We start from the raw sequence: 144,179 nt of genomic DNA, 5'->3' as shown, positions 1-144,179 counted from the left end.
CATCATATTGAATACTTCAAAGTCGAGAAAGATGACATCTACCACATTTCCTTTCACGGGAAAATCGATTATCTTCTCAAAGAAAGCTATCAGGTTCATCTTGCATAATTGAACTCCAGAAACATATTATAAGGAGGTGCTCAGGCTTCAGGGGGCTGAAACCCAGTTGCAGGTGATGAGTAGTTAATAGTCTGGCAGCAACCTGCAACAGGTGACTAAGAAATGCTGTGGAACTATAAAGACGGTTAAAAACTCCCAAAACAGAGTGCAAGGTAGGAGAGGCTGTGGTGCTGGGGAAGAAGCACAGAACCTGGGTTGTCCCTCTTAATGTTTGAAGGAAGATAGCAGGTTTTGATTTGTTTGCTTGTGTTTTGCATGTTTTGGTGTTTGTTTTATTTACTTTAAGGTTGAGGTTGCTCCATATAAAATAAACGGGCTAGAAATCTGGAATGCAGAGGGGACTTGTCTAGACGAGGAAGCTGGGTGAGTGACATGCTTACATGTGATGGAGAACACGGGCAGTTTAAACTTATCCAGCACCAGTGAGTCAGAAGGTCTGTTAAAAGGGCTAGAATCCACTGTGTGACACAAGCTGTTTGTTGTACTCAGGAAATTTGTGAGCCTAGGCCCACCACGAACAACTATAAGCCCCCCTCATAAAGGGAAGAGAACAGAACAACTGATTGCCTGGGACAAATAAAAAAGAAAATAGGAAAAGGAGTGAGATTACAGGTTCATAACATGGGATCTAGAAGGAGATGCCAAGAGCCCACCGGCCAGAGACCACTGCCCTCTGAAGGAGTCAAGGGAGCCCGACTGGTGAAACTCTGCCCAGAGAGGGGAATGGAAGAGGGAGAGGAAGGTAGCCCCACACTCGCCTGGGTTCCCCCTGGCCAGAGCCACCTTCTTCGGCAGGTATATTGCTAGTTTGGGGAGGGCCAGGAGAAGGTTGATCAGGAGGTCCTGGGACTTGGTGGGGCCATGGACAGGGAGTGCATAAAAGAAAAGGCATGGGGAGAAGTGCAGCCAGAACCTCAGTTCCAGAGGAGGCAAAAGATGGGCTGCAACCTGGAGCTTTTGAGGAAGGCATGCATCAGAGTCTCCCTGTTGCTAAATGGGCAGGTGGCTGATGGTGTCCATAAAGCATACTAGATACATACCTGCCTGTGAAGATGGCTTTATGGAGTAGCTGCCAGCTGAGGTCCTCAGTGGCTTGAGGGATCAGGGTGCAATGCAGATTTGCCTACTGGGGACTCTTGCTCCCACCCCTGCCTAGGGTGTTCCCAACTTCTTGTTGGAGTGGGACACAAGGATGGGAAGATGGAGGGCAGAGCATATACAGCTGCCAGTGATGGGTTGTTTGGAGGTGGAAGGACTGGGTATCCCCCAGCCTGCTAAGATGGTGGGGCAGGGAGTGCCATGGGACCTGCTGAAGCAGCGAACCTACAACAAGCTCTAGGGAGCTGGGGGATACTGAAGGGGAGGGAAGCATCTGCCCTCCCACAGGACCTGGTTGCTGTAGGTAAGGGCAGTGTCTGTCAGGGTAGCCTTTACTTCCTGGAATAGGTGGCAGGGCATACGCAGTGTGGGCAACTCCATGTGCCAGGCCTGTACTGATCTGCCCAATCCTGCCAGGTATAGTCCAGGAGGTCCCCAATATGAGTGGTGTTGGTCAGGACCATCCTACAGTTCACCCAGGGCATCTCTGTAACTGGCACCACCCGCTGCAGGTTTTTCAGCAGGGGCTCAGTGAGGTCAGTGCCCTGTGTGACTGTCTTGGGCCCTGAATGTGGACACCAGCCTCTGGTCCCTGAGGAGGCTCTGGTAGTACTCTGGTTGTTCCTCCAGATTCTGCTTGGGGAGACCTCACAGGTAGAAGAGGTGCTGGTCAGACTGGAACCCTTAGATGCAGTAGAGGAAGGTGTCCTATTTGCCTTGGTACTGGCACTGTACAGGAGCATCTGCAGGGCCTGCAGGTGGAAGATGTGGACCTGGCTGCAGAGGCAGACCAGGCCTTGCCCACCCTCCTGCAAGGGGAGGCTTAGCTTGGTGTGTCACCCCATTCCTAGATGGGATGGAGGGCAGAGTACTTATGATGATGGGGGCAGCAAATAACCTGGAGGCCTTTTTAGAGACCTTTTAAGTTGGGGACAAAGGCAAACCAGTGGCCACAAGCTCTGAAATATTAGAATTGCTTCCTTTTAATCAAGGAAGCTCCTAATGGAGCCTCAGGATTGCTCTGGACTGGTATTATAAAACTCTTAAGGCTGCTATATTGGATTGCCCAAATCTAACAGAAAAGGCATATCAACATGGATATGGACAGGAGGTATTAGATTCTGATTCATTGGCATCATCCGCTTTGACTGGGTTGGAGTCAACTTATTTGGATCATTGCAGCCAAGTGCAAGATGTCAGTTTATTTTGGTTCTTGTATACCAGGGATTTCAAACTTGTGTTGTGGCCTGGGCTGGAACTAAAATGTGAGACTCCTTGCAGGCCAGATCCAGTCTGGAGCATGCTCAACTGTCCCCATTTCTGCCATCATGTGCTCTGCTACCTTTACCACCACTGCTGCTGAATGCCGCCAACTTCCAGGGTCCTGCTGATAGTTTCTTGGGCCAGATAGAATGGCTCCATGGACTGGATCCGGCCTGCAGATCTTACGTTTGACACCCCTGTTATAAATTATGTGACCTGGTACTCCAGAGCACTGGCTCTCCACTTAGCCTGGCTGCCTCTGTGTTGCTAAAAACATTTTCTCAGGTAGGGATTCCCTATATGATGTCAACAGATCTGGGCACATTGTTTATGTCAAGACGGTTACAGGAGGTGTGGGAGATATTAAAGGTCCACTTAATAAAAACCTCAGCTTATCATCCCCAAACAGATGTTCTGGATGAAAGATTCAACTGAACACTGAAGAGGATGTTATGGAGGTTTGTAGTGGGGGAGCACTGAGAATGGGACAAACTATTGCTCTATTTGCTACTGGGGGGGGAGGGTTCCCACGGTCTTCCACAGGATTTTCCCCATTTGGATCATCTATGGCAGGCAACCCTGGGGAGTGATAGACCTCCCACAAGAATCCTAGCAGGCACAGGGCACCAGACCACAGAACACAGTGCAATATGTCCTTAAACTGCAGGAGTGGTTGGATTTGCAGGGAGCCCTTGCTAAGGAAAATCTCAGGGAGGCACAACATCCCCAGGAGCAGCAATATAACAAAAATGCCAGGTTGCAAGTTTGCCTACCTGGCATCAGGGTACTGTTGCTTCTCCCTTCCATAGCTAACAACTTGTTCTCCAAGTGGCAAAGCCTGTTCAAGGTCCAATGTTGGGGCGGGTGAGTGGGCTATGAGATACTTTTAATGTGGAAGTGGTGTGGTTCCCAGATTTTTCATGATAATCTATTAAAACTCTGGAGGGTTTGAGAAGTAGAAAATGTCTCCAGCTGTTTGTTTGGGGTGGGCCTTTGTCTTCCAGAGTTCCTTCAGGCTCTGATATAGATCTCTGCCTGGGGGAAAAGTTAACTACAGCCCAGCATGCCAAGACAAAAGCCTTGCTAGAAGAATATGTGGATGTTTTTACAAGACCTCCTGGAGAACTAATTAATGAAGTGCCAGCTTGTCCTTAAGATGGGGTTCTCCATGCAAAAGGGGTATTCATGACCTCTGGTCTGTCTGTGGGATACAGTATACTGGGAGAGTCAAAGGATGCTTGAATTAGGGGTGAAGAATCTGAGTGAGTGGAGTAGCTGGTGGTGAAACCAGACCAAATTATCTGTTTTTGTATTGACTTTCAAAAAGTAAATGTGGCCTGAAAGTTTGATGCCTAGCCTACGTCCTGGGTAGATGAGATGCTTGAAGGACTAGGAAAGGCCAAATACATTACTACCCTGGATTTGACAAAAGGCTATTAGCCCCAGAGTTCTGAGAAATTACAGCATTTGCGACACAAAGAGACTATCAGTTTTGAACCCTATCTTTTGGGCTCCATAGGCACCAACTACCTTCCAGTCCTTAATGGACAAAATACTCTGTCCACACTGCATACTTGGATGATCTGGTAATATTTGGCAGCACCTGGAACAAGCCCATCCAGCAAGTCAAAGCAGTGCTGTGTTCACTTAGAGCCACAAGCCTCATAGCCAACCCAGTTAAATGTCAATGTGGATGTAGAGAGATAAGTACCTAGGATATACCTTTGAAAATGGGAAGATTAAGTAGACGGAGTAAGGGTACTGGTGGAGGTCTACATACCCATAATGAAGAGACAGTTGAAACCATTTCTAGGATTTGTGGGATATTATTGATGCTTCATCCTGCAATTTTCAGCTATTTCAGTGCTTTTAATAGATCTGCTTTTGGGGAGAGGGCAAAGAAAGTGCAGTTGTCAGCAGAGGCATTTGGGTCAAAGTGTCTCCTCTTCAGTGCTCCAGAGCTGTGCAGTGCAGACTTTATGGAAGAACTTGCATTGCAGATTAATGTCTCCAAACGAAGCTTGGGGGGCCATTCTCTGCCTCAAGAATTTGAGGATGGGGAACATCCTATTCTATATCTAAGTAGGAAACTTGGGAGCAAAAATATGTGCTGATTGAGAAGGAGTGCCTTGCAATTTAGTGGGCATTTGAAACCCTCTGATATGACCTCCTTCATCCTTGTCACCCACCATGCCATGTGTGAGGTCAATCCTAGGTTGACATGGTGGTACCTAGCCCTGCAACCCTATGCCTTCTCTATCTGTCACCAAGCTAGACAGCACACGTGACTGCAACTACAAAGGTGGTTAAAACTCCAGGAGTGGAGTGCAAGGAAGGAGAGGAGGTGGTGTTGCAGAGGGGAAAGCATAGAGCCTGGCTTGTCTCTCTGAAAGACTGAAGGAAGATGGCAGGTTTTGGGCTTTGTGGTTTGCAACTTTGCCTGTTTTGTTGTTTCATTTACTGTGAGGAAGATGTTACCCTATGTAAAAACAAATGGTCTGGAAACCAGGAATGCACAGCAGACTGCCCTAGATAAAGAAGCTGGGTGAGTGACCTGCTCATACCTATGTTGTCTTTTCCATTTTCCATTTATTTCTGTTTAATTTTTCTCTTCTTTTCAATTTGTTCGGAGGACTTGTGTACTGTTACTATCCAATTTAATGAGCTCCTAGTTAACTCTGTCGCTTTTTTTTCTGCCTTCTTGAGGATAAGTACTACATTTTGTATCAGAATCAGTAGTAATCCACAGAGACACTCAGAAGCTTCTGTGCCTTCACATAGGACTGAAGAAAGTGACAGAAAAAAGGGCTGGCTAATACAGCAGCCCATAGGGATGAATGCAACTGTCCAGCTCATAGGGATGAATGCAACTGTCATGTAAAACTTTCAACTGCTAAGGGCCCTCAACTCTTGTTATGTAGAGTGTGATGGGAGGGTAAGAGGATTCAAGTACCTTCTTCCCCTGCTTTCACAACCAGGCAACAGAGACTAGAATTTGCCTCATAGTCTTTTCCACTTTTGCTAATTATCTGTAAACCCATCATTGCATAGTGAGTCTTTCCTGAATGGAGCTGTCGAACCATAGCCACCAGCTCCTTTGTATCATGTCTGCTGCGTCACTGGAACTCAGTCATAAGGGAGTTTATGACGTCTGTTTAAGGCCCCCATTACACGTTACAGGTATTGTACAATTAGCTGGTTAATTGTGCAATTATCTGGAGCCCAGCTACATGTACAAAGTAGCTATCGCACAATAAAAAGCTGCGACCAGTTATAGAGCTAGAGCTAAAAAACGTCTACTAACTTTGTAGCTAGCTGCTATCAAGCTTTATCTTGCATGTAACAGGGTCTCCCCTGTGGCTGACAGTCCTGTCAGCTGACAGGGCTCCCAACTGCAGAGATGCAGTGTGCCCAGCGTAAAACCCCTGGGTCCTGAGGATCACAGTTGCTGCAGTCCTGAAGCCTATGGGGTGTATGAAACCTGTGAGCACTGGGGATTTCAGCTGCTGATCCTTTGGCTCCAGGGATTTCCCGCACCACTGGGGGCAGGGATCGTAAGGCCCCCACCCTGGGGATATGTGAAGCAACCCTGCAGCTGGGATCCCCTCAACTGGGGTATGTGGGGCTCCCAGCCAAGGGAGCTTGCTTCTTGGATCAGGCTCCCTCCCACACTGACAATAAGACACAATGGGATTTATGCACTATCCCAAAATTGCGCCTCTTGCCATGCATATAGCATGGCAGGAAGTGTGACTTTATGAATAATGCATTAGAACCCATCATGCCTTTACCTGCATGTGTAGAGGAGGCCTAATAGTTGCAGTCAGATGGCTTTGCTTCTGCCACGTATCCACTTTACATGAAATCAGTTCTCTGGGGGGGACATAATTGGCTTTTTGGCTACCTGCTGTCCTATTTACTGAATTGCAATTCAGCATCTTTTGTGATTGTAAGTCAAATGCAAGATTTTTAGTAGCTTTTAGGCTGTATTTTAGCCCCTTGTAGTCTGTCCCAGTACTTAACCATCCATAGTTAGAAAGTTCTTAAGGATGGGAAGTTCCTTGGATACATCCTTTGGTTACTCCAGTACAGTGTACGTGTCATTACTGACTGTCATCTGGATCACAATTTTTTGTAATTAATCATAGTTATAAAATTAATATGACTTTGATTATTGTGTAAATATGTTAACTACTAATTAAAATGTCACTTATTCTAACACAATATTTTATTAGGGGTGCATTAGAAGATTTCAGTTATAAATTTGTTAATTGAATGATAGAGATAAAAACTCTCCAATTAAATGTAATTATCCAAACTTGAGAGGTACAATTAGTAGCTTAATAATCTATAATTTTATCTTGATTAATTGAAAAAAATACAGAAAACAAAAGACCTTCCACTATATGTTTGCTTAATATGACAGTCTAGGGACATGGTTGTCATGGGGGACCTAAACTACCCTGACATCTGCTGGGAGGAGCAGTCAGCCAAATCCAAACATTCACATAGTTTTCTTAACCTGTGTTCAGGACCTTCACCTAATGCAGGAGGTATACAGTCCCACTAGCGGGGATGCCTTACTGGACTTGGTGTTGGCTATGGGAGCTTAGGATTCACGGTCACCTTGGGGACGGTGACCATCAATCAATCTAATTCACCATATGGCGTAGGGTGGGAAAGATAACTAGCAGGGTGGAAGTGCTTGACTTTAGGAAGGCTAACTTCAGTGTGCTCAGGAGTTTAGTCCTTGATGCACTGCAGGATAGGAGTATTGGTGAGATGGGAGTCCAGGAAAGGTGGTTGTTCCTAAAGGAAGTGATCCTTTGGATGCAGAGGGAGACTATCCCATTGTGAGGGAAAGGGGGCAAAGGGGCCAAAAAACCTCCTTGGTTAAACAGAGAAATCCAGGGAAGCCTAAGGGCAAAAAAAAAAAGAGGCATACAGGCAGTGGAATCAGGGGGAAGCTACAAAGGGATATGTACTTGGCCCACACTTGCAGGGAGGCAGTTAGAAAGGCCAAAGCAACTACAGAGCTGAGGCTGGCAACATAAATTAAAGATAACAATAAGTCTTTTTTAAGTATGTAAGGAGTAAAAGGAAGGCACAGGGCAGCATAGGACCCCTACTGAACAAGCAGGAGAAATTAGTGACAGACAGGGGGACAAGGCTGAGCTCTTCAATGCGTTTTTTGCCTCAGTGTTCCTGAACAAGGGTCAAGACAAGTTTCCTAATGGGTTCTTAGATGGGCATTAGAGGGACACCAGCCTACCAATTGTTGACGCTGACTTGGTGCAGAGCCACTTGGATGGACTGGATGTGTTTAAGTCAGTAGGCCCAGATGAGCTGCATCCAAGGGTACTGAAGGAATTGGCCAGTGTCATAGCAGAACCACTGGCACGGCTGTTTGAGCGCTCGTGGCACTCAGGTCAGGTCCTGGAGGGCTGGAAAAGGGCCAATGTGGTCCCTATTTTCAAGAAGGGGAGGAAGGAGGATCCAAGTAACTATAGGCCAGTTAGTCTCACCTTTATCCTTGGAAAAGTCTTTGAAAAAATTATTAAGGATCATATTTGTATGAGTCCAGCAGGAAAAATAATGCAGCAGGGCAACCAGCACAGATTCAGAGCAGGTAGATCATGCCTGACTGAACTAGTTTCTTTTTGTGACCTGGTCACAAAATGCTTAGATACAGGAATAGAGGTGGATGTTGCTTACTTGGATTTTAGGAAGGCCGTCGATATGGTATCTCATCCCATCTCATAAATAAATTAAGAGGCTGTGACTTAGATGATTATACAGTCCGGTGGGTGGCAAATTGGCTTGGGGGTCTCACCCAGAGAGTGGTAGTGGATGGGTCAGTATCAACCTGGAAGGATGTGGGCAATGGGGTCCCGCAGGGCTTGGTCCTTGGGCCTGTATTCTTCAGTGTCTTTATCAGTGACTTGGATGTGGGCATGAAGTGTACTCTGTCCAAGTTTGTGGATGATACTGAATTGTAGGGTGAAGTGAACATACTGGAGGGCAGGAAATGATTGCAGGCAGATCTGGACAGGTTGGAAAAATGGACAGAACACAATAGGATGCAGTTCAACAAGGACAAATGTAGAGTGCTACACCTAGGGCACAAAAATATCCAGCACACCTACTGGCTGGGGAATGACCCTCTCAGCAGCACAGAAGCAGAAAGGGATCTCAGAGTCATAGTGGGCTCCAAGATGAACATGAGTCATCAGTGTGACAAAATCATCAGCAAAGCGGATAAACATAGATAGACACCTTTTAATTCCTATGATTTGTATACAGGAATAGATTTTTTAAGGGCATTTTAGTGCTTTAAGATGTAGATGGCAATAGGAGAGGGAGCTAAGTATAAGTACTTCTGAAAATACCACTATGTGCTTATCTTCTTTAGGTTCCTAAATAGTTTTAAAACCTGCTTGTTAGTGATTTTCACGCAGAACTCAAAATGCTGTTTCTAAAGGCTGGAAAGCATTATTATGCATTTTTTACAGATACTGAGCTCTGAGGCACAGAGAGTAATGGAGTTATCCAAAGTTACTGCACTTATTGGAAGATATGAATGGAATCCACATGTGATTTTTCAGCTAGGAGTTCCGTTCATTGGACTAAAGGATCAGACCTGATATACTCACTCGCTCCCGTCTTTCCCCATTTAGCACCAGAAAGAGTCCTGATTTGAGCATGTGGAAACTGTCAAGCCCTACCCCAACCTTCTTCTATGACCAGCCCTGTTTACCTGTAGATCCTTTCCCCAGAGGCAGATTAAGATTCGCTGGGGCCCTGGGCCCCTCCCTGCCACAGCCTGCCTTCTCCTCCCTTAGTCTGTCCCCCCCACCTACTCCTTGTCCCACAGCCATGGGCTCTGTCCCCCAGGCCGGAGCCATGACTGCCCCCGCACGGGTCTATGCTGGAGCCAGAGCCTGGGGCCAGTTGTGCAGGACTCCACACAATATTGCCCTGCGACTGGGCAGCATCGGGGCTGTGGAACTGCTGCCTGCCAGGCACGTGCGGCTTGGAAAAAACTCCGGGAGTGGCTTCTCACCCTGCCACAGCTCAGTCTGGCTGCAGCAGCACCCAGCAAATGTACGGGATCATGGCTGGGCTGGGCTGGGCTGGGCTGGGACCTGTCTGCACTGGGGCCACCCCTGCACCAGAGATCCCCACCACGCACCATGCCTGGCTCTGCTCCCCGACACTGGTGGCTCTGGCCACTCCCAGGGCTCCAGTGTAGTCGTGCCCTGTGCCCTGCCCAGTACCTTGCAGCCACAGCCTCCTGCTTCACCCACACTTGGCCTGGCCATTGATTTAATCCATGCCAAGCTACACTCCCATCTCACCATACCTGGGCCTGAACCCAGCTGGCCTCTATGCTGTGCCATCCTAATCTTTACTCGGATCCCAGTTCTAACCACCTTGCATAGTGCCATTATCTTTAAGAGTGACTAGATCAGGTGTCAGCAATGTTTTTGGGCAGAGTGCCAAAAACACCTGCAACCTCAACTTGTAAAATGTTGGCATGACAGGGCAGATGGCGAGGGAACCTGAAGAGGCCTGTAACAGGGGGCCTTCTCGGGGCCCATCTACCAACGGCCTGCCCACCTGTTCCTGGGCCAACTGCCTGCCTTCTCACCTGCCACGCCTTGTTGTTATCTAATTAGGATGGTAGTTAGGTAGGAGGCTGCCCATTTCTTACTCCAATGCAAGGGGACACTATCTGCAGCTCTGTTCCTCCCTACACCACAGCCCAAGCCTCACAGATAGCATCCTCTGTTGTTAACATCACCAGACCCACACTGGGCCCCAGAATCCTCCAATCTGGGAGGGATCCCTCAGGGATCCCTCTAAGATTCCTCCATTCAGGTGGCCTACCCCACCTTCATTTGGGCTGCCTAGCTCATCTACCCCCTGCTTTATGGGCAGTGCCAGTGGCACGTGCCTCTACCCCACACTACATAGGATGCACTGACAGCATGTGGTCCACTGTTTCCTGCTGTATGGGCTTTGCCAGCGGCACACGGCCTTCTGCAGCATGGCAGCAGGAGAGGCAGCCTTGAAGGCTTACAGGCCACATGTTAACCATTCATGGGCCACCTGCAGCCTGTGGGCCATATGCTGGCCCCTCACAGCCTGCACACTGCCAATTGTCCTGATATGAACAATCCTCCCATGACAGCTCTTTGGCATCTCTTGAAGACAGTTACCAAAATGGGCTGTTGATCCGTGTTTCAATTCTAGTATTGACCCAATCTTTGTGCCAGTGAGCTGAGTAAGTGTTTATTTAAGGAAGTGTGCATGCTTCTCAGAAGGAGGTGCCAGGGTGGGATGCAAAACATCTTAACTGTAATATCAGAACTGGTTGAGTTCTTGATGGCTTATGTTCTGAAAGGAAATGAATCATTATCCAAATGCACTCCAAAAGAAATTTATAAATCATTTCATAATCACAGATGTACCAAAAATATTAGTCCAGGACAAACAGTAGGCTTTGATTTTTAGGAATTCTGAAAGTTGTTTCCTTAGCTGGTCTGAATGCAACCTTCTTCACTGTGATTTGCAAATGGGAACCGAGCAAGGAATTAATATATTCTAAACTCTCCCTATGTACCTGTTTCTTTCTACAATGCTGCACTGCTTTCAGAAAAGTTACTGATAATATACATGGCAGAATACAAACCCTTGCACCTTTAAATGCTCAGGTTGTTACAATGAGTCAGCCATTTGAGTAAAATGCATTCCATCAGACACCGTTTGTTTCTGTTCTTATACTCTGGCTTGGCTCTACGCTCCTTGGTGTCATAACAGAAGGAGGCATGTCTCCTTTCATCCTTGTTAATCATCTCCATCCTCCCAAGGCCAAGACCACACCATTTCTTTCGCTAAAAGGTTGTCTCTGGTTTAATGAGTTGCCTACAGAAGGGCAGCTCAAATGACCTCCCAGAATCCTATGCTATTATGTTGTCCTCTGACTATACCTCAGTGGGCACATCTACACGAGATGCTACAGGACCACAGCAATGAGCTACTGTGCTGTAGCTCGCTGCTACAGCACCGTAGTGTCACCAGGCACAAACCGTGACAGTGACGCTACTGCACAGTAGTACTACTCATTACTACTGAGCAATACCATTGGAAGAAAACCGTGCAATGACGGGACTGCACAGTAATGCCAGTTACTGTGCAGTCATTTAGTACTTGGCTAAACATGTACTAAATGACTGCACAGTAACAACTCTGCAGTCTGCTGCTTGTGTAGATGCAGCCAATAAGAACAAAGACATTTTTAGAAAGGAAAGAGAAGAACAGAAATGCTGGAAGTGAGGGGGAATGGTTTGGGAGGTTTGGGACAGCTCAGCATTACAAGTGACCATGAAAAGACCATCATGTTTCATCTTAGATATGGCACACTAAACACACACCAGTTGTACTTGTCTCCCCTTCCAGTAGTTTAAGATTCCTCTATTCACCATTCCCAATTATTTGATTCTTGAACATGTGTGCCTAAACTGAAGCTGGAGCTCACCCACTTGCAGTGAGGATGTAGGCAAGATCATATGCATGTTGACAGTCTTTCCCCAATTCTGCCACCCTCTTCCAGACCTGTTTAGTGACATAATTCGTCACATCATCCCTTAATGTTTCAAGCTGTGATCCTGCAATCAAGCCTAAAAAGGTGGACACCTGTTTCTCTGTGGATCCCCACATTGACTTCAACAGGATTCTGCATACGAGCAGTGTTTCACACTGGATGCCCCTTTTCTCAACTGTAATCTTAGTTTTGTGAGCTTTTTGCTGATTTCATAAACACAGTAGTTTTATTTTGCACCATTTTGTTCGAGTTTATGGTAGCCTTATATTTTTTTTCACCAAAACGTGACACATTTTTTTAACATTATTTTACTGATACACTAGGAAAGATCAGAGTATCCAGCATGTGAGCAAACTAGGAAAGGCAACTGACAAATATATTTTTTTATTTTTACCATTCATCTTTTCTCAAAGGTTCCTTCAGCTGCTTACTATTGTTTTTTCAGTTCTTATTTTTCCAGAACCAAGGACTCCAGTAGTTGTCTGATGGAATGCATTTTACTCAAACCGCTGACTCATTGGAACAACTGACCATTTAAAGGTGAAAAGGTTTATATTCTGCTATGTATATTATCAGTAGTTGTCTCCCCCACTGAAGTCAAGGACTCACTGACTGCAGCTGATACAATGGTGGTTGAGTATTGTGTTTACCTCCATTTTCCTCAGGTATCCAAATACCATCTGGGATTTTTTTAATTGTACTTCCGCCACAGGTGCCACTTTTGGGAATGATGAAAAGAGGTTCAGTAACACTAGGATAAGCTTTTTTCAGTTTTTTATTCAGTGAGCATTTGAATCAGTTCATTTTTGTTCAGAAAACAAATGTCTTGCAAAACGCTTGTGCAAGAACATGATTGTGCACAAGTTCTGCACAAAAATTGTGCTCATCACCATCTTGAAATCTTGACTTCCCATCTCTTGTTTTTCAATGGCATGCTATTTAGCTGACCAGCTGCACACAATGGATAACAAGAAGCAAATAATCTTGGACCATTTGCAAGCAAACAAGCAGAAATACATTTGCTTAAAGCATTCAAACTATGTTGAATACAAAACACAGAAAAAGTTGATTTTTCATTAGTTTGAAAGGGAAAAAAAAAACACCCTCCAAAATATAGATGAATAAATAGCTTGTTTATTTAACCTCATCCCTGTGGGCTCAGATGCAACTTTTGCTATTAAAAAGTTTTAATTCTTCACCCAATGACCTCTAAGAACCAATACCGCAAACAGATCCAATGGCCAAATAACAGTACTTCTCAGACCAGGCAGAAAATTAGAGTTCAAATGTTGAATTCCTGGCTCGCAGCTCACTTTAGATAGCAATTTCTGTTGCATTAACTGGTAATTACACCTAGCTGCGTATGTTGTTTGTAATGCTAGTGGTTTTAAGCACTTCTTCAGGAAATGAACACTAACCAAAAATGTATGCTTTGTGGATCTTGAAAATAATCAACCCCTGAAACCATCATAAAGACCAGTGTTGCAAGCCTTTAATAATTAATTCTACTTTATCCAATATCTATATTTATTCTCAAGAAATACAGCTCTTACGAAGAAACCTTAAATAAATGTGAGAAACTTCAGGAATCATCAAAATGATGGTCAAAATGGATTTTACCCAAGCCATCTTTTAAAAAGAACTCCCACCAGAAATCTTAAAAATCTTCACATCTCAGAGCTCTAAAAACATTACACATATCCAAGGCTTTAAACATTCCAAAAAAAGAAGTGCGATCTCACTGTAATAATGTTGTCTTAATTATATACAGTACTTAGCACTAGTTTTACAGCAGATGAGTCATGCCAGAAGCTTGTACTTTGCTGCTTGACTAAACCCCAGAGCAATTAGAAATCTCGGCAATGAATCCTCAGTAAACGGCATACATCTCATCTCCCAACTTGTGTCTGCTGGATCCATTGTGGGAGGGTGGGTTGAAGGGTGCTGCAATGAGAAGAGCACATTGTGTTTGAAAATAAAGATTTGGAATGAATAAGAGCATATTGCAGATACTCTTGAAATCTTATCAGGCATTTATGCTTCTGTAGTTGCTTTCATTTTAATGGACTTGAAGCTTGCTAATAAGGAGCTGAGTGTTTTTTAAAGGCAGTTTATTCCAAAATAGAAGGTGGTAGCTTTCCACTAAGTGTAACTTAAGTTGTTTGTTGACATTTTTAGACAATTGTGAACAGGCAACTGGAAGTTACAGTAGAATCATTTAAGGAGTATTTATTTACTGTCTCTACACCACAAAACCTTACTCTAATAAAAATCTCACTCATAAGTAAAAGTATGGATATTTTTAAGGGTGGAAGATAGCATGGCCAACTCACTGCCTCTCCATGTAAGAACCAGCTCCTTTCTCATCATGAATACTTTTTGAAGCTCCGTGAAATTCAGGGATACATTTTAGGTGCCAATTCTCCCTACAACCTAAAAAATCTAGTCCAGGGGTAGGTAAACCCCAGCATGCGTGCTAAAGCATGGCACACAAAGGCATTTTGCTTGACGCTCATGCCTTGGGGAAGGGGCTGGGGCTGCAGTGCCGCAACAAGGATTGGTCCTTGTGGCAGGGCACTGTTGGTGCCTGCTACTTTAAGAACTCAGCCAAGCAGCCAGCAGGTACTTGATTGTGGCAACCATTTTAGATCTCTGGCTGCCTATATAAACAGCAGTTTGCTGCTGGCAGTGAAGGCAGCAACATTGCTTGGCTGCAAGGCTTTATGTATCATCCTGGAGGTAAGGGCTGTAGGGGATGACACAGTCTGCATAGCAGAGGGAAGCTACTTAAAGGGCTTCCCCCACAATGTGCAGCCACCATGGTGCACACCCCCAGCTGTACCAAAATTGGAGAGTCCTGGTTCATATGATAGTTGGAGAGTGTAGAGAGAGTGATCCATACCTATTCCCTCATATATGAGGGAGTTTCAGGACCCTCATCTGGCCTCACTAAGCACATCAATGAGATGTGCTTAAACAGGATGGGATGACATGCTTGAAAGTTAAGCACATGCTTAAGTGCTCTGTTGAATTAGCACCTATGCTCTTTATGTATGCATATTTAATCATAAAGAATGGGCCTAATGAATAATGATGAGTTTTTTAAAGTGGTCAAAAAATAGAATATCCAATGTGTGAAAAACTGTGATTTTTTTATTCTAAAAACCCCCCACAAACAAAACCCCAGCAATGAAACAAAATTTTCAAAATATTTAGTTTAGAAATATTGAAATGATTTTATTGAATCACTTCTTTTCAACCTATTAAACATAAACTTAAAATGGCGACATCAAAACAAAATATTCCGACTGTAACAGAGTCCAGCTCCAGGGATGGCTGTGATGCCTCTGGATATACCTCAGCCCTTATCAACTTTGCTCTCTTTTGCTGTCTCTGGGCACTCTCCCTTTCTTCTCCTCCTAACTGAACCCTCTATTCTCTGGACTGTGGGTCCCTAACCTTCCTGGTCTCTGACTGTGACCCTCCTCAACCTCTGACTCCTTTCCTTGGGCCCTGGCCCTGCTCATAGGCCAGCTGAGATCTCTGGCCTCCTTGGCCCTGGCAGTCTTTGGCTGTGGCCCCTCCTCAACCCTTGGGTCCCTGGGTCCTGGCCCTGCTCCTAGGCCAGTTGAGACCTCTGGGCTCCTTGGCTTGGCTTGATCTCTTTCTTACCTGCCTAAGGGTCTGCTTCTCTTGCTCCTTCATGGCCAGTTTCTTGGCCAATGCACCACTGCATTGCCAATGCACCCCTGAAGGCTGCCTCATCCCTGCCAGGCTCTTTCTCTCTTTCAGGTCTCACTGTGCTTTCTTTCCTGCCACATCTTGATGGAAACTAAGTGAAAGGGAGGCTGCCCTAAGAGACTGATGAGTCTAATGTGCTCTCTCTTCTCCAGTAGTTGACTCTCCCAACCTTGCTTGCCTTAAGGACTTAAGTCATGACCTCCAGTTGCCCACATAGTCATGCCCATGCCTGGCATATGCTCCACATCATCCATCAGTGGGCCATCAGCCCCTTTCACCATTTAGTCAATTCACGGTTCCTTGCCTTTTCCCAGCTGCCATGTCTTTAACAGCCACTACCCTACTCCGCCATGGGACTTGGGTCTTATTTCTCACTGTCCCCTTTTCCTTCATTGGACTCCTGTCCTCTTTTCTCTTACTCCTCCATGGGTGTTGAGCCTTCTCTGAGCTCCTTTTCTCCTACATTCTTCTCTGACTCTCTTTTTTCCTCTGAGTCTTCCCTGGTTCTTTTCTCTCATAGAGCATCCCCTGGCTCTTCCTTTCTTCTCCTGAGCCTTCCTTGGCTCCTCCTTTCTTTAGCTGTGCCTACCATAGGCACTACCAGGACCTCCAAACCACCCTTTTACTAATCCCCCTGATCCTCCAGGCAAAACACAAACTTAAGCCTTCTGGGCACAAAACAAATGCCCAGTTCACCAGCTGTTGACCACACTTTTTCCAAGCCCTGAATCATGTCTCCCTGATTGCATTCCTTCTTGGCATTCTCAAGGCTCCCTGTCAGGCTGTCATCAATAGCAGTCATCTCACAGTAAGTCTTCCTTACCCTGCAGCCTCCTAGTTCTAACCCCTTGCACTGAATCTGGCTTATCTACTATGAAAGATCTGCATGTTTCTGGTCACATGCCTCCCCTGTCAACAGACATGACTGCAAGGTTGTTTCTGAACCTCCGCTTTGCTAGTTTCCTGTGTCTGTGCTACAAAAACCCTGCCCTTAAAGAAGTCACACCATTTTCCAGGAACAGGGCAAGGGTTCCCTGTTACACTGACTTTAACAAAACAAAATGTATTGATGATTTACCATTAAAATGTTTATGCATTTTCTGCAAATGTTTTGATTTTGTCGCATTAGTATTTTCTATCAGAAAACTGTCCATCTGGAAAAATTCTGACCATCTATATTAAAAACATAGGAAGGGGGAGCCACAAAGCCTTGCCCAACTGAATTTTTCATTGCTTAGTCTCAGTCACTGGGTGGACTAGCCCTCCTGAGACCCCTTTCCAGACCCAAGTCCACCTTTCCAACCTGGCCAGCAGCACCTCTACTTCTCCTTGGAGAGAATCCCACAATTCATCAATCCCATGATTTATGTACTCCTCATTGGCTCTTTGGGTTATATCCTGCTGTCCCTTCACCAACCATGTGAAGGGCTTGGCAACTGTAAGTGGTTCTCTTTAGAGGTCAGTGGAGAGTAACACTTACTCAGTAAGACAGCAAAAAACCCCTTCAAAACAAAATATAACAGCTGGGATGGGCTTCACCTGTCCCCCAAAGGTAAGCGTGTGTTTTCTACTAGGTTGGCGGATCTCCTCCGGCGGGCTTTAAACTAGGCTCGTCGGGGGGAGGGGAGTACGAGGGCAGGGGAAGCTGTGGACCACCAAACCATGTGGCACCCACAAGGACAGCCCAGCCTGAAGAAGGAGAACATTGGAAACCTAAAAGCCATGGGGAGACCAGCACTACAGAACAGGTAAGAAACAAGAAGGTAAGAAACAATGGGACCCTTGGGACTCAGAGCAGGGGGGCAACAAAGGCACCAGTCGCAGGGCTCAAGTGCCTATATACTAATGCTAGGAGCATGGGGAACAAGCAGGATGAACTAGCGCTCCTGCTTGCACTAAACACCTATGACTTAGTGGGGCTAACAGAAACCTGGTGGGATTCATCCCACGACTGGGCGGTACATATTGAGGGCTATAGATTGTACAGAAAGGACAGGTCGGGGAAGAAAGGGGGGGGGGGTTGCACTTTATGTCAGTGAGCAATATACATCAACCCTCATCAAGACGGAATCCAAAGTTGAGGAAGTAGAAGGATTGTGGGTTAGGCTACATGGGGGGCAAGGAGAAAGGGATTTGGTGGTAGGGGTCTGCTACAGACCCCCACACCAAGGGGAAGAAATAGATGCGGGGCTCCTGAGGCAACTCTCGGAGACCATAAAAGCTAAAGAGGCGGTAGTCATGGGGGACCTAAACTACCCGGACATCTGCTGGGAGACGCAGACAGCAAGGTCCCATCGCTCACGCAGGTTTCTAACCTGTGTACAGGACCTCCACCTGACACAGGAGGTACACGGTCCCACTAGGGGGAATGCCATACTGGATCTGGTATTGGCAACAGGGGATGACATGATAGGGGACCTCCAGATCGGTAGCCATTTGGGAGACAGTGATCACCTAATAATAGAATTCAACATAAGACGGCGAGTGGGTAAGGTAACTAGTAGGGTGAAAGTGCTAGACTTTAGGAAAGCTGATCTCAATGCACTCAGGCGATTAGTCTAGGACGCACTGCAGAGTAGGAGTTTTGAAGGGATGGGAGCCCAAGAAGGGTGGCTGTGCCTTAAGGAAATGATCCTTCGGGCACAAAGCAAGACAATCCCCGAGCGAGGCAAAAGAGGGAAAGGGGCCAGGAGGCTTCCATGGCTGACCAGAGAAATCCAGGGCAGCCTAAGGGCCAAAAGGGGAGAACATAAAAAGTGGAAACAAGGTGAGATCACTAAAGATGAATATACCTCCTCTGCTCGTGCTTGTAGGGAAGCAGTTAGACGGGCCAAAGCTACCATGGAGCTGAGGATGGCAACCCAAGTAAAAGACAACAAGAAATTGTTTTTTAGATATATTGGGAGTAAAAGGAAGGCCCAGGGAGGAATAGGACCCCTGGTAAATGGGCAGAAACAATTGGTGACGGACAGAGGGGACAAGGCTGAACTCCTCAACGAGTTCTTTGCCTCAGTGTTCCTAAGTGAGGGGCACGACAAGTCTCTCACTGGGATTGTAGAGAGGCAGCAGCAAGGCGCTAGACTTCCATACGTAGATCCTGAGGTGGTGCAGAGTCACTTGGAAGAACTGGATGCCTTTAAGTTGGCAGGCCCGGATGAACTCCATCCGAGGGTGCTGAAGGCACTGGCCGACATCATTGCAGAGCCACTGGTGGGAATATTCGAACGCTCGTGGCGCATGGGCCAAGTCCCGGAAGACTGGAAAAGGGCTAACGTGGTCCCCATTTTCAAAAAGGGGAGGAAGGAGGACCTGGGCAACTATAGGCCAGTCAGTCTCACCTCCATCCTTGGTAAAGTCTTTGAAAAAATTATCAAGGCTCACATTTGTGAGAGCCCGGCAGGGCAAATTATGCTGAGGGGAAACCAGCACGGTTTTGTGGCGGGCAGATCGTGCCTGACTAATCTAGTTTCTTTCTATGACCAGGTTACGAAATGCCTGGACACAGGAGGAGGGGTGGATGTCGTATACTTAAACTTCAGGAAGGCCTTCGATACGGTATCCCACCCCATACTGGTGAACAAGTTAAGAGGCTGTGATGTGGATGACTACACAGTCCGGTGGGTGGCGAATTGGCTGCAGGGTCGCACCCAGAGAGTCATGGTGGATGGGTCGGTTTCGACCTGGAAGGGTGTGGGCAGTGGGGTCCCGCAGGGCTCGGTCCTTGGACCGATACTCTTTAATGTCTTCGTCAGTGACTTGGACGAGGGAGTCAAATGTACTCTGTCCAAGTTTGCAGATGACACAAAGCTATGGGGAGAAGTGGACACGCCAGAGGGCAGGGAACAGCTGCAGGCAGACCTGGATAGGTTGGACAAGTGGGCAGAAAACAACAGAATGCAGTTCAACAAGGAGAAATGCAAAGTGCTGCACCTAGGGAGGAAAAATGTCCAGCACACCTACAGCCTAGGGAATGACCTGCTGGGTGGCACGGAAGTGGAAAGGGATCTTGGAGTCCTAGTGGACTCCAAGATGAACATGAGCCGGCAGTGTGACGAAGCCATCAGAAAAGCCAATGGCACTTTATCGTGCATCAGCAGATGCATGACGAATAGGTCCAGGGAGGTGATACTTCCCCTCTATAGGGCGCTGGTCAGACCGCAGTTGGAGTACTGCATGCAATTCTGGGCGCCACACTTCAAGAAGGATGCGGATAACCTGGAGAGGGTACAGAGAAGGGCAACTCGTATGGTCAAGGGCCTGCAGACCAAGCCCTACGAGGAGAGACTAGAGAAACTGGACCTTTTCATCCTCCGCAAGAGAAGGTTGAGAGGCGACCTTGTGGCTGCCTTTAAGTTCATCACAGGGGCACAGAAGGGAATTGGTGAGTATTTATTCACCAAGGCGCCCCCGGGGGTTACAAGAAACAATGGCCACAAGCTAGCAGAGAGCAGATTTAGATTGGACATTAGGAAGAACTTCTTCACAGTTCGAGTGGCCAAGGTCTGGAATGGGCTCCAAAGGGAGGTGGTGCTCTCCCCTACCCTGGGGGTTTTCAAGAGGAGGTTAGATGAGCATCTAGCTGGGGTCATCTAGACCCAGCACTCTTTCCTGCTTATGCAGGGGGTCGGACTCGATGATCTATTGAGGTCCCTTCCGACCCTAACATCTATGAATCTATGATTTATTTTGACCTCTGTATCTGTGCTTTATTGACCTCTATGTATACGGTTTTATCCAGGCTTGGTATTCTCTTCAAGCACCTTGGTGAACAAGCTATTCCACTTCTCTGGAAGGTCCTGTCACAACCTACTTGCTGGAGATCTTGGCCATCAGTCTCTGTGCTAACCAGCTACAGGTGACAAGATCTCCCTTCCTCTGTTGTGGAGCCTATATTTGACTACAACTTTGTCCTTTGATTATGTTGTATCTCTGCCTTGGCAAAACTGAAATATTTAACTTTGTTGGCACCTGGAAGTAAAATTTCCCATTAATGGCACCATTATTTTGTTAGCTGTTTTGAAGGTGGGTACTTGAGGCTGTCTTATCACCTAGCATTTCTTTTGTTTCTTGCACAGACAAACTCCAGTCCAACTTAACCCCTTGAGTGCATTTAGGTAGCAGTAGAAAACCAAACAGGGAAACAGACTCAAAGATAAACTGTAAGACATTTATAAGGAATAAATCACACACTTTCCAAGTTTCCCAAAATATAGGGAATTGTTTTGTAATACAACTGTACTGTAATACTACATTTCATAGAGGAAAACCTGAAACACGTATGTAGAAAGAGATTCTCTTAATCTTGAGTCTGTATCCCAGTGTAACAATTTAGGTTAATCTGATTTTGTATGAGGGAATAAAATGTATTTTAGTGGCAATTTTACTGCACAGATTGGGAAGAAAAGTGAATTCAATGGTGTAAAAACAATTGCTTAAGAAAGAAGGGAGTCTTTGTTACGGAGGCATTGGTAGTGGATCCATCATGAAGGCTGATTTTGAGAGGTACTGATTACTCATTTCTCCTTTTGAAGTATATGGGAGTTCAGGGCATAGAAAATCAGGTCTTTAGAGGAGGGTTAAAATCCTAGTTTCATACATACTGTCTGATTTTAGACTCCAGACATGATACAGTAACTCTTCTGAAGATAATAGAATTCTCCATATATTTTTTTAGTGAACCAAGTATAAACTTCTTCAGCAGAAACATTTATAACAGTATTTTTAATTTGTCTGTTTTCCTCATGTTTAAATTTCTTTTAAAGTTTAAACAGCTGCACTTTCCACAAATTCCAGATTTCTCTGTCACATGCATGTAGAAACAAATACACACAGATAGTAGTTTAGCTAGGTTTTCAGCATTGAATACAGAAAGATTTTTTCTTCCATGCATGATACTCCTGGTTTTTCCAAGTTTGGGCACTCAGACAGCTCTATCAAATTATTTCTGTTTTTTTTTATTTGAAAAATACATTAGAGGGGATGGTAGGTGAGAGGGCAGTTTTCCTATTTGATTCCTATTTGTTTTCACTGAAATGTTGTTTTTGTCTATACTGTCTGCCTAGGTCTAGTCTTGACTCACCAGCTGTACTCTGGGCTCACTGCTAGTGAGACTGGGCGTGTAGAGGAGGGATGGGACTTATGGGACCTTTTGGAGGTGGGTGTTGATGTACAAAAGCAGGATGACTGGCAGGGTCTGAATGGGCACAAGGTACTTTGTGGGACTTTGAAGAGAGTAGGGAGGATTAACAGAGATAGGGCTGGCCACGAGGGAATGAGGATTGTGCATGCAGAGGAGCAGAAGGGATGGCAGTGGGTGTATCATAGTAGGAGTTCTGGACTGGTATCCCAGTAATTCTAGAAACCTACTTAATTGTAAATGGTTAAAAGAAACCTCAAGCTACATACAGATAGTTAAAAAGCCTGAGGCAGAATTGATGCAATCTTCGCAGATTCCTCCGAGCTGTGTAGATTGGACCAATAATGAACATAACTCACATTTAGTCTTTGGTTGGCCAAGGCATGCAGAAGCCTGAACTGGGCCAGGCCAAAAGACAGGGGTTGCTCAAGCATGCCTCTTAGTCTACCGGCCATTTCTGAGCCCAGCCAGGCAGAAGCATCCCTCATTGGCTATCTGGCATTCACACGCCTAATCCCCTGCTGTTCCCCCTTCCCTGCCTGGTCCCTAGGACAGACAGCCACAGGTAATCAGGGGGTAGAGGGAAAGTGAGTAGGGATCTGGGATGCTGGGGAGGATGGAGAGGGCAGTAGGCCTGATCTGGGTCAGCAGGGGATGGGGCAGATCCTGGCTTAGTACTGGGACAGATGACTCCTTCCTCTGTCCCCCTGTGAATCAGAGGCAGTGACAGGGGGAGGGGGGGGGTGGCTGTGCAGCAGGAAACCTAGCTGGGTAGACCCCAGCTTGGGTGGGAGCCCAGGGCAGGGCAGGGAAACTCTCTGAGGTGCCTCAGCTTGGGGCCGTGTCCAGGGCTCTGTTCCCCTGCTTCTTCCTATCCCTGCCCCACAGGGCTGACTGATGCAGGCTGAGCAGAAGAGGCTTTTCTGCCTTAGCTCTACGACAGCCAGGGGGAGGGCCAGCCTGGCTCAACTGGACCAGGTGACAGGGGTAGAGACTAGTCTGCTGCCCCGTGAGGGGAGGTTAGCAGGGGGATGCAAGGCATCTAGGGATGCCAGAGGAAAGGAAACTAAAGGTGTGTGTAGATGAAATAGGGGCCCTAAATTAAAGCGGTGGGTTTTAAAAAACACTGCTTCAATTTAGGGCCAATTTAAACCCCTGTGTTATACACACACCCTGCTGACTTACCTACCTCTCTGGCAGGGAGGGGAGGGCAAGCTACTGGCAGGCGGAGCGGTCCCTGGGCTGCGGGGGCTGGGGGGGAGCTGGTGCTTCCCTCCACGGCAGTGGTGCCTCCCCCCGCCCCAGGCGGCACCCACCCACAGGCACCCAGCTTGGGCGGTCCCAGGGGGCACCGCAGGCACAGAGGGAAGCACTGGCCCCCGCACAGCTCAGGCAGGCAGGCAGGCAGGCTCCAGGGGGGAGGGGAGGGGAGGGATGATCAGGCTCATCACTTTTCTTGGGCGGAGCCTGCTTTCCAGGGCTGCTGCCAGGCTGCCTGCAGGGCTTCCTGCAGAGCCCCTGAGCTGCATGGAGCCCAGTGCTTCACTCCGCGGCTGTAGGGGCAGCAAGCTAAAACTCCTGAGCGGAGTTTTAGTTTGCTACGCCCCAAGTTATTTAAGGCACATTATGCTGCCGAATTTCCTACAGTGGCTGGAATTAATGTACAATACGCCACGAGGTGTACAAACGTTGACACCATGAAAGCACTGCAAAAGCATTTAGCCCACTTCCAAGTGTTGTGCACACATGCCCCTTGTTTCTTAGGTGATTTGATAGACTGATTTAATCTAAACTGATTAAATCTGATACTACATCCACCCCAAACAAAAGGGGAGGCAAAAATAACCTTGGGACAACCACAGTGCTGAAGCTATCTGTGTGCGAGTCTGGTTCCTGAAGTAGTCCCTGTAGCCTGTTGGTTTAAATGCTCCATTACATAGATTCAAAGAATTATAAAAAATAGGGTTGGAAGGGACCTCGGGATGCCCCACCCCCTACTCAAAGTAGGATAAATCCCCAGCTCGATCATCCCAGCTAAGTTTTTGTCTAGCTGGGTCTTTAAAACCTTTAAGAATGGAAAGACCACAACCTCTCTGGGTAACCTGTTCCAGTGTTTTACTACCCTCCTGATGAGAAAATTCTTCCTAAAATCTAACCTAAACTTCCCTTGCTGTAACTCTAGACCATTGCTCCTTGTTCTGTCATCTGCCACCACTGAGAATAGTCTAGCCCCATCCTCTTTCACACCCCCCTTCAAGTAGATGAAGGCTGCTATTAAATCCCCTCAGTCTTCTCTTCTGTAGACTAAATAAGCCCCGTTCCCTCAGCCTCTCCTCATAAGCCATGTGCCCCAGTCCCTGAGCCATTTTTGTTGCTCTCCACTGGACTCTCTCCAATTTGTCCACAACCTTTCTGTAGTGGGGGGGGGGGGCCAAAATTGGACACAGGACTCCAGATGTGGCCTCACCAGTGCTGAATAGAAGGGAATAATCACTTCTCTTGACCTCCTGGCAACACTCCTACCCATGCAGCCCAGTATGCCATTAGCCTGCTTGGCAACAAGGGCACACCTCTGGCTCATATTTAGTTTATGGTCTACTATAACCCCCAGGTCCTTTTCTGCAGAGCTTCTGCCCAGCCAGTCAGCCCCCAGCCTGTACTGGTACATGGGATTGTTCTGTCCTAAGTGCAGGACTTTGTGCATGTCCTGGTTGAACCTCATGAGATTTCTTTTGGCTCAATTCTTCAATTTGTCTAGGTCACACTGAATCCTAGCCCTACACTCCAGCATATCTACTACTCCCCCCAGCTTGTTGTCATCTGCAGATGGTGTCTACTATACGCCATAGACTGGTTTGCTTTTTACACAGTTTGGCACAGATATTAAGGCTGTGTGAAATTACTGTGTTTCATTTTGGTTTTGGATTTGGCCATTTTGGAGGATAGCGATTCGTTTCAGTGTTTCGGATTACTGTTCTGTTTTGATTTGGCCGAATCTGTTTTGGAGTTTAGACGCTGTTTCAGCACTGATTCAGGAATTTGGATCAGCCAGGGACAGGCAGGCACAGCCAGGCAGCTGCAGGCTCTCCCATAGCTCTTCCAGCTGTGCCTGCCTCTTCCTGGGTGGGGGGAGCTGTAGGAGAAACTCCCATGGCTTCCCTGCCCAGCCCCATCCCCTGCCTGTCCCAGCCCTTGGAAAAAAAGAAAAGAAAAAAGCCCTGGATTCACTGGCTTCAGCAGCGGCAATCAGGAGCCTCTTGGTGCTCATGGCAGAGCCCCCCCGTGCAGCACAGGGCAGTGGGGATCGCTCCCCTTCTTGGCACCCACACGGCAGCTGACCCATGGCGCAGGTGCAATGCGGCTTGGCAGGGCACTGTGTGCTGTCTGGGAGTTGGGGTCACTGGGACTGAGTGGTGCTGGGCTCTGGCTAACAAATGGAGCCACCCCAGCTCCTGGATAGTGTGTAGCACCCTCCCAAGCTGTGCTGCACTTGCACAATGTGACAGCTGCCGCACAGGCAGGGGGTGTGAACCCCACTGCCCCCCCACTATGCCATGTTGCATGGGGGTGCTCTGCCATGAGCGCCCAGAGGCCCCAATCACTGCTGGTACAGCCAGTGAGTGTGGGGCTTTTTTTTACTTTTTTTGTAGTGCTGGGAGGCTGGGTGGGGGATGGGGCTGGGCAGGGCAGCCATGGTGGGCTTCCTCTGTGGCTCCTCCGGTTGTGCCTGCCTCTGCCCCAGAAGTGAGGGGCAGCCCTGTGATCTCCCTGAGAAATCAGCCAGCCGCCTCCTGGACTTAGGTAGACCCCACCTATAATTCTAAGGTTCTATAGAAGAACTCTCCATTAATTTAGGGGGAGAAATGTCATGCTTGTATATGAGGCCTCATCCAAAGGCCATTTGAAGTCAGTGGGACAAGTGTCTTTGACTTCAATGGCTTTTGCATCAAGCTTACAAACTTTTGACAGTGTTTCCTGCAAAGCTGCTGTTGACTCCTTGGTTCCAGATGACTTGCAATGAAGTAGCAAATTCATAAATCAATGGGCTTCTCTTGCCAGACTTCACAGTGCATAATTGATTAAATATAAGACACTAAAGCAACCAGGGCTTTGTGTTCTCCATCTTACCCTCCTGCATCACCCCTGACGTCAGCAGATTTGAACCATGCAGCCGCTGCTCTGCAGGAAGGTCAGCATGGGCTAATAGGCAAGGGACAGCAAACACTAGGAAGTTGAGGTAATGAGAAAATACCTGCCATCTGGAGCTGTCATAAGCATGAATTTACATCCATTCCCACAAAACAAATAAATTACAGTCTGTGGAGCATTACTCTCCCTGGATGCAAGACCCCGCTGCTGTGGCTGTTACTGTGAACGTCTCCCTGCTTTCCATGTCATTGTCAGGCACAGCAAAAGCTCCCCTGGTGCCTCCAGAAAGATGTGAATGGGCACAGAGGGGTATTTGCAACGATCAGATGTTTAAATGTTATACATGGAACGGGATTGTTCTGCTATGTACTCTCGCTTGCTTGTTATCTCTGAAGGCTTTCCTCCCAGCCCTGACAGCCCTGCAGCCACTTTGGGAAACATGTGACTTCCTCTGGAGACTGAATTTTTTATTTGTGTTGCAGTTCTCTAGCAGGCCCAGCATAGAGGCAGTGTTTATATCAGCTTGTGTAACATCATCACAGCAGCCACAATTCAGGGAACTGAAATGCTGGATGAAAAAGGATAGGCACAATTGAAACATGGTATGTAGAAATCATCAAATAAGCACAAAAAGCAGCTATCCCCAGAAGATCCTGTGCTTCTCAGTCCTGTTAGGGTGATGCCCTTGTTCATATGAGGCCTAAAACTGATTAGTTGGAAATTACTGCTCAGAAGAAAGGAGTCTGCCTTTGGTTGTCTGTGCTGTCATTTACACCTATGCAAAGTGCGTGTAAAGTGTCACCACTAGAACACAGGAGCAAAGTACTAGGGTTATGTGGCATTTTACCCTCACATGGAACACCAGGAGCATAATGACAATCAGTGCTTTGTGTCCAGTAAGCTGGAAATTTTCTGCTTGTGGATGACTTGCTGGCTCTTGACAGTTAGACAAGCTGCATTATTTAAGAGAGGATCTCCTTCCAGTATTATAAATTGTGGCACGATTTAAATGGCACGAAACCATCAGATGTTTTGATGGTTTTATGTTTGAATTTAGGGTACAGGAATGTCTGTCAGAACTGTTTTATATGGGACTGAATGTCAATTGCTAGCCTCTTCAGAGTCTAGGCCAGTGACTAAGTGGTTACATACATTCTGGTGTTAGTGAAGGGTGATCTCCACCAACCAGTTTGTGCGTGTGCATGTACGTGCAGCCTGCTCCCATCATATGCATATGAAATAAATGGACAATTTGCTTAACTGCATAATGCCACCTAGGTCCCAACTTTTTGCCTATTGCTTAGATTCTCACAAACACCTGCTGTCTGCAGATCACTTAGGCTAGGGACAGAAGTTACACATAAACCAGTTTAAATGATCAGAAACTGGTTTAAACCTGTAACAGAACAGAAGTTCATTGCACTTAAACCACTTAAAAATGGCCAGAACTGGTCTAAGATAAACCTGGTTTGATGTAGTATCAGACTTAACTGATTTAAGTCAAGTTGGTTTATGGAACTTCTGCCGCAGGCCCCTTCCTGGTTCAAGTTAACTCACAGTCCCCCAGTATCCCAGGATGCTTTGCAGCCCTGGGCTGGCCCCACCCATCTCCTCCCTAGCTGGAGCACTGTCACTGCTCAAGCTGGCTGAGAAAGGGGTGGGGGTGGGAAACCTGGCTCTAAACCCCAACTAGGGCCTGCCTGGCAGCAGCAGAGCAAGCCCCCAGTTTTTGCCCCTGCTCCATGTGTGAACAGAGAGGAGGGGGGGCATGGCCAAATGCCAGCTAGGCCAGTAGCCTGAGGCAGAGGGAAGGGAGAGGAGTTTAAACCCCTCCCAAAAGACCCCAGCCAGGGTCTGCCTGGCAGGGGTGAAGTAGCCTCTGCGTGACTTTTCCCTTGTTCACCTCTTGAGTGGAGGGGTGGGGGTCATGGCCAGACACCAGCCAGGTTGGCATGCTAAGGCAAAGGGGAGGGAGAGGTTTTAAACTCCTTTCCCTTGTCTGCCTCAGCATGCCGGCCTGGCCAGCATCTGGCCATGCCCCTGCCCCTCCACTCGAGTGGGGAGAAGGGGAAATGCCACTCTTCACTTGAGCGGGGGCAGGGGGCCTGGAAGGGACTGCCCTCCTCCCCTGTAGGCAGACCCAAGCTGTGGTCCTGTGCAGTCATGTAGGGCCTCTCCACTGCAGCCTGTGAGCCCCTGGCCAGCGCATGGCCACACCCCTTCCCCTGCTCGAGAGGGGACAAAATCCTGGCAGGAACTGTGCCCCCCACCCCCAGCAGGGAGTGGGGGACAGAAGCCTGATGGGAGATGCCTCCCCAGGCAGACCAGGGCTGGGGTCCCTGTGGATCAGGGAGAGGGGTTTGAAGCCACCCTTCCCCTGGCCTCAGCATGCTGGACAAGGCTCCCTTCTGCTCAAGCAGGGAGTGGTGGGGGCATGAAGCGGGGAGAAGACTTACAGGGCTTCTCTCCTCCCTTCCCTTAGGCAGTGGCTGGGAGGTGTGCTCTAGCACCTCCCAGCTTCTGGCCTGAGCCACTGCAAGCACATGGTTGCATTTCTGGAATCATAAGTGAATGCCTGTTGACTTACTTCTCGGTTCAATCTACAGAGTTCAGACTTACCTTCAAAGATTGAATTGGTTCAGTCTTTGGCTTTTTGACTGGCTGTATTTAGCCCCAAGCACATAAGAATGCTTTGGTCCTACTGTTTACCTCCTAATCAAACTGGATTCCCTTCAAGGGGCTCCGAGAAGGAGAAACAGGGTAAGAAGCCTTAATGAGGTGCCGAAAGCTTAGTGCACACTCTTCCATAGCTAACAAGCATTGAGCTAGGGTAAAGGCATACTCTAGGTAAGTGCACAGCCTTTTTTCAGTCCTGAGGTCATGCACGTGATCTTATGTTATTGAATCAGCTGCCAAGTAGCAATCACTGGCTGGACATCTGAGCCTATTCTTGCTCTGATATCAGCAGCTCCATGGGTTTATGGAGTAATTCCTGATAAATGGGAATCCTGGTTTTCCTTGTTAAAAAAATTGCAAATTCTCTGATAAAAATCCCTAAAACTATGATTAAAATGAAGGAGTGCCCCTCACTCCTCTCCCCCACAGCCCTGCTTGCCCCCTCTTCCCCCCCCCGCCCACAACCACCTTAGCACTGCTCATGCCCTCTCTCCCCCATGCTACAACCCCCTGGCTCTGGTGTTGTCCCTTGCCCCCTATCCACAGCCTCTGCTCTCCCATCTCTGCCAGAGGGGCCCCCAGCTGCCAAGCCATTGGGCCAAGGACCCAGGTCTGCAGTCCCCTGCCGTCCGGTAGGAGGCAGTGGCTCCTGCAGCACAGCAGAGCCCAGTTTTGTACCTGCTGCCTGCCTGCTGTGGGCTCGAGCAGGGGGGGCCTGGGTCCTCATAGCTGCTCACAGTCCCGGGGGCAGGGGGGACCCATGCCCCCCCCCTCCCCCGATCTGTCCATGGGGCCAGGGGCAGGTACAGGCTACCTGCTTCAGGCTTGGGCTCCCACCCTGCTGTCCTCCCCCGGGGCCTCTGCAGCCTGGTGGGTGTGACCCAGTGCTTCAGGACACAGCAAGGCCATGCAGGAAATTTGCTTGCTGCTGCAAGCTTCACACTGCCCTGGCAACATGTCCCTTGTATGCACAGCTGCAGCAGAGTTGGCAGTGTCGGGTTGTGCCCCTCACTGCTGCCATGCACAGGGGGATACATTGCCAGGGTAGCACAGAGCTTGCAGCAGCAAGCTGCTTTCCTGTGTGGCCTTGCTCTGCCCTGCAGCCCTTGAGTCATACCTGCTGGGCTGCAGAGACCCTGGGGAAGGGCAGAAGGACAGGAGCCCAAGCTGGAAGTGGGCAGCAGGCAGCATGTCCCCACCCCTACCCTGCACACATATCTGGGAGACATGGGTCCCCACAGCCCCACCAGGAGTGTCCACAATGGTGGGGAGGTGGCCCCAGCCCCATCCTCCCAATGAGCTGCCCGTGACCCCATCCTGCTCCCCTCCAGGGCCCTGTGGATGCACATTGTAGCCCTGGGCTCGAAACCCCAGTCACTGCCCGGCTGGCCAGTAGTCCCAGCCTCAGGCCTGCCTAACTGCCTTTCTACAGGGGCCTCAAACCTCTCCCCCTGCACTTACCTGTGGGAACTGCTCTCCAGGCTGCCTGGTAGCTATGTGCATGGCGCCTCCTACCTATGCTGTGGTCCAGATGCTGATGAGGATAAACCTCAGAGTGGATAAGCAGGCGTTTTCCTAGTCTTTATGCCAGGTGAGGGGGTCTTTTATTATGATAAGGATTGGCAGTGTTTTGTTTTTTGAACATTCACTGCTAGCGTGCTTTACATTATCAAGTTAAACACCCGAGTTTTAAAGTAAAGCAAAACTTTGATTCACTATACACTCTTGCCAAACCTGGCTCCACATATTAACCTCATATGGAAAACTCAGAAATTACAAGTAATTCTAATTCCATTTGGCCACACCTGGCCCAGCCTCCCTCACAGCTCACTGGATGTTGCCTTCCTGGAATTAGCTTCTATCTCTTCACCAATATCTGCTGGAAAGCTCCTTGGGAGGGTGTGGTAACTTCTGCTGATTTAAATAGGAGAGTTATGGCTTGAAAAAGCACATGAAGACCAGGAGGGTGGATCATATCAATCAGCTGCTCTTCAGTTTAAACATTTCTTCTGTCCCTTTACTCCGCCAGCTGGTGGAAGGGAATCACAATATCCAAAATGTATTTGTACTGTGGTGGTTACAGCATGCTTTGCTACTGTACACATATTCCTAAAGGGAGAGCATCAACTTGGACTATAAATCAAATGAAAGCAGTGAAAGTAGCTGAAGGTGTTACTTTTGTGCTTGGGTTGAAAATATTTCATGCTCCCCCCACCCTTATTGTTGTATGAAAGAACCACACAGTTATCTAATGATGGGGAGGACCCAGGGCTCTTGCACAATATTGTCTAATGCATGGAGTCAGTTAACATGCTGGAAGAGATAGCTCCAAATATATTACAGTATCTTATGTTCTTGTTTGGAACAAGTGTCATTAATACATTTTCAGTCAAGCATGATCCTATGCCATGGCTGTATCCCTTTCACTATAGAGAAACAGTGCTAGATTTACCAACGTGACTGTTAAATTTGTACTTGCAGAATTGTGCATGGGAACATTTGCATGCATGCCATTTCAATACACAGGAACATTTATGTATATAGATTTTGAAAACACCAGGGCCACGCCCTCAGGTGGTATAAACTGGTTATATGGATTTATACCAGGTAAGGATCTGGCCCTGCGTTTATGGCTGGGTGAAAAAATAACCCATGCTGCGGTCCAGATCCTCAATCCGAATATGGCCCCTATTGAACACTTCTGTAGTCTCAGCTATCCAGTTGCCTATTTCCCAATGTGAGGGAATCCCTAAGTAGCACAAAACCATCAAGGCTTCTTCTGTGCCCCAGGCAAGGGGAATAAGTGGAAGGTGTGGTGCAGGGAAAAGAGGCACACCATGTCTTGTACTGGTGATCCCAGGTGACATAGCTGCCACTGTAGCTGTGCAGCAGGGGCAACTTTGACCAGTAATGAGGAAACTCCAAGATGAGGTCTAGCAATGAGGAGCAGCCCCCACTCCCTGCAGCTCAGCTGCAGCCAAGGACTGAGAAATCTATGTGCAACATCCTGACAGAGCTTCCCTCCATAAGTACGTGTGTACTGAAATATTCCAGATATATATGTCCAGGGGAGGGGGAGGGAAGGAGAGAGAGACAACTAAGGTTCAGCAGCTTTTGCTGATCCCTGGAGGTGGTGTGGGGAGGGTTTGGCAGGGAAGGGAAGCCATTCCAGCTCTGCCCTATGACAGGGTGAGGGAGGGAGGGAGGAAGGGGGACTTACAACAGTTATTTAAGAGCCCCCAACTACTGCCAGACTTCCCTGCACTTGAGAAAGCCTGCAAGGAGTAGGAAAAAGAGCATCTGAACAGAAGGTACCATAGCTAACTGATGTTTTTTTCTTAAAGAAATAAATGCTGTTGAATAATTTCTGTGTTTTTTGAACTGTTGCTTTAAAGGAATTTGGGAGAAGTTGAGTATTTTCTGAGCAGGCGTTTGGCTCTTTTTCGTTTGCTATCCCTTCCTCCCAAAAATTGATATGAAATCAGCTTGAAACTACTTCAAAGAGAAATGTTTTTATCATTGGAGATGGGAGGTTTCTCTGACATTAGTTAATTCTGGAGAAATAAGTGGAGGAAGATTTCCCGACACCCCTCCATGAATACTGAAAGGCAGAGTTTGGGTGTCTGCGAGGAAAGTCCCCTACATATTTTGTGTGTATACAGGTTTAGACAAAAGACTAGAGTAACCATCACAAACTCTAACATAAGCTGTGGTGCTTTGGAGAGATGGCTGCAGTATAACATAAAATGTTTTGTTTTTTTTATTAGGGAGAGGCTGTGTGAGAATCTGTCTATAGAGTTATTAATTCATCATTCAGCCTTTCTGAGGATTATAGTTTTGTGGTATATGGAGTCTCCCAAATGTTTTGAACTCTTGTTGGGGTTTTTTTCAAACAAATCCTTTTGTGTTTAGGTTTGCTTCCTCCCCTTGTTCACGTGTTTTGACAAATACAAAATGCCTTCCAAGCCTCAAGGAGTTATTAGACTTCTTGAGGCACTTCATCATTTGGCTGATGTTTTTTGCCTCTTTGGTTTTTATTTATGTGAGACTAAAAAAGGTGTAGCTCACTGGCATCTCGTACTGTTATTTCTTTCCAACTCTTTGCAATTACAAATGCAACTGTGACTCATTTTCCTTTACTCTTGCTTTCTTTCCTTCTTTTAGGGATTGCAACATTTTGACAATGTCTCAACCAGCAAGTCAGAAGAAGCCACCCTCTGCTAGCCTGAATGGGCGAAGAGCCCTCCCACCAAACTTCTCCAATGCTGAAGAAGATGAGGTCCCTGAAATGGAGGTGACTGGTTTGATGCCTAAGGGATTCAACCTGAAAGGTAGAGTATTGCACAAGTAAGAAATGAATCCATTTGATGTCCCTAAATACTTGCTTCTGTCTAGGCCTCTGAAGTAAAACAAAACCACTTTTCACCTTTTTAATGATCATACTATGTATTCACAGATATTAATGAATTAAGTTTTGCTGTGGGTTAGGGAAAACACTTCCTCAATTTTACTGGTAGATAAACTAAGCCATAGAGACACTGAAATGGCCAATCCCAGGGGACATGGGGGTTATATTGTATATATGAAACACACACACACCCCCGTTCCAGTTTCTCTCTTGATGTAGATATTTTTCAAATCCAGATTTTATGTGTGTGTGTGTGTGTGTGTGTGTATACACACGCATAAATAAAATACAGAGCTCAGTGTGCTCCAATTTGTGGTAATTGTGTGGGGATTGTTTATGAGCATTCAGAGGCTCATTTTTCTGTTTTGCTGTTTTGTCTCTTCAAAAATGAAAATGGTTACAAGCTCTAAATAAGTCCTACCAAAGTCTGAAAATTCCTACCTAAAGTGTGTTAATTTTTCGCCTGTTTAAAAAAAGATTCAGCACATCTGTACCACATGAATTATATGGTTGATCAAATCACATTGAGTTATAAATCTTTGGAACAACCAGTTCACTCACCAGCTGAAAATTATATGGAAACAGTGCTGGAAAAAACAGATTAAAAAACCCCCCAAAACAGGCTTCTGTTTAATTCCCCAACACAAGAGGCTACATTTGTAATTTTATTAAATTAATTGTTGAGCTTGTTCCACTTTGCACTCATGGCAGTAAGACATACAGGCTGCCTATACATGTGCTGGTTCATGTTCTAATTAGAACGCATCAGAGCAGACTTAATTAATCAAGTCTGCTCTGCGTTCTAATTGAAATGCTCCAGTGTGGCCTCACCCTCATGGATATAGGCCCCCATGGGTTTAAAAATGGCCATGGGATGCTATATCTAAATTTCATTCATGGAGGGCTAAATACATGTGACAAACGAGGTGCTTTAATTAGAGCAGCTGTCCAGAAACTGCTCTAATTAAAACTCCTCCCTCCTCCTGACCTGACCACATGTATGGGTAGCCACTAATTCTTAGTAGGTTTATTGTGGTACATTTATTGAGGAAATACAGCCAACATGACAAAATAAGGTCTGTCTCGTGCTCTAGTTAGACGTAGTCTCAAAATAGGAATGTTTATAAAAAATAGCCAGGTCTAAAGACTTTCGATATTCTCTGTGAGGCAGACCTAAAGCTTACCGAGCCCCAGATTCCCCATGACCTTTAATAGGCTTTGAATAAAACCCTGATATAAGACTGAAGTTGGAGGGAGACTTTCCTGTTCTGCTTCAAAGACTTTGGCTCAAATTCAAGGTGACAAGAAATGTCTGAATCTTACTGATAGCAAGAGGCAATATCATTAACATTGTTAATGTATAAGAGTAGGAATCTGGCAGCCTAGAATCCTACATCTCAATAGATAAAAAAGGGGTGGGGGTCTTTTGTCTAAGGAAGGGGAGAATTTATCTGGGAAGATTCATGACTTCTGAGGACACTTGGTTGAACTGTGCTATCTCTTACTGATGTAGTCTCAGAAGAACTTGGAGAAGGTGCTATGGGCATGACTGGGCAAAATACTAGAATACCAAAATACCATGGCCAGATCAATGAGGATCTCTGGGTAGAGATCCCAGGTCCAAAATATATATCCACCGCACTTCTTTCCCTTACTGTCCTTGGCTCCCTACTGTCCATTATGTTCTTCCAATCTCTTAGGTCAGGTTCATAGGACAGTGAGGGAACCTTTACATTTCTCAGAGCAATGTTAGAGGATGCTGGTCTGCGCAATGCTCCATGAATATTTCTGGGTGTGAGACAAGTTTCCTGAATTCTTCACTTCTGGTAGGCCAACTCATCCTGCTTGCATGCAATCCTTCTCAAGCCTGCAGAGGGGTTTTCAGCAAATGCACAACACCTCTACTACTCCTGTCCTCCATGTGGTCTGTGTCCATACCAGTGTAGGTAGGAAAGTATGTATATGCAAAGTCTGTCTTCAGTGGGAATTCCAGCTCGAAAATAAATCGTGGCCCAATGACAGGTCTTGCCTATAAGAGGAGAGACATGAGTAGTGACTATTTTATGAGCCATGGTGCCTATCAATCTGCATATGTTCCTTTCTGCTTGCTTGCTTGCTTTCCCATACAACCATTTTCTATTTTGTCATATCCTGAGAGGCATTTGGCATTGGTGAGACTACATCTGGAGTACTGTGTCTAGTTTTGGGTCCCCCACTACAGAAAGGATGTAGACAAATTGGAGAGAGTCCAGAAGAAGGCAATGAAAATGGTTAGAGGACTAGGGCACATGACTTCTGAGGAGAGGCTGAGGGAACCGGGATTATTGGGCATTTTTACATGCTTTCTGTGCGGGGGAAAGGGGTGCTTTAATTAGTGCGGCTCTGAAAGCTAAAATGCCTTCCGTGTCTCACGTATCAGTATCCGTGCACTTCAAAATGACAGTGAGAGCACTTTAACTAAAGCTTGTCAAATGAACTTTAGTTAAAATGTCCCTGCCACCATTTTGAAGCACAAAGATACGTGAGATGTGGAGGCTGCTGGGATGTGCTAATTATTACACTTCAGCAGACATAATTAATTGAGTCTGCTCTGACGTGCTGTAATTACAGCACCTTGGAGCAGCCTCTCTGCACATCTACAGGTACCCATTTAGTATGGAGAAGAGAAGACTGAAAGGGGGGGATTTAATAGCAGCCTTCAACTACCTGAAGGGGGGCTCCAAAGAGGATGGAGTTAGACTGTTCTCAGTGGTGGCCAATGACAGAATGAGGACTGATAGTCTCAAGTTGCAGTGAGGGAAATTTAGGTTAGATATTAGGAAAAACTTCCTCACTAGGAGAGTAGTCAAATACTGGAACAGTGCGACAGCTGGGCAGAAGCACCAGAGTAGAGCGGCAGGAGCATTGGGCCTGGGCTGCCAGGGGCTCTGGAGCAGGGCTGGCTCTCCATCTAAAAGATTTGCCTGGACTGGATGACCTCCTGAGGTCCCTTCCAACCGTAATTTTCTATGATTCTATGATTTTTTGGGGTGGATGCTTGAGGAGATGGGGTGGAAATAGGGAGAATGTGGTTGATCAAGGATTTTGTAGCTCAATCTTTTTCACATGCAGCTCTGGCTTCACATTTGGATTTTATCTTCACTTTGGGTGCAATGACATTGTGCATAAGAGAATGAAGTAGGACTCTGAGAGTAGGACAGGAGCTTCATGAGAGTGTAGTTCTGCATTAATGACAGCATGCTAACAATCTAAAGTGCTATATACTTTCCCCCCAGCTACCATAATAGCTGAATGTGTCTCACTCTTTAGTGAACTTTATTTTCACAACATCCCTAGAAAACTAGAAACTTGAGGTGTTACAGCCAGCCCAAGATTCCCTGTGTGACCTATGGCAGAAAAGTTAAAATTGCATCTTGGGTCCTAGGCTAGTACCTAAGCAACTGGACCACCTTTTCTCTTCCTGTTTGCTAAATTATTCCTACTTTCAAGGACAGGTAAGGCTTTAGAACAGGTAGCAGAATGTGTGATTAACAAGTAAAGCATGATACTTCCTCCCAAAACACCTTGGCTATGTTTACATACAAAAAAACAGAACATCCAAAATGATACCTTTTATTAGACCAACTGGAAATTGGCAAGAAAATTGTCCTTTTCTGCAAGCTTTTGGGATCAAAGTCCCTTGGCTATGTTTGTTCTTCATCCATAACTTGCTCTTCTTTCATGTATCTGAGTTTAAATGCCCAGTGGGCTAAAGACACACTACTTAGGAATGTGGGGGACATGCCAAATGTTGAACTTTTTTTCCACTTTTATTTGTATAGAATAGGAAACCCCCACCACATCCTTATTTGTACAGTTTCAGGACCAGCAAGTGAACAATGCCTTTGCCATAAAAGGAACAATGTGTACTTCATTTGAAAATCCCCACAGTTCTTTTAGTTCAAAATTTTTCCTATCTTGTTCTCTAGGAAATCACAAAGCTTGAAGGCTATTCTCATTATTGACTCAGCTGTTCAACTTGTGCTAATGAAAGTTAAAAATTCTTCTTTATAAAACTTGTATGAGTTGTCCAACTATTCCTTCGTGCACCGCAAACAAGCTTTCCCTGAAAGCCTGCACCAGGGCTGCTGCCTGCCAATCAAGAGCATCTTGCTTCAAAGGAAGGCCTTGCTTCCTCACTTTCCCTTCTGAACGAAAAAGTGCAGCTGTTCAGAGGTGACTGTGGAAAGCACTAAGTAGCCCCGTGCTTTCCATTGAATGGCTCTTTTTAAAAAAATTTCTACTGCTGCTGCTATCTGAAGTATATACAATTATCAGGGGCTTTGCAAGTGTTTTTAGCTGTTGCAGATAACATGACCAAAGATTGGCTAAATCACAGGTCAGCTGCTTCTGGTGAATGTAGAGTTGTTCTTTTTAAACTTTTTTTTATGTTGAAACTGAAATGTTTCTGCAGATGTGGATTGGCCGCACTTTGACCTGAGCTTCATAAAGCCCTGTGATGAGATGAAGCAAACTGGAGCTATAAGTTGAATTTCTTGAAGGTGATGGTTTAAAAAAATAAAAAACAAAGAAGACAGGTCATTATTTCCTCCCATTATTTCTAAAAACAATAGCAAATCCCTCACCAGAATTGTCCCAAATTTTGTCAGAACCATCAGAAAGCTAAGGCAAGCTTGCATGCTTTCACTCCTCCTGTAATCTCTGCTAATAACAGTTTTGTGTTTTTAGGCTGAGAGCAGGTAGAGAAGATGCTGAGATGGTGTGCACCACCAGGAAAATCCTACAGTTGTTGTCATACAAGGATGGTTTAGTTACCATTATCAGTAACGGAGAGCTAGTAAATCCTCAGAGGGAGTGAGGGGGGTGGTCCCAGGTATGGGAAACCACTGAGAGTGTAGTCTCAGAGAAAAATGTGTTTTGGTCCAAGCAAAATACTGACACCTCTCTACTGCCCCCTTACTTTGAGCTCTGTTCTGGCCACCTATACTTAGCTCAGTGGCACTACTTGTATGAATGAGGGGAGCAGAAGCATGGTCCTGTCCTTTCTTGCCACAAGTTGTACATTACTGCTTTGAGAAAAATCAAACAAGAGGGGACATGGGGGGAAATCCTGTAGAATTTAACACAAGGTGCTTTCTATCAAATTTTAAAGCCAGCATATGGGAAGGATAAAATTCCTTGTTGGATCCAATAGGCAGGCTTAAATATTCCATAGCAAGGAAACTAAATCAATTCTAAAAGCTTTCAGAGTCATTCAGATTGCACCCAATGAGCTATATCCCTTTTAAGTCCCATTGGGCTTTTCCATAAGGACTGCACTGAAGTATTTTGAACTTTTAAAGACGCTCTGGCCAGATCCAAATGTTCAGGCACGTGCAGTTTGTGGGACCGTTTGCAGCACCACAGACCACACACATTGCACATTAAACCCTGCTTGGCACTGCTAATTTGCAGCAAAATTTGCTACTGGGATTTCCTGGTAGCAAAAAAAACCCCCCAAAACCCCAACCCCTGAACAAAAGTGGCACAAAGCACAGCGAAGTGACGTGTGCTGGGACAAATGTGGAAACAGGGAAGCAGGCAGCCCAGGGCTGCCCCCTCCCCCATCTTGAGGCACGCTGTGCCCCAGCTAGCCGGGGAGTAGCTGGGTGGGGCACAGGGGCTCTGCAGCGTGTGGAGATGGGGGAGTAGGCAACTCAGCCCTGTGCTGCCTGCTCCCCCGTCTCTATGTGCTGCTCCCCAGCTGGTTGGGGCACAGGCTGCCTGCTGGCTAGCCAGATATTGAGGCACCCTGTGCCCCAGCTAGCCCCGCTGCAGCACATGGAGCAGTGGGACAATGGTCTGCGAGCCTGATAGGGTTCCGCACAACCCCTGTATGCCACCCCCCATGTGCCAGGATCAGGCCTTGAGGCCTCATGCAGCCCCTGCCTGGCTTTAAGGGGCCATCACCATGCACACCTGATCTAGTCCACAGGGCTGTGGCCCATGGGCATCCCTTCAGGCTGGAAGACATGTGCCAGAGGCTGGATCTGACCCATGGGATGGGTATTGAGCACCCCTGCTGTAGATCCTCCACATGCAGAAAAGGATGGACAAACACTACTGGAGGCCTTCTCCGCACTCCTTTCTGCATGTGGAGGATTTACACGGAGGTTCTCCTCCGTCTCCTGAAACAGACTTGACTGGTGTTGCCCTACCTCTGTGGAGAAGCTGTGTGCAAAACTGGTTATCTTGGACTGTGTGCAGTGGTTGGTTCTGAGCCCTTGATTTCTTACACATCACATGAATAATACTTTGGCCTTTATTTTGTGTATTACTGGCCAAATTCATTGTGATCATAAGTTCTTCAACTCCATTGACTGTTAGAGAGCTGATATAGCAATTCCTTTGCCAGGTGTTAATTATTTGGTCCTGTAATCCTCAGTCCTAAAGTACAAACATTAGCCAGCTCATAGTTTCTAAAGTCTTTTTTTTTTTCTAATTGCCATCACTGGAAGCTCCAGCTGAGAGCAGAAAGCCAAGGTTTACTCCTCTCTCACTCTCTCATCGTAACTAGGCAGGAATCAAAATGGAATCCAGCTCACTTCCCATTACTTTAGCAGGGTGCCTTTTTTTTTCCTTCACTGAAGTCAGCTGACATCATTTAAACATACACAGGGTGTGGATAGCTGAGTGAGAAGAAGGTCCTGTTTTTTTGGGGTTTTTTTGGCAAAGTCATGTATCTAACTGTAAGCGCAAGTACCCTTGGCATTCCTTCACTGAGCTGAATTTATGACATCCCTGATCTCAAGAGGAAGTGTTAAAGAAATATTTCTTAGGATGGTAATTAAACCACTTGTCCTTACTCAAAAGAAAACAGACTGTTGTTCAAGGAAGAGTAACCTCCTTGCCACTTACATCCTAGAATGATAATGAAAACACAGAGCTCGCTGAGCTGCATATCTTGTGTGGAACTCCATTAAAACCAATGGACAGACTTGCCCTATTTTTGAGGTTGGATATTCTATTTAAGTTCGGTTCTGGACTTTCATATTCAAGAAGATGCACTGAAAAATCAGAAAAATGCTTAGTCAGGTCCTTGGCTGATGGAAATAGGTGTAGCTCACTGATTCTATGACCTTGGACAAGACACTGACACTATTCGTGCTCTGTTTCCCAGAATAATCACGATGCCCACCTTTGTAAAGTTCTGTATAAGACTGAACTAAGTTCTCATATCATGTAAACTAGCATAGCTCAATGGAAGCTGGTGTAAATTGCAATAGAGGCAGGTGATAAAGGTGTACAGAAGTTTATGCCAGATGCTTTCTGCGAGGGAAGGTGCTTTTGGTGTGGAAAGAAGGAAGCCAAATAGGCATTCAACTTTGCTGCTTACGCATTAAGTTGGGGTTTACTTAGGGAAAACACTAAGTGCTGATGCTTTGGGTGTGTGGTATCAGCTTTTCTAGATTAGAAGTGGCCAACCTGTGGCATATGTATCACGAGTGACAGGATGGCTGCTCTTTCTGGCATGTGAGCCCCTCATGCTCAGTAAAAGAAGACACTGGAATGGAGCCAGGCAGGATGCTACTGTAAGAGGAGGTATTAGGAGTAACTGCCAATTAACCCTTCCCTAGCTCTGTAGCTGCTGTCAAATTTAGGGTTTTAGATCTTCACTCCTGATATAAACTCCAGCGGTTGTAGAGTCAGGGAAGAGTTAACTTGGCTCTTGGTTGACACCTTTTTGTGCAACAGCATCCTGCTTCTGCCCTGCTTCACCTTGTTGTGGCTGGAGACCTGAGCCCCTCTGCCTCCATTCTGAGACTTTAAGGTTAAACTATGTACCTTTGGGGAGTGGGGTGGGGGTGCTAAACTTGTGGAAAGCCTGCTGAAAAGGCTGGCCACCACTGCTCTAAATGGACTTTAAAGGGTTGGGTGAGCTTGGTGTTAACCTTTTTTTTTTTATATAGACCCTTTTCACCAATGATCTCTAATCACTCTACAGAAGCAGATTCTGTCTCTGCCTATAGAAAGGAAAACAGGTCATAAGAGTGTAAATGATTTGCCTTGGGTTATATAGTGGGTCACTGGTCACAATACTCTATACTCCGAGCCAAGTCCTTTCATGACTGGACAACGATATTTCCCTATTCCTCAGTTTTGTAGACTAGATTCATCCTGAGGGATGTCAATTGGACATCCCTGATCTGGACCATAATATTGTGTATCAATTATGCATGCTGACTTTTTTTTTAATCCCTTTGAACTAGTTCTGTTTGTTTCAACAATGGAATACATGACTATGACATATGAAATACTACATTGCAAAGGTGTTAAGGTTGCAGAGTTGAATATTTGAAAGTTAGTAGATGCCAGAATTTAAGGTTGTCTGTGCAATCTTAATTCAATTTCCTTATGCATACATGGTCATGTAATTAGAGACTACATCATAATGCATACACATTTTTTCTGTATGGATCCTACCTCAATCAGTGCCCCTGAGGTTATTCAGTAATGCTATTTATCATAATTTAATACATGGTTCTAATCCATTGAAACATTTTGACTCTGCAAAAAATTACTAACTTGTTCATAGGACTATTTATGGTGCTCATTGCTATGCACCACAAAAGTGCTCTGCAAACATGAGTGTATTTGGTGTCACAATTAGATTGTACAGATGAGGAACTGAGGCACAGAAACTATATCTCTCAAGTAGCTTCTAATTTGGGTAATCAATGCCAAGTGCCGGTTTTCTTTCTGGATCTTTTTATACCACTCTTTGTTTAAAGCACAGCTACAATTGACTCCAGTTTCAGGTGTGAATGCTCAGCACTTTGGCAAAGCAGGCCCTCAGTGTGTCATGTTTGGCACCCATCAAGTGAGAAACATACAATTAGTGGTCACCTGTGTTTAAAAGTTTGTTTAAGGCCATGGTGGCCAACCTTTTTGGCAGGTGTGTCACAAGTTAAACAGTCTCTCTCTTCTTTGATTGCCACTCTGATCCCTGTTCCCTGGGGATGTACCCAATCAAATTTTCATCCTGGAGTGACAGAATGGAGGCAAGGGGGCTTGAGCCTCCAGCCCCGTGGAGTGGAGCAGCAGCAGCAGCCTGAGAAGGTATCACCACTAAGAGCCAGGTTAACCATTCCCTAGCCCTGAAAACACTGCAGTATTATATAGGAAGCAGGAATCCAAAGCCCTTAAATTGGCAGCAGCTGCAGGGCCAGGGAAGTCTTAATCTGGCTCTTGGCAGTGGCACCTCCTCTGGTGAAATGTCCTGCCACCTCTCTACCCCATGCAGCTAGAGGTTGGAGTTCCCTGCTTCCATTCCAGCACTACCTTTAGTGAGTGGCCAGGGATCTCAGGGGCTACTTGTGGCACACATGGGGCAGGTTGTCCACCCTTGTTTTATTGCTTTGCATCACTTGGGCTTAGAATTTAAAAGAAAAATCAAGAGAAAATATTTCTTGTAAACATTTTAAAGCAGTGTGGAAAACCACTGCTGTGCACTATTTTTGCCTGGGATCTTTGGCAAGGGAGTCTTGGGGCTGGGGGACTTTCTGGTCCCTTATTAGCTGCTATAGTTTTATTATTTGGTGGCCAGTGGTGTAACAGGTGTCTTTGCCCTGTGACAGCTGCAGTTGAAGCCCCTAAAGATAACTTCTAGTGGTGGGTTTGCCATGTGCCCAGTGACAGCTTCAGGGCCCATACTTCCCATGGCACACAACAAGTAGGGACTAGGGATGGAGCAGTACTCTGGCATCTGCAAAGCATCATGAGGTAGCATGTTCACAGGCCATAACACCGACAGGGCACCTTGCACCCTTGGGCAACTGCATGGCAGAAGCTGCCTGCAGGGTGTCACTGGGATCTCCTAGAGCAGCATGCTCCCCTTTCACTAGGCAGCCTCTTCAGCAAGAACTCTCTTAATGGAATTGCCCCCCAGTCACAACCCAAGGGCCCAGCTGGGCAGCATCCTCAGGGTCTGGGTGATTCTATGGGGTAGGGGGATAAAGTGTCCCTGAGGACTGGCTGTAGAGCAATGCCACTCCATGGTATCCTGGTCTCAGGACTCCTTATGGGACAGTGACATTGGAACCCAGGGTTCAGGTGTAACTGGGGGCACAGCCAGGATGGCAGGCTTAGTGTGGGGTGGCACCAGAACATGTGGAGCTGCATGAGGGGTGCATAGCTGTGTTTCTTAGAGCACTTGCCACGGAGAGCTTGGTGAGGGGTAGTGACAGGCCTGGTCTCACTCCCCAGACTTGAAGCTTGCTGTGAGCACACAGGTCTGGGACTGCCAGGCTGGTCTGGGCCAGGGCTGAAACAAAACTAACATGTTTTACACCTTGGGCATGACTCCCCTATGCTCTGCGATGGGGTGGTAGTGGTGCTGAGCACTGGAGAGAGGGAAGGAGGATGGTCAGTCTTACCTTTTCCAGAAAGGCAAAGACCTCAGCTGCTGCCGCAGTTGTCCTGCACCTAGCCTCTCCAGCAGAGCTGAGCTCACTGCTGAGCAAGTCAGCAGGACAGTGCAGGCCCAGCCCCTGTCTTCTCCTTCCCACTTTGCTCACAGCCCTTATGCAGCCCCTCTTTTACCCATGCTCCTAACCATCTGCTCTTCGTTCCTAGCTGCCTTTGCACGTCACTTGTGGCACATGTGCTGCAGGTTGGCCACTCCTGCATCGTTCTGGAGCTCTCTGGTGGTGGAGGGATAAAATGCAGTTCTGCAGGGTGGCATTCAGCTTCCTTAAGCCGAAGACTGTACCTCTGCCTCATTCACAACACACCTTTCAACTTCTCGAACAAACAAGCGGGGGGGGCTTGAAAACAATGCTATTCATTAGGCAAAGAAATCGCCTTAATTCCCAGGACAATAGGACTTTAGAGATAGAGAGATATAAATATATATAGATATATTTCTGCACTGTCTGGAACCTTAGAAAGGCATTTATCCACGTGCTCTTGACCAGGGACAGAAGTTTTACACAAACCAGTATAAGTAATCAGAAATTGGTTCAAGTGTGTAACACAACAGAAGTTCAGTGCACATGAACTGCTTTCAAAATGGCTGAAACTGGTTTAAGATACTACCTCCATCCAGGTGTATCAGACTTAACTGATTTAAGTTAAGTCAGTTTATTGAACTTTTGTCCCAGATCTTAAAGGGCATTTAACCCAACCAGATCAGAATTCTCCTCTCCATCTCAAGGGGACTATTCTAAATAGTTTTCAGCACAAACGAAGGTGGCAAAATTAGGCCCATTACACTATATACACTAACTACACACTATTTCCTATACTTATACAATATCTATCTATACCCTATACTCTATCTATACAATATCTATCAAGTTATGCACTATACACTATCTATAAATCTATGCAGTACTTAAATAAACCATATGCTATTTTCTATAGGAGACTACACAGTATACTCTTAATAACTGGCTTCTTCTTCCTGCTTTTTCTCCTTATTGGTCTTAGTCCTTTCGCAATCGCGAAAGTTTTCTGTAGGGAGGGGGAAGAAAGAAGAAGAGGATGGGGTTTTGGACCACAGTCCAAAAACTGCCCTCTTGCCCCCCAACCCTGCCCCACACAAGGTCGGTGGGACATTTCTGATATTACCTATACATCAACCAGGATGCTGCATATGCTGCAGGGGGAGGGGAGGGGGTCTGGCAGTCAGCGTCCACCTGGACTGTTTTTCATGTTTCTGTAATGGGAATGTCAATTATAAGAAATAGGAAGGTTTGAAAAATTCAATGAAGTCTTAGGGTAGCACACATAAATAGTTTCAAACTTACCATTCTGGTGATGCCTCTGTGTTCTGCAGTTATGAACACCACAGTGGGTGCAATGTGTGTGGGGCATGGGTGGGGGGTACACTGATGCGGGTGCGGCGTACACAGGTGCGGGGGGAAGCACATAAACTACAGGTGGCAGTGGAGGTAAGGGAGGTAAGGGCAAAATTACCATAGGGCAGTATCTCAAGGCACAGGCACAGTACTAGGTTGCTTCTCCATTTCTCTTGATTCTCCTGTATTAATTATCAGTCTGTGCCCCCTCCCAAGCCATGCGGTGCATAAAATAAAATCACAGCAGCACCTATTGGCTAAAGGCCTGACCTACAGAAATAGCACACCATCACCTGGCGGTGAACAAAAGTAATTACAAGTCTTAGAGTAGCTCACTGTTTGCATGACATGAATCCATAGATAGGGCAGCGTAAGCAGGAGCACCGGAAAATAAAACATGTCCAAGCAGTGTTAGTTTAATGCATCAAAAAGACTTTTAAAATGGTGGAAAATCCCACTTATGCAAACAAAAAAAAGCAGTTGTGGTGGCGTAAACAGGAAATCACATGATGTGTACAAATACCTTTAATGAGTACAGTGTTGGTATGAATTCAAGAAATTGAATGTGTTCCCTCTGTTTCTATATTTATACAGATTATTTGCAAGTTGTGAATGTTAACATGCTTAGCAGTAACCAGGAAATTAATAAGCAGCAGCATCATACTGATCGGTACTATAACCCTAAGCTGATTGTGCGTCGTGGACAACCTTACCATATCCAGATTGAATTCACCCGTCCTTACAAACCAGAAAAGGACATTCTCTGGTTGGAGTATATCATAGGTAAGTACCAAACAAGATCTATGTAACATTAGCAAAGGAGGGTTCATAGAATATTTCTCCAATGCAAACACTGTAGCACCTAATGGCTTGATTTTTTGCTGTTTAACTCAGTAACCCAATAAAGCCTGCTTATAGCTGAGCACACCCTCACTTGCTTTGCCAAATTTGGCTAGCCTTATTTATCGAAGCACATTGAGGAAAGGGAGCAGGATGTGGTCCTGTGTGTATTCCAAAGCTGCACGTTACTGAGTTAAATTGCTAGCATTATTACTGGTTTATGTTTAATGGCAAAGGTTCAAGGTGGTGGGTGGAATAGAAAACTTGTTTCTCTGTCTTTGGGAGAAACCAGGAGATGATTAACTTTATTTTAGTCAGGAGATATGGCAGAAATGTATGTGTTGGTATAACATGTCATTGAATATACATGGGAGCAGCGGAAATCATATGAAAAACAACTATAGAAACTTTATAATTCTGTAACATGCTGACAGCTAGAGATAGTCAACTGGAGAATTTGGTAGGCAAGGAAAAATACTGCAGATTTGGAGCCAGAAAGGTACTTAAATCATAAGGACCAAGCCAGGGGCCATGGTAGGAATGAGGGAACGTACAGTAGCCCCTTGTTCCACTTCTCCAGGTACCTGCACCATAGAAATGGAAAATAACACCTCCTAATGCACCAGTCAGTACAGGAACAAGTGTAGGATAGAGCAAGGGTAAGTCCTCTCTAGTACAGGTGGAAAATAAGGTTTCACTCTTATTCTGTTCCTGGCACATCAAAGCTACACACTTGTCAGTATTCTCGGAATCTGGTAAAACCATTATTTTTCTCCTTGGTTACCTTTTTGATAATTTTTTTTCTGAGACACCTCTGTTCCTGTTATAAACTATGTAAAAATTGGTTTGAATTGACATTTTAATTTACCTTCCTGAGCAATGCAGTTTTGAAATTTGTAGTATTGATTTTTTGGGTGCTGTTGAATTATGATCATGTGGCTATTTATATTTGTTCTCTCTTTGAGACAGATGCATGTTTATCTTTTAAAAGTATGCATGATGGAAAAAGTTGCTGTCTGTAATGGCTTCCCACCCCGGTCGCTTCCTTCTCATTTAAATTAGGATTAGGAGGCATGTTATGATAAGTCACCAAGCTGATTGGCTGAATATTTAGGAGTACCTTTCAATTTTAATATGCGTAATATTAGTACTCTTGTGATCTGAATTAAAATTCAAAGCTATTCCATTAAATCTTGATGTGTTTTAAATGAGCAACTAGAACTGGAAAATGAAATGTTTTATGTCCCGTTGCATTGTGTAATATATGATTTAAAAGAGTGCTGCAGGGTGACATGCAGTCCTAGCACTGTTACAGATGCAAGCATGGTTCACAAGATAAACCCAGAGATTTCAAATAGGAATCCATTGTATTAAAGACCTGTTGTAGTCTTTCTGAGTTCTTTGCAACACACAAAATGCTTTATTTTAGTGAAAACTAAGAGCTGCAGTTTCTAGGGGGTACCATGAGTCTATCAAGATTGAGAACCACTCACTGTCCTATAGCAACAGCTGTTGCTGTAAACAGGTGTCTAGTAAGTGCAAGTGTCCAGAAGGATGAACCAGTGGGTCTAGCTACTATCTTTTTAATTTGGAGAGAGTAGCAATCTCAAACTCTATCTAGGTGCCACCAGTAGAGGGCAACAGACAACTCCATTCTGTCTGCAAAAATCACCCTGGCATGGTACATCTCCATCTGTTAGCAGCCAATCATTTCTACAAAGGTAAAGCACTTTTGTCATTTGTACACGCCACAGGGGTTTACTTTGGTATAATTCTCCCTAAATTGAAGCGGTGGGTTTTTAGAAACACTGCTTCAGTTTAGGGCAAAGTAAACCCCCATGGCATGTATACATGGGTTGGGTCCAATCCTTACCTGCCTCTCCAGTGGTGGGGAGTGAAGGCAAGCTGCCGGCAGGCAGAGCAGTCCCTGAGCTGCAGGGGGTGGAGGGGGCTGGTGTTTCCCTCTGCAGCAGTGGTGGTGCCCCCAGGCCTGTAGGCACCCAGCCTGGGCAGTTCCAGGGGACACTGCAGCCGTGGAGGGAAGCATCGGGTCCCCACGCAGCTCAGGCAGGCAGGCTTGGGGAAGCGGGGAGAAAAAAAAAAGATCAGGCTCGCCCCTTTTTTTCTCCCCCTTAAGTGGAGCCTGCCTGCACAAGCTGCTGCCAGGCTGCCTGCATGGGCTGCCTGCACAGCCCCTGAGCTGCACCAGGCCCGGTGCTTCCCTCTGCAGCTATAAGGTTGCAAACTAAAACACCTTGGATGTGCTTTATTTTGTTGCCTCCCAAAGTCATTTAACATGCATTACGCCTCCAACATGTAAACAGTTGCACCACTAAAGCGGTGCAAAAGGGCATTTCTTTAAAGGGCAATTTTGTGGTGTGCACAAATGGCCTTTGAGATCTACTGATAAAAGAGCTATGTAAAAGCTTACAGTTATTCTTAATCATTTTACTATTTCTTACTCTTTAAGGATCTGATGGTGTGGGTTGCTGAGCGCAGGCTGGGAGGCTGTTTATAGCCTCAATACTCATGGTCTTTAGTAGAGATGAGGGCATTTAAGCACCTCTTAGGAAACTCTTTTGAGGTCTCTTTGTATAAAGGAAGTTATAGGTACTTTTCCAGTAATGCAGAGTGCATTGCATCTGATTTCAGAACTTCTATGTTCTCCTGCAAGCTGTATTTCCCTTTGAATATACAGAATGTCACAGTACCTGGGGAAGCAGTGCTTAGAGTCAGCATCCCTGGCTTAGCACAATACATGTTTTCTGAGGAGGGTCAGCAGTAGACCTTACAGATCATGGTGCAAAACGTGAAGCAATAGACTGTTCTTTACCTCTCGGGGGCTTTTTTGTAGGAGACTGCTTGCTCTATTCAATTAATTGGAAGCAAATGGAAATCCCAATCACTGTTTAAAATGTTTCTTTTTAAGCAGATGTGGCATAAAAGCTCTTTAATCTATCTAATTTGTGCACTTAGCAACAAACCAAACAACCATGACACCTGGGAGAAAGAAATCACCTGTCAGCTTGGCTCTGCCAACTCTTAATGTGTACCTTTTTACTACTTAGCCCTTTTAAGGGCATCATCTCTTAAGGTTAAAAGGGAGTAAAAATTGCGATGTGTCAGTTGCTCAGGAGTGTCAAACTTGATCTCCTGGATCAGAACCTCGGGGCTCCTCACAGACTAAATCTGAACCGACCAGCCAAGGGAACAGTGCAGGGGTTAATAAGCTATTCATGTATGACCTTCAGGTTTCCACCCCCTTTGCCCTGCCTCTGAATTCTTAGCCCTTTTACCAGCCGTGTGAGCTCAATGAAACAGCTCTGTGGGCCTTATTTTTGATACCCTTGCTCTCCAGTAACTTCACACGTGCATGCTTTTACTTTGCAGCAGGTAAGTGAACTGACAGCAGTTTACTCCTCAATGAGACACAGCTAAGCTGCCACAGATCATCTTTCATCTCTTGTGGAGATGCCCAGGGGCAGTTCCCATATATCAGCTGGCACCTGCAAATTCCCACCTTCATTTGCCTTGTTTGTGTGCCGTCAGTGACAGATGCATTATTTTAATGATTTTTTGATGGCACTAGGAGGACTTTTCTCTTCAGTACTTAGGATCAAGCTCAAACTTGCTGAGATTCCTCAGTGCATTGTCAAGCCTTTACCATGGGGAAATTTGGACAATCCACACTTGTGTTTTTTGGGTTTCTAAGAAGCCAGCTCCCACTGACTATCACATGTATTTATACTTATGAAGAAATTTGTCAAATGGCAGCAATCCAAGCCACAGCCTCAGTGCCTAAGAATATCTCCATGTAAAAACTTTTCTAAACACAAACTGTGGATTAGAAAGCTTAAAGTGATGGATATTGAGCAGTTTCACAGGTGACTATAATGACCTGGAAAAGATGCCATCTGTATCCCTAAGCATGATATCTAAAACTATCAAATAAGAAATCACATAAAAGAATCCAAGCAAGGTTTGCAAGAAGTCTAGTACATTCTGGGAGAAGATTTTGGGGGAGTTTTAAGACTCAAGCTGCAAGATTGCAAGTATATTTGGATGGGACAAATGCACTTGGCTTCCATTGAATTCAGTAGATGCTAAACATACTTGTCAACTCAAAGCAGATCTCTTTGCAGGATCAAACTCTTAATGAGTGCTACTTAGATACCAGACAGTACAAATGCGTTCATTAATACTCATTCTTGGTGATGATACCTTAGCATATGGTTTGAATTCATGGCATTCTCCTATCAAAAGTAACAATGGTACCTGCATAGCTGAGGAAACCAATCTTTTTTCAGAGTTGTGTAGCTCAGGTGCACTTGGGTATGTACTCCGTTCTCCAATTGAAGGGGATTGTTACCAGGGCAGGTGCACTGTGGGTAGAAACTGCAAGCTGAGCACAGTTTTTCTCCTTCCCCTATAGAGCTAACCAGGATGCTTCAGTAACTTAACTATGTACAGATTTATTGATATCATAGAACCTAATGGAAATAGAAATAAATATAAATATATACAGATATTTACAACATGAACTATAGGCAATATATATATAATTCTTTACCACCACTCAGAACACAAGCAAGTAATATAAAAGACCTCGTATAAGGGTGTCAATAAAGATTATGGCAATATGAAACTCTACTAAAATACAAGCTCACAATCATGAAATACAAATACATAAAATATGAAGCACTAACATGCAAAATATAAGGCACAAGAAGAACCAATACTAACCCACATCTTTCAGGGGCACCCAGGGCCCAGGATGTTTTGGAGCAGTGACTGCGCTCCAGTGCCAAGGAGATTCCCCAGTGCCCTTCAGGCCCTTCCACAACCCAGCTAGAATAGCTCTCAAGGGGAAAAAAAACTCCAGAGCCAGGAAGTCTTCTCCTGCCTAGGCTTCCCTTCAGGGGGGCAGCTTCACCAGCCATAGGTGGATTTCCCCTCCTCTGTGGGAATCCCTTTTCCCGGCAACTCATGACTCCAGGGCCCCAGTGGGTGGTCGTTGGCTCCCTGGTGAGTTGCTGCCTGTCTTGCAAGGTCCCAGCTGCCTTGGGCTCCCTCTGGGCTGCCAGCCTGCTCAGGGCCCTGTACACCATCACGTGCACCAAGGGCTTTATCCTTTTGTGCAGGGTTGGAGACCCTGGCCACCTTGTGTGGCTCTTCAGTCTCAGTCTGCTCCCAGACTGCTTGTGAACCGGCTGTGCACCTACTACCTGGCCTTGTGCCAGGGGTGGGAGAGCCGAGCCACTCGAGGGCCCACAGGGTCTTGGTATGCTCCCAGACCCGCGATGCACTGTCCGTGCACCAAGTTTCTGGCCTCGTGCCAGGGGTTGGAGACCCAAGCTGCCTCGTGCAGCTCCCAGGGTCTCACTCCATGCACTGAGCTGTGCACCAACACTGCACTCCTAGCGGTGGGATTGGGGGATGCAGCTGCTCTTTCCAGCTCTTTTTTGCCCGTTCTTTTCTCCATCCCTCATCACAGCCGCACCCCCCCCCCCCCCAATGAGCTGAGCACACCTCTCTTTTATTCCCTCTGGAGGCTCCACCCCCAGATTACCTCAACCCGATTGGTCCATTTGCAGAGTGCAGTCTTCAAACAGGTCCGGGCTCTTTGCCTTGCCCTGGGTAGGGGCTGGGCAAGCCCCTCCCCAGCAGTTACCTGATTGGTGGGAATGCTCCACCAATCACAATCAAGCTTCTCCGAGTCCAGCATACTGGGCTGTTACCAGCAAGCCTGCCACAATCACATTTATTTTAGTTGAATAAGTAAATAGACTATTGTTCCTATTAACTTGGCAGAATGGTTTGAGAGCTAGCAACATATGAGCCACTACTAGAATGCAGCTAACAAGGCTGTGAGCAAACCTAAGACTAGATTGCAGAAACCTCTTTGTAGACCATGCACGTGGGCCAAACAACCCTTGTGACCAACACAAAAACATGACATTTATTCTCACATACTCATTGACTCATTTTGAAGAACAGATTTTCAAAAATCAAAGTCTGGCTGCAGACGTTTTAGAGGGACATGAACAGAATAAACTGTTCATTACAGGTAGTTTACTTGGCTGTTAGAAATTCATCATTTGCCAACATTATACCACACAGCCACCTAGTGAATAAACTACTTTGCACATTAGCGGGATGTTTCTGCTAAGATAATGAGCAGTCAAATTTGTCTAAAATGTTAACATTTAAATTATCATAATTACTTGTGAAGCTTAATGCTTCATCAAGTAGGACAATTCTCTTCTCTCAGAGCAGCACAAAATTTTAAAAAATTTGCATGGAAAACTACCTACTTATTGAAATCATTGTAAGTAGTACTGGCCATTATTCCAATGTATATCACATACTGCAGCCCTACATCCTGCCTTTGGTTTGGGAATTAATTCCATCTCTCGAGACTTCCCTGAACAAGATCCACTTACTTGAGGAAGGGTAAGTGGTGCCTTCAGGGACAAATTCTTTCTTGCAGGTCTGGGGTAGGGAAACTCAGTGCTGATATGCCTCCATGAGAGAACAGTGTGGTTTCTGCAGCCAGTCTTCTTCCAGGCCATCTGGAGAAATAGCGACTTATGTTTTGCTAGCAGCCCTGTTGCCAGAGGTCACATTAGAGATGCATTGAATCCATGAACCAACCCAGTAGCATAACTAGGCCTGAGTGCTGACTGTTGGGGGAATCCTGGAATGGAGACATGGGGAATAAACGGAGTGGTAGTACAAGGCTGTGCTCAGTCTGAACTTACTCGGGCGATGGAGGATGCAGCTGCATAGACCAGAAGCAGGAGTCCCATCGTCGGCTTCACTTTTCCTGTTTTGTAGTCAACAGCTCCTCTCAGGGTTGGATCCAGGGCATCCACAGTGGTGTGGTTGCATCTCTACCTTCTGGAGTGTATGTCATATACTGGCAGCTCCAGTTCCCTGTAGCCCTGGGTGCCAGGGTCCCCTGCAGAATCTGAGCTATGGCTGGAGCCCCAGGCTGCTGTAATATGCCTGGAAGCAGCAGGTGAGGAATTTCTGCCATGGCTGTCCTTATCTGACCCTGTTCTGCTGCAGCCAGGAGCTGTGGGGAACAGCTGTACAGGATATCAAGCTCAGTGGCATTAGCTCCCTCCCCCTCTACTCTTCTCTAGTGCCTTCCCAAGGGCCCCAGCTATAGGAAATGGCTACACAAGGTATTTCCTTCCGGTGCCTGCACCTGGGCAACAGGAGACACCTGCAGGGACTGAGCGGGAGTATATGGCCAAGCTCCATACCCCACAAAACCACTCACTGGAGCACCTGATTGAAGCAAGATAGGAGTGGCTCTGGGACCTTCCCCCAGGCCCTGGGTACAGTGGTTGTAGAGTCCCTGCCCCTTCCTCCCCACTCCAGAGGCAACCCCTGAACCAACCTTGCTGGGGGGGCTGGGGGCAATGGTGCCTGTGCTAGAAGAGAGGGGTACTGGAGTGGAAAGGGGAAGGGAGGGAGTCTTTTATGCTTTGTGGACTCTAAGTCCCCAGCAGCTGCTGCCGTGGTGCAGTGTCTGCTTGGTGGGTGGGGGGAGATCAGGGAAAAGATGGGCTGCAGCCATCCCTGCAGTGCTGGTGGCATCTCTCTCATACCCATTTTGAATGCCCAGATCTGTCCCTAGTTCCTGGGTTAACCCTCTCACAACTGCTGCTGAATTAAGGCTTTTACTGACAGGTTCCACGTACAATTAGCAGCAGCTGTGAGAGGGTTAACTGTGTTGCTGTTGCTGCAGTGCAAGGGGAGTGAGGCTGAGGAGTGGACTTTGTCCCACTCCCTGAGTTGGGACCCTTCAGCTACTGAGTGAGTTCGTACCACAGCAGGTAGCACTCTGCCTGCTCTGTCACCCTTGTTTTCCTGTGCTCAGCACAACCACAGTAAGTGCCTTATCAGAACTGGTATTTCTCATCATAATTTCTTTGTAAAGCAGCTATATGATTAGACTGGCTAAGATGGCCTTCAATTTCAACTTCTTAATAGCAGTTTCCTGTGCTACAGCATGTCCTTTTTCTAGTGATGTATTTCTATGTACCATCATAAATCTGAAGGCTATTTCTACCTTTCCTAAATAGCTTCCTAAATCCATATGTGCGTGTATATATATCCCTAAATATTATCATATGCCTTTAATGAATTGGTGTGCTTCAGAAATGGTCATAAATTCCAAGCATTAGGGCTAGGATCACACCCCTACTCTGCACACTTCTCTCATCATAGACTTTTCTACTTAAAGTGTCGTTCAGAGGAATAATTATACTCTCATGAAATCAGCTAAAAGTAAAGCAGTTTATGTCCAGTTCCTGTAGGCCTTGTCTGGTCCAGGCCAGGGTCCCAGTGAAGTTAGTAATTTTTTTTGCTTAAGTAAGGGTCTGATCCAAAGTGAATGGGCATCCTTCTACTAACTCCAAACAGTTTTGGGTTAGGGCACCAGTCCCTACTTTGTTTAATGGGAAACTTAGTAGCTCAGAGTTTTTTGGGTTTTTTTTGTTTTGTTTTGTTTTTATCCTGACATTTTGTTAGGCAGCAAATCTGCCTCTTTAAGGCTTCTTCTACACGCCACGGGGGTTTAATTCGGTTTAGTTCTCCCTAAATTGAAATGGTGGGTTTTTAAAAACGCTGCTTCAATTTAGGTAGAATTAAATTGAACTAAAGCCCTATGGCATGTACACAAGGGTGGGGGCCCAATCCTTACCTGCCTCTCTGGCAGTGCATGGGAGTGGGGGCAAGGTGCTGGTGCTGGTGGGCCAAGCAGTCCCTGAGCTGCACAGGGGCCCCCAGGCAGCATCTGCCTGCTGGCACCTGGCCCGGGTGGTCCTGCATGGCACCACAGCCATGGAGGGAAGCACTCCCCTGCCGCCACCACAGTTGCAGAGGGAAGCACCGGGCTTCCACACAGGTCAGGCAGGCAGGCTTGCCACTTTTTTTCTTCAGTGGAGCCTGCCTGCCTGGGCTGCCACCAGGTCCCATAGCCCCTGAGTTGTGTGGGGCCCACCAAGCCCCAAGCACATTGACTTCCAGTGCCCCGTGCACTGTTGCACTTTGTTAGGTAGCAAACTAAAACACCACGGAAGTGTTTTATCTTGCTACGTACCAAAGTCATTTAAAGTGGAATATGCCACTGAGCATGCAAACAGCACTGCCATTAAAGCAGTGCAAAAGGGCTTTTAAGTCACTTTAAAGGCCAATTTTGTGGTGTGTACAAAGGCCTTCATTGTCTAAATGAAAATTAATGTTACCAGTGTGTCCCAGGGGAACTGGGGTGGCAGGAGGACCCCAGGCCAAAAGACAGCCCCACTTACCTCTCACAGAGCCCAGAGAGCTGGAGGAGAGGCATGCGGCAAAACCACCGGTGAGGGTGATTAGCCGCGCGTATATCCAGCTGCGGCCGAGCAGCGTGGGCGGGAGACGCTGCCCGGGAAAGATAAAAAGCGGCCCCGGCGGGGCGGCTGACAAGTGGAGGCTTGAGGGGAGAGCCCTCACACGGAGGGGATCAGCCGCTGTGCCTGGCAGTGTGGGAAGCTGGGGGCAGAGCCAGAGCCAGGAGAGGCTCCGACGAAGTTGGCAGCAACGCTGACAGCAGAGCCGGCAGGGAAGCTGGCTGTAACACTGGTAGCAGAGCCGGCAGGGAAGCTGGCTGTAACGCCGGCAGCGGAGCCAGCTGGAAAGCCGGCAGTAATGCTAGCCGCAGAGGCGGCAGTAAAGGTGGGAGCAACACCGATGGGGAATCCAGCAGGTGCACCTGCAGTGGAGCCTGCGGCAACACCTATGGAGGAACCGGAGGCAGGAGTCGAGAGAGCAGCATCGGGACAAGTCGGCACTGAGACCTAGGAGCGAGCCTGCACGGGAGCCTTGGAGAAGAGGTAACAAAGGGGCATGTCCAACGGGGCCTCATCGGGCCACACTGGAGGGCGGCCGAAGACCGAAGTGGGGTCGGACAGTGGACCTTTGTGGCCCACAGCGGCCTTAGGAAGAGGCAGGGACTCAACACCCCAGTGGGGTGAGCCGCCCGCGCTGTGGAACCTGAGCCCAGGGCAATCCACACGGCCCAGAGGCACCCTTTTGGGCCTCCTGGCCCAGTAGTTTAGGGGCCTTAGTTATCTTGGTGGTGGGATAGGCACGTCACATCACAGGGTGATTAGTATAGGGCGATAGGGAGTCTTGTTGGAGGGACCAGGTCGGAAGACCTCGTCAACCATACACCTGGCCTGAAAACTGAGGCACGCAGCTGGCAAGCCGTGGGCAGAGGTTAGGGGAAGAGCTGAGGACACCAAAGGGGCCCGAAGATCAGCAGCCCAAGGTGGCAATTGGCCGGGGTGTAGGGGTGGGCCGAGCCCCATGAGTACCTGCTGAGAGGCGTGACGACCCTGGAGGCTGCCCCAAGGGGGAACCTCTCCACTGAGGCAACATCCCAAGTCGTGGCAGGCGAGTTAAGGGGACCCCCCCTGACGTCACCAGGGGTAGCCTGTGGGGTCCACCCGTGAGCCCAGGACAGACACCATCCATAGTCTGGGTTACGGCCGCGTGGGAGCGCTTAATTGAACAGAGGCAGGCACACAGTGCTGTGTGTGTGTGTGTGTGTGTGTTGTGTTGTTTTTTAATGCCCTTTGGCTTGGAAGAAAAAAAATGAATTTGAGAGAGGTGGTCTGATTTCCTGACGGCATTTCTTGTAAGGCCCATTGCTTCTGTCATTGTTACACTTTGCAAAAGCAGATTGCCTTGGTCAGTATGGCACAGCGTGTTGTCTGTCAGTTTAATCACGTCATGATTTTATTAAATATTTTACTGCTTAAAAATTCAGCAGCTGAGGCAAATGTACAGGGACTCAGGATGGACTGAACAAAGAGTTCATGTGCTGCCCCATCTTGTTTCCATTTTCTAAGGATGTTCCCTCTCTAAAGAATGGGAACAATTCATAAACACTGAAACACATTTCCTTAAAATTGATTAAGAACATAAAAGCAACTGCATGCCAGCTGTTCACTAAGAATAACAAAACTGTCAGGGAAAACTGTTTTTTCCCTGCTGGCATTTTGAGACTGGCAGAGGGAAGGAAGCTTTCTGAGATCTCTGAATTCAGTATCTTACACAGAAGGGCTTTGTTCTCTGGTTACATTGGCCCATCTCTAGTAACTTTTACAGCTCATCTGTTAATTTTCAGTGGGTTTACAAGCTAAGTTAGTGATTTAATTGGGAGTTTGCTAGTGATATTCATCCCCAGGGATGCATCCCCAGGGATGCTGTTGGATGTCAAAGGCCCCTAGCTAGAGACCTGAATAAGCATGTATTTCTGTGTGTGTGTGTGTGTGTGTGTGTGTGTGTGTGTGTTGATGGCTTCTAGGTCTGCATATAGGAGATACTGCTTGACAGTAGGAAGAAACTAGCTGTGACATTTAAGGCAGCAGCTTAGAGACAGGTAATTTCAAGAATTTGTTTTCTCCCTCTTATTTACTCTGATTGTTTGGGGTTTATGATGATCTCAATTTTTTGACAGCTGAGTGTTTGTTAAAGTTTATTCATGGCCGTTAACAAGTCATGGTCCCGGTACATGCAGCCACCATCCTTAGGCTGTTTGTTATAATAAGGCTTACCTCTGTTACACAGCTACCTTATTCTGGGTTCCAGCTCCAACTTATTTATCATCCTGTCACAATTATTATACTTCCAGGACTAGCTTGAAAACAGATTTTTTTATACTGTGTATGAAGGGTCTCTCTAAGTAAAATAAATGAATTGAACAGGAAAATGATTAACCTTGCTGTGTCTAATTTCTCCCAAAGGAAAATGAGTTCTTAGACTCCTTTAAAAGAAAAAAAATCTTTTAATGGGTTTGGCTAAAAGGGATATGGCCAAATATCTTAGCCACCCCCTACAGCTCCCATTTTGATATATCTTAAAATATTGTCACAAGGATAGAAATGTTCTCTGGATCTAGAGAGAGTTTAAAAAGGAAATGTCCATTATTCTGCCAACCCCCCCCCTCCCCTCCCCCAACAGTCACTGATTCATATAATGTCTATCCCAAAACACTGGGTCTCCCTCTGCTGGCCGTGCAGCAGCACTTAACAGAGCTATTTCAGAGCAGTATTTGCTGAAAAACATGCTGACATGCATGTGAGCATGTGTATGTGCAAGTGTGAGGGGTGAATTAAACTAAAATGGCATGTGTTACTTAAAAAGAAAGAAAGAAGCCCCAATACTCTTGCTTTAGGAAGGGCTAGCCAGTATTTAAACTGGAAAAGAATGACCAGAGTAGACATTTGACAGCCTTCTTCCAAGCAGTTAATAAATAGAAGAGGATCACTCTTGATTGTTAGCTGAACCTCATTCTGCCGTACCGTTCTCTCTCAATCACTGGAAATTCCTTCCTTGTGCTGCAGCTGTATCAAGAATTAAACACAGCATGCTACGCTCACTTGACAGGACCACCACCTGACATTTTAGGGAGCGGAGATGTATTGTAAAAATAGCTCACTTCTACCTGGAATCCAGGTGTGGGTGGTTACTGTTCTTTGTTTTAATTTAATTTGTTTATTCTTGTGCTTCTAAATAAATACAACCATCACTAGTACGGTGGTGGATCTTTCCATTTTTCTGTTAGTCCAGAATCATTGGAGAGATACCTGTAAAGACTACAGCATCATACTTTTGGAGTACTCTAATGCACATTCTAGTGGTAATTAAGATATTACACCCCAATGGGGGAGAGACCTAAACTGACAGTTAAGGGGGAACAGGCAATGCCAACCCCATAGAAGCCAATGACAGCCATGCTTTAAAATGGATTAGACCCGAAATAAATCAAGCTAGAATTGATACCAGTAGTAATGAAGATGTGGTGGCATGGACATAAGTTTCAGCTGAATGAATATATGCTTCAGTCCTTGCTGAAGCTAGTGTTACTATGGAACAAAGTATCACAATGAAGCCAGTGGCCATACCTAGCTTCTGCTCTGGGAGCTAACTTTAGTTGAAACCAGTGCAAGCACATTTTCACTACTACTGTTATCCTTGCTAGCTAACTATGCTGTCTTCAGACCTGCATTTTGCTGAGCCAACGTACCTTTGTGTCTGTTTACTTCCCAATACCTAAGCAGTGTTAGGGTGTATGTGCACCTAAGCAGTGTTAGGGTGTATGTGCACAATATGCTCTGGGTAAAATGTTATGCTTCCCCTGTGCTAGAGTGGGGGAAGAATGTAACAAGCTCATCTTCATTCATTAGCCCATGATGGGGACGGGCTCCTAGTGCTGGTTGCTGGCCTTGCTAGGTGGATCTGGGGGACGCCTGGCAGAGCACAGTGTGAGCAGGGGCACAGCCCCATCAACTGCATCGTGCAAACCTCTTGTGTAAGTGTGGTGAATGCTGCCCTTTTTCTAACTTGGTTTGATCTTGCATGAGTCACACCCAACTAGAGTCCTGTACATAAAAATACTTAACAGTAATAGTCCCTTTTTGAGTGCAATCACAGAAATGAGGCACTTTCCACCTGCTGAAGGATTGTTCAGGGATATGACTGTGTTGTATGAATAGTATTTCTCCATGGGGACTCTTCCAAACATTGTTTTATGAGGGGACAGGATTGCTCAAGTGCTAGGCTCTCTAGCCAGTTACTCCTCGTCATGTTTAGAAATGTTTAAATTTTAAACCAGTTTAAAGTTATTGCCATGTGTGAAAAGTGTTGATGGCATCATACCAGGCCATAAGCAGGCAGCCATTCATGTTAAAGAGAGCATATGCTGCTGGTATATCTGTTTGTTAGACAACAGGATGGACAAGGAGAGAAGGTATTCATTGCAGTATCATGTTATGTGTTCTGAAAGCCCAGCTCAAGGCATCTAAAATCAGCCATCCAAAATGGGTGGATACTTTTAAACTGTCTTTGGGCCTCAGTTCCCCATCTGTCAAATGGGAGGAAAGAATCCATCATCGCTCAGGGGTATGATAAAAATAAATATTTTAATGTTTATGAAATGCTCAGGAATTGTTGTGGTATATGTCCTAGAAAAGCCTACAAGAAGATGTGTATCCGCAGAGCACAGTTGTAATAATTGCATTAAATAAACCCTGAGGCACACGCTGAATAAGGTGAGGATCAAGTGGAGAAAATAGCCTGTAATCATGTGACGGAAGACTGGATCATAGGGTGCCTATCTATAGATGTGCATGGGGATGGGTGGGGGGGGGCAGGTTTTAATTAGAGCTGTTCCTGAAGAGCTGCTCTAATTAAAATACCTCACTGTCATGTGTATTAAGTGCCCTTCATTTCAAAATGGTTCATTCAACGAGTTTTAGTTAAAGCGCCCCTGCAGCCATTTTGAAGTGTGGAATACTTAATACACGTGACGGTGATGCATGCTGGAGCATCTAATTAGAACGCTCCAGCAGACTCCATTAGAATGCATTGAACCACTTCTATAGGCAGGGGTGGTCCAACCATTAGGCGACCTAGGCGGTTGCTAGGACACCAAAATTTGGGGGGGCACCAAAATTATATGCAGAACAAAATGATAGGAACATCATTCTAAATAACAGCCCTGGCCAGCTACAACTCCACCTTGGTCTAAGACCTTTGTTTTGGTAAGGGGAGAAAGACCTCTGAAAAGATCTCGGAGGGAAGATCACTGGAATCATGACTCCTACCTCTTCCCCTATATTGGAAGTGGTGGAGGCATTGAAGTACACAGTTCACCTAGGGTGCCAATTACCCTTGGACCAGCCCTGTCTACAGGCATCTATAATGCCTCTACACACCAAGAGGCTGAATTAAGTTTGTACTAGTGACTTGTATTCATCACTTGAGTGCAGCCATAATTCGTTTCAAATGATAATAAACCCCAGCTTTCTGCTGCATATGGGCATACTAACAGTTTGCCAGATCCAGGACTTCCCCACCATCCCTCATCTGGCAGCATGTTTTTCTTGTCTCTTCCTTGACTAATCTTGATCTCCTCCTACATAGTCGCAGACCTTCCATTTCACCCAATGAATCCTGCTCAGGGGTACTCATTTCTGGGTCTTCCTTTTATATGCTTAAATAATTTATGATAGCTGCATAAGCCCAAGCAAACTATCCCTTTCACACCTTTGAATGCATCTTGTTTCTCTATGTACAAATTACAGTTGATATTTTGAATGTTAAAATATGGTAGTAGGATAAAAGAACTGCAAGGTGATACATACTTACAAATGGACACATACATGCTTGTATATCATTCATTATGGTGATATAGGTACAGAGATACCTAGATATATATGTCACAGCGGTATTTCAGGAGAACCTCTGCAGATGTATATTAATATTTTCCCTCTGAAAGGAGGGAAAGTAGAAGCCTCTCTAAACTAGAGGCAGTGAGGTAGGGCTTATCTATACCATGTCAAAATGTATCCCAGGAGGACCAGACTAAAAGCCCACCCTAGCCTGCTGATGTGGTCCAGAGCTGGAAGTTGACTTGTGAGGCTATCCTGGGCTCCCCCCACAGCGCCTGCTCTTCAACCTTCTGTCTCCAGTGAGTCTGAGGTTGAACTCTGGAGCTGACTCCTGAATAGCCTTACAGGCAAACTTCTGATCCTGGGGCAAGTGTTTGGACTCAAGTCAACAGGGTGCGCTCATTCCCATCCTCCCCAAGATCAGCTGCTAATGCAGAATAGACCAGCACAAGGAGCATGATCAGAGGTCAGGAAAACAGACCTTATGACGACAGGCTGAGAGTTTTGGGGCTGTTTAGCCTGGAAAAGTGTAGACTCAGGGGTGATCTGATGGCCACCTATAAGTTTATCTGGGGTGACCACCAGTATCTGGGGGAACATTTGTTCACCAGAGTGCCCCAGGGGATGACGAGGTCGAACGGTTATAAACTACTGCAAGACTGTTTCAGGCTGGACATAAGGATGAATTTCTTTACTGTCCGAGCCTCCAAGGTCTGGAATAGCCTGCCACTGGAGGTGGTTCAAGCACCTACATTGAACACCTTCAAAAGTAAATTGGATGTTTATCTTGCTGGGATCCTGTAACCCCAGCTGACTTCCTGCCCTTCGGGTGGGGGGCTGGACTCGATGATCTTCTGAGATCTCTTCCAGCCCTAATGTCTATGAAATCTATGAAGAATAACCAAGGACCTTGCAGGCTAGTGAAGGCACTGTCACTGAGTTCTCTGTTCATCCATTTGAGGCACTGATTTATGTTTTAACATGAGGCCTTTGCTTTATCTGATACATCAAAAATCAAAAGATCAAAGCAGACCCAATAACACCTTTTAGATTTGCACAATCTCTTTTTCCCTTTCCCTTCTCATTCACACTTGGTCCCATCATGTGTAGGAAGGGGAACTCCAGTACAAAGTGTTTGCATAAATTTTCCTGTTCCTTATGAGGCTAGTGAATTGTATTGCCCTTTTCCTGGAGGCATTTCTGTTCTCTAAACTTCTTGTCATTGTGTTGCAGCATAGACATCAAAGACATGGTTTATAACCAAATGGGACTGCAGTTAATTTATTAACTTATAGATATTATCTGAAGCCACTAAACATAGTTGTAGACTAAAATATGTGGTACCAGGGGAACATAAAGTTTGGGAGTTAATCCTAGATATGAAAGGATGACCACTTAAAAATACCAGAGTAGTGCAACTTATTAGTCATTTTTCCTAATGATTTAATAATTCCATATACTGCCAGGTATGGGGTGAGTGTATTGGGTATAAAGGAACACCAAATATGAAGGTTCTCATCAAGAAAATTGGCTTGGATTTTATTCCAGTCTTTGGTGACTGAAAGTTGTCACCCTTTGGCCATAGGGTGGCCTTTGTGAATTGAATTTTCTGTTTGTCCTGCTCCGAATGGATATGTGTCCACATTAAATAACCCATCACCAGAAACGGCCCTAGTTAGTAGTGTCAGCAGAGATATCAAGGAACTAATGGCGACTGAAGTATACTTACTGATAAGAACCATTTCCTTTGCAGTGAAATTACTGTAGAGAAGCAAAATGAATCACAAAGACTGGGGACCAGACTGTGCAAGAGACTGTTAGTGAATTTCACTTTTAGGTCATAGGTCTGAATTTGGCCAACTTCCATTAGTGACAGTGAGGCATTGCTATCTGATGGCAGGCTCCTTACTTGTAGGAATAGCTCTTTCCTGATGGAAAGATGTCCACAACAAAACCTTCTAGAACAAAGGTAATACATCTTAGAACAGTGTGAGGAAGCTTGGTCTGCTACACCTGTTCTATAAATTAAACTCGAGGTTTTTAAAGTTATTTAGGCAAACAAGATTTTCAAAATCACCTAGCCCCTTTAGTAGTTCCCACTAGGCATCTACATGTATTGTTAGGCACCTAAATTCCTTAAAAAATCTGGATTTTAATATTTTAGACCATCCATCAGGCACCTTTAGCAGCACAAAATGTAGACTCCTTGAATTGAATAAGCCTACTTTACTCTTTGAAATGAGATGGTATTAAAGGTTCTTGAGATGCCCCTTCTTGTCAGTAAATATCCAATTTATTTATGAGGAGTATTCTAGTAACACGCAGCTGTAAGGCCATGGCTTTGAACTGTAGTAAATTATGTTAGCCCTCTTGAAACCACTCAGTAAATTCAGTTTCACAGGGAAAACCAGTTTAACCATAACAAAAACCAATGTAAAGAAAAATCCAATTTAAGTTTACATATAAGGGAGGCAGCTAAGGTTCAAGACAGTTCTCAAGTTCTGCATTATAGTTGTAACAGGAGCTGGTGAACACTGATCCACTTGTAAATGGTGGGTATATTTTGTAACATGGATCAGGTGAGGTGTATGATGCTACTGTGTGGGTGCGTCTACATGAGATGCTTCATGCACCAAAGACAATCTACTGTGCATTGGCACAGTGGACAAAACCTGTGCTAATGCACAGTAGCTTTAATCTAATGAGTATTAATGTAACTAAAATACTGTTCATCTGATGTAATGTGCAGTAACACCGATTATAGGGCATTTGGTACCTGTCATTACAGGTATTAAGCTTAATGCACTGTAATTGTGGAACATTAATGAATGTGTTGATGCGCCCTGTGTCACGTGAATCTTTATCTTGATTACGCAGCCTGGTAATCTCTCCATTCCTCATTTATTTCCCCCTCTTCAAAATAGACACATTTGGAGATATTCCTACCATAATGGGGTTGGGAAGCTTAATTCACTATTTTTTATATTGTACTTTGAGGTTTTTTTTACTAGAAGGGATCATCTATGTGCAAAATATTAAAGCTGTTTCAAACATTAATGGCTTGATTTAGCAGGTTGCTGTGTACTCTGGCCCAGATCCAGCAAAGCATATAAGCATGTTCTTTAAGTTTTCTTTGTTGTTACTCATGTACTTAAGATAAGGACATGAATATAGAGATGGAATGCCTAGTCCTTTATAAAATCAAGTCCTTAGTAATCAGTGAGGCTCACCGCCAAGTTAATTATTACAAGTAAGGCAGCTTTAATTGAGACTCTCCATGCTTTTATCAGATTTTTGGTAGCTTGCTCTTGTTGGTATCTCTTACTAGCAAAAGCCGTTTCCTTCTTTTTGAGCCTTAATGGGAATCGTATTAATAATGGATCCACTTCAGCAAATCACTTAAGTACATGATTAATTTTAAACATACAAGTACCCTTGCTAGCTTCAGTGGAATTCCACGGATTTAAAGTTGAACAACTGGCTGAAGATTTGCTAGATCAAGACCTATTCCTTTTTTTTCTGCTTTTCCTCAAAAGATAGCAGTTTTTCTATATTCATTCAAATGCCAAAAATAAATAAATAAATAAAAATACAGCCATTATCACATAAACAATAATGATCTTTTTTACCAGTAATATAGCACACTTTGCACCAACAAACCAGATGATTTGTTTGGATTTTAACAGGCTTTCTGGTTACACAGCCAGTAAGCTATTAATCTTTCAGAACTCCATATACTCTTTTCTTGAAAAATGAACCAAGATGAGGTTTTTTTTCTTTTCTTTTTGTTTTTAAATAAGTGTCCCTAAGCATTTGGATTGAAATGCATTGTGTTTATTCATTAGTCATCTTCTTAGTCAGGTCACTCTTTAAAATAGTAACTCACAAGACCTTCCCTTGTGTTCTGGTTGTGTGGGTTTTGAAAAATCCACATAGGCTAGGGACAGACATTCAAAAATCTGAGCCTGAATTGATTCAATCTTTGCAGGTTAGTCTAACCTGGCTAGGCTGAATCAGTTTGCAACTGCACAGACATCCCAGAAATGCAGGTGCATGCCTGCAGTGGCTCAAGCTAGAAGCTGGGGGGCATTAAAGCAGCTCTCCATTCCCTTCCACAGTGCTGAGCTGAGGGGGCATGGCCAGGTCAGCAGGATGATCTGATTAGGGAGGGGTTGCCCCCACCTTTCTGACCAGCCCATTAGGGAATTGATAAATACTGTGTTATTGCCCTATTAAGAAAACCACAGAGGAACATTACCAGCTACCTGTTGACTGTGCCTTTGTTCTGTGTGCCACAGCACAGACCATAGCCAGCATGTGGTCTGCTAGCTAATGCTGAGAGGTGTCTGTGCAAGGCAGAGGGAATGGGGCAATCCATGCTCAGCAGGGATTGGGGAAGGGAGGGGAGGAGGGAGAGCAGGGTGAAGCCAGGCAGATACCTGCAGTCTCTGCTGAGCTCCAGCCAGGAAGCAGAGGGGAGGGAATAGCTCTGCTGTAGAGCAGAGAGCCCTGCCCAGACCAGAGAGAATGCTAGGATGCTGGGGGAGTCTGCTTTAACTTAAACCAGCAAGGGGTCTGGGACAGACATTGCATAAACTGGTTTGACCCAAATCAGTTAAGTCTGATGCTACATTCAACCAGGTTTATCTCAAACCAGTTTCAGCCATTGTCAGTCTGGTTTATGTGCACCGAACATCTGTTCTGTTACAGGTTTAAATCAGTTTCTGATCACTTAAACCAGTTTATTTGTAATGTAGATTATGGCTAGGAACAGACATTTAGAAAAGACAAAATGATAGGAAACATCAGGTGATAGAAACCTCTATACCTGTCTTCATAAGAAGATTAGACTCTCTCCCTGAGTCTTGCAGAGCAATTTTCAGCTTTTGCATAACCTAATCCAGAGGTTGGCAATCTTTCATGAGTAGCAGGCTTCTGCTATTGCTCCCCTTTGCAGTGCCTTCTTCCACAGTGACCAAGCTGCCTAGTGTTGATTCTGCTACGTGCCTCTGTCACCTTCATGTTTTCTACCTATTCCTATGCCCAGTAGTGAGGCGGGGTGAATTTAGCAGTGACAGTAAGCAGTACCTGCTGTAGAGGATGAAAGGGGACTGTAGAGGGAATCATTGGTACAGTGGAGGGAAGAGAAAGGGGAATGTGCAGGACAAATATGCATGCCTCCAATCCTCCATGTCAGTGCAGGCTCCAATCTCTTCATGGGCTGGATGCAGCCTGTGGGCTGTAGGCGCCAACTCCTGAGCTGATCTGTTCTGACTTCCTGTTTTTCCCTGAAGTACTGTTAGGGCCTTGTTACACATTATGCTAAAAACACAAATGTTAATTAGTTTAGTGTTTGGTCTAGTGGAACAGTTGCACCTGAAAGCAAAAATCCTTCTCTGACTGCCCTTCACCTGCACAGCTGTGACTTGCCATTAGAGACTTGGTGAGAAGGGGCAAGAGTGGCTCATTGTTCCTGCCAGGCAGAGAGCGACCCCACCACTGTAGCAATTGCAGTGAGACTAGAAAGCACTGGGGAGCTGCTGCAGCTTGATAAGACCAAGCTGCTTCCCTGGGGCTGTCTGGTCTCATCAAGCTGTGGTAGCTCTGCACTGAGGACAGGGCTGCCAGGGCTTAAGCTTCCACAGACCCAGTCTGTGTGGAGCTCCTGTCTCAGTTCCAGTGAGACCAGAGAGCCCAAGGGAAGTCGCGGCCCTGGAGCTCACTCGCTCTGCTCAGCTGAACTCTTGAGAAAGCTCTCTCTGGCGGCCATCCTGCTGCTGGCTGGGCTCCCTGCTGGCCAGCCACACACCACCTGAGCTCCAAGGGGCGTGATCCTTTTTTTCTGCTGGAGTTCATTTCCCCCCCGCCCCTTTCTGTGCTGCTGCTGACAAGAGCAGTGAGTTGGTCCTGGTGGTGCTGGGAGGCACGGCAGCCACTGGGGACCCCGGGGCTGCAGCACTTGCTCTGCCCTGTGACTCTGGGGGGAGAGGTGCTGTGCTGAGCCCCACTGGCCCAGTGAACCCACTCGCCCTGACTCAGGAGGCATCGCTGCATTCTGGGATGGCAGCAGCAAAGACTGGGAGTTGCTTTGAAGAGGCATGATGGCTGCAACAGAAGCCATCATGGTCTTGATAAACAGGGAAGGTAGCAACCAACCAAGGAAAGAGACTCTGAGTCCAAGAATCAAAACCATTATTGAAAGTATGCCCTTCTGTTATAGAAGTGACTGTAGCTATTTAATATATCATATCTATGAGCTGACTTTCAGAGGTGGTGCATCTCCCACTGAAATTAATGCTTAGCTATGAATGCCTAAAACCAAGCCATGGATGGCAAAACTCCACTGAGCAGAATAGCTTTAATTCTTGCTAAACCTATGCTGAACCAATGTACGGACCCTTTGGTTGGCACCTCTCCAGCTCAACTGCATCAATGCCAGAGATCCTAAGCCTTCTGGTTTTAAATATAGCAATAAGATCTTTATCTTTGAGGTGTGTATGTGAGTGCTTGAGTTACTGTCTGACAGCTCAATGTATATATGTGACTGCAAATCGGCTCCAAACCATCTTCCAAGTTTCTAGAGTCAGTCAGAACTGCCTGGCTCTTTTATTTGTAGTTCTGTTTGCATTTCAAACATAGGGAAACCCTGCTCTTTCAAATGAATTTCAAATGAAGGAAACCGTTACCTGTGTTCTGGAGGGTTATGTTTACACTAATCAACTTCCTCTTGGGTTCGTTTTAGATCAGCTGGTGTTCTAATGCCAGCTCCTCATAGCACCTGAGCATCTAAACTAGCACCTGTTAGGATCAAACCCCATTGACCTTTTTATTTACCGATTCAGACAATAACACAGAGTTTAGCCTCCATTTGCTTATTCAGCTTCCATGGTCAACTTAAGAAATACTTTAATACACAGTGGGCACATCTACATGATACATTTACTGCAGAGCTGCTTGATAAACTGCACAGTGAAGTCTCCATGTCTACACATGCAGCCCTATTAGGCAGCAGGAAACTTACTCTGCCGCAGGTTAAGACTTGTAAATACAAGTATTATTTTGCAGCAGTGTTATTTAGTGCACAGCAACACACGTATAGATGCTGCTGGGGCTGTCTGGGGCTTCAGCATGTGTGCTGCCTGCCGGTTAGCCCCTGACACCGAAGCACCCTCATGCACCAGCTCCTCTGCAGCACATTAAGCCAGGTTGGAGCAGCCCCAGATTAGCAGGCTGACCCCCCAGGTCTCCTGCCAGCTGGGGCTGCTCTAACCTGGCTCAGCATGCTGCAGTCTTGGGCATATGTGAAGATGTGGTGCTAGGGAGCAATAAACACCAGCACAACATGCACCAGAGTTTATTGCTTTGCATTAGTTTCATGTGTAGATGAACTCATAGAATCCAGTTTCACTAAGCCTAGGCCTGTAATGCTTAATAAAATATTCAGCCACAAGCTTCATTGTGGATCTAAATCTGAAACAGTGAGGAGACAATTATGTACTGCATTCAAATAATCAGTGGGAGGACGGTGGCAAAGACAGTTTACAAGGACCTCACTCTGCTTTGACATGGGGAAAGTTCTCCCTTTGGTCACTTGGGGATCTTTCAGATTCTGGATCCTGCATTGGAGTGTAGGTTCTGTAAGGGTTGACAATTGATTTGTAAGTCTGATATACCCCAAAGTACCTACTGGTATTAATAACTCTCCCCATAGAAAAGAGGTAAGGATAGCATTTGAAAAGTAGTCCATATAAATGTATGTGTGCCTATTCAGACATAACTGGTTTGCTCTGTTGTGTTGAAAGTTTGGGGTGTTCTGTTTCTTTATACAATTATCACAACTGGAAACAAAGCACCTACTGGCGAGGCAAGAAGGGTCAAACCCTGCACTAGTTTAAAGGACAGTACTGTGTTCAGCTCTCAGATCCCAACTGTTAATAGACACAAGACCCTTATATCTGTTACCTCTTTAGTCTTATCCTTCTACACTTCTCTTCTTTTGAAGGACTTTTTGAAGTGCACTTGCACTTTATTTTTCTGTGTTTGCTATTGATTTTACTTTTTCTTTCAGATCCTTTTTTAAAAATTTCTATGTATCTTCCTTCCAATGCATGCCCCAATAAACTGGTAATATGGAAGGTCATATAGGTTACTGCATCCCTGGCCTGCAGGGCAAACTGGGCTATATGGCGCTGAACAATCCATCAAATGAAGCATAGTAGACCCACACATTAGAAACATAGATTGGCCCATGATGCAAACTTCAGATCTAACTCTGTGTACAATTTTTCCAAAGTTAATAGATGTTCCCATCTCACACTTGAGATGATCTCTGCACAGTGCTGTAAAATCATATACATACCCCACACCTTCAACTTCAAAGTGCATAAATAGTAATATTAGAGTAAAAAAATAAAGCAGTCTGCTTGTTTTATTTGTCCATGGCTAAATGCTTGGTGAGATCTGACTTTTGATTTATTGGGTAAGAGGTAAATTGGAGTCCAGAAGAAACTTTGTGCAGTGGCTTGGAATAGTGTTGCTTTAGGAATAGGCCATCCTGCAACTGTTCAGATGGTTGGACTGGGTTACCCTGATTCTATGGCTAATTTAAAGCTAGCCTGGTTGAGTCTAACCAAGGGGCAGAATGGACACAGCTTAGGAAACTGATGCTTATGCGCACTACAGTATGGCCTAAGGCCCTGCTTGGCAAGGCCATAGAATATACACATGATCATATACACATGATCTGAGCCCATCAAACCAAGAAGTGATCATTATGCATAAGAGCTTACAATATAAATTGGAGATGAGACAATGTGTGTATGCAGCCAACTGAAGAGCACAAGGAAACTATGAGACTGTTAAATAGAGGCATTTGCTAAGCTGCTGGTTGTATTCACAGAAGGATCCTCTTCTGTTTCCATTCCTGCAGGTCGATATCCACAGGTAAACAAAGGCACTTACATTCAGATCCCTTTGGTTGAAGAACTAAAAAGCGGGGCCTGGGGAGCCAAGGTTATGCAGAAGGAGGGCAACTCTGTTAACCTGTCCATCATGTCTGCACCAGACTGCATTGTTGGGAAATTTCGCTTGTATGTTGCTGTCTGGACCCCCTCTGGCATCATCAGAACCAAGAGAAACTCAGCAACTGATACCTACATCCTGTTCAATCCCTGGTGCCAAGGTGAGAGCTGTGTAGAAATCACATACATGAGTTCTGCACAAAGTTTCAGCAGTTTACCCAGGCTTTTGGTGAGGCAAGGGCCCGATATAGCTTAGGGTGACTGTGGCTGTTGTCTGGACATGATTTGAATGTGGTTGGTTACTTTCCAAGGAAGCAGTAGTTTTTTATATGATTATATGTTCGCTTCGGGCAAGAGAGTTGGAAAGTAAGTGAGTATTCACTTTATCTTGCCCTTGACTCCCCTCCACAGGCACAGCACGCTCTTTCAGCACCCAGGTGGGAGAGGAGGGGGAATTATGATGGCCATGGGAGAGACGAGTCTTACCTGCCCAGGCTCTACTCACTTGAGTGGTAGCTGCTGCTGCTGGCATACCAACATGGCCTTGGGTTGCTGCCACTGAGAAGCAGGCATCGGCATGGATTCCCAGGGTGGGAAGGAAGGGTGCTTCTAGTGCCCCATTCATTACCCCCCATTCCTGGGGGCAGCACTGTGCCTCTAATCCAAACCCTCCCACCCCAGCACTGCTGGGCAGGGGGCTATGCCTGCCTGGCTCCTAAGACCAAGCTGTGCCTGCCATAGCGAAGACTGCTATGGGGAGGGGACCATTCTGGTGCCTTCTTAGTTGGCACCCTGTGCTGGTGCCCTGATTGCCCCCATTTAGTTATGTTACTGCTCTCCTCATTCCCAAGTAGTTACTGAGTTTTCCCACTAACTTTAGTGGGCTGTTCTTCAGGCCCTGTTTGTATGTGTGAAACTGATAGTTCAATAAACCTGTGTTCATTTCCAGGAAACTGGCCTTTGGCAAGGAGATCAAACCATTCACATAGTGCATAGCAAACTAGTGGAACCTACTGCCACAAGATATTGTAGAAGCCAACAATTTAACCAGGTTTAAAAATGGATTAGACAAACTCATTCCAGATTGGTCTACCAGTGGCTATTAAACACACCGGTAGGGTTGCAACCCCCAAAGTAGGACTCCCTAGGCCTTTCAATGCTGGAAGATGTAAGGGAAAAGGGGCAGAGGACAAATCAGTTTGGACAGGCCCTGCATAAATACTTTTTCCATCCAGCCTGTGCCACAGGGTACTGTGTTAGATGTATCTGTTCTCTGACCCACTATGGTATCCCTTATGTTTAGGGACCAACCTAATTCGCTGGGGTTGCCCCCTGATTTTGCAGGTAGAACGTGAGCCCAGGCACCCATTTCATGGGCAGAGTGTGGCAGGCCCCCCATGCTGCTGATTGGCCACAGAGGCTTCCTGTTATGTGGCCCCACTCCTTGTGTCTGGCTGTGAGGACTGTCTGTCATGCAGCCCTGCCCCTTGCCACTGATTAGAGATGGGCAGGGCCACATGACAGGCAGCCCTCACACCCAGTCATCAGTGAGGGGCAGGGACAGCAGCTATCTAGCTGGCTGTCCCTTCTCCCCCTTCCCTGCCTGGCAAGCTGTCATAGCACTTGATAAGTTTTTGGGGTTTTTTTAATTATTATTCTGTGGATTTTGCAGGCAAAGCTGGATTTTGTAAAATCCACGAAATCGCATATATGGTAAATTCCTACTTATGTTCTTATGCCTTCCCAACTAATACGTGGAATAAAGGACTACATTTGTAGAACCTCCTGTTCCACGTTCACATGTAAAAATCAGCACCTTGTTCACATGTGCCAAATGCCTTCATAGTTTGTGATGAACAAGTTTAGCATTATTAATAGAGTATGTCAGTCTGCTACACTCTTTCTTTTCTACATAGAATGATTTCTGCCAAGTTTATTACTTGCCTTTGGTCCAAGAGAATATTAGCAATGATTAGCTTTATGTATTATTTAGGAAGAGGTTTGTTAACGTTGAGTGGAATTAAGTAGAAACGACTGAAAGGAACAGAGACCATGACTTTAGTGTATAATGTAAGCGTGTTGGAAAACACTGGGCATCTTAAGGCCACAACGATAGCTACTTCAGGACTTTGGGGACAGATGTGAGGGGAGGTGTAGCTATGACAAGTGGGAGGAGTCCCAAGCAGAAGTAGGATCGCAAATGTAACTTTCTTCTGAATAGATAACTTTCCCCCCCTATGCTTGTTATAAGACTATTCCAGTCCTAGCCAGTGAGTCGTGGCTCTATAACTCAAGCTATAGCACAGTGTTTCCAGCTGTGATGTCCCTGGTTCAATACCCAGTATGGCAACCAGCACACACAGTCACATGAAGACAAACCCAGTGCCAAAATCTTTAAAAACGCAAGTTGCCTAGTGAAAATTCATGAATGATGTACACACCCTGTATGAGTTTTCATGTTAGATGACTAGCCAGTGTACATCTGAACTCCCGCCCTTAAGCTAAGTAGTCTTGTTGAGTAAGGCCCAACAAATGCAAGTCAAATTAAACAAAAAATACCATGTTGGTGGAGGAAATAAGTAAGACAAGCTATAAACAGTGATGCAAAGCTGATGCTGTAGCCTTCAGCAGCAGTAGGTAACATAAGATTTTGCCATGAGAGAGTGAAAGAGAGCACTGTTGTCATTGTTTCCAAGAGCTTGTTAGGTCTTGTTACAATACAGTTTGAATAAGCATGCATCAGTTAGTGAGTACAAGGTAAATGTAGCTTTTATTCATGCTATCAACCCTGTCATTTGACTGGCTGACAGCAGGGATACTGAAGGGTTAAACTCGCATCTAAAATGCATTTCTGTTTTATCCTTTTTCTACATTACAAGTGCTGACATCAAACTGGTGTTATTACACCTCACAATTTGCTGATTTATGATCTTATGATTGTTATCATTCTTACATACCTCTCCCATCTATTATACCAGGTACAGCTGTCCTGTCCTGCATGCTTTCCTTGCATACTACAGCAGATTGTACTGCTTCTGTATGATGTTCCACAAGAATATCTTAGAATGACCTTGCACAGATTCCAAATGTTCTAATGTACTGTCTTCTTCCACGTAACTTAGCTTTTAACTCATGCTTCTCTAGGCCTGCCTTGTGGCCTACAGCTTTATGGAAGCACACAGATCCTTGATATATCCACAGGGGCTAGAAAGGTATGTGAGCTCTTGCCCACCCCAGGGGTTTTAGACAACCCTCAACTGTTTGGACCACCACTTTTGTGTCTACAAATAACACATGTATTCCATTTTGCAAAGGCAGAGGTTGATCTTTGTGACCTGTTTAAATATTCTATATCTTATTGTCTGTAACAGGTTTTGTTTTCTGTATATCCAAGGGCTTGATTTTGTTTTGACCCATATTTGCTGCTTATCCAACGTCTTTCTAGGTCATTTAAACTATTCAGCATCTATTTCTGCTCAGCCTTTTGGTATGAGAACACAAGGGAGAGAGAATGCCCCACCACCTTTCCTCTGACCTTAAAGGCAGAGGTTCTATGGATCAGCTGAAAAATATAGAAACTCACATGGCAGCTTAAACTAGACTTTCTTCCTAGGTGAATAAATAATTGTGGGGAGGGGGTATGATATGTATCTTTAGAAGGAGAGAAGATTTATACCTGAAATGTAGGGGAATTGCTCATAACCTGGGCAGACTGTCACTTTCACTAGCAGCTTTCCAGCTCATTGCTTCAAAGAAGTGCCAATAGATCTCTCTGAGGTTCTTTTTAAGAGCAAGGCTTTGTATTTGTGTCTTTCCTTTAATGCAGCTGTTCAGGTTTGACACATTTTTCTTGGTTAGGTTTGCATAGTAGCCATTTCAGGAGAAGTCTGCATATTTCACCAGTCAAGCTAGAAAGCAATTTTTCTTTCTAGAAGGAGAGCTTGCTTCAGAAGTCACTAGATTATTTTATATGATGTAACTGCTCCCGCTGCTCAGCAGGCAGACTTTGCTAATTCAGCTATTGCTTTAGATCCTGATCCTGGGAGGTGTGAGCGGTGCTCTTACCTCCCCATTTAGCGCAGGAAGCTCGAGAGCACTCACCATTCCATAGGATTAAGAGATGTCACCTACGTGAACTAATCACCCACTTTTTAATGAATAACTCCCTGGGGTAATAGCATTTACATCTACCTAAATATTATGAACTTGGTTCCAAGAGGTGCCCCTACAGCTTGCATTGACTTCAGAGATGCTGAACTCTTCTAACTACCTGGATTAGGCATTCTAATGACTTTTGTAGAGGCTTTACCAAGAGGGCTGTACACTATATTGGATCATGCTACCAGCTTCACTGACTGTACAGATGCACCTTGCTCATTCCATCTTTTGCTAACTGGGCAATGTGCTTAAGCTATTGAGATGTATATGTTTTTGCTGATCCAGTTATAGATCCCATCAGTTCATGTCCTTCAAATAGCTTATAAGTTCACTGAGGATTATGAATAAATATGGATGACTTAAGCCTTTTCCTATATCAGGAATCCAACTTTGTGCCATGTAAAACTTTTCCCTAGATTTGCCATTAAGATACAAATTTAGTCGAATCTGCTTGTAATGGCAGAAGGGTGAAATTCACCCAAAGTACCTAACACACTACTGATGGTGCAGGCAGGTACTCATTGCTTTTCAAGCTCAAAGTCTAGAGTAACAACCATACAGCTGCACTGTACTTGGCTATTGGTTGGGTAGATTTTGTGTGCACATGCACATGCCCACCCAAATGCCTGCAAACTCCTTAGCCATTGCCTACTTTGAGCTCTGTCATGGCTTCAGTTATGGCACAGATCTGCACTGAACCAGCAGGCGAATTTGGAGCCAATTGATTACAGCCACACAAAGCTCCTGAGTTCTTAGGGAAAGTGCCTGTTGTACCCTTGGAAGAGATATAGCATATGCTCACCTGCACAGAGTAACTTGCAAGCTTCCTGGAAGATACTGCCCATTTGGCTGTCTCAGGAAGTGCCAGAAGAAGCCATTCGTATGCTCAGGACAGTACAGGATGTACAACTGTAGCTGGGTCCTTTACTGAGGTGTGAATGGTAGGGGGAGCTTCCTGTGCACATCTCTTATTCCCTTCATTCTACCTTCACTCTATCCAAGGGAAGTATACTGCACCCTTACTAATTATCATGTAAGCTAATCTTCTTTTCTGGAGCGTTGCTAATACTTTATTAATTTCCAAAATAAACTATTTAGTAGGAGGTATCAGTTCATCAAATTTCACTTATTTCTGTTCATCACAAAATAATTAGAAGTTGTGTTACGCACGGTACAGTTTTGCTACCTACAACATGCTTAGAAGCAAAATAGTTCACAAATGTCTTGCTTTTTCTTACACGTAGTCTCAGTGGTATTGAAAGCTGCCAAAAATCACAGCAATTGCTTTCTAAGGACAGGCTTGTTTAATTTTTCCCTTCCCAGTGAAAACACAGGGACTATTTTCTCTTTTGCTTTATCAACATTTAAAATAAATATTAAGAATTGACAAAGAGTTAAATTGATCTCCACTTGATCTCTCTAAGATGATGCAGTCATGAACTAACAGGCATTTGGACTGCTGTCAACAAGACCAGCTGATATTTTTTACCTATAAAAGAAAACCACATCAGTTGTCAAGAAAGCAGTCAGTCCTTCCTGAATGGATAAGCTACCAACATCTGCAGAAGATGTATTTTCCATATCTTCGAAGGTGCACCTTGCACCCCTTTTTACAAATGTGCTTTAAATAAAATGCAAAGGATAATGAGTAAATATATACTGTCGGACCCCAAGTTACGCAGGGGATATGTTCCTGAAAAACACCATGTAAGTTGAAACCGTGTAACTCAAGGCATTAAGTCAAAGGAAAAGAGGGGGATAGGGACCTGGGACCAAGATTTGATAACATTATTTCATAATAAAAGGATATTTAAACATAAAATAATGGAATTAATAGCCTTATTAAAACCTTTACTCCCGGCTATGTGCTCATACAGAGACAAAGCTTTAGCCCTAACTGCTGCACCGTCAACAACTGCTCCTTTTGTATTGGTCATTTCATTGATCCAAAGATTAAGGAATTTTTCAACCTTATCTAAATAAGGAATTCTAGTCACCAACGACACTCTCAAGCTCACAGGGGTTGTTGTTTTCACACAGTCTCTAATTTTTTGCTCACTTTTTTTAATGGTATGCACAGTTGATTCACTTAAACTGTATTGGTGAGCAATCAACGTAGCACTATTGACTTCTCTTAATTTATTAAGGATTTCAATTTCCTGGGCTAGGGTGATAGACTTACATGCTCTTTTGGGCACAATGTCAAAGGCTTTCTTTGACGCCATTTTCACAAATGTTCAGGGGTTAACATAACCAGAAATGATGGACAGTCTTGGAGATGACTAAGTGATGCTAACGCTACGTAAGCAGACTCCAAACTAACAAGCACTCTACTACAAACAGTGTAAACGTGAAGGGTATCATGTAAGTTGACACGTGATCACATTATATAAAGCGTGTATACGTGAATCGGTGTAACTCAAAACTGTGTAACGGGGGGTCCGACTGTATTGTAGTGCAATGGGCAAATTATTCAACTCAGCCACCAGTGAAACAGGACTTCAGTGATCCGTTAATTAGGCAACATTATTGGTAACGTTCAGCAATGAAAGGATTCTGAGTGGAGAGTTGGAGCCTTGAATACACTTAATAATCTGTCTCCTCAAGTCCAGCTTCCCAGGGATTCTCTAGTTTTGGTCTGAGGTTTTAAATCTATGTATGCAACCTGAATTTAGAGTCATGATCTACTGCCTAAAAGGCAGTTAGTCCACAGCCAGTAGCAGACCTGTAAATTTCTATACCACACCATGGCAAGATCGTGTCCTGGTAAGGATGGTGCTTCCCACTGTAGTCTGTAGATTTGAGGAAGGCTTGTTCCTGGTGCCCGCTGTTGAGCCCTCTTGTTTCTGACACACTGGAGAACAGCTGCTGGAGATGAACCCAGAGTGGCATCACTGGTGACTGCAGATTGGGAGTGTGCCTATATAGATTCAACTGTGTAGATAGAGCTCATTGCTATCCTCCCCAAAACCAACCACTTCAGCAGGGTAGACAAGCCCTAACTATTAGAAGAGGAAAGAGCATTGTACTGTGCAATAGGCGTGCATGTGTACATGCGGAGAGAAGGGTTTCAGACTTGTGGAGAACATCGGTTGCATAGTAAGCAGTAAGCAATAATGGAATTGGCCCCAGGCACACAGAGAGGCTGCATGAGTGACAGCGCATGCTTCTACCAGCCCAGCTTCTGCAGCCAGCCTAGCCCTTGCCACAGCCCTGCCACCCAATGCGTGAACCCTCGCTGTTACACCTCTGAGAAACATGATAAAAGCTCCTTGCCTTTCTTTTACCCTGCTGGTAGTGCAGGTTTCAAAGGCTCCTGAATAAAACTATATAACACTTTTTAAATTTTTTCAGCCAAATAACATTTTCACAAAATGTCACAAAAGTGAAAATGTCCCCAACTGTTTCCTCCCTGTCTTATTCTGCTTTTTTGCAGATACCCAAATCTCCTGTGGAATCTTTTTAGCTGATGACCCACCTGGGAGGGATAGAATTGTAAAACACTGAATAAACAGCCCACTAGCAGCCAGAATACTTACACAGTCATTGAATTAAATAAAGTTTATTGAAGTTGCTGGCTGTCACTGGCACACTGGGAGTTCTACCACATAGTCTTATGGGTTTGTTCCAGTCAGACTGGAGTGCCAAGGAACATCAGGGAAGAGCTGTGCAAAAAAATCTCTTCAGGTTTGCAAATCTAGCAAAACTTTTCTGTCAGTTTCCTTAAAAGCAAAAATTATGAAGATAATTACATTGATGTTGATGCTAAATAATGAGAATTATGATAGCACAACCACAGCATGTTATGAATGAAATCCTTCTGTACTCCAAAGCCACCTTTGAGATTAGTGCCAAATGGGAAACCCCTCAGACTGGTGGAGGAAGATACTAATCAAGTTACTTAAAGATGGAGTTCTGTTTTATATTTTACTTAATGACCTTTGGTATTAAAAAGTAAGAGTGAGCTGGTGAAATTTGCTTATGACACACAAGTGAGAGGGATTATCAATACGAAAGAAGACGGGAGTATCATAAAGGAAGAGGTGGATGGCCTCAAGGGATGGAGTAATAAAGCAGGACAAGATTAAACATTACATCATGCAAGGTCCTGCTACTTGGAATTGTTAGCATGAGCTTCTGTTATAAACTGGGAGTTTGTCAGGTGGAAATTAACAGAAGATGAGATGAAGTGTCTGACTGGTTTAGGCAATCAAAGGGTGGCAATGTGGACATGAGATACTTTCTGCAATCGCAGTAGTCTATCTCATATTTCCAGGAAAGATATTTTTAGAAGTGTTAGTGCCATTGTACAAGGCAGAGCTGAGATCTCATCTGAAATACTATGTACAATTGTGATCACTTATGTTCAAGAAAAATAAATTCAAACTGGAACAGGTGCAGAAAAGGAACCCTCACCATGGCCTAGTATTTACCTAGATCCTCTGGTGGCATTCGCAGCCTGTGGAGAGCTCTATGCTGTCACAGCTATTCTGCCATCAGTACCCACCCTTGGTAGCTTAAATCTATCTCAGGAATGTGCACATTAGCTGCAGCCATAACAGTGATGATATTAGAGAGATGCAGAGGTCTCATGACACGGAGGGAAAATAAATCAAGAGGAAAATCTCTGAAGGACAATGTTGCCTGAAGAACACATGATTAGAAATTGGCCATGAATACATTCAGGCTGGAAATTAATAGAAGATTTCTAAGCATCAGACAAGTGAGGGTCTAAAAAAGCCTTCCAACAAGAATCATGAGGCAAAAGACCAAATTAGTCTTAAGGTGTGGGTTGATAGGTTATGGATAGAATTATGTGACATGATTACCTGGAATAGTAGGGTTTTGGATTCAGTGTTTCTGGAGGCCCTATCTAGTCCTATGCTACTATTTTCCCAAGTGCAACAAAGGTTTCCTAAATTAAAATACTTCCTTTTGTTTACTTCCATATAAAAGTCTAAATGAGCCATTTTTACCCCAAGTCAAATATATATTTTTAACACTGTATGCCAAGGTGAAGTCCTCACCCAGCTGAAGTCAATGAGAATTTTGCTATGGATTTCTCTTCTCTTCACTTCACTTCTCTTCTCTTCTGAATGTGCGCACATGTCTGTATATATAATAGGTGTGCGTGCGTGCGTATAATGTGTGTATGCATGTAGATGCATGTGTATATGTGTATATATATGTGTATGTATGTATATGTGTGTATATATAATATGTATGTATGTATATATATATGTATGTGTATAATATGTATGTATCTATAATATGTATATGTGTGTGTGCATGTAGGGGTGTGTGTGTATATATATATGTGTGTGTGTGTGTGCATATAGATATAAACATGTATATGTGTGTATGCATGTAGATGCGTGTGTATATGTATGTAGGCATGTGTAGATGTGTGTACGTAGGGGGATGTGTGTATATATAATGTGCATGTATGTCGTGTGTAAGGGTGTGTGTATATAATGTATGTGTATGTAGGGGTGTTTATGTAGGGGTGTGTGTGTGTAGATGTGTGTGTATAATGTGTATGTATATGTAGGTAGGTGTGTGTATATATAATGTGTGTGTGTATGTATGTGGGTGTTTTTGTATATATATATAATATATAATACTATATTTTATTATGTGTGTGTCTGCGTGTAGGTGTGTGTGTATATATAATATGTGTATGTATGCAGGTGTTTTTGTATATATATGATATGTGTGTGTAGGCATTTGTGTGTGTGTGTATAATGTGTGTGTAGGCATTTGTGTGTGTATATATACACACGTGTGTGTGTGCATGTAGGTATGTGTGTATAGTGTGTGTGTATATCTATATAATATGTATATATGTATATGTATGTAGGTGTGCGTGTGTGCATATGTATTTGTTTGTGTGTGTGTATACCATGTAAAAATGACCTCTGCCTCTCTCTCTTTCTCTCACACACACACACACACACACACACACACCAACCACCATTTCAATCCAAATTACCATTTTATAGATAAACTTGTTAAGACACAGATCCTATTTAAATAGGTCTAAAATAGTAAGCTTTTCAGAATCAGATGCATCATCTACCCCATTATTTTTGATGGTGCAAAAAACAGTTCTACCACAGTGGCGATACAAGGTAAATGCTAGGCCTGTGTGAAGCGGCTAGTATTGGATTTGGATTTGGCCGATTTTGGGGACAGTGATTTGAATCACTGTCCCAAATTTATTCGGCCAAATCTGATTTGGAGATTTAGGTGCAGCTGAATCAGCTGAATCTCCAAATCGGCCCCATCCCTCTGCCCGCTCTCAATGGCTGCCCCGCCTGCTTTCCCAGCTCTTTCAAAAAAAGCCCACACTCACCGGTTGCTGCCAGGCTCGGGGGGGGGGGAGTGATCCCCGCTGCCCCCCACTGCCCCACACCACATGGGGGGGCTCTGTCACAAGCCCCCTGACCCCCACCCACTCAATCAGTGCCCCCATGGGTGCCCCGCCCACCCCAGCTTCTGGCCCTTAAAACAAAAAAAAAGCAGCCCCCACTCACCTGCTCCTGCCAGGCAGGGGGGCAATCCCTGCTCCCCACCACTGCCCCATGCTGTGGGGGGGGAACTCTTCCATTAGCCCCCAAAAGTCTCAAGGCTGCTGCAGGATCTGGTGAATGTGGGACTTTTTTTTTTTTTTTTTTTTTGTTCTTAAAGAGCTGGGAGCTCTGGGGTGAGCAGGGCAGTCATGGGCAGGGTAGCGGGGTTGGGACAGTAGGCGAGGGTTGGGGGGCACTCAGGGAGCTGGGGGAGCAGGCAGGGGATGGGGCCTGGCAGGGGTCCCCCATGGTCCCCTCCCCACCCTCTTGCTCCCCCTCCCCCTACTTACCAGCATGGAGTCTGGATCCAGCTCCCTGCTGCAGCGAGTGGGGACTGCCCGAATCACCAAAACTCTCCGAATATTTTCCGACTCGATTCGGAGAACTTTGAACCAATTTGGGCCATTTAATTGGTCTCCTGATTCAATTCGGATTCAGAGATCCTCCAAATCAAATCAGCACCCGAAGATTTGCACAGCCCTAGTAAACGCGCACCTGCCTGGTATTATAATAAGAGCTTGTGATATTTCTGTTTCATATGATAGCTGTGGCTATGGTTTAACTACTTTGTGCGCTCCCATTACATGTTCCAGGATACTGTTTAGCCACCCAGTCATCCAATCATTTGCACATGGTGGGGGGGAGGTGTCAAATGTCATAATGCCTCTGAATTTAACTGAGCTATCACAGTTTTTAGCAGTGGGGGTCTACTGCATTCATTCCTGTAAGTCAGAGAGTAGTCACAGTGACTTCAATTAAGATTATTTTTGTTTCTAGCATGCAAACTATTGTTGTAATCTCTTTTTAATTAGTTTAGAAAAGATATCTTAAACATTTTTTAAAGTTTTTTTTTTTCAACAATTTCTTTTTTTCATTTTAAATGTCTTCTAATTTTATTGACTGGCTAATTATGGTAAGTGGGAAGCAAACATACAGTAACTTATTTACAGAAAAAGATCAAAACCCCTAAGTTAAGATGGTGCAAAACCTGAACTCCAAGTTCTTATGCACTACAGAGTTTTCTTTAATTCTCTTAACAGTGAATTGTTTTGCATTAACATTAACAGGGTTGAAATTGTTGCTCTTTGATCGGTTTTGCAGATGCAGAACTGTGTCATGGTGCTCCGACTTCTAAATTAGTGATGCACAACAATCATGAAATTCTTGATAAGACATGACATTTTAATCATGCTTTACGGATCCTGCTAAAAACAGTCAAGAGTTGTCAGCATTTTCCATATTGCAAGCTTTTAAAGCTGCACATGTTATTTCTGAATGTAGTTGCCATAGGTGATGATTATTTATATTGTCTTGGAGGAAATAACAGTACGCTTCTTGAATAAAGAACATTTTTGCTTAAGATGAATATGTTGCCTTGTAGTTCAAAAATCTACCCCAAATATAAACAGACTAATTGTTATTGTGTATACGCTGATGCAGAGGACTCTGTGTTTTTGGATGATGAAAAGGAAAGGGAAGAGTATGTCCTGAATGATGTTGGCGTGATTTTCTATGGAGACATCAATGATATAAAAACCAGAAGCTGGAATTATGGTCAGGTGAGTTATGTAAAAGTTTTCTGGCTAATCCATACTGTACTGCAATTCAGTTTAATCGCTGCCAGATTCTAGTTGAAATTGTAGTCTCTCAAGAGGGACATTACCAGTCCCTCTTTGACAAACACAAAAGCATTTGAAATTGCATAAAGTGGGCATATTCCTAATCCAGAAAAGTAATTTCATAATATCTAATATTTAAAGAGCTTATTTTAGGTGCATATTTCAGATGGTAAGAGGCTGCCCACTGAGAACAAAATATTATTAGCAGACATTTCCAAAATACACAAGAATTTTGTCTGCTTCATTATCGCTTCTACAAGATCAAGCCTAATTGGGCCAAATGAAGGTAAGAGTGTTTCAAATTTTATAATCCCTATGTGGAATGATCTGTATTTGTTTTACCTCCTTCCACCACTTAGTGAAAATAAACTTCTTCTCGTGTGTTATCTTGACACAAGTTTTGCACAGCGTTCCTAAAATTTCATCAAACTTAAGATTTATTTGATCATTTTGAAAAGATTTCTGGACTGTGGTATCTTCCTAACACAAACATTGATTTCTCTGTGAGAAGTGTGTGGGCTGACTTTCTGCCCAAGGATGTTTGGGATATTCCACATTCTGCCCCGTGCTTTAATTTTTTCCCCTCTTTTTTCTCTTTAGTAAAACCTGGAGGGTCTAATTTCCAGCCCCCACATCTCCCTACCCCCTTTTTAAAACTTTTTGCAGCCACCCTCCCTTTCCAAAATAAGTGAAATACAGGTGGGACCTGGCTGAAACAAGCAGAGAATTCTGATATGATCATTCACTTCCATGTTTGTGTGCCAACAGGACCTCTGTGCCTGTGCTTCCCCCAGTCATCTCTTCAATGAGCAGGTTTCTCCAAACAGCTCTGCCAAAGATTCTAAGCCATGAATAGAAACCTTATCTATTTGGATCCTAGTCTGTCTCAATCCTGCTTTTTTCTATCAGCCAAATTAATTGGTTTCTCTGATCACTTTAGCAGTGTTTTAGCAATGCAGAAGCAGCCTCCTGATTCCTAAATATTAGAGATGTTCATATCCAGTGTTTTCCTTCAGGTCCACCTAGATAGCAGTTTAATGTAGGGACTGAAAACCTGGTGTAGAGCTTGTTATAGTGTCTGAGAAGAACTGTCCTGGAAGAAGAAATCTAGGACTGGATTAAGCCACATGTTACCTGGGTTCATAGCTGCAGTGAATCACCACAACAGAACCAGGCAACCATATTTGTTAGTTCATCAGATTTTAACTTTTTGTAACTCTTCAGATTTTATCTGAGTTACACTCACGTTGTCAAACGGTGGATCTTTAAAGCCAAAATAAATCTCTAGGGCAGTTATTTCTACATGCCTCATTGTATATAATATGTATGCTCTTTTATACTCTGTGCATGTAACACAGAAATATGCATATATATGCCTAAGGAGTGGCAAACATACAGCTCACAGGCTGGAGGTGGGCTATCCACACCAGAGGGCTTCTTGTAGGCTTGACCACCCACCTCTGTAGGCTACGTTGGTCACCCACTTGTCACCATGGCTGCTGCAGTCCCTGCAGTAGTGGTGTTAATCCCTGCAGATGCTGGACCTGGTGTTTCTGGTGGGTTTTGGAAGTCAGGGAGTTAATACCGTGTCCCCACCCCACCTCCTCCTTTACCTGCCACCAACATCAGGGTTTTTAGCTGACCCTGGTGATTCAAATTGGTGGCAAGAGACAATTGGGAGGAGGGGACTGGGAGGTTGAGCAACATTGGCATTAACACCCTGGGTTGGGGAGCCACACTGAAACAGCAGCTCTAGCCTCTTTGTGGATCAACACTGCCGCTGTTGCTGCTTGCAAGTTAGCCAGCCCAGAGGGAGTCTTGTGGTCCAGATAAGCCCACAGGGCCAAATGAGTTTGACACCCCTGATTAAACTTATGACTACATATTTATGACAGCCAGACTAAGATCTCAGGCAGCAACATTAAAATAAACATCTTATAAATGGTAGATGACAAGGGTTTAGAGCAGAGTACACTTCTTATTGATCTAACTTGGGTCTTTGATACTGGTGATGACTTGATGTGAGGAAAACAGATGTCTGATGATGGTGAAAGTGACAAGTCATTGGATCTGGCCAGCAGCAGAGTAACTGGTGATAGATGGGACTGATGCCAGCAGATCTGAGCTAAGGGGTTTACATGGTCAATTGGGAGGCTCATGCTTTGAAGGGAGTGTCCCTAAAGAGCTACCCTTGACCCAGAATTATTTACAAGATATACCAGTGGTATTGATATCGCCTAGGCAAATGCTTCATTTTGTATGGAGGATAGGATGCTGGAAGGGGCTCCCCTGAGACATGTGCGCCCCCACTGAGAATTCAGTTTTGCACTGCAAGTCCCAAAGAAATCAAATTAATACAGTTATGGCTGCCAGAGCTGAGGAGTTAAATGATGATATATGGATGCTATTTTGGATGGTTTTGCATTAGAGTGCAACAATGTATCTTACCGTAGTTTGTCAGTGACATAATACAGACAAATTTTTCTGTATTTGACCTATTAGAAAACAAAACTCTCTAATAGCATAATCTGTCTTTAATAAATACTTGCAGCATGCATAAGCTATAGAGTATTCCTGTTACTGTCATGGAAAGCCAAGAAAGAGGGAGAAGACCATATTGTTTCAATCCCAGCCTATGATATAAATACACTTTTGATGTTTATGTTTTCAGTGAATATAGAAGATAATTTTATTAAGTCATTTTTCTCTGTCCCCTGTTCTTTCTCAGAGGACAGTGATCTTTGCTGCTGCTATGCAATTTCTCCTAAACGAATTGAACTACATCATGGGACAAGTTCTTTGATGATGGATTCTAGTCTATTTAGGCACCTCTGCCCTCTAATCCTTCCTGTGCTTGTTATTACTGGAACCCAGAAGTTTGAAGTTTTGACTTTCATTTTAAGAAGACTGCTTTAGGTCACTTGTCTTTTTTTCAGTCCTAAACTCAAAAGCCAGAGCTAATCAATATGATGTAGCTAATTGCCAGTTTATTCTAAATACATGTTCAAAATTACTGTTTTTTGAGGTATGATGACTTTGACCAAACTTTGGCCTCCCATCAGTTGCTCAGTTTTGAGCACTGCAATATGTATGTCAGAAAGGTCCTCTAATATTAATGAGTCTGGGCTCTGTAAAAGATAGTGAGGGCTTAGTGAATAGACTAAATTCTTGTATTTGTTATACCTTCATATTTTATATGAATATAAATATATAAATTTTCATAAATATGTATATAATTATTTATTTATTATTTAAATATGTATATTTATTTATTTATTTAATCTGATTAATTTTTTTTGTGCTTTAAAAAATGACTTTGTTGCTCTCCCCTTCAGGTGTCCAGACCAGGATGGACTGAAAGACTATTTTTTCTTGCACTTTTTATTAACTGTGGTAATTAATATTCAAGAAAAATTATATTACAAATGCCAAGTTAAACTTTATTTTGATCAGTGTTGAGGGGAAAGACAATAACTTCTTATTTGCTTTCCAGAATAAGAACTGAAGGAGCCTGTGTGTTTTTCTCTTCTAGTTTGAAGAGGGCCTTCTGGATGCTTGCCTGACCATTATGGACAGAGCACAACTGGATCTCTCTGGGCGGAGCAATCCAATCAAAATAAGTCGAGTTGCATCTGCAATGGTATGCAAGAAGCACCTGAAATGTATCAGAAGTGTCACTTCCTTTAAAATTGATCTTGAACGACCACTATGGAGCTCACTGATCTGGCCCATGGTGCTGCATTGTTAATGTTCTGTTGAAACCCATCTTGTTCCATCCATGCATATGTTGAATTCTAGAGTCTTCCATTATATCTCACTCCACAAACGCCCAGGTCTTAGTGTTGGCTTCTCATATTGTCTCACACTTTCAGACATTGGACAGCTTGGTATGGTGGGCATTCTAGCAGGTGAAGTAATTGATAAAGCCAGTCCTTCTCATGAGAGGCAAAACAAGATGTTGATTAGGGTGAGGAGATAGAGATGTTAGTTCTAGCTTTCTCATTGATGCGGAGAGGGATCCACAAAGACAGGCTAGGGGTGTGAGGCTAAATATTGCAGCATCTACCATTTGGGAGCTTAGCTGCCTAGTGGAATTCATAACTTACAAATTAGGCACATGGGTTTTTCACAAAATGCATGGGGAAGTTAGGCACCTAAAGATGGGATCCCCAAAGGCACTGTGCTGAGTTGGGAGATTCCTAAGATGGACATTAATCAAGGCTGAGGAGAAGGCTGGATCTTGGATTCCAGACCTCTCCGGGAATGAGATGCCAATGCCAAAACTTTATAGTTACATGCTTAAGCACTTTCTTTCAAAAACCAGGCAGGGGCTTAGTCTTCATAATGTCCAGGGGTGGAGGAGTGACCTTTCTTTCTATGTAATAGCTCATTAATTAGAGCACTTGCACAGGATGTGGGAGACTTGGATACTAGTCTCTCATCTGCCTGTTGGGATTTGAATGCATATCTTCTGTCTCCTAGAACAGTGGTTCTCAAACTGTTTTTTTTCATGGACCACTTGAAAATTGCTGAGGGTCTCGGCAGACCACTTAATAAACTTTTTTTGTTCTACAAATCAAAGCACACAATTCATATTTTAATACAGTTATTCTCAATTGTTCTGCAGCCTTTCTGTGGACCACCTGAATGGAGCTTGCAGGCCAGTGGTGGTCTGTAGACCAAAGTTTGAGAACCTCTGTCCTACAAGATTGCTTTAATCACCAGGCTCTGTGGTATTCTGAAATAGGAACATTTTCAGTTCCTTCAGTTAAAGCTACCATACTTTACACAGAACAGGTAAATATTAAATTAGGCAGAAAGCAAGGGAGAGTATACAAGAGTGAGCAAGAGATTTTCCTAGTGGTTAAGGCATTCTCTTTCTTTTTTAACCTAACAAATTTTTAACTATCCCATACAAAGTAGAATCTCTTCACCAAGAGATACTGATCGATAGATCTCTTCTGAGAGGTGAGAAATGTAGATTTAAATCTTCTTAGGCAGGGAAGCAAATTGAACATGCGTCTCCCACATCCCAGATGAGTTCTCTTAATCATTGGGTTCCTGGATGAAGGGAGGCAACCAGACTGTCCCTGGACACCAAGTTTTGTGTGGGGCCTGATACTGTAGGTATTCTCTGAGAACAGCTACTAGATCAGGATCTATAGGTGACACAAGCAGAGGCCTAGGCAATGAAGGGCTCAGTACAGTTGAGACTGAGGGGCTTTGAGTACATTAATGTGAAAACTTGGGAGCACCTTCAAAATTAGACAAGAGCTGAGCAGGAGTTTAAAGATCTAAATGCCGGACAGCCAAAAATGGCAGTTAGAAGAGTGGTGCTCAGATTCCTTGTAAATTGAAGCCACAATGTTTTTGCCCTCAGGAAAGCCACTTAACATAACTGCACCTCAAGTTCTTTGATCTTTAATTGACTGTAATGATAATTAATGTTATAAGTAGATAAGGACAGTTTCAAGGTGTTGGCAATTCTAGGCCTCTCCAAGGGTGAAGATCATAAAGCTTGACTTTGGCATCGTTCGGTAGATCAGAGGTTGTCTGTACAGGCGCACACGCTGTACCCTGTTAAGGTGTTGCTGTAGCCCTTCTTTAGAATCCTTCTGAGGGTCCCTTTTCATACAGAGCAACTCTTCACCTTCTCTTTGCCCTCCCCTTTCCCATCTCTATCTGTTTTCCCCCAGGCTCCATTTTAACAGTCACAGTATAGCCTTCTGAGGACTGGTTGTAGTACAGATTAAAGATTGAAATACTGTACCGTCCTTGAAATGCCTCTTTCCCTGGCACTTCTCCCACAATTGCTGGATGGGTGCAACTCTGAACCCTTTGGTTCTGTCACTGTATACTTATCTCTGTTCAATCCCAAAGTTCACAGAAGGTCAATTTTCTAATTATAAAACAGTAGTTAATCCAGCCAAAAGCTTTTAAATGAGAATTATAATTTATTTGGCAAGAGTATAGCAGCTCAGCATTAACATAATTAAAGGCTACATAGTGAATGAGGGGTTTTTTCCACAGTCTCAACTGATTTGGTTCAAATTGCTGGTAGGAAATGTATTGGTCATTAATGGCTATCAATTTAGTCATTTGTCAGCAAAACTCAGTAGTTTGTTTACACTTACCTGGAGGAAACTTAACACAGAAAATTTCTTTTTGTTTTCCATGAAAATGGATTCAACTTTAAAAATAACAGTGGGTGCGTGTACATGTCCAATTAATTTAAAGCAATAAATTCTGGAGCAGTTTGAACCGAAGTAAATTACATCTGGGCACAGCGTCTATGCGTGTGCCTCAAATAGCAGCAATATGAGCAAAGATGGAGCAGGCCTGGGCAGGCAGAGGGCATGGGGTGTCAGCCCTGGGCTCTGGGTGGCAGCATCAGGCAGTGGAGGGGCTGGCTGAGGCATGATGGTGCTGAAAGTGCAGAGCTGTGTGCGTAAGTGGCAGACAGGAGACTGGGCTTCTGCTGCCTGGGCTGACCAGGAGCAATTTGTGCTTGTGGTCAGTGTTTACATGTGTGTTTAATTGCAGTTAATTACACTGTCCTCAATGTTATTATCTTATGGTAGTGTAAATTAGTTACTGTGGCCTGCTAGTTTCACATGTGTAGATGGTGATGCTTAACTCCGCAGTTAATTAGTTTACTTTACAGTTAAGCACATGTGTTGATGTAGCCAGTGGCCAAATGTATCACACCAATGTAAGCCAAGAATAATTGCACTGAAATTGCTTTAACACAGGAAGTTAGAAGGGATTCAAGACCAACATTTCTCTGATTCACAATTGATGAATATTCATATCCCAGTGAGCACATTTATGAATAGTAAATGGCCAACATGTGTTTTTATTATTTGACTTCAACCCTATTTTTTTTTGAGAATATACAATTTACAGTTTGATGATTTCTCTCCTTTTTTGGAAGAGGACACATCTCCAGGAGCTTCTTTTGAAGGTGACCCCTACATGGAGTCTGAAACCAGAGCTAGAAAATAGAGTTACTAAACATGAATATTCCATGTTATTCTGTCCTTGCAAATGATTGGTTAGGAGATACACTCACACACGCACAAGCACACACATGCACACGCATGCACACATGTGCACACGCACGTGCACACACACGCATCAAAATTGCAGCTGGTCACTAAAATACCATGTGCCAGCGCTACTGTGCAGTAGCCCAGTTACTGCACATTGAGTAAACTTGATGCGCTGTCACAACAGCACATTAATGCACGTGTAGACATGCCCAGTTTGTCTATTTTCAACTTCTGCCACTGGATCTTGTTACACTTTTGGCAGATAGGCTAAAGAAACCTCTATTTTCAAACCTGACAGGTATAATATACCATGTTTTCTCATAGACAATGCCCACATCATTTTCCAAAAGGTAGCTGATGGAAATTTCAGCATGCATTAGATTCAGGAAATATGGTTAGACCAGTTTCTGCTCTTACAGGACAAAAGTGGAAGTAAACACTGCATTTGACTAGCAAAGAGCAGCACAATAAGCAGGTATTGCTCCCTAGCTACTGTTGTTCCATTACTTACTTCAAGGGAAGATATTTTTTTTCTTCATTCTGACTTTCAAAAGCAAAGTGCGTATATTATTCTGGGGCATCTTGTATGTGAGAAAATACCACAGATCTCCCAATATAGATTTTTTCCCCCCTTTTAGATCAATGCTAGAGATGACGAGGGTGTACTTGCTGGCTCTTGGGACAATATTTATGCATATGGTGTTCCACCATCAGCTTGGACTGGAAGTGTAGACATTATTCTGGAATATCATAGTTCTGCATCCCCAGTGCGATATGGTCAGTGCTGGGTCTTTGCTGGTGTCTTCAACACATGTAAGTAAAATAAATTACTGTATTTATTTGAATGCAAGACACCCCTAAATATTAGATGATTCCCCAATAATTAGATTTTATATATGGAAAATTTATAAATTTGGTATAAATTTCCAGGCATATAATCTCATTTTTGAAGGTTTGTCTTGAATTTGTCCCCCTCCCACAGCTACAGCAGGGAAAATAAATCTGGAGGATCAGGTAGCCCCCTTGCCTTCTCCCTGGCAACCTCTTCCCTCTGCAGCCTGTTCTCCCCCACCCCACCCTTACTATCAGACTGTTTTCCCTGAGCACATGGAAGTGTGGAACAAATTTGAGAACACCGACTTTGAAATAAACATGCCTTTAGTAATTTGTATACAGACAAATTACTGTAGGCACCCATAGATTTAGTTCATTCAGAATTCATGTTTTGCCTGTTTGGAAACTGCTGCAAGTTTTAGCACAGGTAGTCCATAAACACAGTTTTAAGCAGCAGCACTTTTGTACCTACCTATATAGCACAAATTGGATGCATCTACATAAGATGTTTTCTGTATAGCTGTCTAATTAGTTCTGCAGTAAAGTCTCAATATCTACACGGGCAGCCCTATTAGGTCACAGGAAACTAATGAACTCCACCACAAGTTAGTACTTTTAAATACAAGCACTATCCTGCGGCAGAGTTCTTTAGTACACAGCAATGCATGTGTAGATGCTGACAAGGCTGGCTGGGGCACAAGTATGCATCAGTGGGCAGGGGCTGCCTCTAGTGTTGGCTAGCCCACACTAGAGCACCCTCATGCCCTAGTGAGCCTCTCTGCAGTATGCTGAGCCAGGTTGGAGCAGCCCTGGGCTGGCAGGCTGACCCCCCAGGCTCCCTGCCAGCCAGGGCTGCTCCAACCTGGCTCAATGTGCTATGGTCTTGAGTGGCTGCAGTGAGAAGACCCTGGCAGCAGTTAGGGGGAGGAAGCTGTGGCCACCACCAGGTCTTGCTTTTTCCCGGGGCCCAGCAGAAGCTTCTGCCCAGCCACTGCAGCTGACACTGGGCAGCAGCTCCAGCCCCCACTTTGGGTAAAAGGGTAGCCTGGAGACAGTGCTGGTGGTGGCCCTGCTGAAGCTGCTGCCTGCCTGCCCCCACAACAGCTCCTCACCCACCCATGACCCCATCCTGCATAGAGGAGGTTTGGTGAGTGGTTGCGTGTGGAGGGAATGGGAGTGCTGACCCAGCCCACACCTGCTCCCCAAAACTCCCTATGTGGCCTGCAGGCTGAAATAATTGCCTGCCCCTGTGGGGAGGGAGAGCTCCTTGCCCCTATGTGGCTGGTGCTCTACCAGGGTGGGGAAGGAGGCAGTTTCAGTGGTCAAGGGGCAGCTCTCTGCATATGCTCCATGCTGAACCAAGGGCTTCTGGCTCTCCACATGCAATGTGGTGCTGTGCTGGGTGGGGGGTGTTGCCATCTCCCTGTGCACTGCCTCCTGCTGCTTCTGCACAGATAGCTTCTCAGAAACACGCTCTGCCATGGAGCAGGCTGGGGTCCCAGGGAGCTGTTTCTTCAGCATCCCTTCTAATCTGGCACCCAGGGTAGGTGCCTCTCTTGCCCTACCCTAGTTATGCTGTTGCTTCTCCCCTGATTATTCTGAACTGTATATTTTCCAGTGTGCGATTTGCCTGTATGTTGGGTTCATGTGCTCTCTCTGTATGGCTAAACTCACCACTGGCATCCTGAGTTTCAGCTCTTGACCAAGTGCATATCACTGCCAGGCAGAATGAAGAACAAAATGGCAGGTCTACCCTGCAAGTTTACCACACCTTGCTTCCCAAATTGAGAGTGATATAACAGCATTCATGAGGCTCTTCAGACAGGCTTATTATGGTAACACTGCCAAGAGACACAACCAATTAGCCTATATGCAATGCTACAGAAATGTGACTATGCTACTTCCCTTTTGAAAATGCGCTCACTGAACTAGCATAGTGGTTTTGAGCAAGCTGGTGGCAGGCACAGAAAGTTTATGATGCAGACATGCCCCAAAAGTTGACCATTAGGAAATGAAAATGCTGTGCTGTGGTGTACCTAGTATATGCTGCTTCCTGTGGTGGCAGCTAAAGGTATAAACAGCTGAACTACTTATTGTGAGGGATTTATTGTGCATCAGCGACTGTGTAAAAACTGGCCATGTGCCCACTCTTAACCCACAGCAGATAAAAGATAAGCCACAATAGCCTAGCCTTCTTTCATTGTATATGAATATGGCCAGTTACCATGGAATAGCTGATGTGTGGCAAAGCCCTGTCTCCTCTTAACTTCATAATTTCATAGTTTCATAGTTGGTAGGGTTGGAAGGGACCTGAGCAGATCATCAAGTCTGACCCCCTGCCACGGCAGGAAAGAACACTGGGGTCAAATGACCCTAGCTAGGTATTCATCTAGCCTCCTCTTAAAGACCCCCAGGGTAGGAGCCAGCACCACTTCTCTTGGAAGTTGGTTCCAGGTCCTAGCCGCCCTGACTGTGAAGTAGCGCCTCCTGATGTTTAGTCTGAATCTACCCTCTGCCAGCTTGTGACCATTATTTCTAGTCACTCCTGGTAGTGCTTGGGGGAACAGGGACTCCCCCAATGCCTGCTGGTCCCCTCTGACTAGTTTGTAAATGTCCACTAGATCCTCCCTCAGCTTTCTCTTGTGGAGGCTGAACAGGTTCAGGTCCCTCAGCCTCTCCTCATAGGGCCTGCCCTGCTGCCCCCGATCATGTGGGTGGCCTTCCTCTGGACCCTCTCCATGTTGTCCACATCCCTCCTGAAGTGCAGCGCCCAGAACTGGATGCAGTACCCTATCTGCGGCCTGACCAGTGCTGCGTAGAGGTGGAGGATCACCTCCTTGGACTTGCTTGAGATGCATCTGTGGATGCATGACAAGGTATGGTTGGCCTTCCTGACCGCTTCCTCACACTGTCGGCCCATGTTTATTTTGGCATCAATAATGATTCCAAGATCCTTTTCTGCCTCTGCATTGACAAGAAGGGAGTTCTCCAGCCTGTAGGTCTGCTGCTGGTTCTTCCTCCCCAGGTGCAGCACCTTGCACTTGTCAGTGTTGAAACCCATCCTGCTCTCATCTGCCCACCCCTGTAACCTGTCTAGGCCTGATTGCAGCCTATTCCTCCCTTCTAGCATGCCCACTTCTCCCCACATCTTAGTGTCGTCTGCAAATTTGAACAGGGTGCTTTTTACCCCCTCGTCCAAGTCACTGATGAAGATGTTGAACAGTGCGGGTCCGAGGACCGAGCTCTGGGGGACCCCACTGCCCACATCCCTCCAGCTCGAAAATGACCCATCCACCACCACTCTCTGGGTGTGGCCCTCCAGCCAACTAGTAACCCATTTGACTGTGTAGGTGTCGACACCACAGTCCCCTAGTTTTTTTAATGAAAATGGGGTGAGAGACGGTGTCGAAGGCCTCCCTAAAGTCCAGAAAAACTACGTCCACCATGACACCTGTGTCCAAGGATTTTGTGACCTGGTCATAGAAGGCCACCAGGTTGGTCTGACAGGACCTGCCTCTAATGAACCCATGTTGGTTGTCCCTAAGTATAATCTCCCCTGCTGGCCCTTCGTGGACATGCGCCAGGATAATTCTCTCAAAAAGCTTACCCAGGATCCAGGTAAGACTAACAGGCCTATAGTTTCCTTCCTCCCTTTTTTGAAAATGGGAACCACATTGGCCCTTTTCCAATCCTCTGGCACCGTGCCAGAGCACCAGGAGTGCTCATAAAGCCGTGCCAGGGGTCCCGCAATGACCTCTGCTAATTCCCTCAGCACTCTGGGGCGGAGATTGTCAAGACCAGCTGATTTAACTATGTCCAGTCCCTCCAGAAGTTCCCTGACTAGGTAGACAATTCATGTGCACAGACACAGACCTAGGGGAGCCAGTGAAAAGGGGCTACTTCAAATTAGTATCAAAATAATGGGAGAATGCTTATTCAACTAAAACATTCGCTCTGAGTTTTGTACTGAGACATTCAAAACTTGTCTAGTCTATCACTGCTACCAGTCCAGCTTTCCAAGGTTACTATATTGAGTATTCTGGACAATCACCTGTTAAAAAAATGCTAAAACATTCTGGAAAAAAATGAGCTAAGTCATTAATCTTGAAATTGTCAGATGAATTATTTTCAATGAGTTGTGATAGCTCATGTACTGGAAGCCTGGGAGGGCATTTGAATTAAGTTTAATCAATAGGTACATATGGTGGTGGATGCATCCAGGTAATCTGTCATCAAGCAACTGAAAATGAATGTGTGGTGATACTCTTTATTGAGCGATACAGTAGAGATACTAATGCAGGCACAAAAACACTAGTCATGTAATGCTGGTCAAAAAGAAATAATTTCCATCAAAACAATTTTTCAGCTAAAAATTGGGTTTTCAGTTAAACATTTCCACCCCCATCCCCCTTCCCAAAACATTATCTGCTGTTTGTGGAAAATTGGTTCTCATCAGAACCAAACCATTTTAAAACGTTTTGTGAAATAAAGCCAAAAACATTAATACAGAAGTGCTGCTAGTGAGTCTCAAGTCATGGAAGTTGCATTTTTGTATCTTATGCTCCCAACTCTGTTTCTGGGCTATAGTGTGCAGCCAGACTCCATCTCCCGTGAGTCACCACAGTGCTTCAGCCAGAGCTGTAGTTTCTTTATTTCATTACTTTTTTCCATCTGTAAATATGTTTCAGTGGGCTGTTCTGAGATTGACTGTGTTTCTTCTACTTTGAGATTCTCTTACACATGGTGAAACGGAAGTCCAAAGTGCTATTCAATTTAATTGTAAATTCTTAGTGTAATTCATCTTATTTAAACTCTCTAAACCAGACATTTCACTTGTAAATCATTCAGTTTTATTACTCAGTATCAATTCATCTCTGTTTTGCTTTGTTTTCTCTGTGTTCCTTCTGAGGGCAAACTAGAAAATTGCAGAGTATCTAAAAATGTAGAAATCTTCTAATGGTTGCCCTTCTAATGAAGCTTCCCTTCATTTCAAAGTTTATCAGTGCAGAGAGACTCAGTGATTAGCTCTGTTGTTTCTTAATTTTGGGGAAGCCAAGCATTACTTTTAAAGTATCTTCTCAGATTGGAGGAATGGTGTTGACTTTGCTTTGATTTTTTAAAATTGTTTGTTTCTATCTACTTATCCACTCCTTCCACATATTTATCACTGCCTCATATTGTCCTTTTAATTTCTTTTCTCGTTTTCCATAGTTTTAAGATGCTTAGGTATACCAGGAAGAATCATTACCAATTATTCCTCTGCCCATGATAACAATGCCAATTTACAACTGGATATCTTCATGGATGAAGAAGGAATAGTGGACCACAAACTCACAAAAGACTCAGTCTGGTGAGCTTCACTGGGATATGCCTTAATTAAGTCAACTCTGTAAATCTAAAACAATGTGACAGAAATAATCAAGGTGTAGTTTTGTACCTTTATTTTTTAAAGAATACCGCTAGGTTATAGAAATGCAGAGTTGGAAACAGAACTAAAACATAGTTAATAGGCCAATGGATGTGAGAGACATCATGAAAAGAGGTAAGTAGCGGGGTGTCCAAGGGCAAAGTTACAACAGAACCCAGGTTATTTGCAGGGTTATATTCCTTAGCCCCCAAGCAAATAAGAGGTTTTACAAATGAACCAAGGGTGAATATATAGCACAATACCACCTGTATCTTCCAATTGTTTGCTTTGTAACTTTTACTTCAAAGGGCATTTCTCCAAACAGCTCTGTGAGACCGGTGATGCATTCCAGCTGAGTGGAGAAGCAGTGACTTTTGAAGTAAAAGCAGCAGCAAGCTACTGAGCAGCTGTTCTTAAATGAGCCAACCTACTGAAGTCTAAGGATATGGACAAATGTACATTTGGCATCGTTTCAAAAGGGGAACATTTGAAAAAGGGAATGACAGATCTGGAAAGCACAGTATCTGCTGAGCTCTAACAGTTATATATGGACAAGTCAGGAATGCTACAAATGTAAGAAAACTGCTCTAACTTTAACTTTGCTTCATACAGGGTTAAAGTTGGAGCACATACAACCATAGGCGCCACCTTGTATTTTTTGCGGGGAGGTGGGGGCTAAGATGATGGACATGTGGAAAGTTTTCAAGTGACAGTCCTCTTCCCAAGGGGGCCTCTCGTGCCCTCGTGTACTCAGCACCTCTGCGCACAATCTTGGGAACGTAACAGATGCTGCATGGTTCGGAGCAAGAGTCCTTCTTCTCCTTTTGGAGCAGTTTCAAATGTATGTTTGTCCATACCCTAAATAGGCTATCTGCCTACAAATGATCTGGGTTCTACTGCTGGCATCAGTACTCAATATACTGCACACACAAACTAACTGGAGTATTTTGGTGATAGCATTGTCTAAATTCAAGGAAGACCTAACAGAGGTCTCAATCTTTTTATGTAGGATTGGGAGAATATTTCATAGTTTGCATTTAAAATCCAATCCATTCTCCACTGAAGCCAATGGGATTCTTTTGATCATTTTCAGTTGGTTCTTATTTATATGCTTTCTTTAAAATTTTTACATGCACTCACAGTTCCATGTGGGCAAATCTTAAAATAAATCCATTTTAATATAAATACAAGCATAGGGTATGTCACTTTAATAACATGCCTAGATTTGTAAACATAAGAATTAAGGCATATGATCAGTGTCATCTTTCGAAGAAGACAATGCTGCTTTTCCCTCAAACTTTTCTATTCTGCTTCCTGGAATAAGAAATAGCATGTATTGATTAAATGCTACAGTCACCAGAAGTTATCTGTGGGCTGCCATGCCACAAAACCTCTCCTCTGTATATAGAGGGCAGATTCATTACTTCACACTTTCCTAGATTCAATAGATGTCTTCCTGTTTATGGTTAATGATCTTGATTTGTATTAAAGATTTCTTCTCCTCATTTGAGTAATGGTAATATTCATTGATCAGCATGTTTCGTTAACAACCCAAAAATTAGATTCCTTTTTTAAATAAAATTGGAATAGATCCATTATGTTGGGGTGAAAAGACAGTGTATGTTGTTGCCTTACCTGATGTGACTGCCATAAGCTTCATTGCCAGTAGGGAAGGATCCAGTATTTGGATACTGTGTTGTTTTTCAAGGACAGCAAGTAGTTCTGTATCTTTAGTTTAGTACCTACTTTGACACATGTTCAGCAGAGTCCTAGGATTGCTGACTCCAAATTCTGCCTCAGCTCTTTGTGATCACAGGGCAACTTAACATTTCTGTGGGTTTGATTCTCCTGTGTCTTACCCTGAATACAAATTGAGAAGAACTGCACTGAAGTTATGCTAGTCATTTAACTGATGTAGAAAGAGAAGCAGTCCTTCTGTATAGCTATGCATCACTGCAGCATTGTAGACTCTGCAGGGGATGTTGGATGCTGTGCTGCACAGGCAAGTGCCTGACCATGTGTGGGCATGCGTACAGTACAGTGGGGTTGGGGAGCATCAGTCTCACACAGTGGTTAAGTGCTCACCCACCTGCGTTCACACCTGGAGGGCGCATAGCCCCTGCTAGAGCAGCCCAGTGAGGAAGATGTGGCTTCCGGCCCCTTTGAAATTGTACAGCCCTGTCTAACATTTCTGATATTTTCCTTTTCTGCCCCGCCTCTTCATTTCCCTACCATTTTCAATAACCTTCACTTAATTCAATCCTTTTTTCTTTTCCTCCTCTAGATTTAGGGAGAGCTTCTCAAATCAGCATAGCTCCACTGAAGTCAAGTGATCTATGTCAGTTCACACCAGCACAGGAACTGCCCCCTGTTGTTTTATATCTCACATCCTATATGCCTTTCTCTTTGTCTTGATTACTTTTTGAACTTCCTTGTTCATCCCTTTCTCCTCATAGTGGATTTATTGCTACATGGTGCATGTAGCCCTTTGGGAATAAGTTAATATATTTTACAGCACTTTCTATTTCTCCTCTATGTCCTTTGTTTTCATTACCTTGTACCACTCTATGGTAGCCCTAACTCAGGCTTTAAATTGTTTGTGTCTTTACCTTGATAATATTAAGGCACCTTTTTGTTTTTAAAGATGGTACAATCAAGGTATTTATAATGCTTTTTAAGTGTACTCATCACTTTTATTTATAATCTTTAGAAAACTAGAAACTAGGATTTTACCATATAAAAGACAATGTCAGTTTACTGATCTGTGGATATGAATGACTGTAATTGGATGTGTGTTCCCATGATCAGGGATTTTCTTCACAGTTATTTGGAGATGCAGGTTTTCTCCTAAGTGCTAGGCATCTAATATTTTGCTAAAAATAATTCCTTCCCAAGATATAAACATATATAAAAAAACTAATGCATGGATTTTCCAAAAACAATATTCTTAAGATGGCTAGACCAGTGGCTGTCATTATAGCCTGTAGCCCTTATGTTAGTTTTCTTGTCTTTTAAGGGTGGTATAAAGACACAGGGAAAAGCTGTCTTAAATGTGAGTTAGGCTTTGTTCCTTTGATCCGCTCTGACTAAGCAGACTTCTACACCTTCAGAGTCCTACCAAGGTCAGAGGGCTGTCCAATGGGTTGTAGAAGGTGCCAAGCTCATTGTAGAAGTAGCCTTCATGCAGAACCCTTGTGAAGATCTATACTCTATTCTTCCATGACCTTCCCTCCCATTCACTCCAGAAACCAAATTTCTTTTAATATGAAAGACAGGTTGCTGGTACACACTTGACCCTAATGTCTCTTTGCATTATCTAATGAAAGGGCAGCCATTGATTCTGGCATGTCCCTGCTCACATAAGCCATGTGAAGTATTCTTAAATTTCATAGATTTCATAGATGTTAGGGCTGGAAGGGACCTCATGAGATCATCGGGTACAGCCCCCTGCCCAAAGGGCAGGAAATCAGCTGGGGTCATCAGATTCATCAAGATAATCATCCAGATGCTTCTTGGATGTATCCAGAGTAGGTGCTTGCACCACTTCTGGGCGGAGTCTATTCCAGACTCGGAAGACTCGGACAGTAAAGAAGTTTTTCCTTATGTTCAATCTAAAATGGTCTTCCAGCAGTTTGTGCCTGTTAGGCCTTGTCTTCCCTTGAGGTGCCCTAGTAAACAGATGTTCTCCCAGTTTCTGATGCACACCCCTCATATACTTATAGGCTGCTGCCAATTCCCCCCTGAGCCTACACTTTTCCAAACTGAAGAGTCCCATGCCTCTCAGCCTCTCCTCATAAGACCTGCTTTCTTGACCTCTGATCATGTACATGGCTTTCCTCTGCACTCTCAAGCTTCTCCACATCCTTTCTAACGTGTGGAACCCAGAACTGGCCACAGTACTCCAGCTGCAGCCTCACCAAAGCCGAATAAAGTGGGAGGATGACATCTTGGATCTTGCTTGAGATGCATCGGTAGATGCAAGCAAGGGTTTTATTTGCTTTGCCAGCTGTGGCATCACATAGTGGCTCATATTCATCCTGTGGCCAATCATGACCCCTGAGTGTCTTTTGGTCGTAGTCATAGGCGACGTGTATGGGGAATTACAGGGGGGTACGTGCCCCACCTAAAATTGGCCCTCACCGGCCGGGGAGTGGGGACACCTGCCAGTGCCCCCTGTAAGAAACACCAGTGGCACTTCCATTTTTTCTGGTGGCACTTCCAGTTTGCCACTGGCGCTTCTGGGGTTGGTGATCAGCCGCTGGGGGACCCCGAGAGCCAGGAGGCACCAGTTGCCAATGCTCGTAGTGCTAGGTGGTGTAGCACTGCTGAACCTATAGGTATGATGTGGGTTCTTTCTCCCAAGGTAAAGCACCTTGCATTTCTCTATGTTGAAAGTCATCAGGTTTTTATCTGCCCACTTTGCAAGACTCTCCAAGTTGGCCTGAATCCCCAGCCTATCCTCTAGTGTGACTGCACTTCCCCATAATTTGGTGTCATCTGTAAACTTAGCCAGTCTGCTTCTGGCACCCAAATCCAGGTCATTTATGAATTTGTTAAAGAGTACTGGTCCAAGCACTGAACCCTGAGGGAAGCCACTGTTGACTCAGTTCCATCGACTATCACTCTCTGGGTCCAACCATGGAGCCAGTTCCCTAGTCATCAGACTGTAAAGTTGTCATGGCTGCAGTTGTCCAATTTTGTCATGAGAACATCATGGGAGACCAAGTCAAAGGCATTTTTGAAATCCAAGTAAATGACATCAACTTCTCCTCCCCTGTTCAGGTGACGTGTCACCTGATCATAGAAGGAGATGATGTTGGTCAGGCATGACCTACCTGTAACAAAGCCATGTTGGCTGTCTCTCAGAATGACCCCTTATGTTAGCCTGTTATTTATGGATTCTTTAATAATTTTTTCCATGATCTTTCCAGGGATTGAGATCAAACTGATTGGCCTGTACTTCCCTGGATCTTCCTTCCTTCCATTCTTGAAGATAGGCACCACATTGGCCCTCTTCCAATCTTCAGGAACCTTTCCTGAGTGCCATGAGTTCTCAAATATCCTTGCCATTGGTCACGCTATGATGTCAGCCAACTCTTTTAGGACTCTTGGATGCATTCATCAAGGCCCGCTGACTTATGAATGTCCAGCCTCTAAAAGTGTTCCCTCAAGGTCTTCACCAAATGTAGGCATATGGTCACCTGTTCCCTAGTAATCCTGTGTCCTGTCAGGCAGGGTGATCTCCTTGGGCTGGTGAAAAACTGGCCCAAAGTAATCATTAAGAAGATTAGCTTTTTCCTGGGTGTCAGATGTCAGCTGCCCCATTTGGTTCAGCAGGGGTCCAGTGTTGCCCTTTTTTCTCTTTCAACTTCCCACATATCTGAAGAAGGACTTTTTATTGTCCTTAATTTCCATAGCCAGTTTGAGCTTTGTTTTGGCTTTGGCTTTTCTGGTCTGCTCCCTACAAGTGTGGGCCAGTGATGCATAATCCTCCTTAGAGGTATTTCCCATCTTCCAACCCATACAGGCTTCTCTTTTAAGATTCAGGAGGCCCATGAGTTCCCTTTTGAGCCAAGGCGTTCTCCCAGCTCTTTTACTACCTTTCCTAAAGGCTGGAATGGACTTCTCTTGTGCTTTTAGGATTGCATCCTTAAGGAACAACTCTTGGACTCCCTTCCCTCTCAGATAATGATCTTTCAAGGCCTCAACAACCAACCTCCTGAACTTGTGAAAGTCAGCTTTCCTAAAGTCGAGGATTTCTGCATTGCTGGCTGATTTGCCAGCTTTGCGATGGATAGAGAAAGTGATCAACTTGTGATCACCAAGCTTCCCTTCAATCCTCAGATCATCCCCTTTGGCCAGAACCAGGTCTAGCAGCACCTCACCCCTTGTCAGCCCATGGACTTCTTGAGTCAGATTGAGCTCATCAGTGCAGGTAAGGAAGTTGCGTGACCTATTAGATCTAGCTGAATGCTCTTCCCATGAGATGTCAGGGTGGTGGAAATCACCCATGACAACCATTTCAATTTGCTGCCAGGCATAAAACTCACCTGGTCATTTTTTATTAATTTCCCTATTGCTTTGTTTAGCCTACTTGTAATTATCTTTGTAAATATTTTATGGTCACTACATTGATCTGCACAGTCATTCTTACAATCCTTAATGTCTCTGTTTGGTTTAGGTGCAAGAGTACAACATCAATTTACAAAATTATTTTAATAGGATTAAATCCTCAACTGGGGCCACTTATGCAAGGGGGAAGTCTAGGCTACTTTTTTTGTGATAAAAGAATCCTCCAAAACCTAGGCTGGCATAAGTTAATAGCGTTCTCTTTCTCTCTCTCACCCATGATCATTATCATCATCATCATTATTATTATTGCTGCTGTTGTTAGTGTTTTATACTATGACAGTGGGCAGGGCTATATCTACATGGTACAATGCAGCACCATATGGAGATACCTGAACTGGCTCTGAAAAAACTAACTCTACAACTGGCAACAATTTAACCCCACATAGACAGTGCTGAAACAAAGCTAATTTGACCAGGCCAAGCACAGCATATATGCTTCAGCCTATGTGGGCTCCAAGACCCAGATTAATATCTCTGCTTGGCACTGTACTATACACTGTAGACATGTCAGCTTGTTCAGAGCTAGCATGGGTATCACTACATAGTGTTGTGTTGTCCTCTGCAGACATACCCTAGGATTCCACATGGTGCCAAGTACTATGCAAACCTAAAATAGACAATCCCTGCCCCAAAAAGTGTAGAATCAAAGATATTATATTTTGTTGTCTAACTACTAAATTACACTACCGTGTTCATTGTCCCCACTACCTGATCCTTTTTTTTTGGCACTTTTATAGAACGCAAAGCCAAAAACATTTGAACTAAACTAAAGTATTCAAGACAGGCTTGTGTGTCATAACAACTTTCCAAAACCCACCGAGCGTATATAGCACTTCCTACTGCTAGCCATTGTCCAGGTTCTACAAGAATGATTCAGCATTAAGCGCTCTTAGCAGCATAAAAATTCTAGAAGCGTGTGTCACTTGCTTTGAATAATTCTTTTTCCTATGGCCCTGCTTCATTAGCTCTCCTAACTGACAAGTTTTTCTCTGATCCAAGCTTTCATTTCCACTTTGAAATGTCTTGTTAGAGAAGCCTCAGATCCCTCTGATTCCACTCCATCCCTGTTTTTTCACCTGTTAATGAAATGGTCAGAGTTTAAGCACCCCCATTTTGGTTTGGGCTTTATTGCTAATATCATTGCATTGCTGTGTCAACCACTACATGGATGTCATTTGTTCATATCTGCAGCTGGGTAAAAATTATTTGCAAAGAAAAGTGGAGAAAAATTCTAAAAATGCTCCTTTCCCTTTTACATCCCCCTTCCCTTTTTTGCAGCAATGGAACTGAAACAATTGACCAACTCCGTTGCAAGAAACTTTTTTGGGGGTTTTCCTTTATTTTTTATGCTCTCCTTTGAGTTTGAAAAAAAATTGCAAGAAGAAAGCTACAGGACAAAACTTTCTCTTTAGGTCTGTTCATTTTTTTACATTTTGGACATACTATGTGAGATGACTCTGGTGTTTTGTTTTGTTTTGTTTTCCCAAGCATTGAGTCAACTGAGGGCATTTCAAGTCTAGATTAACCACTTAGGCTGTGTCCAGATGTGCATGGATGTTTCGTTCCCCAGGGACAACTAGCAGTGGTGCACCTTGTGTCACCACTAGTTGTCCCCAGGGAACGCCTGTGTCATGTGTGCTCTGGCGTGTGGCAAGTTACCTTGGGTGGGGTAGAAGATGCTGGGGCCAGTACTTGGCTGGCCCCAGCAGCCTTACCTGGACTTCTGGGGGGCCAGCCCAGTCAGGACCATTCCTGGGGTCCAGCACCAGCTTTGGGCAGTGCATGCTGCCACCGCATGCACCACCCCACATTTTTTTCCATGTTTTTTTTTAAGGTCAAAAAAACCTTCTGTGCTGCTCTCTTGCAGCACAGAGAACAACTGAACGTGCAAAATGGGGTGCCACAGGCATGTCTGTGTCATCACATACCACACTGCTGCACTTGTCTGGATGCAGCCTTAAATGCTTTTGAACATCCAGAGCCTGACCTGTAGAGATATGCCAAATGTCCCTGGAGATATGTCCTCTCTTTTGTCAGCACTAGCACTGGAGTCTGTGAGCTTATTACAAACTGAGAGAGCTGGGCCTGGTTTTTATTTTCATGGGAAAATGTAGCAGGGCATTGGTGATGCAGAAGGTGTCTCTCTTCCCTCTTCAATGTTACTGAGAGAGAGGTAGAGAATCTGTACAAAGTATACTGCTTTAGGCTGGCCCTAATGTGAAAATCCCTCTCTAAAAGTCTGTCTTCCATCTGAAGCAATCAGGAGTGATGTCCAGGTGTCAAGGAAATCTTTTTATCAAGTCCCATGTGGGCTCCAGTGTTAAACTTTCACCTGGAACATTCAACAGAAAACAGACCAAAATGCTTGTTTTTAATCAAGAAAATTGAGTTATCAAGAAATTGAGTTATGGATATTGGAAGTTACACAGCGGCTTAAACTCTGTTTACAAAATTGTAAATCCGAAGCCTTGCTAAGTCCATTTTATACTACTCCCATGGCACAAAGTAGGCCTCAGAGCTGTCTTAAGTAGGTAGCCAAAGATTTCTTCACTGACAGAGCTTTCTCACAATCCCTATTCCCTTGCCCCCTTGGGGACTAATTAAAAGGGGTTTGTGCCTAATGTAGCCTTGTCTTAGTTACCAGAATCTCCTTTTAGGTGCCTTGCATTCAGCATGATATAAGGGATCTTCAGAGGAGTTCTTTTTTTTTTTTTTTTTTTGTCTTGGGAGTAGACAGGAATCGAGCAGCCTGAGGATAAGGGAACTGTAGGGAAGGCAGAAAAGCAGCACTGCTCACCAAGCATTATCAGACACCAGATTGAGGATATATTCTGTGAAGCATAAAATGCTTAACTCAGCAGTTTTACCAGATCCATTAGTGGGATGTTGCAATACAGTTTCTGTTGGCATTTATATTTATACTTGAGAGCCTAATATTCTCCTTGGTTCTCCTGTTAAAGGAACTATCACTGCTGGAATGAGGCTTGGATGTCCAGACCTGATCTTCCTGTTGGATTTGGAGGGTGGCAGGCTGTGGATGGCACTCCTCAAGAAACCAGTGATGGTAATCCTGCATATGGTCCTAAGCATTCTTCATAGCATTCTTTCTGATGGCAAATCTACGTGTTGTGGTAGGCTGGATCCATCACAACCGTGGCAACATTTTGGTCAAAATATCCATCCTTGGCCTGTGCATGGGCCATTTTGAGCTCCAGTATTGATCTACCTGAAATTTTTTTTTTTTTTATAGCAGCACAAATTGTGAGCAAATAGATGCTTTTTTCTCACCACACCTGAAGAAAATCAGTTTTGTGAACACCCAGTCATGGGGGTTGGGTCTGGCTGAGTAGGAAAAGCAGGGAGATCATATTACCCATTGTCCTGCATGATCAAGGGAGCAACCTGTGTTTCACCCAGTGAAGCAGATCAGCTGTGCCCTGACACATTGCAGTATAACTGATCTGCTTCATTTGGTAATATCTATTCTAGCCTCTGCTACCAAGCTGCTACATAGCTTCAGAATTGGCACTGGGTTGCAGGTAATGGAACATTGAGCTTTTAACTTCTTGTTCCACAGTTTATTAATGAAGATGGCCAGAAAATAAAAATTCCATTTCCGTGAAAACTGTCTAGGTTTCAATGTATTCTTTTTGTTCCACATGAGACTAAAAACAAGACCATGAAAAAATGTCACAAAAACAAACCTGTCCACACTAGATTATCTGCCAAATACCTGGCACTTACAATGCTCAGAACGGAGGCATGTTGGTGGGACAGCAAATGTGCGGTGACATATCTGCCTTCCACCTGTTCTGTGGCAAATTTGGATCCTGGTAACATTACTGCATTGAATACTTTACAAGTGGTCTTACTGAAATCAGTGCATATAATATTGATGGAACTGGGATCTTGAAAGAGAAAGGGAAGTTAAAGTTTCTATGAACATTAACAAGCAGCTTTGGTGCTGTATCACGTCCCTGCCACATGGATCAGAAATGCACTTGCAGTGCTGCATGTGTCTCAAGTGGAACGTTTGGTCTTTGAAGTAGTTATATCAATGGAAGGTTATGCCCTATATGTCCTTGCATGGAGACAACAGCAGAGAAGTTGGGTTCTTCCTAGTCCTATAAGCTTATCTTTTCATTTCTTGTATTATTTTAGGCCAATGGCTTTGGCTAAATGATTTTTCCCCCTACCAAAATCTAGCACTTTCTAGTTATTTAAGATTAAATTTCTTCACTCCCCCTTCTTCAGGTATGTATAGATGTGGTCCTGCTTCAGTGCAAGCTGTTAAACATGGTCATGTTTGCTTCCAGTTTGATGCTGCCTTTGTTTTTGCTGAGGTATGTATTTGAAAAAAAAGGATTGCATATGTTAAGGGTGAGCATTTGACTGATCAAATAAATAATGTTAAAATATTTTAAGAATTAATTTATTAGAACAGTGGATAGAGAGGCTTTAATTTTCAGTAGGTCAATCCAAGAGGGGTCCAGCAGTGCAGACGCGTGCCTTGTTGACCGTGCAGTGCATGTGAAAGGAGCTCTCTGAGCTCACTAGTATGTCAGCACAGTTCCTGCCAGAGCTGTGCATGTACTGTGAGCTCTGTGCTCATCCACTGATTGGCACGGGTTTGGTCCAGAGCTCCTTCTTTCATGCAGCTCTGGAGCCCAGGGGTTCAGCACTGCTGCCCATCTCCTCTTTTACCTTGCTGCTGAATTCAGCAGAGGAAAAGGGGAGCCAAGGGGAAGGAAGGACAGTGGCAGCACTCACACCCTGGGCCCTGGAGTTACCCAAAAGCAGGGACTCTAGCCAGAGCTTATGCTGATCAGGTTATGCATTCAGAGATCACATAGCATGTTCAGAGCTCCAGTAAGAGCTGCACTGACATGGTGATGAGCTCAGAGAGTTTGCTAGGCATGCAGGCTGAAGCGGGGGGACCACAGCCCCTCACCAATCTTGGATCCACCCATGTGAGTAGATTAGATACACTTATCTTAAGTACAAAAAAAGTTAATTAACTATTATAGTGAAACAATTAAATTAAATGATAAAAAACTGTAATTAATTTTGATAACTACCAATGTTAGGTACATATAAATAAGAATGCTATTCAAGACTGAACAGTTCTACTTTTCATTGGCATTTTTCTTGAAGCTGAAATGGTTACAAAATTTAAAAAAAGAAATCAAATAGAAATAAAACACATAGCAATGATAAAAGACAAAAGTCAGCTTTTAAAGAGAAGTTATGCTAAGTAGGCAGCAGGCCAACTATTCAGACATTTTGCTATTTATACTTGGAGATGCTTGCGGTCACAGCAGGTGGCCAGTAGAAGAAACTTTTCTGTGCTGCTGGTTTTGATTCTTCCCTCAGCACAGAGTAGCTTCTGCAGCCCTAAGTGGCTTCATTGGGGGGGGGGGGGGGGGGCGGGAAGCTCAGGAGAGAGGAACAAGCCTGGTCCTAAATGTGTGTGTGGGGGGGGGGGGGGGGGCACCACCTACACAAGGACATTCTTGGCTTCCTGGAGTATTTGGCAACTTTTGACTGCAGTAAAATAATTGCTCATCAAATGACCAGTAATTGACTTTATTTCACAAGTAAATTGACTGGCTTTCCCACACTTGTATGTATCGAATTATACCAATGACACCAAGAAGGGGATAGGAAGCTGGTCTCCACTTTTAATATGTGGATTGTAGCATTGTTCCCTATATGTTGGCTGTAAAAATAATACTGCAACTCCATTCCATTCAGTAGGTGAGACATTCTTAAGTTGCTAGTTGCCAGAGTAGTAAGCATAAGAATCTGCTCCAGTTCAAATGAAATCACAGATACACAGAAAGTTACTCTGTGCTTGCTCTTGTGAAAGGTCAATGTACAGGTAATAAAGCTAGCACCAGTAGCCATTAGCCAAAGGCATAGAAGAGGCAGATATGCACATCACAGCTCCTTCAGGATTGTAACTGTCACCATGCCCTGTAGCAGGATGTGAAAACCTTAGAGGCAAGTAAGCTCTTGGGGCAGAGAATGTATCATGTATCTTCCTGTAGATGTGGACAACACTACCATGTTGTGTGACTCTACTAAAATACAAATAGATGACAATAATTAGGCTCTGCAGCTCAGAACAGTATTGTTAAGTATCATTGAAACCGTATTTCTGTCGAGCCTTACTTAACCTTCAAAATTTTTTCATCAATATTAAACAAGTTAACAGTAGGCCAGACCCTTAGCTGGTGAAAACTGACTCTAGTGGCTATGAATGGGTCTCCCACCATGTTAGTAAATCTGAACATAAAGTGGATTTTACAGCTGTTTTATGGTTTTACCAACTTATTATTAGTATAAGTCCTTTCTGAGAGTGTTCTGGTCACCCAGGGTGTGTTTACTTGGTGTCGTCTTTGTGGCCGATTGTGTGGCCTCTTTCCCCACATCAGTTCTATCGCCAATTAAATGAGGCCTGTTCAGAAGCACTGTTGGATCTCATTCAGGCTATCTCTTGGGAGAGATGGAGATAAGTGCTGAGGAGAGCACTCAGATCTACTCCAAACTGCTCCAGGCTACTCCCAGAGATCTACTCTGGTGTGTCTGAGCAGAGGTGAGTATTCAGGCTTTCTTTGTCAGCTTCTTTCATGTCCTAGAGTCTTCAGAGAATCCATATCAATATAGTCCAGTTCAGGAAAGTGGTTAAACAAGTGTCTAATTTTAAGCATATGATTAGTCCTATTGAAACTGATGGTACTCAATGACTCTGCCTTATTGAGTCGAGGGGATGAAAGACTGGTTTTTAAAACTGCTGGATGACTTAATACTTCAATATTTAATTTTCCAGGTTAACAGTGATGTTGTTTACTCCAAAACAATGAAAAATGGGACAAGAGTGATTGAACAAATTGACACAACCCATATTGGGAAATTAATCGTGACCAAGGATATTGGTAGTGATAGAATGAAGGATATTACTGAGCAGTACAAATTCCGAGAAGGTAAACTAATGTATGCAACAAAATGGGGCGTAGAAAAGATTTAAGTAGATTTATCTTAAGATTTCTCTCTCTCATTGTTGGTCTGCATGCCTCCATCATGGGGTAAGCTGTTTGAGAAGCTGCCACCCTGTAAGCAAAATCTTGTGCCCTTTAATTCCACCCCAAATTCATTGCAGATTCTTTTGCAAAAAACATATGTTTTTCCTTTTACTTGGAAATACCTTACACTGATGTTGCTATATCTTACAAAGTGTAATCATTGATTTAACTTACTTCTTTCAAAAAGTATCTCTACATTTATACAGTTGGGTGAGCCATTATATTCCTTGCTTGGATGCCTGGAAACCTGAGGTCCAGTTGTTCCACTGGTGTTAATGGAGTTGTAGTGATTTACACCAATTAAGGAGTCATTCTCAGGCCAGCCAATTCAGGGATTGTGAAGTTTTCCTTTATGCATTACTTACTTATTCATTTCAGTTAAATAATTAATGCCACTTCTGTACCACTTTGTTACAACAACTCCATCTATTTGTCCCAAACATAATTATGTGGTGTTGATCAGGGTGGTTGGTGTCAGTTGTCAAAGACAACAGTGTTGCTTAATTATTTCCTCCAGCCTATGCTAAATATAACAGGCAAAATCCAGATTTGGTCCCATTACAAGGCTAAGTAGAACATAGGTGGAATTTAAGTACTTACATTACGAAAAGTACATATTCATGACCTCTTGCTTGTCCCTCTGTTCTCATCTACTATCCAAGTGACCATCCCTCTGATTTCCACTCACCATAGTGAAAAATATACCATATTAATATGAAAAATGTATGTGTCTGGAAGTGGGGATTTTAAAGGTTGACTTTTCATCAACCACTATATAAAGCATAACTTATCTTAAGTGACAGTAGCTTCCCATAGACCTCCTTCCTAACAAAGTTTTTCCTAGTAATAATCTTTTCTTTTAAAAAAATGGTAACATGGAAAAATCCCATAGAGCCCTCCCTCTCTGTGACTGTTTTTTTTTTGCAGCAGCATGTAGGAATCAAGACCACATGACTCTGATCCTCATGTAGAGCCAGGCATACTCAGGGCCCCCCTTATATGACAAGGAAAGGTGTATACTTAAAGGTGTTGACTCGTCAAAACCTTTTTTGGAGGGGGAAAAAGGTGATCTTCAATGGAAACAAAAATTTAGTTTTTTATTTTGGTTTGAATCTTCCACTTCTTCTTTTGACTTTATCCCCTAATCCATTCCCTTTCCTCCCCTCCCCCCCCCAGTTACTACACTCCCCTCCATTTTCTCTCCTCTCCTTTTCCAGTGGGAGTTTAAAAAGGAGAGAAAAGGAGGAGAATGCTTATTTTCTAATTTTCAGAGACCAAAAAAAAAATTTCCAGTTTCATTCAAACTAGAAAATTCCATGAACATTTTTAAAGTTGATAGTGTATTTTTGTCATATCAAGGAACTGATTTTTGCAGCACTTTTCCACTGTCCTATCACCACGTCTCCAGATCTGAGTCAGGGTTTCAGCCCTTTAATGGAACGCTTGTCCATAAATAATGAGCTCTGGATCTGGCCCAGAATCTGGTGGGTTTTTTATGAGCACTAAAGTAATGTTTTAAAGGAGTATACTTTTTAAAAGGCTGCTTTTGGCATTTTATAACTAAAGGCCTGAAGAAGGCTACTGTGATATCCAACAGCTGCCTCTATCTACACCAACCATACTGTTGGTCCAATCATCCACGGCTAGAATTCTTGCCAAAAGTATCAAAATTACCAATCTGAACCCTATGATACAGGCTTCATTATGAAGCTGTTGAGTGGTTCTCATTATCCCTATTCTTTTTAACACAATTCCTCTTCCTCCCTAGGTACAGATGAAGAGAGACTAGCACTCGAGACTGCCCTAATGTATGGTATTAAAAAGGAGGCTATGCAGGATAGTGTGCATCTGCCACAGTCTGATGTTGACATGGACTTTGAAGTGGAAAATGCTGTACTCGGCAGTGACTTCAAAGTCACCATAACTTTCAGAAACAGTGGCCACAGTCGTCACACTGCGACAGCTTACCTTTCCGGCAATATCGTGTTTTATACAGGAGTCAAGAAGAATGAATTCAAGAGCCAGTCTTTTGATGTGATACTGGAACCCTCTTCATGTAAGATGTGAGGGGGGGAAAGGGGGATGGGGACATTTTCCAGCCTAAGCTGGTTGTTTGCTATCTTACCAATGTCAGTACCACCACCAAAATAAACTCTCTCCATAAATAGGCCCCAAGCAGGTAATCGGGTGTGGTGCACTGGAGTGGGAGTCAGGCTTCTTAGCTCCCTGGCTTCAGGATACCTAGACTCCATCTCTGGCTACACAACTGACTTGAGCAAACTGTTGTTTCACCATGTGTAAAATGGGGGTGATGATACCTACCTACATTGAGTCTTAGAGATGAAAAGTGTTCCTTTGTTCAGTGCTAAGTAATATGATTTATTTAAAAAAAAAAGAGAGAGAGAGTGAATGGCTGCAAGTGGTAAGCTACTTTGACCTTCTTGCAGTATCCCAAAAGGGGAAGAGAACATTGTGATTCTTCAGGTGTAAGTTACAATAATAAGATAAAAGTAAAATCCTACTGTTATCCCATTCATACAAGGAAGAGGGAGAGAATGGTGTCAGATGCACATCTGATATAAAATCCATCCTGCAGTGACTGGGTAAGATGGCTCTGGACAGGCTAAGAATGTATCACTGGGCGGATGCTTAGGGTAGTTTATAAAGGAGCAGTGGACAGCCCTGGATGGAGTGTGTTGCTGACTGCAGCATATGTGCTAGTCAGCTGGAGAACCACTCTCTAGTAGAGATACCAGGAACCTTTGAGACATGGCATGCTGATCCGTCTGCTGCCAGTCTCTTCCTGTTTAATCCTCTTTGAACTGGTAGGGAGAGACCTTATCCCACTTTCCTGCAGTAAAAGAAGGTACCTGTAATCTGTTCTCCACAGCTCAGGGCAGGATTGCCCCACCCCAATTATATATTTTTATTTGGAGCTGGTGAATCTCCATTAAGAAGTAGCCCATTTTAAGGAGAACTAGAGATGAAATGTTTTATTTTAATGCCCATCTAATATGAGTATCCAATGGCTATCTCTTGGTACTCATCTAATTCATCTGTGAGTCTTTGGTAATGGTCAATGTGCTTTTTCTGTATCCCATTGTTCTAGCTCATCACAACACGCAACATTTTTAAGTGCTTGGGATCAGTTATTAAATAGCTGATGTAAAATTCCACAAAACTTAAAAAAAAACTTGGCTAGACAATAAAAAAGAATAGTTTCAGTTGCACAAATTAAATTCTATATTTGTTCTGACTGCACTGCTATGACTTGAAGAAGAATTTGATCATCATTTAAAAATTGAGGGCAGATGTGTAAATATTTAGCACTCCCTCCTCATTTGTTTTCCAGGCTTAATTCCGGAGGGTTAAATTTATTCTTGTGCTGAAGTTTTCTGCAAGGTACTATGACACTGCTTAACAGAGCTTATGTACCACACAGGAGCTTGTTTGGGTACTCTGCATTTGAGTGACTTAACGGGATGCAATTTTCGCCACATGGAAAGCTCTGGCCATGAAATCGGCTCATAAATTCCAAATTATAGTGATCTGGTGATAAGTGACTATAGAGTTGGCCTCTGTCTAGGATAAGGTGAGGGAAGGAAAATCAACTACATATATTTTTACAGGAATATGAACACTGTGTTGCAAGTCTAGTTCCACAGCAAGAAACTTCTTCACATATATATTTGTTTCTCTTTTTTTTTGGAGCTAATAGAATATTACAGTATGATCAAGATGTGTCAGAAGCATTCTTTCTAGACTGCACCATTTGAAAGAGAGGAGCAAAATAAGTTTTCAAACAAGAACTGAATGCGTGATTTTCAGAATAATGATTAAAGGAATTGTGTGGGTTGAAAACATCTTTGAGGATTTGAATAGCTTAAACCTTCCTGAGCCTTCAAAGGTGTTATCACTTCTACTCAGTTATATTTAGTTTTCTCTATTTTTTGATTAGGAGGGTAGGCAGCTCAGCCTTGTGTCTCCCTTGGCTTTCCCAGGCACAGTAAGTGATACTGGCAGCTTACCAACACAGCCCCTATAAAAGTGGGATTCTATTACTCTTGTTTTCCCTTGTGATTAAATCCCATCTGATATGTCTCTTCTCTCTCTTTTACTGTAGAATAATCTTCACTTACAATGCAACTAGTATTTTTTGAGTAGATGAAAAACATTTATTTTAAGATTTGGGGTCTGATGGGAAATTCCTTTTCAGGAAACAAGGCCACATCAAGTAAGTTCAAGGTGTACCTGGTAAATCCATGCCAGGTGGTCACCATGGGAATAGCTTTGAAACCAAATTAAGGAACCTGTTTTGATGTGGGTGGATCAAAAGAGTGGAAAGGAGTGAATGTGCTTTACCCAGATGAGTTTAATTAGTGGGATTTTGTACAGTATGTGGCACAAATACAGTAAAAAAAAAGACTAATAGAAGAGAAATTTCAAGATTTCATTTGGGTTGTAAAACCTAAAGTAGGATTTATTGGTGCAAAAAAATCAAGCTGATGTATTGTGGCTGGTCACTTAGCTAAGGGGCTTGCTTATGTGCTTTTATGTGCATCAAAATCTTGGACTATTACAGTTCAATAGAGTTAAAATTAATGAATCCACAGCCTATCAAGGAAGTTGCTCCTTTCAATAATTATCATCAGGGAGCAGAGTGATCTCCCAGACAGATCTCAAGAGGAAGAGCTGGTGAGAGGATTGCTTTGTTGCGTTCTCCATGCAATTCTGATATAGGTCAAAGGCTGGTGTATAGCAATGCCAACACTGCAATGTGGAGTAGGAAACTTTGCTAGTTACACTGCATAGATCCACACTTCCAAATGGCTGTTGTTACAGCTGTCACAGGTACCCTGGAGGAGAGGGCATGTAAACAAAGTAGGGAAGGAAACAGATATAGAGAGATTTTAACAGACCTTTCGACCCCCCCCTCCTTATTAATATTATTTCTTCTTTATAATAGGATAGTGTCTATAATTAGCAAAACTACTGAACTGGACACTGAGCAGGCTTTTAAGACAGAATTCAGTCCCTGACCCAGACAACTGATAGTTTAAATGAAAGGCTGGGCAAAAGAGAAGGGCAAAAGAGACAAAGGATGGGTAGGGTAACATAACAAAAAGACCATAGTTTGAGCAGGATATGAAAAGTCACCAGACTCCATTCTTTGCTTTTGCCAATCTCTCACTGAAAAGAGCATCTTTATTTTATCTCTAGGCTCCCATACAATAGTGTCGGCAGAGCTAGAACCAATAACTGGCAATTTATATTGGGCTCAGGCTTCAATTTAATTTTTTCCTTGTTTGGTTTTCCTTCTATCAGCAAAAGTGGAAGAGGTTTTGATCAGATCAAGCGACTACATCAATCAGCTGCTGGACCAAGCCTCTTTGCATTTCTTCATCACAGCACGTCTCAATGAAACAAAAAAGATTTTGGCCAAGCAGAAGACTTCGGTCCTAGACATCCCCAAGCTGCACCTCAAGGTTTGTTTCAGGAATATAACAGAAGAGATCAATACCTATCCTCCATGCAAGATATGTTTTGCAGTTCTGGCCCTTACAGCCTTATTTCAAACAACATTTTCAAAACTAATACAGGATTAGAAGCAGCTGGAAACATGACTCTGTGTGTGTGTTTATGTGCATATGTGTACATAAGTATGCATGCATGCTCAGGTAGCAATAGGCATAAATATGTAAATGGAGTTGCTAGCACCACCCATAGGCAAAGCTGCCTGATATTTTTCAGTATGAGACAGCGGTCACCAACCAGTAGATCATGATCCACTGGTAGATCTCAGAGCCTCTTGTGGTAGATCTCAGAGCCTCTTGGAGTCGATCTGAGGCTGGGGTGGGCGGCTGAGTGCCCGTGTGCATGCACATGCATGCCCCAGCCCAGCAGGTCAATCTTTGGGAGAGGGAAGGAGCGGGGGTTAGATCAAGGCCCCCGTGACAAGGGACAGTACTGCAGAGGCAGGAGCAGGGTTAAGTTGAGTGGGGCCCCAGCCGGGTGGGACTTAACTGCTGGGGAGGCATGCCCCCAAATAATTTTTTCTCCCTCTGCCTCCATCTGCCCCCACCCTTTCCTTCCCCATAGACTTACCTGCTGGGTGGGGGTGAGTGGGCGGGAGGGGCAGCAGCACACAGTAGATCTTGGGTTGCTTTTAAATGCCAAAGGTATAAGAGCTTGTTTTCATTTGCTCATAGTTTTGCCAAACTTTTACCATTTAAGCTGAAATTTTCTATGCTAGGTGTCTGCCTCAGGCTGAATTTCTTTGGAAAATCTCTGCACAAATTCCAAGAATGAGATTAGGGGAAAATGTATTGTTTTACCATCTCCAAAGACTCCTACAGTTGTTTCATTAAGGATCGTTAAGGTCTCCATGCTTCAGAGCAAGAATTTGGATACTTATCAAGAAGATTATTTCAGTGCTAAGGATAAACCTCTTGCTCTCTCCATGACAATTCACCCACATTGGCAAAGTTATGAGCCTCTGAGAGAGCCCAGTTTGCCCATGTTCAACAGCAACATGCCAGAGTCTTGGCAGTTCTGTTCTTTCTGTATTGATCAGGATCCAGTGTAGAACTGCAGCGTTTAAACTCAAATTGTTCCTCTCAGTGTCTAGAGGCCACCAGGGCACTGGGCACCAGCAGTGAGATCAGGGGCTGTCTCTCCTGTGACCTCAATGCATCTGTTCCCCCACTAACATCTACGCAGTAAAGAGGAAAAGGGAATTCCAGAGGAAAAAGGAAGATTACAGAAGGGGGATAAGAACAGAAGGAGGTATCTGGGGACTAAAGTGCTGAGGCAGAGGGGAGGCAGGTTGTGAAGGAAGTTAAGTTAAAGCAAAGGAGGGAAGAAGCAGGAGCTATGGGGAGAACGTAGTAGATGAGAGAGACGGTGTTGCTTTACTGCGGAGCTAATTAGTCTATTCTGCAGTAAAGCGCACGTGTAGACACACCCAGTGATGATCAAAATCTACCCTGAATTATGCCCTGATGGTGCCAAGGATACCTTTGATATATCTTGATCATATTTGCAGCAGTACATTATTTCCTTAAATAAAAGCCTCGACTTTTTACCATAGAATCAATTTTTTTTTCTCTGAGGGAAGAGTTGCATATCCCTACCCTTATTTCTTTCCCAGTCATATATAGGAAGTTGCTTGGCTGTCGTCTGAATTTGATTATAATCTGATTGTGCTACCACAATCTGAATTGCTGCTTTCTAACTGTTAAATCAGAAGACAATGGAATATTCTGTCTAGGAAGTTCTCTTTTATCCTGACAATCCTAAGGTGGTGCCATTGGAGCTATGAGGACAAACGCTTGAGTGATTTTGACAGCACTAGAGCCCTCAGGTTGATGGCCAAAAGACTGGAAAATGAGGACCAATATTAGATTTCTAATTTCACATGTTGGCACCTAAGTTAAATGCCCTAATTTAAAAAAAATGCTGAGCACTCATCAACTCCCTGAAGTCATCTTCAAATTGCTCGGCACTTTTGAAAATCAGGTCACTTGCTTAGGATGCTTAAATATGAATGCAGCTCCTTAAAGTTCAGCTGCTTTAAATACATACTTTGACTTATAAGTCTTCATTTTTCCTGTATATGTTTTGTGTGTGTATGTGTCTGAAGAAAATTTCAAGTTTCCAGGTATCACCTTGTATTTTAAGACTACATATCTTAAAATAACCTCCAAAATTACCCAGCCTCATCAAATCATAGGTATTACAATACAAAACCACATAGTTGCTGGGAAAAAAAGAGAGTAGGTATAAAATACTGCCTGCTCAAAATCCTGTGAAATTCACAGAAAATCAGTTTGCTCTCACAGAATACAAAATTGTCATTCCAATCTAATTATAAATGTAAATAAGTATTGTCTTCATATAAGGTTTTTTGTCTTACAGATCATTCCAGAGAGGAAGCCAATAAGGCAAATCAACTTCACATCAAACATATCTTCCAAATATTAAACGTAACCAAATATTAAAGATATTTAATCCTTTAGATTCAGTATTGAAACAGAACATCCTATACAATATCCCCAGATGAACCTCCAAAATAGTTTATCCTTTCTCTTCAGTTATGAAGAAAGACTATTTAATGAAAAGGAGAAATATTTGTTCAATAGACACTTCTGTAAATAATAAAAGTTTAAAGATGGGCTGCAAAGAGCTAAAAAAAACCCCCAAAAGTGGGTTTCTACTTTTTGTCTCTGTGATATAGTAAGACGTTTCTGTTTTAGTTGAGGAAAAGCCTAGTGACTCTGCTTACTTTTATCTGAAAATGTAATGAATCTCAAGTCTGTTCTTCCCTACTTAAAAAGTCCTTTACTGATTCTTAGTTAAAAGGAAAGAATACAAAAATTGTACACCCCTCCTATCTTCAGATCAGCTGTTGATCTTTCCTCATCTGATTTAAAAAATACTAGAGTTATCAATTAATGGGAAATTATACCTCCTCAAATTTAGCTTAAGGTCAGGTTACAGTAATAAGTACACTAAAGTAAATGCATACTTTCTGCTACCCTTAAATAAACTGAGAATAACTTCTAAATCCTTTGGAGGTAATGCCTATGATTAAAAGCCCCTATGAAGGCTAGGAACAAATTTCTGTTACAGTCAATGTAGGATAAACATCTACACAGATTAGGTGCCTTAAAAAACTCCACTGGGAACCTGTCTGCAACTTTGGGTACCTACATTATTTTAAAGTTGTAGTCCTTAAATGCCTTATTCTATTCCATTCAAGTCAATGGAAACTTGACTCCCAGTTAATGCGAAATCAAACCATACATGAGGATATTGGGATATGGCTATAGTGATCTCTTAGATCATTAGATTGTAGATTGAAAAACAAAATACTACTACTTATTACTGGTCAGAAAAAGTTATTTTTTTCTTTCAGAACTTTTTCATTGAAAAGACAAATTCTTGTGTTTTGATTATTTTGGATGAAAACCTGGGGTTTTCAGTAAAAAGTCTTCTCTCCTAAAAAAAAAAAGTATATAATAATTTTTTCAACCAGCTCTATTATTGATGTACATTTGAGGGTACAGAAGAGTAGTTTCAGCTCTGCACCACTGCAAATGCAGATGTTAATGCTATCATTGCTCATTAACTCCACAATTTTATACTGGCCAAAGTAAAAAGTGTTGTTCACCAAAGTGTAAAATTTTTCTTTTTACCTCATCTGCAGTCTGCTGCATCCACTTTCTGGTCTTGCGTGCCAGGGTTTTTGAGGATATCTAAATAGGTTTACATAAAGAGAGCAGTAAATTCCTCTCTGAGCTTTAAAGATGAGTGCAAGAGAATGAAAAGCTGTGCACAACACCTTGGAGAATCGCAAACAACACCAACCTGTGTTCCTATTTATGTCATCAAAATATGTTCCCCATTCCCATGGTGCACTCTGGAGTGCCTGAGCACTTGAACCCTGCTGCACTAGGAAGGGTCCTGCTGGAACAAGCCGACTCTCTAATACCCTCCCAAATCCAGAATGGTTCAAGTGAGGCCCTCTGTGGAATCTAAGTGGTACACCTCCATTCCCTCCATGCCATGTGTACGTAGGCTAACACGTAGGCAGAAAGGAGCCACTCAGAGACTCCAGCCATAAAATCAGCTGTAGAAGCAGCTAAATCAGGGATGTTGGGTCATTCCAAGAGCTTTCTACAGCTCTGATGGGATTTCCTCTGCCTTATGCTTGCTCCAGTTGTCTACCAGTCTCTTCACCTCAGATTCACTTCCCTCCTTCCCCCACGTATCCCTTTCTCTCTTGCCCTGTCCTACTACCCCCATTCTCCTCGTTTCTCATGAAGGTGATCTCTGAGCTCAATCACTCCAAATATTGTAGGAGTAACCTACTGTTGGTTGCTATCATGCTCTTCAGTGTGCCAGGTGTCCTTGCCTTCACAGTGTGTCTGTCTTGTCTATTTTGTAGTGCATACTGCAGAGCCACTTTGGAGCACAGACTTTCTGCTACTATATCTGTACAGAAACATTTCGTCTTGGTTGATTCTTAGGCACTATGGTGATAAGCCTGATTGATAGTGAAAAAGGAACTACATAAGCAGCAGTAGGGAGAGGCAATGGGGGGCATGAAAGGGACATTTTATCCCCAGCAGCACCTTCATTCTCCTAGGAATACAAGGAACTAGAACAAGAAGAGAGCATGAGTATGGTATATGATCTATTACTCCAACTCTACTTACCTGGGGATTCTCCCTTTATATTCCCTCTGGAAGCTGGGTAAGCTAGCTTGGTCATTGCCCAGCAGACCTGAAACTTGGATCTAAAGGAGATGAATCTCTTCTAGATCCAGCATTCATGTTTGCATTAACCCATCCTGCTGGCCCAGTTTACAACCAGGAATATTCTTGTGTGTGTAGCCCTAACAAACCCTGTTGGTGGGGTCATGACAGTGTAGTTGTTTTGGGTTGTGCAGTTGTAAGCAGGTTGTGTTTAAAACTTTAGAAAGGATTAAGGTTTTTTCACTAAAAAAAGTAAAAATCCTAAAACAAAAACCTAGTAAACCAAACCATACCCCTCATCCTTTACCGCTCAGGCCTATCAGCTGAGATTCTAAGGATGTCCAATAGTAATTCTCACCTAGGGTGCCTTAAGATCCTTTCAAGGATGCTGCACTGTTAGGTGTGCAAACATGATTCACAAGCAATTTCAAATAGGAATACATAGCGTTAAAAGCATTCTGACCTGTTGTGGTCTTTCTGAGTTGTCTGTCTTCAACAGAAGATTGCTCTATTATTTTTTGGAGAAACACAAATGATTGAAATCTAAGTGCTGACATTTTCTGAGGGTGCTTTGAGTCAAATGAGGGGTGCCTTGAGCCTAAAGAGGTTGAGAACTAGTGCACTACAAGGTGTGCTGAGAATCTGTCACTTAAGGGAAGAAGGGTATGCACTTTGTTTCACACATGATATATTCAAAGGTGTCTTCCACAATTCAGGCCTGGCTAGAAGTAGAACCTGAGAAGTTACAGAAGCCAAAACTAAATCTGTTTCAGTCTGGGAGCCAACTAACTGGAAGCTGTAGTGATGAGAACCTGAATAGGTTGCGATCTAGAATAGGTTGCAATCTAGAGGGCTTCTTTCTGTTCAGTAGCATCTGTGAAATATCACCTTTGCATTTATAATAATCAAGAATCCATCCTATTCAGAATATGTATGTCTTTCCTTTCCCTTGCAGTATTTTAATAGATAAACCCAGCAATGTAATGAGCTTGCTGACTGCCCACAGGGAAGGGTAGGAGGTATGCTGACCACTGTAAACCAGGGTGGGGGGGTCATGGGTATGTGGAAGGGAAGGCTTACCTTCCTGAGCTACTATTGTTGCTGCAGCATCAATTCACCAAATGGCAGAAGCCTCATGGCTAGGTTTCCTCAGGAGTGACCCTGGTGTCCAATTTGCTCCCCATCTCCTTCCTCCCCTTTTCCTCCCCCCCCCCATACACACATATTGGAAGCAGGGCTGTGCTGCTTTGGTAGAACCTCTCTGAGGGGTGGGGGCAGCACCACTACATTCACACCACTCTCACCCTCTCCTGCTCCCCCTCAGACATGCTGCTTAATGTGGCATTGTCCTGCCTGGCTCCCATGGCCAGGCAGGGCAGTGTAGTGTTGCCCCTATGGCAGAAACTCTCAGGGGGTGATCCTTGTGCACACTCTCAGTCAGCTCCCAGGACTGGTGCCACACTTGTGCTGCCCTAGTTACACTACTAGATAGAACTTTACTGTGTCCAAACTAGGGGGCCTTTTGCAGTTCTGTTATACTCCTTTGCAAGCGTATGTTAAATCTACATGGAAGATTGTGTGGAAAAATGGGGAGGGGGATAAAATTTGGCATGTCCTTTTGTGTGCGTCTCTTCTTTTCCCTATAGTAAACTCTTGTATCGTCATGGAAAACCCAAGACTCATTGGGTGGAAAAACAACCATTACAATCTAATATGGTACTACTTCCTTGCAAGTACTGGCTAGGTGCTTGGCTATAATGTGGCATTTTAATTAGCTTTGCAAACAGGTGAGCATAGAGAAGAGAAACGTGAGTCCAAAGTTATTTGGTATTTTCGTCTATGTTCATTGCCAGACTCAAGGAATTAGGACTTATTATACAGTGCTTCTTCCATAAACACAGAAACAAAAAACCTGGGTATTGATTCACATATTTGTCCATCGTTTATTTAATAATAGAGGCTTTGGTATTCCATAATTTTGCTATGATCAACTTGTAAGCTGTGTTCTTCTCTTGTTTTGCAGGTGCAAGGAGAAAAGGTAGTTGGTAAAGAAATGTCTGTGACAGTGGAATTCACCAATGTAGTGAAACAAAAGCTTAAGAATGTGTCCATACGTCTTGATGGACCTGGAATACTGAAGACAGCCCTGAAGACATTCAAGTAGGAAAAATGTAGAAATAATGAAAAGTTTCTCCCCTTCCCATACAGTAGCTTTTTATTACTAGGAATAGTTACTTTGCACTATGTATAGTAAGTCAGGCATATGCTGCTTAGTATAAGGATATTTGATGGATGGAGGAGGAGGAGTTCTTGACAGGTGGAAGAAGTCAAGTTCTCACTGTAGAGTTTTGGCAGCTTGGAAAGGGTGTGGGAGAAATTGCTGGTGTTTGTGGGAAGTTGTTAAATCTGTTATTAATTGCTATTGTATTATGTTATTTTTATTTTATTTATGGTAGTACCTAGAAGTGCCAGCCAAAGTATTCAGGGCAAATCTTATCTGTACATCAGCTACATTTTGTCTATTACCCTGTTTGTGGTAAAAGTATAATCCAGCCCTGCATAGTTGTTGCGGGGGGGGGGGGGGGGGGGGGGGAAGCTGGGGGGAGGGCACTGGGAGATTTTTTTCTCCAACCATCAACCGTAAGGGCTACATTTTTATTGGATATTTAGATATCTAAAAATTGTGATAGACACTGGTAGGTATTTCAAAAAAGGCTTGGAAAGTACTACAAGGGGCCTATCTGAATGGTGTCTTAATACCTAAAAATCTGACCCTGATGCTGAAACAGCAGAGTATTATAGGGATGTCAGCAGTGGACTGCTAATCTCCAGGTACAGACAAGATGTTGTCAAGGCCAAGAAAGAGGTATGCTTTGCAACTCAAGTCATGCAGGAAGCAGTTCAGCCCAGAGGCCATTGCTTCCCAACCATTAGGTCTATTTTTTTCCACTTTACCTTTGCATATGATGTGGTGGAACCATGTGTAGATCTGCATTGCAGTCACCTCATTTGCAGCTCTTCTACACATTAGCTAGCTCAGGGATGGAGAAGAGTGTTGCTATGCCAGCAAGGAACTGAGTTTGGGCCTTCCATAATGGATTCCAGGAGGGCTTTGCAGCCTCAGTTGAATTTACTAATGTTTTGGCTACAGTGGTGCCTGAACTAGGTAGTTTGAAGCTGGCTTACTCTGTTTATACAAGCTGCAGTCATAGTGTAGGTCTATGTTCTTCGCATCGTAGAAAAGTAGGGCTCGAAGTGGCCTCTGGAAGACATCTAGTCCAACCCTCTGCCTGAGGCAGGATGGTCTCTATCCAAGTCATCCCATACAAGTCCTAACCTATTTCTAAAACCACACAATCAACCCTGTCACACAGCCCAAAGATATCAAAAACACCCTAACCTGACACAGGTAAAGCAGGGGAACAAGGGCTGTCATATGTCTCACCAATGCAAGGGTTCACCCACATACACCATCATAAAGGTCTTTATTGCAGCATGCAGGTACAAAATCTGCTATGGACAGGGAATACCACGTATGGAAATTCAGAAGTTGAATGGAAGCCCAGTCTCTTGAAAAACTGGCTATAACTCAGCAGGAACACAAAGGGCAATATAATTGGCACATCAGGGACCTGATGCTGTTCATTCTTGAACCAGCATAAGAAAGATCTGACCAAGGCTGAGCTGTTCAGAAAACGAGTGTTAAAGGGCACTGTGCTACTCTTACATCTTGCTCCCAACATGTACCATAGATTGACAATGCTGCCAAATTTGGCTCAACTTTTTCCCAAGAGGTTAGACAAGTTCTGATAATGGCCTCTAGTGCTAATAAATAATGCTAGGCCCACCTCTTCTTTAGCAGTCTTTTTATTCCAAGAAGCTGTTGCTGACTTCTTGTACCTCAAGGTAGCAAGAGTTACCAGTGCAACAAAGAAATAGGAATCACTGAGAAACATAACACATCACGTGGATACATCGTTTTTCTTCCAGGTACCAGGTTTTTCCCTTTTAAGATGACGTCTTTGGAGTGATCTGAAATGGAAATTATTGGCTTAGTCATGTTCAGTTTTCGTTGCAACTTTTCTTAGATTAATAAAGGCTGCAGGTTACACACACTGAGGACAAACAAGGCGTAGTTGTACTCTATTTAAATAATAATCACATTTGCCTCTGTGCATTCAAAGTGATAAATGGCTACTGGGTGGTGATGGCTCAGCACATTACTGAGAATCATTCATCACTTAGTTCACTCCCAGGCAAATACGATTAGAGGAGTTTTACTCCATTTGCAAAAAACCCCCCAAAATGATGCTGCTTTCCACTGTGGCCTTGTTTTCTTTTGTGGCCAGCATAGGCCCACCACATGTGAGAGAGTTCCCTTCCATCTTTCATAATGGTTTGTTATTGTTTCAGGAGGGTGAGGATGTAGAAGTGCTTTGTATTATTAGAATGATAACTTCAATAGATGGCCTGACTCAAATTCCCCAAATAAGCAGGGTGGTCCAGAGGCAGAGATCTGGATCTGGGAGTCAGGAGACCCAGGTGTTATTCCTGTCTCTGCCATTGACTTGCTAGGGCAAGTCATGCAAAGCTGATTGACATTTAGCACCAGTTTGAGTAGAGAAAGCATTGTTTGTATATTGACTTTGGCTATTGCAATTACTGCACTGGGAAATTGCCTGTGCCCACCTACCAGATAACAATAGGCAGTACAATTGGCCCAGCTTGTACCAGTTAAATCCATGGAGAAAGCTAGTGTGTGGAAGAATGAATTTTAGGATAGTGACTTACTCAGAAATATGAATTACATTTATACTAGGCTCATGCATACAACAAGCCCTGTTTAACATTAGAAGGTCATCTCCATAAATATGGCCAAGACTTCAGCTGGTATGGATAGCTGTAGCCCCACTGACTTCATTGGAGCTTTGGGTAGTATTTTCAAAAGCACCTTAGTGAATTAGGCTCATCTGTTCCACTCAAAATCAATGAGATCTAGGCTCTATTTATTTATTTATTTATTTTTCACTCTTAACCTGTGACCATTTCTACCAGTGGGAGATATGCCCCATCAAGAATCAGAATGTACAGTTTGGAGCACTGCTACCAAATGAGTTATGCTACCTTTGTTGCTTTCTAGACTTCAGGTTTTTCCTGAACAGTAGTCAAAACTGAAAAAATGGAATTTAGCTGGCAGTGGGCATGCCTACATATCCATTAATGTGGTATAGGTACTGTGCACTATAGTACCTGTAATAACAGGTACTAACTGAATGCACAGTAACCAGCACTACTGTGCAGTAGTGCTGCCACACCATTTCAGTGTTGCTAATGCACAGTACACTAATTCTGCTGTGCATTAGCACAGTAGTACAGCTTTTGCTGTGACGTGCTAATGCACAGTAGAATTAGTCTACTGCACAATCAGCTTCTCATGTAGATGCACCCAGAGTCATCTAAAACCACTTAGCTGCCATCTTAGATCTGTACTAGTGGAGAATTTCAGCAAAGAAGGAAAAGTTGCACATCTTTCATCGAGAGAAAAAATAGAAGAGGAAAGGATATACTACGAACAGTCTGCCAATTTTCTCTTCAAAACGGTGAGCTGTTTGTTAACAGGATCCATGCATTTAAATTACTTCTGGGCATTTTTGTGATGAGACTGATTTACTCAAGCAATCCCCATCATAGCCTTGACTCTTACCTATGTTGAACCTGGTATAGTCAATAATGTGTGCAAAGTGAGTGTCAAATCTGACCTGAAATTCTGCTCTGGTTTATGCTTTTGGGAGTGCATTAGAGGTATTGGGCACTGTCATGGGACGGGGTCCTGTAGGATGGCTGTGATCTTCCCAAGGCCCCCTTACCATGCCAAATTGGCCCAATGGGCACCCTTGATTCTTGCCCGCCATGTCTTTGATTGAATGATTGATAGGGAGGTTACCTCTAAGTCCTCTTGGACACAGTTGAGATTGGTTCTCAGGACCTCATGGGTCCCTGGACCCCTGGTGGGTCCCGCTCCAAGACGGATGTCACAATCGGTGTTTCGGGGCACCCTAGCCTTATGGGCTATGCGTGGCTCCAACCACCCCTTTACCATGCCCCAAGCCTCACAGATGGAACTGATGTTGTTCTGTCTGGGCCTTGTTATAATTTGGCTCCCTGGTCCTCCCTGGGCTCTCCGCAGCCCTGTCTCGCACTGCGCCTTCACTGGTGCTTAGGGGTCGGTGCACCCCGAAATGCTGCGCCCTCTCTGGTGCCGGGGTCCCCATGCTGCCATGGGTCCCCTATGAGACCTCCTCCATCTCCTATTAGCCTCATCCAAACCACCTGTCTTAAACAGCAAACAAAACACAAGTCCCTGGGCTATAACATAAATTCAAGCTGCCCAGCTACAGCATCATTCAAGCCACACCAGGGGTGCTCTGTCCCTCACCAGTATCAGAGGCTGTACCTGCAGTCAGGCCTCTCCCCTTTGGTTGCTCTGGGAGAGCTCCTTCCCCCTTGGCTGCTGGGAGGGAACTGCCTTCCTGGCCTCAGCCCTGGGATTTATATGTGAGCCAGGCCCTGCCCTTTCCGGTCAGCTGACTGCTGGCAAGTGTGGGCCACTAGCTCACTCTGGTTGCCCTAGTAACCAGCAGCTGGGGCTCCCCACTTACTACTAGGGCTCTTTCCCTAGCAGTTTCCACTCTTCAAAGGAGCAGGGCGCCTAAGTGCTCTGCGACAGGCATCATCCATGTTTTTCAGATGCTGACACAACAAAGGATCAGGTCCTACATCACTGTCCCCTCACAATCCAGAAGTGAGCAGTTTGTAATCCTCTTGCTTAATGCAAGCAAAAACGGCATTCATTTTTATAAATACCTAGCTTATGTACTGCATGCTGCACTGGTTCCATTAAACAGGCTGCATTCTGACATTCCCCTGAACACTGTCAGTCAATGCCGGTTATCAAAATCTGTACACAAAACTGTGAGAAGGTTATGGAGCTGCCTTCAAAACAACATTACAACCAATGTGTAAGGCTCTCTGTGCGACTTAAATCTTAGCATAAAATTGAAAATCAAGAAAAGTACAGAGTGAAGTTTGTTCGTACTATGAGCAATCAGGAGTCATACATAATGTAAGAGCGCAGCTGATAATAGCAGGATTCATAAGAACACTTCAGCTTGCTCTTCTGGACAGGAAGAAGTCATGTTTTAAGTGGGCCATGATGAAATCCACTTTGGTCATAAGTATTCACTGGAAGAGTGTGTCAGTTACCCATCACTTGCTCTGCTTAGCATTGGACAACTCTTAATTTTTTACCTAAAGAATCATTTGTGATTCACGTAAGCACGTGAATTTGTGCTTTCAGTATATTATTTAATTATGCTGTTCTCCATGTCCTTAAAAAACCTACAAAACTCCATAGAAAGCCAAAACCCATTTATACAACTTTCTGTGGAAACACAGCTTGTAGCATGGGCACTGACTTCATGGGTGCTCCGGGGCTCAAGCACCTATAGAAAAAATCAGCAGGTGTTTATTTTCTTTTTTTTAAAGTGCTGTACTGGAAGCGGCTCTGCAGTGTCTATAAAGATCAGGCACTTCAGCAGGGCCTTTTGGCACTTTTAGCTAAAGCTGAGTCAATTGGCTATTAGATAAAAGCACCAAAAAAAGCCCCACTAAAGCACCCGATCTTTACATAAGTTGGGTAAGATGCATTGAAGTAATGTGCTGTCTTCTGGGCATGCATGGGGCTCAGCATGGGAACACGCCAAGTTTAAAGCAAAGCACCACTTTTTGGGGGTGGGGTTTATGTCCGCAAGTACCCACCAGCAAAAACCAAAGTTGGCACCTACCTATGGCTTGTGGATTAGGCTAAATATCTGCTCTTTCATCCATATGAAGTTTACGAGATGAAACCTTGTCATTTTGAGGTCTATGACCAACCTTCCATTGACTTTAATGGGACCAGGATTTCACACACAGAATTTATTACAAGAATTTAACCTTCATACGTTCCCATGGGGTAACCAGATGCATATTTTGTGCAGTATCTTAAAGTTAATTAATTCTAAAAATTTTTCTTTTTAGGATGTTGTCACTGGCACTGAAGTGCACAATATCCCCAACAAACAGCCAGCTTACATGAATGGTTTGCTCTCTGTGGATGAAAAACTGCCCAGGGTAACATGTTACCCCAGGCGTGAATGTGTTTTTCCATATGGGGTAACAGCTTACCACAAGCCCATGTTAACACATTGGGGGAACTTGTTACCCCAATACAATTTCTGTATAAATGACAGGCCTAGACCTGTTTGGACACTTTGGGTGGATGCATCTGAAAAGTAGGCATTCATTCACACCTCATTCATGTCCACTTCAGGTATCCATGGTAACTAAAGGATGGTCATTCTCCACTCTGCTTGTGCAGAAGATGTGGTAATCCCTTTTGCTAACCATTTTGTTTGCAGGCTGCAAGGTCATCAAAACACCCTACCCTTTGCCAAAAAATCTGCCCCCCCAACCCCCCCCAAATAAACCCTTTGTCACACACAAATCCAGCTCTGCTCTCTTTTCTCATGGCAAAACTCCGCCTCACCTGCCCCTTTCATAACATACAAGTTAGTTTGCCCTGCCTTTGTTGGAAGTGAGGACAAGGAGCAAAGGGACAGCAGAGGAGAAATAGAACAACATCATACGGCAATACAGCGTACACTATGGAGTCCCCTTCAACGGTAAGGGCTTGACACCCTCCATGCCCTTTTTGCCTGCTCTCAATAAGTCCCTGCATGTTTGGTTTCCAGACAGCATCCACCCACATTTGGCTTGCCTGCAAAGGGTGGATGCTGGTCTCTGGCTTCTGAGCCTAGGAGGAGAGAGTGCTACCTGCACTGCCATGGGGAGGGTGGAATTGCTTCTGTGACAGCATATGTGGACAGGCTTGTCTTTGATTGTTATTTATATGCATTCAGCAGTAATGAATTTTTTCTTTTTTTTCTGTAGTCCAGGATGAGAAGGCAGTGCATATTCAGTGCTGGAGCCTGTCTTGCACAGGTAACCAGGGATGACAGCAACACATCCACTGATGAAATTTTATTCCAAGGCAATAAGGATGCTGACTTTATTCCAGACATGGGAGATTGTTCAGAGCAAGAAGACCATGTGTCTGTGGAAGCTTCATCCAGCTCAGATGAGAAGGAGTTGGTGCCACAAGCACAAGTGATGTCAACACTTCCAGTGGGAAAGGGAAGAGGACCAGCCTGGGGCTGCTATGGAAGACTGAAGACAGCTACAGCAGGATGTGGAACAGAACCACTGCAACCACCCCCAGAAAACATTGCAGATGATGACAGCTTTAGAAGAAGAAATGGCGGAGCGTGGGGGAAAAAGTCCACAGCTGATACATCATCAGAGAACAGCAAAAGACATAGTCCATGAAAGTGCTGGGCCAACAAGAGAAAGTAATAAGGACACAATGGTGGAAATGTTCCACCTTTTTCTCTCACAAGATACCTGACTGTTATCATAAGAGAAACAAACAGAGTGGCAGAAAGAAGATTCAGGGAGTGGAATAATAGCCATCCTGAAAATAGAAAGGAGTGGAAAAAGCTGGATGAAACAGAGCTGAAAGCCTACATTGATTAATACCACAGTGGTCATGAAGCACTGGAGGAGTTGTGGAAGCAACGTGCTGGGTGTCTTTGCTACTATGCCACTATGAGTATAAAACAATTCTGTCAAATCACCAACTTCCTGAGATTTGACAACAAACTGACATGTGAGGAAAGGAGAGCCGCGGACAAGCTTGCTGCCTTCAGAGATATTTGGACACAATTTATGAAGCAGCTCAGCAAATGGTATATTCCAGGAATACACCTGATGGTTGATGAGTAGCTCATTGCATTCAGGGGTTGCTGTCCCTTCAGACAGTGTATGCCCAGCAAGCCTGCCAAATATGGCTTGAAAATTTGATGGTGCTGTGATACAGCAACATCATTCCCCCTGTTTGGAGACATCTACCTGGGCAAGCAACCAGAAGCTCCACGCCAAGGTAATCTTGGTACCCAGGTCATTGAGAAACTGGTTCATCCATGATACAAGACAGTAGGAATATTGTGGGTGACAATTTCTTCACAAGTCCTGACCTGGCAAAAAGACCGCTACAGCAGGACTCGACCTATGTGGGTACAGTTCGGAAAAACAAGGCCGATATCCCAAACAACGTGCAAGCAAATCATAGAAAGGAAACATTTTCATTCATTTTTGCTTTTGATGGGGAACTCAACCTAGTTTTCTATGTTCCAAAGAAGTCCTAAGATGTGCTGTTGCTGTCAAGCATGCATCATGACCTATCAGTGGATGGAAAGCAAAGCTAAATATGATCCATGGTGACAATAAAAACAAGGGTGGAGTGGATAACCTTGACCACTTAGCCCATATGACCATCTACAGGTGGAAAATCAACAGGTGGCCAATGACATTTTTTCAATATGCTGGATGTGGCTGCCATTGCCAGCCTTATCATTTGGCTAGGCCACAACACAAACTGGAAGCAAAGATCAGATTTAAGAAGACGGTGCTTTTTTTTGCAGGAGGTTGGAGAACAGCTGATTGATGGACAAATAAAATGAAGAATGATGGATATATGTAATCTGTCTAAGTCCATCAAGTCTGATATGACTGCCCTAAATTACAAATTGCCTCAATGCACCCCAGTAGAACCTTTTGCAAGCATGAGTGGATGTTGTGTTTTTTGTCTGCAAAACCTGAAAATGATGCGAAGATTGTAAGCGATTTGCTTGTTCATACCACAGTACATCACTGCTGCTCTGTGAGGAATGCAATATTTAGTTAAAAGTTAGAAAATGTTTTTAGAAGCAATTGTTAGTTTGAAAACAGAGTGAACTGCAGACTTAGCAAATTGTTCATTCATGTTTTGAAACTCTAAAAACCAGTTTAAATTTTGTTCCTAGTTCTCGTTAAATAATATTTTGGGTTCAAATCATCATAAATATTCTTTCAAACAATCTGTATGTTTAATAAATAGTTTTTGGTACATTTATATTGTTGTCATTGATTCCATTTTGTTCATGTGGGTGGGGTAACAAGTTACCCCATGAAACCAACACCGTCAAATTGTGGGGTAACAAGTTACTCCATGAGAACAACAACGGTTATGGTTTCATGAGAATGGATGAGGGTTAAATTAGAAGAATAATACAATATATCTATAATTTTGAATGTGATATTTTCATGGATTAACACTGAAGTAATGGTCCAAACTTTCTTTTGCACATGAGCGTGGTCTCATTGACTTCAATAAAGTTGAAGTCAACTTTAACCCCTGGGAATTTGGCCCATCAAAAAAGGATAAGAATTAAAGGCCACTAGTACTCTATGACATATACTAACAATAGACTTATATTTTAAACAAATATAAGCTGAATATCACAAACTTCCTGAGTGAGCCCTAACAGACTGAGGAATAGTCAGGAAGTGAGAGGGAAATCCTGTTATTTTGGAAATGTAAAGCTGGAATGGGGGAAAAATATTAGAAAAGGTACTATTGGGAACAATTTTGCAATGGAACGAATGATCTATAGAACACTTACATAGGTACAGCATGAAAAATCTAGATAGATTGTTTCTCTCGATCTCTTAATTTTTCTGCCTTTGTGTCAGTCTGAGGATTTGCGCCTATCAATCAAAATTTTATGTTTTCCTTTATAACTGCAGGGAAATTCCAGAGAATTCTACCTTGACCTGGGAAGAAAAATGTATCCCCAGGCGAGCTGGACTTCGAAAGTTGATTGCAAGCCTGACTTGTGATACTCTGCGGCATGTCTATGGTGAGCTGGAAGTAGAGATTCAAAAGAGAATAGCTGTGTGAACAAGATTTCTTCTTCATTCTTTTTCATTTATCACTTTCAAAGTTTCATTATAAAAAAGGAGGCAGAAATATATTTTCAGCTATTTTTATTGTCCAAACTCTCAATAAGTTGCAATGAAAAATGTAATTGAAAACACCAGGGAAAACTGGGGAAGCATTTATAGGCTCGTGAATGGTTCAAGCTTAGATAAAACTAGTTAAAGGCAATTCCACACCATATGACTTATACAGTTCACTTATATTTATGGCCCTTTGCATTAGTGCTGGGATGATTTCTAAAAGGTTCCATCTACCAAAGCACTCTGAACTTTAGTTTTAATTAAGGTCTGATATTTCTCAGAATAAAAGAAACGTTATAAATTCTTATGATAGACTACTCTGACTGCAATAAAAACAGGTATTTATAACTAAAGGCATTACCTTATCTTAGAGTCTTAGTTTTCAAATTCACAGAGCAGCTCAATTCTGTTCCCCTACAGCGCTGCTACTATCATTCCCTCCCATTCCTCCCCATCCCTCTTCCCACTTTCATTTCTTGGCCCAATACTCATTACACTAAAAGTTTTGTTCTTTTGACCATAGGATCTCTCCTCTGGTCTCTCTCTCACTTTCTCTTTTCCATCTTGAGGAAGAGCTCATCCTTCCTTCTACTTGAGTGTTGAAGATGACCACTGACTGTAGAAGGAGTTTCATTCTCCACCACAGAGCTCAGGCTCTGCAGAGGTGGAAATAAGAGGGGACAAGGGACAAGAGGGGATGAGGAGACCGCAGACTGGCATTTTTTTTCATTCTTTCTCCCTTTCTGAGCCATCAAAGGAAGCTACCTGCAAGTTCATTTGCCCTCCTCCATGCTGTGAGACTCTTTCAGGAAGACATGATCACAGGAAAGCCATTTGAAGCACGGTTTCTACAGGACCTGTGTTTTTCAAGCACAGTCAGAGCCAGTGGGGTTGGGCAACACAGTACAAATGATCTTGCTATTGGATGACTTCCTCTCCCACATCACAAAGTAGGGCCCAGATTTTTGGGTATTCACAGATTAAGGGGGTAGAATACCAACTTTTCCCAGGGAGCAGGGCATATAAACACATCCTAGAAGAGAAGGAGAAGCTGAAAACTCCACAAGCTCAAATCTGTTCTCCTAGCTGTTCTACTTGCATAAGGAAGAATGGGACCTCAGGCTTCATGTTTTTCTTTTGAGATCACTCCTACCCAAAAGTATCCCTAACACTTTCTTTATTGATTCCTTATTCAGTGTTCCTCTTCCTCCTGAAACTGCTTCTGTATCCTCCAATTCTTAGCCAAAAGGAAGCCCCTGTTGGTGCATTCTCTGCTACCGAGTGGCCTTCAGTCATATTGACATGTCTTACTCATGACATCTTGGACTGACAGTGCTGCCAGACAGATACAACACAGACTCTGAAAGGTCTGAAAGTTCAGTTAAATTTACAGTTCAAGTTTTCAGGGGGTGAGAGTATCTGGAGTTCTTAAGAGTAATATTCTTTTCTTTTTTTTACATCCCCCAAATTCATATGTGTCCTGTTTTCCATTGAAATACTTTACACTCTTTTCCATACAAGCCAAGTGTACACACACATGTGTGGAGATAGCTTGCAAATTATCTTGTACCTGCAGTAAAATCTCCACTTGCTGCACTGCACAGATCTACTGCATGAAAAGGATGTTGCCCATGTTAACAAACTGCATGTGTGGGATACTTAATCATTTAAAATGAGTGAAAAGAAAGTAGGTGTAAATCTCATAGTTATTAAATAATACAGAATTACAGTCACCCTGGGTGTGTCTACACTTGCTCCTATGGTGCTGTTGTTACTGTGCTGTCATTTAGTACTTCCATTAGCTTCCCTTCTTTTCACGATTCCTTTTACTCCCCAGCCCCAAAATGTGTATTCAATTAAGAATAGCTTCTCTTGAAGAAGTAAGAAGTAAACCCAGAAGTTCTTTTAGTAATGGAGGTCATATTCAAGGGAGATTGACAGGGGCACATAACTTCTAGTATCAAAATCTGTACCTTGGCTACTCCACCAATAAGCATCGTATGGAGAAAGAGCACCCCTATATGTGCCTGTGGGCATTTTTATGCAGAGAATAAGTAGCTTCAAACCTAAGAATACCTACTAGCCTATGGGCTTCAGTACAAACATGTGCACATGCATATTTCACTAGCATGATTTACATGAGCACATTTGAAGCTGGCACTTGCCTAGGCATTCAAATCCCCTGTGTATGTGTCTGACATCTAGCAGAGTGCCTTAATTGTATTATAACCGATTTTAAGTGACCACATGGTCCTGCTAGCCTCCACCATATCGAATGAAACATCAGCTTTGCTATTGAGTATACACCTGCTTTCTAATATATGTTATTAACAACTAGAATGTAATAGAAATTTATAATAAAGCAAATCTGGCTATGCTATAAAGCTCAAGTTCTCTGTTTTTTATTTTGAACAATCCTATCTTCTGCCGTTCAGCAATAGTGCACTGTTTCTTGCATTTCTAAATGGGAAGGGCGATTTAAGAAATGGAAAGGCTACATAAGAACCACATCAATAAGGAATCACTCTCTGATACCAGGGAAAAAAGAAAACATTCCGTACATTAAACTATTTCTCAGTTAGACTATTATAGCCAGTGCTTTGGCAACCAGATACTTACTGCATTTATCCAATAAAGCTGTCAAGGTTTTCAGCACACATCACAGTGATAGCAGAGGGAATCCAGAGACTCCCATGGTAATTGTTCTAATGTGTCAGAATCCCATTAAATGACCAATAGTCTTGTAAGAAATCTTCATTGATGTTGCAACTCCTTTTGCCGTAGTATCTTGGAGTGCTGCTCCAAGAACATTCATTAAGGTTTGCAGTGTCCCTGTGACATATATAAGTGTTCTTCTGCCCAGTTCCCTTGCGGGTAAACTGGGGCAAAAGAAAGTTATGCGATTACACTGTGGAAAAAACATGATCAGAACCTGAGAACAGTAAGCCTGGTATAACCATTAGATCCAGTGCCTCCCACTTGGTACAGAGATGTGCCCACTCATTATTAAGGTGCTTTGGCAAAAACATGAGCAAGTACCCAGGATCTGAGATGTTTCTTCAGTGCATTTGATCCAGGTAAGGAGTGAGTAAAAACTTGATGAAGGTGTCAAGATTCAGCCTCTTCGTTATATAAGTTATACTGTATTTTCTTCCCCCCCCAATAAAAACTATGCTGTGACCATTATGTTCAACTACACAGAAATTGTCATTCTGTGTTCACCCAGGCATCCATACTTCCCCATCTTCTATCATCTTAAAAGACGACCTGAATGGCAGGGAGAAACTAATACACTGGGACGGGGGCGGGTTGCCAAATGAATGTCTTCTATCCGTCAAAAAACACATGCTGCAACAGAAATATTGTGTGAATCTGTTTCTTTAGACATTTTGGTGTGGTCATGGATAATTTATTTTCCAAAACTTTGAGGCAGCATTCAGGGGTGCAGTCACTACATGACCATGGCTATTATACAAACAAACACAATCTTTTCTATATAGCACTAGAGAGAGACACAGCACATTACAATAATACAAACTGAGAGATGAGTCCAAACCCTGAACCTCAAACTCACCATCTCTGAATGTTGAGAAATCTGGATCCAACTCTGAACTGGATAGCAAAGAACTCCTTTGTAATGAATTGGCCTAAAACCCTAGGCTCAAACTTTAAGTTGCCCCCTCCCTCCCCCCACTGTCTCTAACAAAGATGCATGTGTCAAAAACAAACTCCCTGCCTCAATGTGTTCACACTCTGAAGGCTCAGAGAAGCCAAGGACAAATGAGATGTGCAGCCAACTGTGCAGTTGCCTGATAATGTCTGGTGCCTTGTAGAACAGGCTGAGGTTTCTAAGTGGCTTGAATGAGGAAAAAGAAAGCCCAGAGTGAATCTAGAAGCTGGCATAAAGGCCAGCACAGAGTTATTTGCGATATTAGGCAGATGAAACAAAAGGAGTAATTGTGAGAATATTGGACAGAATATATGAAGCACAACCATGCATGGGAGAAATAGAGGTCCAGCCTGTAGGCCAGATGCCATTGCATAGATCATTAAAGGTGGAACTGAGAAGATTGAGCCAAATTTAGAAGAGACTTCAATGCTATCAAATAGGATCATAGGAAGGTAGGGCAAGAAGGGACCACATGTCATCATTTAGTCCAGATCCCTGCTCAAGGCAGAATCATCCATGACTAAATCACCACAGCCAAATGTCTGTCCAACTTGCTCTTGAATTCCCAGGGATAGAGATTCCACAATTTCTACATGAGCTTTTCATGTAAATATGAGAAGGCCTTACTGTGACAGAGAGAGATGGGTCCTGCTAGTGTGAGCATGTGGAGGGTGGGGGGGGACAGGTAGGGATCCCATATAATTGAAGGGAGGTGATAGCAATAGTGAGGTCTTGAGTATGATCCTGCTTCATTTGAAACAGTAATTGCAGCTGTAGCAACAAGCCTAGCCAAAGACTGTGTAAGAGGAATCTGTAAACTCAGCTCTCTAAGGAGAGGATTGCAATGCTGTGCCAGGAAAGAGGTTAACCTTCAGTAAGGTAACCAATCAACGGCACAGCTTAGTGGCCTATTTGAGAAGAGTGATCAGATTAGTTCCAGACTAATCTCTAGAATGGCAGCCCACGTTGCCAGCAGAGGAAGGGAGAGTGCCCAAGCAGAACATCATTGTTGACCACTGAGGCAGTTAGAACAGCAATTGAGGTTGATTGTGACCGACTTCCCCTAATCCAGAGCTGGAGCAGAAGATCTGATGCTTGAAAGAAAGGATTTTGGATGGAGAAACTGAGGATGGAACTAGAGCAACAAAAGCTGGAAGAAACAGAGGTATTGAACTGGGGTGGAGGAAGTTGAGTAACAGGACATCTTGGAATGCTAAGTAGGAAGAGACCACAATAGACCAACCCTGCAAGCCACAGTGGTCATAAATAACCAGCCCCAGGTGAGGACGAGGGGGAAATTAATCCTTTTGTTACTGCTTTTTTGGAGTGTTTGTTCTCCACTTGCTGGGTGCATCTACACGTTGCCATGTGGTGGTGAAGAAACACACTATGGCACCATATGGTACACTATGGCGATGTAATGATCATGTGTGTCTACACGTGATCACCAGCTATATCGCTGTAGTGGCATGCTCCCCAGGTATAGTGCACCACTATGGCGATGCAGCAGTGAAATCTAAGTGTGTGCTGTGTGCATGGCACAGTAACCGCCTGTACAGTTACGCCATATGGTGACATGCAGATGCACCCAATTTGTCTGACAGACTGGTTCCTTTGAGAGTCTATGCTGCAGTGACTGATGTCTTGCAGACACACCTAAGCTAGTTTTAAATGATCTACAGCAGTGGTTTTCAAGCTTTTTTCATTTGTGGATCCCTAGAAATTTTGAATGTAGGTGCAGACCCCTTTGAATTGTAAGTGTAGGTGTGGGTATCCACATACTTTTGATTGATCATAGTCATCTTTTGCAGCCCCCTTAGACATAGTTTGCTGACCCCTAGGGATCTGAAAATCACTGATCTAGGTAGATGCTGACAGCAGTGTATCTGTGAGCTCATCCTGGGCTCACTGCCCAGCTCTTTGTACTTTCAGCTACAGGGTAAGAGTGGACCTGGAGGCAATTACCACAGGGAAGCACCCCTTTGTCTCTCATAAAATACCATAGATCATTGCCCAGGTCAAAGTCCCATTCATGACTAGGAAAGTCTATCCCACAGTTGTTTAAAACACTAGCAAGTTTGGTGGGTTTGTTTTTTAATTGCCATTTTAAAGCAGACTTCATGAGCTAATTCTGTAACTATTACTGATGTGATGTTGAAAGTTCCCTCAGTCTAAACATCTAGAGTCGCATCATAGCATTAATATTTAGAGCGGGGAATTGTGCATAGTTACCAGAGTGATCAGTGGCACCATACGGCAGTTAGTTCTTATAAAAATCTTCTCTTCCATCAATGTAAACAAGCAATAGCCACAATTTCTGAATTATTATAAAACAATATCTTGTGCTCAATCTGCCTGCCATGGAAGAGCTTTTTACTAGTAAACAGTACTCACAAATCTGTTCTGACATCATCAGTGTAGCTGGTTCATCAGTGCAAAGGAAAAAATGCCTTTGGATTCCGAAATGCTGTATAGTTTGGAAGTGTCATAATAAAACAGCATATTGTTCCATCCCAGCCATGGGGAAAATCTGATGTTTATCATATGGAAAAAGCTATCATAAACAAGGTATTTTCAGATTGTGGGTCATATAACTAAGGAAGAGTAAAAATAAATATTGCAAAACCTTTATAGGTTTCTATTCAAACCTGCTACTTAAAATAAGGTTATTGTTCTAAGATACTCACTTTTAGAGAAACTGCTGTTGATAGGCCCAAACCTGTAATAGAATGTAGTTTTCAAAGCTGCCTATAGACATGCTCATTCATGTTCTAATTAGAATGCGTTGTAGTAGACTCAATTAATCGAGTCTGCTCCACGTTCTAGCTCCAGCGTTGCCTCACCATCGCGTGTATTAAGCCCCACACAGTACAAAATGGCCACGGGGGCACTTTAACTAAACCTTGTTGAATGAGCTTTAGTTTCATAGTTTCATAGTTAGTAGGGTCGGAAGGGACCGGAGCAGATCATAAAGTCCAACGCCTTGCCGTGGGCAGGAAAGAATGCTGGGATCAAACGACCCCGGCTAGGTGATTGTCTAGCCTCCTTTTGAAGACCCCCAGGGTAGGAGTGAGCACCACTTCCCTTGGAAGTTGGTTCCAGATCCTAGCCGCCCTAACTGTGAAGTAGTGCTTCTTGATATCCAGCCTGAACCTACTTTCAATCAACCTGTGGCTGTTATTCCTAGTTACTCCGGGTAGTGCTTGGGGGAACAGGGAATCTCCTGTTCCCCACTGGTCCCCCCTGGTAAGTTTATAGATGGCCACCAGATCCCCTCTCAGCCTTCTCTTGTGAAGGCTGAACAGGTTCAGGTCCCATAGCCTCTCCTCATAGGGCCTGTCCTGCTACCCCCTGACCATGCAAGTGGCCCTCCTCTGGACCCTCTCAATGCTGTCCACATCCCTCCTGAAGTGCGGTGCCCAGAACTGGATGCAGTACTCCAACTGTGGCCTGACCAATGCCACATAGCGGGGGAGGATCACCTCCTTGGACCTGCTCATGATGCATCTGTGGATACATGACAAGGAGGTGCAGTTAGCTTTACTGACCGCGTCCTCACATTGGCGGCCCATGTTCATCTTGGAATCAATAATGACTCCAAGATCCCTTTCTGCCTCTGTACTGACAAGAAGGGAGTTCCTCAGCCTGTAGGTATGCTGCTGGTTCTTTTTCCCTAGGTGCAGCACCCTGAATTTGTCAGTATTAAATCCCATCCTATTCTCATCTGCCCACCCCTGTAACCTTTGCAGATCTAGTTGTAGCCTGTCCCTCCCTTCTAGCATGCCCGCCTCTCCCCACATCTTAATGTTGTCCATGAATTTGAACAAGGTGCTTTTCACCCCCTCATCCAAGTCGCTGATAAAGATGCTGAACAGTACGGGCCTGAGGACTGAGCCCTGGGGGACTCCACTGCCCACATCCCTACAGGTCGAAAATGACCCATCCACCACCACTCTCTGGGTGCAGCCCTCTAGCCAATTTGCAACCCATCTGACTGTGTAGGCATCAGTGCCACAGTTGCCTAGTTTTTTAAGGAGAATAGGGTGAGAGACAGTGTCAAAGGCCTTCCTAAAGTCCAGAAGACCATGTCCACCGTGACACCTGTGTCCAAGGATTTTGTGACCTGATTGTAAAAGGCAACCAGATTGGTCTGACAGCAACTGCCCCTAATGAACCCATGTTGGTTGCTCCTGAGCATAATCTCCCCTGCTGGTCCCTTGCAGATGTGCTCCTGGATAATTTTCTCAAAGAGCTTCCCCAGGACTGAGGTAAGACTAAGAGGCCTATAGGTCCCAGGGTCCTCCTATCTCCCATTTTGAAAATGGGGACCACATTGGCCTTTTTCCAGTCCTCTGGCACCTGGCCAGAGCACCACGAGTGCTCGTACAGCTGTTCCAGGGGTCCCACAATGACCCCTGACAATTCTTTCAGCATCCTGGAATGGAGATCATCTGGACCTGCTGATTTAAACATGTCCAGCCCCACCAGAAGTTCCCTAACTAGGTTGTCCCTGACCCTAGGTCTAGCTATGCCTCTCCTGAGTCCGTCCAGAATCCCGGTAGGGAAGGTGTCCCGGTCCCTGCTCAGAAAAATGGAGGCAAAGAATTTGTTAAAGAGGTCAGCTTTATTGTCTGGTTAAACCACCAGAGTGGTCCCTCTGTGTTGCCAAGTGTGTCCTGCTGGGCCCCACATTGCCCGGTGCCTTCTTTTTACTCCCTATGTACTTAAAAAAGGACTTCTTGTTATCTTTGATCCTGGTTGCTAGTCCTAGTTCCATGTCTGCCTTAGCCTTCCTAACAGCTCCACTACAGTCTCAAGCAATGGAGGTGTAATCCTCCTTGGTGATAGCCCCTCCTTTCCACTGGATGTTCCTGAATGCCTTTGGTGAGCCATGGGGGCTTTTGAGCACTCTTGCCCCCTTTGATTCGCATTGGGACTGTCACCCTTTGGGCTCGGAGGATCATCTCCTTAAGGAACGACCACTCGTCTTGGACTCCCAACTCCCCTCCCCTCTGGGACCTCAGTGCCTTTCCTACTAATCTCCTTGACTCATTGAAATTGGCCCTTCTGAAGTCAAGGGCTTCTGCCTTGCTGCAGGCCTTTGACACCCTGCGCTGGATGGTGAATTCCAGTAGGTGATGATCACTATCACGCAGGTGGTCAAGAGCCCTCAGTCCCCTCACCAGGTCATCGCCTGTGGCCAGGACCAGGTCCAGCAATGCATTTCCCCTGGCGGGACTGTGCACCTCCTGGGTTAGGTCAAGGTCCTGTATCTCAGCTAGGAACCTATGTCAGCAGTCAGACCTGGCTGACTGTTCCTCCCAGCAGATGTCTGGGTACTTTAGGTCACCCATGTTGACCGTGTCCCTTGACTTAACTGCCTCCGCGAGCTGACCTGAGAATTCCCGGTCCAGCTCCTTCCCCTGGTTGGGTGGTCTGTAGTAGACACCCACCGTTAAGTCCCTTTCCCCTTGACCCCCTTGTATTCTTACCCAGAGCACTTCAGTCTGCCCCTCCTCTGACCCTGTCCTGTTTGTTAAAGTACCTCTGAGGCCATTTTGAAATCTGGCGGGGATACAGCTTAATACATGTGATGATCTGTTTTAATTAGAGTGGCTGTCCGGGAACTCTTCTAATTTAAATGACCTCCCCTACACCCTCCACCTCCAAGCGTGTCTATAGCCAGCCCAAGATTTCAGAAAGTCCAATGGTCATTCTAACTAGCTAGGTAGTTATATTGCAGTTGCCATTGTGTCTGGGCATCTGAGCAAAATACTCCTGTTGTTTTCTTTCTTCATCCCCTTATTTCTCCCACTTTGTCTCTTTGTGTATGGTTATTCTGCAGCAGCTAGGGTCTAGTCCTGTAATTCAATTAACCTGATAGAACCTTAGCTCTGAATTATACATAGGCCAATACACAGGTATTGAGGTACCTGACTCGTAAGGCAGTGAGTTACATGTTTATGTATCTTTAAGGATTTGTGCCTTGGTCTCTAGAGGGAAAGGGATCTTCCATAGACCAGACAGCTTTCTTCCAATTAGCATAAGGAATGATAGTTCTCCTAATTTTGTCCTAGTTAGTTACCATAATTACAAGTGATTCACATTAGTTACCATGGGCCAGGATGATGCCTCACCTCCTTTCTGCCGCTCATTCACAGAAGCTCTGCCTCACCCTCTCATTGGCCACTGGGTAAGTGAGGTGCTGCTGGAGCTGCTGTGATGCTGATACATGTTTGGAGCTAAACCATATTTAATTTTTACACAACCAAATAACCACAGTTCCTGACACTTATGTACAGTTTGGATTCCATGTTGTCGTGCTTACCCTACATTGGTGCTTGGGTGGAAAAGAATTGCCCAGACCTGTGTATAACACCACCCAACTCCCAAAATGTTACTTACAGAAAAAATACAATCAGCAGGTGTTTGATGGAGGATGTGGAGGGTGATGCTACTCAAGCCACCAGGTTATCGGCTAAGCAATATCAAAACTCCTTTTGAAGCTGGTCCATTGCACCTTATGTTTACTACTTATTGAATAACTTAGCACTGGGAAAATTCCTGTCCTCATTGGGAGCAAGGTACAGGACCTTGCTCTTTCAGCACAGCACCCATCTTATTGAACAACACACCCTTTGGCTGACTCACCTCTTCCTAGCCCCATATATCCATCTTTTCTGGCAGCTCAGAAGGACAGGTTCAATAGGAGGCCTGAAGAGAGACAAAAAAACCCCCTTCCCTAGCTATTTTCTCCCTCAGAACCCATGCCCTTCCAGGACAGCATCCAACTTAATGCCTTCTGTCTTGTTTGCTTCTTCTGATCCCCACATTTCTTCCCATTCTGGTTGCCCATTGTGCCAGCTTCAAGAAGAGGACTGGAGAGTGCTTTGAGTGATGCCTGGTATATGGCCTGGTGGTTAGAGTATTGTGCTAGAACCAGAGGGTTCAGACCCTTTCTGGTAAAAATTTGGGGGCTAAAACCTGAGTCTCTGTCTCTCTGGGCAGTTGTTCACCTAAAAGTTGGGAGGGTTCTTATACTTCATCCCTTCTTCCTGTTGGCAGGTTCATGTCTAGGGTAATTCTCTCCCACCTTAGATGCAAATAGAGTCCAAACCATGTGGCAGTGCTAACAAATAGCCATTTCACAGCTATGTAAGTTCCATGACATCAGTGAAATTGAAATAAGACTTAGCCTGCACAGTCTTTATGCACTGAATGGCCCTTTGGGTGTTGCAGTAAGTGGACACCATGTAGTACCCCAGACTTACAGTATGTTGGGGTTTGAAACTTTGCTGCTTGGCTCCTGACACAGGGAAAAGCAACAGTGACTTCCATCCCTAGCTGCACCTAAGACAGGAGAGAAAGTATAAAAGGGACAATCAAGCCCCAGATTAAAAAAAACAAACCAAAAAACCTGTGCCTGTGCAGCATAGGGCAGATGAGGGCTAGGCAGCAGTGAGGCTCGGCCCTCATCTTAAACTGTTTGGCTTTGTGGAAGGAGTCAGTTTAGGCCATATAATCCGACACATAAAAGATGGTGAAAAAATAAGATGCACAAAGAGGCTCATTTCCCCATACAGATGTCAGTATTCTACTGCAGCCCTCAAAAAGCTCAACTTTATTGTCTTCTCAGCACCAGTTCCTCTTGTCCTTCTTTCTGCAGCCATGTACAGTTTCTGATATTGGCTTTGTACATCAACTATTTAAAACAATTCAATATTTAGATTCCCAAAAAGTGACTCATCTCTTATGCTGGTCTTTTAATATAGAACATTTGCTGTATTTGAGAGCTTTGGAATTAATGTTACTGAGTGCCTAATACTGAACAAAATCTATCTAGACCACTACACTATGTGCCACTAAATATAGAAGAATAAATAATATAATACATCAGTTCTGTCTCAGAAATAAGTGTGGGGAAGGAGGTAGAAACAAGAGAAGAACCTTCAGCACCTAAGTTGGTTACTTGCTTTTCTACATTTGGAGTTCTCTGTGTAATGCAACTTTCCTCTACCACCCTGACTTTGGGACAATGATGCCTCTCCCATTTCATCAGGGAGGAGATTCACTCTCTCGCTCACATTCTCTCTCTCTCTCTCTCTCTCTCTCTCTCTCTCTCTCACACACACACACACACACACACACACACACACACACACACACACACACACACACACACCCCCATTACCCAACAGGCACGGATCAACAATTTTCCAATTCTCATCATTTCCTTCCCCTTCTCTTCAGTTATGTGAAGAATGCTTTATGTCATTTCATCTGTATGAGGATGAAGGCTGAATGTTGGCACAGGGTGCAACTCAAGAGAAACACATAATTTTCTCCAAGGCCTTCTAGAAATTGCTGCAGCATAACTAGAAGTTAGCTGACTGGTTTTGCCCCTGCTCCCTAGGGATTCCCCTTTAAGAGGTATACCTTTGTCAGGAGCTTTGTCAATATAAATATATATGTTAGTCTCTCACTGCCAGGTAAAGCTGGAGAGAGACAAGGACCCTGGAGCCATTACGATGATGTAGGACCCTACAGGAGCAGCCCTGGAATCCATCTGAATTAGAGTTTTCCTTCCCACTTGCCTACCAACTGCAGGGAAGGAAGGATATGGATTCTTTATAACAAGAAATGATTACACTTTGAAAATTCACAAGCTAGTTGCATAATCTCCAGTTGAGAACAAGTGAAGAAAGCATGTTCTTCGCACATCACAAGATGCACACAAGATGCATTTTCCAAACCTTTCAAATTTCACAGCCCAATTTTTCTGCCTAGACTAGCTCTCTCTGGCTTTGCACTCAAAGAAGTTACAACAGGACTGTGTCCTTTTAATTTAGTCTATCCAGACAAGTTTTTCTGTCAGCCGAATAGAAGTTATCACTATGACTTTGATGTAAAAGAGGCACTTTATGCCCAAAAGCTAGTCCAACATGTTTCTCAACTACACCACAGTGAGTGTGTCTACACATGCAATTAATGCACCTGAATTTTCTGTGCAGAAGATTCAGGTGCATTAAACTGTGCCTGGGCATACATCTCAACATGCACCCACCAGGAGCAAATTTGCTCCTGCCCTCCCCTGCCCCTCTGCAGCAGCCAGGGGGACCTCCAGTCTCCCCTGGGTGCAAGGCCCAAGCTGTCAGGGCATGTCCACACGAGTGCACAGGTGCCTCTTGCCCCACCTCAAACCCCTTTGAGGTGGGGCATCAGGCACATGTGGGAACAAGCGTGGGGAGAAAATTAGACCCCTAGGTCTAAAAAAATCAATGTTTAAAAAAGCAGAGCAGGGCATGGTTCTGGACTCTGCCTTGAGG

At 44.1% G+C, this 144,179-nt stretch overlaps 1 protein-coding gene and 1 long non-coding RNA gene across 4 annotated transcripts; both read left to right on the top strand.

The window, feature by feature from the left end:
- Positions 1–31,994: 31,994 nt before the first annotated feature.
- Positions 31,995–133,573, top strand: F13A1 (coagulation factor XIII A chain). Of its 3 annotated transcripts, XM_006267941.4 has the most exons (15): positions 31,995–32,101; positions 32,955–33,121; positions 45,633–45,821; positions 70,038–70,289; positions 82,299–82,417; positions 86,010–86,117; positions 90,168–90,342; positions 95,575–95,713; positions 104,863–104,966; positions 106,157–106,245; positions 108,735–108,888; positions 110,756–111,043; positions 114,313–114,473; positions 121,270–121,406; positions 130,971–133,573. In XM_006267941.4, the coding sequence occupies exons 2-15, from the start codon at positions 32,974–32,976 to the stop codon at positions 131,122–131,124; spliced, it is 2,217 nt and encodes a 738-aa protein (XP_006268003.1). In that variant the 5' UTR covers positions 31,995–32,101; positions 32,955–32,973; the 3' UTR covers positions 131,125–133,573. The 3 variants fall into 3 exon arrangements, with proteins under 3 accessions (XP_006268003.1, XP_059580349.1, XP_019346070.1); XM_059724366.1 differs by lacking the exon at positions 70,038–70,289; XM_019490525.2 differs by lacking the exons at positions 31,995–32,101; positions 32,955–33,121; positions 45,633–45,821 and adding an exon at positions 53,676–53,779.
- LOC132249371 (uncharacterized) lies at positions 121,873–130,296 on the top strand. Its single transcript, XR_009460840.1, has 2 exons — positions 121,873–127,969; positions 128,238–130,296. It is a non-coding gene; the product is annotated as an uncharacterized LOC132249371 (long non-coding RNA).
- Positions 133,574–144,179: the final 10,606 nt, after the last annotated feature.

The sequence above is a fragment of the Alligator mississippiensis genome, chromosome 3 (genome assembly GCF_030867095.1).
Source record: "Alligator mississippiensis isolate rAllMis1 chromosome 3, rAllMis1, whole genome shotgun sequence".
Classification (NCBI taxonomy): Eukaryota; Metazoa; Chordata; order Crocodylia; family Alligatoridae; genus Alligator; species Alligator mississippiensis.
The sequence above is the reverse complement of the archived record's forward strand: the minus strand, read 5'-3'. Positions and strand labels throughout refer to the sequence as shown.

Bases quoted from the DNA above. Each gene is read 5' to 3' on its own strand.
- F13A1 (XM_006267941.4), top strand. From the start codon at position 32,974: ATGTCTCAACCAGCAAGTCAGAAGAAGCCACCCTCTGCTAGCCTGAAT. The intron at 90,343-95,574 runs GTAAGTAAAATA...CGTTTTCCATAG, and splicing joins TGCTGGTGTCTTCAACACAT to TTTTAAGATGCTTAGGTATA. The intron at 121,407-130,970 runs GTAGGAAAAATG...TTATAACTGCAG, and splicing joins ACAGCCCTGAAGACATTCAA to GGAAATTCCAGAGAATTCTA.